This window comes from Cryptomeria japonica, chromosome 7, assembly GCF_030272615.1.
Source record: "Cryptomeria japonica chromosome 7, Sugi_1.0, whole genome shotgun sequence".
Taxonomy (NCBI): Eukaryota; Viridiplantae; Streptophyta; class Pinopsida; order Cupressales; family Cupressaceae; genus Cryptomeria; species Cryptomeria japonica.
Window position 1 is genome coordinate 827,532,674 of NC_081411.1, and position 144,179 is coordinate 827,676,852.

Here is a 144,179-nt window from a genome sequence, read left to right on the forward strand (position 1 = left end):
TTTTTAAACTCTATCCTAGAGTTAAAAGAAATTGTTTGCTTAAACCTGGACAAAACTTAAATGACCAAGAGCCACGGATAGAATGACAACTCATTCATAAACCGATCAAGACTCCAATGTGGCAGAGGAAATGACTGATTTATCCTGTTTCACCACAGTACCACGTACATTCCGCCACTCCAACTGTGTCATTGAGAAATTAAGGATGACCTGATAGTACGGGAGCCCAATATGCAGAATGCATTGCTTCCAGCCTTCTTTATCCATGTTTACCCGCATGACCTTAATTTTATGCGCTTCCAGGTGATCAAAGCAAACCGCTAACATTGATTCTATCCTAGCCACCTTGGAGAAGTCATCTGTAGTTAGAGATTTTGATTCTTTAACGAGTTGCACTCACTCCCTAAAGTTTTGACCATATCTGCTGCTAGCTCAATCGTCTGTCTATCATCCTTCAGGAGTTGTATATCGATGCATTTCAAATCTTTTTGCATCGTATCAATGAGCTCTTTTAATCCTTTTAATAATTTGATGGATTCTTCATGACCTTGTTTAATGATTGAGTTTCTCCATTCAACGTTTTTCCTTGATACATACAGTACATTGTCCTCCAGGTTATCCACAGGATTCTCAGAAAGAAATTTCATTCATTTGTGCTAAAACTACTACCCATTTATTTCTTTCTTTGTCCCCTGATGTAGCTCCCAACTCCATCTCTTTACTCATGATTATAGCAGTAGCATACACCTTGATTAGGCTAGCAATGTAATCTATACCTTGTTGCACTATGGAGTCAAGCCATTCATCAAAATTCTCGGCTAGCATACGGCTTATTTGAACCTGATCCAATAACTTCTGGTTTACTGGTGATTTAGGGTCAATAGACAATGACATCTGTGTCAGAGGCTGAGGACTCAGGTGATGTATGTTATTGATATATTCTGCCATCTATGTAACAACTTGTTTCAATTCCCGTTTGTCCTTCTCATCTTTCCAAGTTCTAGATATCATTCTTTTGGTGGAGGATTCTAAATGTTTGGCATCCACAGCTCTCGAAGCAACTCCTAGGTCAATTTTCTCAATATTAAAATCCTTTTCAGTGGCATTTTTTGGGTCTTTATTTGAGATAGGCTTTGCTACTTCCACTACCCAATGCCCTGTTTCATCATCGACCTCCATCATAGCCTTTGTTTTAAGCTTGTTGGGTTTGGACATTTTTCCAAGGTACTTACTAACCATATCCTCCATGGGAATGGTAATAGGAACCATACTGTGTTTTTTACCAATTGAAGCTCCAATCCATTGAGAAATGCTTGAAGTTTCTTTAGGTAGAGGTGTCTGATAATCAGGTGAATTGACAACAGTGATGGTACTCATCAGATTTGGATTTTCTTTAGGTTCTTTCTCTACATCTGCATCCATACTGAAGGATTATTTGACACTTGTTCATCCATGGCCACCTGGCTTTCTTCACTTGAATCTAAATCCACAACAATCCGGTTCGCCACTAGTTCCCTATTTTTCTTTCTACTCCTAGAACAGGTGACTCGAACCACTGAGGAACTCAATGGGGATTCCTTTGACCTCTTAGTTTGAACCTCTCCAATTTTTAGCTTTGTGGCACCTGCAATATCAATAATTACATTAGAGGAGGAAGTAGGAATCTGTGTTGTAGCATGAAGTGGACAAACTGTTAACTCTTTAGGAGTAATAATTAGCTCCTTTTTAAATTTGTGGTCCCTTAACCATTTCTCCATTCTCCATATAACATTGAAGGACTTGTCTTGGATACTTTCTTCTTCTCTCCTCTCCTAGTCAATTTTAGGGATGGGTTGCCTTTGAACCCTTACATTGAATTCAGGATCTAACACATCTTCCCCATCCTCTTCTTATATTCCTGCCACATTTATAGACAACCTCATTGTAACAATCTGCTACACAATGAACCTTGACCACAATCTCCTTCTTACTTCAAATTCATCACAACAATTTTCCCAATAATCTTCTAATTGGGGTTCATGAAAGAAATTGACATCAACATTTAGATGTTCTAGAGCATAGCCTCTGCTATCCAACTTACGTCGTGCAATGTAGGGCTATAAATTCAGTTTCTTGAACTCTAATTCTAAGTTCAAAGCATCAGGATCAGATTTGCAACTATAATATCCAAGATCAATTGGGAAGGCAACTCCAGATTTACTCTTCGCCCCCAACTTTTTATCAACGTGGGCAAGTTGTCTGCAAACTTCAATAAGTATATAACTATCAAAAGCATACTTGGGCAATTTGAATGGTTCACCTTCAAAGCCCCCCATCATAATATAAGTAAATCTGGGAAATTGGATAAAATAGCTTCCATATATACTGACTAGATCCATGGCTTCGGCTGACATTCTTTTATTTGTGTCTCCCTGTAGTTCAAAGACAAGTCTGCCCATGAAAGCATCATTCCATCTTGTAACATTTTCAACATATCTTTTTTGTTACAAATGTGGATAATAATCATAAACTTTCATGACATCCAAGGCTCATGATGTAACCGTTGCCACTCTCTGGTACAAGCCAACATATAAAATAAATATGAGGACATATAAAAACTGGACATTCCAAAAAAATTACTCAAACCCTCATGAAGCCTTTCAGCGATAACTTGTGCCTAGTCAAGATATTTATCACCAGCTAACAATACTTGAATGTAAAAATACATCTAGTCTTCCCAGTAGAAAGTGTGTGAATTCCCTTTGAGTTTCTTTAACAAAATCACAATATCCCGCACCTTCGTTATGAAATGCTCTCTTGTAAGAGGTTTGGGTAATTGGGAACCCCCTTTCTGAACTTTGAGGAGCCAATTCCTTGCAATGGCGCTTTTATAAGTTCTTTTCTTCTCAGAGAAAAATGCATATGAAGTACTAATGGACCAATCTTCATATGGTTCCTTATGAGGAATTCCAATTGTAGCCATCATTGTTTCCCTGTTAATTTTTACTAACAATTCACCACTATTGGTCCTAATGCACCTATTACTGGCATCATACCTATTCATACATGCTATCACCAATTATGGGCAAGGGGTGGCAGTTGGGAATGCAACAACTTCAAGCAAGCCACTTTTAACTATTCTTTCCATCATTGAGTTGGCCTCAGATTTTCTAGCTCTTTCTAAAAAATCTCCTAAGTCAACTTGGGCTAAAGAAGTGTCACTCAGTTCTGTAAGTGTACTAACTAAGCATGATGTGCAGCCAAGCTTTGGAAGAGGGCCTCATAATGACCGCTTTTGCATTCATCAAAAAATTTCTAGAAAGAACATAATTTTATTCCAAAACAAAGAATTTTTCTATACTGACTTTGTGAGCTAGTAACACAGCGGAGAAGAAATTATCAAAACTCACCTGTTACCACCATCAAATCTATGAAGCCCTCGGAAGTATGGAGTTGAAATTACCTTCGGCATCCTTCACTTCTCCATCAACAATAGGTACCAATTTTACAATTTAAGAATTTGCATATTAAGAGGCGGAAGAAACTGAGTGATACTTACACACACCTCATGATAATTCATTCAAATGTGTGGGATAACCCATGATTTGATGAGATCCGGACAACTTTCTTTATTACATATCAACTCCGCATAAACGGCTTGAGTTTTCATGATTTCTTTCCATAATTAGAATTTTGAAATATGATATGCTCAGAATATTCCTTTTGTCACGCCACCTTTGCTTTATTAATATCCTTGGGGCCAACTTGTAATGAACTTTTAAACTTTGAACCATTTAACAAGAAGTTCAATCCTGAGAAAACAAAAGGACTTCCACCTTACGACTCAACACAACACTGGGAACGAGCGAAGACTTTAACAAACATAAAGGAGTACCTCAAACGTTTAACCTTGAACCACTTTAAGAATGGTTCAAAAGTTCAAGTTTAAAACCGACTTAACACATTAATGCTCGCCCGCTTAACAAAAAAACAAATCTGTGACACACACGAAGGCACCGGTTGAACCTTGAACCTTGAACCAAAACACAGGTTCAACCTACGGGTTCATTGGGATAGAAAAAGTGGATTATAAAGAAAAGGTACATAGCCAAGGACCGATCAAACCAAATGGGGAAAGCAACATTAATAATACTTTATTTTTCTGAAGACAAAGACTTAAACTATTGACAAAATAATGGGGTAAGATGAGTCAAATGTTTTGGGTCTATTTTCACACCAAAGGTTGTTTATGTTGTCCCTGTGATTTCTAGTATTGCATACTATTCAAATTTGGTTGATGATTATGTCTTATGGCTCCAGCAAGTTTATGTGCCTTGTTGTTGAGGAAAGTAATGTGTTATGGCTCCAGCAAGTTGATATGCCTTCCTGTGGAGGATTCATTTCTATGTAGAAATTATGCTTTCTCTTGATATCAATTGTTTTATGAGGCTCTTGGTTACTTCAAGTAATTAGCGTTATGTCTTATGTCTATTTGGATTGCATATGTATGTGAAAACTTCTTATATAATGCATTTCTATGAGCCTCTATGTGTTGTGGATACCCTAAGGTGCTGAAAAATAGTTAGGGGGAGTGGGCTTTCATGTGATGGTTGGGGTCAAGAGAGATAGGCTGCTAAGAGGTTCCTTGTAAGGATGCTTAAAGTCTAGACCACCTAGGCACATTGAAAGTTTTCCTTGTTTAAAATAAGTGATAACCTTAACAATTAATTAGATGGGTTGGATAATTAGGATTCGTATAAACAAGATAATAACTTGGTTGACCCCCAACGCTTAGTCCTAGGGAGGATGTTTTAGGATACGCTTCAGAAGGTCATAGTGACGGCACACCAAACTCCCTTGAATCTCTCATAGGTTGAGATGGTTTCACATTTCTATCAAGGTATGGTATTATCCCTTCTTTGTGAGGATAGCATGCAATGACACATCTATCAGGGTGTGGCATTATCCCTTCTTAGTGAGGATAGCATGTGGTGACACTCTTACCCTACATATTTCATTTTTCCTTATGCCTTGTTTGTTGATATGCCTCTAGGAGTTTCTATGTTTTATGATTAGCCTTGTGATGTGATTTGGCTTACTGATTATGTGTTATAAATCTTTGTTGAGGTTCTTAATTTGTTGCAGTCTCTTTGTTTGTTAAGTGTTAGCCTAGGTCTAGAGTGTGTGTGGGACCTAGTGTCATCTCCTAGCACAGGGAGTGGTTCGTTGTGGTTCCACATGCTCATGTGGTTTGATGCCTTCTTCCATTGGGATTTTCTTCATTAGATACTATTGTGCGTGGATGTGAATTCTCATCTATTCAGTTTATGGATGAAATCTTGTAGCAGATTGATGTATCATGATTCATATGGCATTTGTAATAGAAGGTTGAGAGAGAATTTATGTAATTGTGGATTTAGAGCTATGTATCTTGATGTGTTAATAAGATCTTGTATCTATAAGCTTGAAAGTGATGTAATAGGAATGTGAACATAATTATAGTAAAAGGATATGCAATTTTGATCCTTGTTGGCTCTATGATGTATCTTAGATGTTTATTATAGGAATGTGGATCTACACATGCCATGGTGAGACCCAAAACACTAACCAAACTCATCCTCCAAATCAAACCTAGACCAAAAGAATATGATGCAAGTAGGATGCAACACCACAGTCAATTGGAAACTAAACCAATTGACAACACAAAACTTAGAGCATCATAATTTCATTTTCCAATCAAATTATCACCTAAAAACTAAACTAGAACACTACACAAACCACATGAACATGTCCTCCTTATTACAAATATTGAATCCACATATTCGAAAACCATCAGGGATTATCCAGAATTGTTCTAACAAACAGCCTTATTGCTAGAAACGACAACAACCAACTCTGCCAACAAAGCAATAGAGGACCTATAAATCTGATAGTGCAATATACACAAAACATGGACATTATATTCAAAACCATAACACATATTCTTCACATGCCGAAGGCATGCAAGGAATTCTCCCACTGAAACATTAAAAACTCTTTACTACATAAATATTGTTTCTTGCATATTGAAACTTCTACTATACCATCCTTCCAAAAATAGTTCAACATCTCCACAAGACATCTCAACAATACTTAAACACATAAATACTCTTTCCTGCATATTGATACTTCCACTACACCATTCTTTCAACATCTTTACGAGACAACTCATCAATACCAAACACTCGCATAGTGATATGAATTATAGCACATTTCGGGTTGACATCAATGACAACACAAGATAGGTTGACATCAAGGACAACAAAGCACAACTACTCAAGTTTCCAACAATATCATACTAGGTCCATTGCATGCTTGGATGTCTTTAAATATTTTATTTAATGCAATAGATTTAGTCTGAGGGGTATGCGTGAGGAGAATGTTGCGCTCAAAATTTAGTAAATTCTTGAAGGTGTTTGTAAACAACATTATTCTTTTATAGCAGATTATATATAATAGACCAAAGTGAGTGATTTTCAGTACAGTCCATAGACCTTGCTATTTTAGATGATTTTCAAGATATATTTTAGGTTCATGTAGTAGTTTAGATCCTCACATGAAGAATGGGTCCATGCTTGTATAGATGAACCTAAGCTAAAAATAGTCAATTCGTAGAATCCGATATCTTCATCTAAACAAGCTCTGAATTAATTTCTAACTTATATCACAACATGTTCTTATCATATATTTTTGAGCTAAATATCATATTTAACTTATTTTATTTTTCATATTTAATTTTTCAACATTTATTTTAGTTCTCAATCTCAATTCATTATTATATATCAAATTTATTTATCATTATAAAAAATTTAAATTTTCTTTACATTATTTATAAAAAATGTATATTTCTTTACAACTAAATATCTATTATTAAATTAAAAATTTGAAAGTAAAACTTTACTTTAAGAAATTTTGTGTGAAATAATAAAACTCTTTATCAAATTCAAATTGTAGTACATCTAGAATATAGAGTGATAAATATAAATATAAAAAAACATATTGTTTTAAATCTATAAGAATAATCTTCAATAAATTTAATAATATAAACAAATTAAAAAAATAAAAGACATAATATTTGTGAGTAGTTTTATAATGGACTTTATTTTAGAGAAAAAATGAGTGGGAACGTTTTTTAGATTATTTTTTCGAAAGATAATGTGAAAGAAAATAAAAATGATGAGGAAGATGGAATATGGAAATATTTCATAATAACAAAAAAAAAAAGAAGAATAGAGAGCATGTTTGATACTAATTAGAAACTTAGAGGAATCAATTAATATATGAGCATAAGATATAAGAGGAAGAATGAACTGGAAAGAAATCCATTTCAAGGAGACTTTGAATGTTTTTGTTGTTGAAAATTATTGTTATTTGAAGCTTTATGGTTTCAAGTTCCCTATCTAGTTTCATATTTGAAAGTTTCTTATGAAATTCTAAGTGAGTTGTATGCTTCTTAAATACATAAATCAATCTTAGCAATGTAATTTATTGATACCTTTTTGCTATCATTTATTGTTAGTTTGAATATATTGCAAAAGTTTTTAAACATATTAATAGCGGACGACTTTGTTATTCATTTTTTAAAGTTCTCTTGTTGACTAGTGAACTTCAATTCTAAATATATGCTATCATTGTACAAGGGTTTGCACCTTTTCAAAAACCCTTCTTTACAGTCTAACAAAAAAGTCTAGTATTCAAATAGTCTAAAAAATTAAACTATAAAATTCATAAATAAAAATGATCAAAATGATAAATATTTCCTATTTTTTTATTTTGTTCCATTTATACTTGATCAAACTTTTTATCAAAACAAATAATCAACCAAATCATTAGTTTCGGTAGTCTCCTTCAATTAATATTGGTGTACCTTTTGTGAAAATTTCTTTTACGTATTAATGTTTTTGTCTATTGATTAAAGCTGATTACAAAAAAATGATGGCGGTTCAAAGGGAACTGCATAAAAAGAAGAGAAATAATAAAGAGTTATAGTAGCTGAACATAATAGAAACTTGATACTTAAATAGCTTTTGAAGCCCTCTTGAGCATCCAACCTCACCTTCATTCAATTGCAAAAACTGATATTTGATTTATTCCAACGGCTTACTATAGTGAGCCTCCTTTTTCAACAAAGAACATAAAGAAGCAAGCGTTTCTACTTCTAGATGACTAATATGATTAGAAAATACAACTAAACATCTACTTTTCTCCATGTTCACCAAATTTATCTATTAATATTAGAAAAACTTTTTTAAATATTACAGATAAAAATATATATATATTTATTTATTTTTATTGATTAAAAGTTCAACTTCAGACCATAACAAAAACTGAAGACAATGACAATTGAAACCAAAAATAAGAACAAATAATAAGCCAAAAGAAGCTACCAAAAAATTTACACATTGATGGAGCCAAACTCCTCATTCAACTTTAATTTTACACAATAAAACAATCTCCAGTTGGCATTGATGTAAAAGAACATCTAAATTTTAGTCATGTATAAAGACATGGTACTTTATCAAAAAAATTAAAATATGTAGGAGTGTGGCATCGACAAGCTGCTGAAAGTAGCGGTTTGGAATGCCACTGTCAGCAAATTTTCTGTCCAGCCTTCCCCACAAATAGTCCCCACTTGCATTTCACAATATGAAGACAAAATGGCATAACTGTAGCAATGGTGGTATCAAGATAATGGATTTTAAACTGAATCCAATGTAAATTTGGCAAGGAAAAGCAATACAAAATCTAGAGTGTAGAATGTCTGCTTTCTGAGCAACAATGAATGAATCCATAAGAACATATTCAATACCTTCATTATCATTTGATGGGTGCAATTAGAAATTGTAATAATGTATGTGAATTGTAATCCTTTTCTCCCTTTGTATAAGAAGACAGCTGAATCCATGAGGGAATCTGCAACTCCTGACAGAGCTGCAAAGCTTGACTATATGTGTTTAAACAAGAGGCATCTGTAAAGTCATGGTCCCTCTCTCTCTGTATTCAGAATGAATGATGTATAATTGCATCAGCATTTCATTTATGCATTACAGTCAGACTGTCTCTTTCTCTTCAGATACCATTCCATTAACACTGTTTCTCCACCGCAAAAATCGGGAAACAGGTGTTGCTCCAATAATTTGAAGAAAGAAATTGCAATAGCTTTTTGTGTTTGGATTTATTACTGTGTTCAGAAGCCAAGAGTGGCCATTACTAGGCTTTTCAAGCCATGGAGTTTTAATTTTCTCTGATATGGTAAATTGCAATTGAATTCACTGTAATTTTCACAATTGTTTAATATTGAAAGAATTTTTTTTTGCAGACATAATTACAAGTAATGATCACTGTCTGATTCAGCTCTGCCATGTAGCCAGGTTTACAGTCTGATTCAGAAAGAAATGTTTGGCTATGCAGTTATCATTCGTTATCTTATATTGTTAACCCAATTAGCCTGTCTCAGATTTTGTATGTATAAATTATTGATTTAATATGTGATTGAATGGTGATCAAAGTTGATTTAATTTGCTGAGATGGCTGATGGTGTCATGTCTAACCAAAATCTGAAAACATTTAACCTTGTTCAAGCATGCAGATTTTGTTGAATTCCCAGGGTTTAACATTTCATACCAAAACCTTTTAAGTCCCGTCCATTTATAATCAGTGCAACCTGTAAAGTGGGCAGTAGTAGAGCTTCCTTTCATTTCAAGTCCCAATTCCTGCAATATTGATGTCTTTCCCCATCTGGGGAGGCCTTTAGTGGAGAGTGATAGTGAACTGATCGATTTGAGATTAAATGCCATCAGACTTTTTCATCCATTGATTTTGGGCCAAAACATATACCTCAATCCCACTGAATCATACAATCTTGGTATTCAGAAATCCCAATAAAAAAGTTGGTATTCCCAGGCCTGCTGCAGATTGTACTATTCCATAGAAATATGGGCAGTCAGACAACAAAGAACATGGCCAAACAAGGTGCACTTGGCAGCAAAGGTGGACTACATCGTGGCCTCAATGAGCCAAATATTTCTGGAGCTTACATCAGGAGCCTTGTGAAGCAGCTCACATCTTGTAGAAGCCATGCAAGCCCAAGGGGCTTGAAAACAGAAGTGCCCAAATCAAGTAGTTGCAGAACTCTCAAAGAAAGTAGTGGCAATGAAGAGCACATGATCATTACAGCTCAGGACAGCAATGACACCCACAAACCTGATGATGGCAGTTGCATGAATCCAGTTTGTTTGCCTCAGCAGCAGAAGAAACAAGTAAGGAGGAGGCCTCATACCAGAAAGACAGCACAGGATTACCCCCTGGACATTGCAGAGGCAAGAAGACAAATAGTCACTGCATTGCATCTTCACAGAGCTGCTGCTTCAAAGCTACATGCAGCAAGGAACCAGACACCATCTCAAAAGCCAAACAATTACAGTAGCATCTCAAGCAATCAGAATTCAAGCTCATACAATCAATCAGCAGGCATGAGAATCCCTGCTACAGGGTGCAATTCCTGCATGGCAAAAGGTACTACAACATTACAAAAAGAGGCCCAGGCCATAACAATATGTGGCCATCTACTGTGCTGGATGTGCCTTAGTGAGCACTTATTGTATTTATCTTCTTCAGTTTACAAAGGTTGCCCAGTTTGTGCCAAGCCCCTGACTGCAAACCATATTTTCCCCATAGCCCTTGGAGTACCAATCCCAACTGAGCAGAGTGCTAATTATGCTACTCCAGTACTGCTTCAGTCTGCCCCACTGTTAACAAATCCTCTGCCTCTACCCCAGCCATCATGGTCCACAACAGGACCCTCTTTGGGTATAACCAAGGATGGGATATCCTCAGCTATAGATATATCCCAAGGTAGGAATGTGGGTTATGTTTCTGAGAGCCCAACTGTCCTAGAACAGTCTTTTACAGCATTTGATGATGCCACTACAGCAAAATTTACCATGGCTCCTGAGAATCCCAAAAGTGATATTGCTTCAGTCAAGCCAGAACATGAAAGCTCCATGAAAAGCAACTGGCATGTGGAAATGGATGAAGAGGAGCTGGCAGAGATTAGATCATTAGGTGAACAGCATGAGATGGAATGGAGTGATAGTGTTAATTTAGCTACATCCACATGGTGGTTCAAGTTTCTCAAAACATCAGAATGTAATCAAGACTTGAGTATTTTGTATCAGACAGAGATTGACCAAAGTGATAATTGCAGCCTAGAGAATGCATTGATTCAGGATGAAATGGAATTTTATCCAGAGCTGTTATTACAGGGCCCATTAAACAACATGAATGAAAGTTTGTATTTCTCTTCTGATCTTCCTGTTGAAAGCCTCTGGGCAGATGAGCGGTTTGACTGTTATGATTGGATTCAAGGCCTTAAGAATCCAGACGATTATAATGAAATTGAAGTGTATGACAATCACTCGGTGCCCAGTTCAGAAGTCCTCAAGATTAACAAGTCTCCCTTTGATGAAGCGTTGCCTGATGATACATCTGATCTGCACAGGTTTGAATTATCATACTTTTTATGTGTTTGCTTTCCTATTAATATGCACTGCAATATTACAGTCTCTCCATGGCATGACATATAATTTATTGTCTTGTTTTCTACGTTGAAGCAGTGATTCGAGCTCAAACAATCCAGTAAACAAGGCAGGAGTTTGAGTTGGAGATGGAGGAAAAGAGATTGCAGCTATAATTATCTGGAGTTTTGAAATTGTATTCCAAGGAAGCTTATAGTGAATTGCTTATTTGGTTAAATTAACAGGTAGAGTCTGAATAATTATGAGGATATTCCTATGCAGAGAAGGCAATCTTTTGAGATTTTTGGTCATTCTTGAGGCTAATTCTCTCTGTATCAATGTTGTATGCTGTTGATTACATTCCTTTGTTCCATTGTATTAGATAAAACATTTGGTTACATTTGAATGATGACCAAGAGGCTTGTCTTAACTGTTTATCACAGCCAATTCAACTATGTCAAGGCCTGGTTTCAAAATGTGATGTATATCAAGCTTTGAACTTCATCTGCTTTCTCTTCTCTAAATTTTAAAATTGCACCTATTTGCTTGCAACTCAAGTACATATAAATTGAACGCTAGTTATGTTCAATTATCATCCATTTTGTTATAATTTACAGAGATCTCTAAATTTAGCCTAAATTATTTTTTGTCTTTCGATTGTATCTTAACAAAAAAAATTGTCAAAAACTCTTATTTATACGGACGTTTTTGACCTACTACCCCACCGAATGCATGGCCACCATTCCATCTTCAAAATTCTATATCATTTTACAGGCCACAATATGTTTGAATTGAATAATATATTTGTAATGGTGAAATTTATACATTTATATGGCTTTTATGGTGATTATGTTGTCGTGTACATGTATTGATTAGGGTACAAATAGTAATTTTTTATATGTAAGATGATAAGTAATCTTATCCTACCTCGTCCCATCATCATTCATCCCTTCGATTCAAATCTAGGTTTGCATCTTGTCATTTGTCACCCTAATTCAAATTTATGAGTGTAGAATTAGCCTAGATCACTTTTATGCATGAGGATCCAAACTCATATTTCTTAAATTAGTATGAGCCAACTACAACGTGAATTATTTTGAATTGCATGCTAGGGTAGTGGTTTTAAGGACAAGCCCTAATTTATTTGAATTTCCTAGGTCTAACACATACATTGCATCAACATTCTAAGGGCATATTGCATTGCTCCCTAAAACCTTCAATCTTTGTTCATCATTGTTGAAATAAACCTCCAAGGGGTTGACCAAAGGAGATAAATTCTTGTCTAATAAGTTCCTGAGTGATGTCTATTGAGACCATTCTCTTTGAGACATACGTATCAAATTGAAGCAAATATTTTACAACCAGCAAAATTATGTTAAATCATTTGTTCATGTGAAATTGAGACCGATCCGTTAGGTTCATCTCCACATGTGCAAAGATTAGATATGCAACCGTGACCTTGAACTTGATAGTTAACAAAGAATTTTACTATACAGAGATCTTCATCTAATAGATCTAGATTTTTTGGTACAATGAAAAATTAGTTTGTAACATATATGTTAGTATTTTCTTCATTAGATTGAGAACTAAGAGCTAAGTATCTTATTTATTTATTTATTCCTTACATTAATTATAGTATTCTTTCATTATCAATTATTAATCTCGTTTGTAAACCATGGGGTTTTATTATCATTTAATTATTTGCTCCAAGTAAATTATAGTGAAAGTATTTGCTTGTATCACATATGTAGCATCATAAATTGTACACCTTTGATTAGGGTGTCCAATTCCACACTTTGTTAGCACTCATTTTAGTATGTCTCATTATACTATGTATTATAGGACTATCATATGCACTTATTTAATAATTAATTAAAAAATGAGTCCTTTCTTGATTCTCACATCATCACACTCTCATTTGGGCCCTTAATTTTAGGTGTGCCCTTTATATTTCAATTATCTCGATTTATCATAGGTTCTACACTACTTTAAATCTCAAGACATATTTACCTTATCTAAACATCATATATTGTGACACAAACTTAATTCCAGCTTTAGAACCCTATTCTCACATTCCTAAAAGGTCGTGTTGAAAGTGTTGGGACCAAGACAAAAATTGGCATGGTCCTACACTTTCTGCATTGAATTTTGGGAGGATAATAATACGGTCCTATCATATACAAATCTAGCTTCATGCAAAAAAAAATTTAAAAAAAACTAGGTCAGCCATTTGTCAAATAAAACTTAGAATCTCGTATATATGCAATTCTTTCCCTCATGTGTGATATCTAGCAAGTATTACAAGATTGATATGAAATTGGAGATATCCTTATGAAGGTGTTGCTTTTAAGAGAATTCAAGATCTACATCCTATTAATCATCAAATCTTCATCTCTATTCATCAACCATGGAAGCTTCAAGAGATATTGGAGATTAATAGGGAATTATCAACTGACGATTGCCTTGTACCTATTCCTAAGAATTATGTATGATTTCATGTTGTTCTCATATTGTTGTAACACACTCGAGTAGACTCTAGTTTGCATTTACAAACCTTAGCCCATAACAATCTTAGACACACTTGAGGTTCAATGTTCCAATTTCAATATCAGCTGTTTGTGGAGGTGGAAATCACCAAAAAAGGGGGTTTAATAAGGTAAACCCCTATATAGCCACCATCCTACCCAATTTCTATCTTGTAGGTGCAACTATAGGTTTATAGTGGAGACATAGAGACAAAAGAGTAATTTAGCAAACAATCACAAATCAACACCCAGAAGTAGAACCTAAAAAACCTATACCAAGTGGTGTGTTGGCCGACCTGGTCCAAGACTAAGGCATTTTGGGCACCTTAGTCCTTAGAGATAGGTGTTAGATTTGAAGGGTGCAGAGAGTAGGGTCTCAGAAGGTTCCAATTAACTTTATGTGAAAAAGTGGGAAGACTAGAACGCTTTAATCGCACCGGTCCTGTGAATTCAGCCCCAGATTGTAGTCATCAATGCACCTTTGTATCTTCTATTCATTTTTATACTTGTTGTTGAGCTTCTATATGCATATCAATCTATTACATCATTCTTAGTTTACATTTACATTGTACCTAGACATTACATCATAAATTAATACATTTCCCATAGCAACAGAGGAATAGAATCCCTAAGCCATAATTTGACTCTCTTTGACAAGATTTAGTCAAGTTTAATCACATCCTTGGTGGCTTCATATTCCAATGTTTATGTGAAAGTGGACCTTGGCCTTAATCATACAATGTTCATTTTTTATCATAAGCATTTTGGTGAACCTGACTCTTCTTACACTTGCATATTTATGATTTTAGACCTAATTTTTGTATAAGATTTAGATGCATTTATTCATGGTTCATGTACTTGCATCAATAAAATAATAATAAAAACAATTTCAATTTGTTCTCTCTTTTTAATCATTTTTCATATGTTTTCATTTGAAAATTGCATTCATGTTGTTTCCATTTAGTTACTTTCATGATGCCTCTAGATACAATAGTTTCTTAGAACTTCTTATGACCCTTCCCCATCTCCTAAAGATCCTCCTAGGGACTTTTTAAGGAAAGAGGATTATTTCAATAACACCTTCATTAATGCTCTCCCTTTTAAGCATGAAATATTAATAAATAATGCTTGTTCCTCTCCCAAAATCTTCCCCACCCATGAGGACATCCTAGTTCAAGAAGAGATTATTAAAACTTCTTTCAAAGACCTCCCTCTCAAGGATGAAGCTTTGAAGAGTGATGTTGATCCTTCTCTTAGAATGTACCTCTCCCATGAGGATCATTTGGTGCTAGAGGAGGATATTGTGGATATCCTTCCTAGTAAAAATATACCTTCCTTCCATTTCAATTATTGTCCCTCTAGAGATGAAACATTAATGGGTTATGATTGTCCTTCTTACAAGAATACCTTAGAACAAAAAGATGACACCATTAAGATGCCTCTCCATGACAATGGTATCTCTCCTAAAGATGATCTTTGATGAAAAAATAATTTAATCAAGATCAAGTCAATAATGCCAATGTCCACCTTCATCAAGATGACCTTCAACCTCCTAACAAACCTGTGATTATTGTTAAGGGTGGTAGTAATTCTCAGACTCTTTAAACTCCTAATAAACGAATGATTACAGTTAAAGGGGGTTATAGTCCTTAAAGTCCTTATGATTATGCTAACCAAATCACTCCATAAACTTACAATATGGTTACTCACACATACAATACAAGAAATAATAAGAAACTTGATCCTCCCTCAGTTATTCCTTCTTCTCTTCCTATTTCTCAACCAATACTTCCTCCAACTCCTTGTCTTTCTCAATATCTTGGAAAGGACTATGATCTTATTGAACAACTTTGAGCTACTCCTGCCAAGATATCTATTTGGGAGTTGATTCAAACTTCACCTACATATCATGGATTGTTGCAAGATTCCTTAAAGAAAATAGATGTTCCACCTACTAATAATATGACTTCTTGAATAAATTGTATGAATGCAACTAAGGTTGATATTATGTTTTCTCAAGATGAGTTACCTTCTAAATATGTATTCAAAATCAATATAATCCTCTTATGATTGTTGTCCTCATCAATGGCAATGCTATAAGAAGAAATTTGGTGGATCATGGATCTGGTCTTAATGTTTGTGATGTTTAATAAGCACAAGACAAAAGTGGATACTTCTCTTATTCAGCCTAATTTTCTTTTGTTTCGTGGCTTTGATAATGTTGCTAGAGTTTCATTAGGTACTATAACCTTGCCCATTACTTGGCAGGTCCTGTTATTTTACCTACGCATATTCATGTCATGCTCGATATACTTACTTATAACCTTCTTTTAGGAAGACCTTGAATTCATTCTATGCAAGTTGTCCTTCAACTCTTCATTGTAAAATCAAATTCATTTATGAAAATGAGATGTATTCATTGGAAGCTGACACAAATTTACAATCTTGCTTACAAACTTCATCTGAATCTCAAAGTCCTTTAAATTCTTCAATTCCTTCTCCAATAAAAGGCGAAACACCATCTCTTCCTAAAGGTACATTTTCACTTGAAGAGGTACTCTTAGAAGATGATTGGGGCTCATTAGATTTGACACCTTCCTTTGTGGGAGAATATAAAGTCCCTCCAAGAGAATCTAAGACCGAGAAATATGATATGGTCGAGCCCAAAAAAGATTCAACTTTGTGTAAAGAACTTAGAAACAATTTTGTGGCTTCTTCTAACAAATATTCAACACCTTCTTCTAGTTCATCTACTTATTACATTGAGATGTATGAGGCCCCACCATCTCTTTCCAATATGGCATCTCTTTATCATCTGGGTTTTCACATTCTAGCTAAGAATGGATTTAATGGCAATAGTTGTGGCACAAATGATCAAGGGGTTAGAGTTCCTTTAGAAAATAGTGTATGTTAAACTTAATTTCGACTCGGTTATAATCCTTTACAGCCCACCAAAGAATCCTGAAGACCATATCTCAATGTGAATGTTATTTTTTCTTCTAAATCTCTTCCTCTAGTTAATCCTCATCCCATTGATTCTAATTCTAGCTCATCTTCACTTGACATATTTTCAATAGATCATTACCTAGCTAATTTCTTAGGAGTTTATGATAACCTTCCTCAATATCATCATAATCGTGGATTTAACTATTGTTTAAATGTTGATGCATACTTTGGGAAAGACATTGAATTGCGAGGCAATATTGAAGAGATCACTTAAGAACTCCCTCAACCAATGGATATTCCTCAATAAAGAAATATCCTTATAAGTGATACTGTTGATGTCAAAATGGACCCTTACAATGACAAGAAAATCATTAAAGATTGGGAAGTGCTTAGAAGTTGAGCAACAACAAGATTATTTTGGTCTTTTACATGAGTTCCTTGAAATATTTGTTTGGACTTATTCAATATGCCTAGCATTGACCCTAAGATTGTGACCCATAACATTGTGTTAATCCCTGATGCTAAGCCCGTCAAGAAAAAGATAAGGAAGATGAATCCTAAGATAGCATTACTCAATAAGACGAAGATTGAAAAACTCTTGGAAGTTGTCTTTACTCATCCTATCGATCATTCTCCTTGGATTTCAAACATTGTGGAAATCGATTAACCTAATAATAAGATTAGAATGCAACTAAATTTTGGATCTCAATAAAGCTTCCTTGAAAGATGAATTTCCCCTTCGAACATTGATATGATAATTGATTCCACTATTGGTCATGCATTATTATCCTTTATGGATGGGTTTTTCAAATATAACCAAGTATTCATTAATCCTCAAGATCAATTTAAAGCATCTTTCACAACACCTTGTGGTACATTTAGTTGGGTTGTCATGTCATTTGGATGAAAGAATGTTGGTGCGACCTATCAATGTGCTATGACTCTTATCTTTCATGATTACATGCATAAAATCTTAGAGGAATACATTGATGATATCTTAGCTAACTTTTTTTTTGAGCCAAGATCATGCTAAGATTCTTCATCAAATCTTTGAACAATTCATGAATACAACATGCACTTGAATCCTTGAAAAAAATGTGGTTTTGGTGTAGATAGTGGAAACCTATTAGGATTCATTGTTTTTCATCATGGTATTGAGGTAGATAATAAGAAAATAAACACCATTGTTAACATGCCAACTCCTAAAAACATTTTTCAACTTTACAGTTTACAAGGAAAAGTTCAGGCTATTCGTAGGTTTGATTCCCAACTCATGGATTGTACTTTCCCTTTTACCCAGTTACTCAAGAAGGATACCACTTTTAAATGGGACGAAGATTGTCAAAATAATTTTTAGGATTTAAAAGATTACTTAGCTAATCCTCCAAATTTACAACCTATTATCCCTAATCGACCCTTCCTTCTTTACACTACTGCTTCTTCTAATGCTCTCACAACCTTATTAGCACAACATGATAGTGATGGTAAAGAACATCATGTGTACTACATAAGTCGTACTTTTCTCGATTATGAAGTTTGATAGACTATGATATAAAAGCAATGTCTTGCTCTCTTTTTGCAACTCAAACATTAAGAGACTATCTCCTTAATGTTGAAGCTCATGTTATCATCAAATTTGATATGTTAAAACGTCTCTTTTTTAAAACTGATATTTCAAGATGCTGAGAAAAATGGGTTATGTTGTTAATTGAATTTGACCTTAAATTTGTCTCTCAAAAAGTGATTAAATGCAAATCCTTAACCAACCATTTGGTTGATGCTTCTTCTCCTTTTAATCTACCTTACCAAGTGCTTCCCTTAGAGGTAGATAAATCTTGGAAGTTATATTTTGATGGATCTAGGTGTCAGACTAGTTCAGGCGTAGGTGTTATATTAATACCTCCTTTAGAAAAACCAATTCCCCTATCTTATCATCTTAATTTCCTATGTACTAATTTAACATTTTTTAATATGAAGCCCCTATCACTAGACTGAAAGCAACTTTATCCTTTAAAGTTCAACTCTTGAGCATCTTTGGTGATTCACAATTGATTATAAGACAATTTATGGGAACTTATCAAGTTAAAGAAACTAAAATCTTTCAACATCATGACATCCTTATCATTGTTAAAGAAATATGATTCTTACACCATAGTTCCTCTCTCATGGAAAGACAATCAACATGTAGATGCAATGGAAAGTGAAACTTCACTTATATCCCTCAATGACCCTTCTATGTAATACCAATTCATCATTCATAACCTCTCTTTGCCCATCATTTGTGATAGCCCTAGCGAGATTGCTTGTTGTTATACCTTAGATCCAAATGAATGGTAATCTCATATTTTTTTATATTTGCATGATGGTACTTTTCAAGATTCCACAAGTAAAAACACTAGAGCTCAGATTCAAAAACGTGCTAGTAGATACATCATTCTCTCCAATGTCCTTTATAGAAGGGGTTATAATGGTCTTCGCATGTGTTGTCTCAACAAAACAAAAATTCTCATTTCCCTTGAGGAATCTCATTGAGGAGCTTGTGGGGGCATTTTGGTGGAAAATCTTTGGTTCAAAGGTTGCTCTAAATGGAATATTATTGTAAAACCATAGAAAAATATTCCTTTGCCTTTTTTAAAAAGTGTCATCAGTTTTAGCAACATAATAATTTGATCCATGCTCCTACTCATGAAATTAGAGCCCAGGTTGCTTCTTGGCCATTTTCTATGTGGGGTTTGGATCTTATAGGTAAAATCTCCCCTCCTTCTTCCCAAGGACATACTTTTATCATCACAACTACGTATTAATTTAAAAAGTGGGTAGAAGCCATCCCTCTTCGATCCACTACTAATGATGTAATTTGTCAATTCATTCTAGATAATAATATTTTTGCATTTGGTATACCTTCCATATTGGTTTCTGGCAATGGTACTTCATTTAAGAACAAAGATGTGAAGGAGTTTCTTGAGAGATAACACATACAACATCAATTTTCAACTCCGTATTATCCCCAACCAAATGGTCAGGCCAAATATTCTAACCAAATAATTGAGAAAATCCTTCTCAAGACTATTAATAAGCATAGTAAGGATTGACATACTTAGTTATCTTATGATTTATAGGCCTTATCGAACTAGTGTTCGCATAGCTATGGGTACCACTCCTTATAATCTTGTTTACGACGTTGATGCAAATATGCCACTAGAGTTGGAGATTCCTTCAATGATAATTTCTCTCGAGGGTATTATTGATGATGATGTTAATCAAGAACAAAGTCTTCAGCAACTTGAAATACTTGATGAACAATGTATAAATGCTCTTGAGCATATTCAAGCTTACCAAAAGACTATGCAACGAAGTGATAATGAAAAAGTCATTCAACACTCTTTCTCAATTGGTGACTTGGTAATCTATGAGAATCAACACAATGTAAATTCTCTACCAGGACAAAAAAGAAAGTTTAGTCCAAATTGTCTTGGACCATACATCATCATTGAAGTTTATGGATCAGGTGCTTACAAGATAGCGGATGTGGAAGGTATGCCTCTTAAGAAAACTATTAATGTTATGTAACTCCGTAGATATTATGCTTAATTTTATCTCTTTCTTCTTTCCTACTAAATAGTATGCTAGCATTTGCATCATTCAAGCATGTTATATTAGATAGTTTGGTTGTCTTACTATTTGGTGTATAATGCTTCATTCTTGATAAGTTTATTCCTAGTTTTGTCTTGAAATCATTTTTTTAGTTTCTTATGTGTAAAGAATACATTTCTTTATGTTAGCATATTGCTTGGTATTCTTTGTGCTTATGTTAGTTAGATCATGGTATGTTTAACTAGATCACATAGACATTTTATTTAATATTTAAGTACATCACATCATAATTTATAGTATTTAGTTAAACACTTATTAAGTTGTTTAATTAAATCACACGTGTATCCATTTAATCATTGTAGAATTAATTGAAACAATCTCCATTGGTTGATTCAAATTAATCGTATGTGCATTAAATGAGAACATACATGTGCATCACCATATTTGTTACTTTTGATCAAAGCAAATAGAAAACACATTGTTTTGCATTAAAATAACATGTGATGCATCATCATAGGTTTTGATACAAGACATACATCATATCACCTCTTATACAAAATGAGGTGACACATCATACATTCTATGGATGATGGTTACCTATGCCCTTAGGCTCTATCCATGGTGGTCCTATAGAGGTCCACATATGAGATACATTCATGGAGTGCAAGTGACTATTGGATGAGCTCCTCGTCTCTCTGTCTTGGGAAATACATCTATACAATGCAAGCTTTGTCCTGGCCTCTACACGATCATGTTGTAGCTGCTTCATCTCCTCTTGTGCAATCTCTAGATTTACCTTCACTGTGTCAAAGATATCCTTGTCTCCTTTCATTGCGTTGTGCTCTAGGAGTAATCTGTGAGGACCATAGGACATGCACTGATGTGATGATCTCTTTGAGCACGTGTCCTACAAAGTCATGTCATCCCTATGTGATAACTACAAGATATAGATATATTAGTAACATCATCACTTGTATTAAAATCAAATCAATCAAAATCAAATTAAATTTCTTACCTAGGTCTCCTAATTGTCAAGTAGGATTAACTATGGCTAGGTGTTGAGTTATGTTGATCAAGAGCATGGTGTTACTCTCTCTATGCTAATATCGATGGGTTATCTCTATGCTCATATCGATGGGTTATCTCTATGGGATATGATGTTGGAGACGATATTTGTGCTTTGAAAGTAGCCTCCGAGGGGGTGCATCATTATCATCACTTGCACTCTATCCTCTATCCTTTGCATGAGGTGGATCCAATATCTCCTCCTTAACATGGACAAGAATCTCATCATAATTTTGTTCCTATTGCTCATCATGGCTCTGCTCTTGTCGCTCACTATCACCTATTGGTTTCTCATGTGGCCCATGTTCTATCGTGGGTTCTAGTGGTCTAACCTATGTTTGTGGATCTCCTATAGGATAATCTATCAGAAACACAGTACTAGGATAGGTCACCTATATGGACATTGAGCACTCACATTGTCCTCAAGTGGGGGAGCATATGTGTCACACCTATCATCATCATTGTTTTCAATAAGCTCCACATCCACTGTTGTCAGTCTAGGCCAAGCTTCAGGTCTCAACACTCTAGGAATGTAGGACATATTTTGAAATTGTAGTAGGATAATCTTGTACTTGACTGATTTGATGCATGACTCTATCATTATAGAATGAAATGATGATGTAGCAATGGTGACTCTCTATCAAATGGTCCCACTACATCCTATTTAATTGTCTCCTTTGCTCATCCCATACATACATGCATCCATATGGCCTCCAAATGATATCGGCAAGTTGTAGACAATCCAATGCAACACTCTAGTAGAGTTGATCTCCCTTTGCTAGTCGTTCCCACAAGAATATGCATGTGCTTGAGGTTGGTCAAAGGTAATACCTATAAGATATCTTGCATGCCTTGTACATGCTATATTCTCAAACAAACAGACCTAAAGGAGAGTGCAAGTCATCAAACTCTTACCCTCATATGGTGTAAACTTCTCTAAATCACAATAAAGATGGGAAAGCATGCTACATCCCCATGATAATATTATTTGAAGCTCCTCCATCTCTTGAATGGTATGAGTAAGGCCTCTATGCATGTGAGTGCATCATCCATCACGCGCAATTGAGATTGCTATGGTGTAGATCAATATCTTCTAAACCAATGGAATATCTTTGGTGGTGTGCAATAGCCATTGTATAAAGATATGTCCTTGGGAATCTCTAGGTGTCAACTCCATATTGAGTGTGAGAACCTCAAGCCATCTCTTCCCTTGGATCTCTACTTTTTATCCTAACCCTTCATTCCAAAACTCTACCTAACCAAAACAATTCTCCATTCTCACGAACATGCAACAATTGAATCTACTATCTTTGAGCACTCATACTACCTTTAAGAAATCTTGAACAAAATTTTGAGATACCATATTGTTATGCTGCCAAATTTTTTTAGCCCACATCCAATCAAGAATCAAAGGACATGTCATTGCATCAAAAGGAAGGTTTAATGAAACTTGGATTCTTGTTTGTTTCTTTGTTCTGTGTTGTTTTGCTTCCTTTTTGTCTTATTTTTGATGTTTTGTCAAATTGGATAGATTTTGGGTATTTTCCTTGTTGTTTATGCTCTTTGAAACTCACATTTTGGCATACATAGTTTGTCACTAGGAGCTAGGGTTAACGCTTTTGAAAAATGTGAAGATAAATTATGATTAACATCAATAAGCTCATACATATCATTTGAATCACTAGAATAAACATTTTTAGCATGAAAAACATCATCATCCATATCATCATCTAGATTAATAAAAATAGGGTCTCTAGTACAAAAAGAGCATAAACCATCATTTTTCTTAAGCATCTTTAATCTTGGTGATTTAGGTTGAAATTCCTCCCTAGGGTTCGGTGAAGGCTGGTAAAATGGGATCAAGTCAACATTTGTTGTCTTCAAAGAGGAAATGTTCTGGTAATCAAGCTGGTGAGCCTTATCATGACATCATTGTTGACATTCTCTTTCACAACAATTCCTTTTAGTTTTAGTCAAAACTTGTGAAGGTTGAAGATTAATGGTCATAGGTTTATTTTCTTCTCTTAAAGGAGGAGGAACACGAGAAACCCCACTAGGTTGAGACATATAAGATGCCAAGTGATTTCCTTTGTAAGATGTAGGAGGCGGGATTGAGGCATATATTGGAGGAATAGGAGTAGGAAGAATACCATGTCCATTATGAGGAGGAGGAATATCCATGGGTATAGGATCTCTGGGTTTACTCAAGGACATGATCATCTTATTTTTCCACTTTTGATAAGATAAGAACAGGATGTCACTTTGAGGTTTAAGAGCTTTAGGTTGTTTGGGCCAAAAGTAATCAAGGGTAAAATTACCATACTTTGTTGTGGGTTGGTAAATGATATGATCAATTGCTATGATAGTGCCATTGTGAGGGAATTTCAAATATTTATGGATTATAGAAGGAATAGCTTTCATGGAAGAGAGCCAAGGATGTCCCAACTTCACACAAAATTGATCCGATGTAAGAATGATAGCAAAATTCACATCAAAGCAGTTAGTACCAACCTCAATAGGGATTAATAAAACCAATAGTAGGGCAATAGAAACCATCATACACCTTGACCACAACATCAAATTTTTCATATATAACTTGATACAATTGTAAGATATACAAATATTGTTCAGTAATCACATTCACCATACATAGTGGATCAATGAGCACTCCGCATGAGAGTTTGTCTTTGATCTTCATAGTAATCTACAATGAGTTATCATGTGTAACAATAGTCTCACTAAGATCAAAATTAATGCATAGGTCTTTAGGAGGTATAGGTTTATCCACAAGATTCACAACATTGCTAGATTCCATACCAAGGTCATCAGGAGAAAAGGCAAGAGACTCAAACTCAACAACATTAGTAGAGTGAGAAGGTAAATAATTGGTGAAGATTTGAAGGTTTTGATTAGGAGGAGCTATGGAATTATTTGAACCTTTGTCATTCATGCCAACTACGAATTTAGTATTATTATCAATGAAACTTTGAATTTTACTCCTCAATGCATATCATTTCTTGGTATCATGGCTAGGTTGATGATGATATAGACAAATGACTTTGGGATCATGGTAGGGTGGCAATGGTTTAAAAGTGTCAATTTTCTTGATGGGAGGAAGTTTCAACACATTAGTATTTATCAATCTCAGCATTATACTATGTAAAGACTCAGAAAGAGGAGTTAATTCTTTTCTAAAGTATTTGGATAAAGGGACCACACTTGACGTCGTGGCTGCCACTTGAGTGTTGATGTTTCCATTTAGCTTGATGTAACCTCTTTTTTAATTTAAACCTCACAAATGATTGTTGATAACTCTCATTCTTATCATCCATAGCCATTGAAGGAGATGATTAAAATTAACTCACTTGAAGTTGATAATTATGAAGCACTGCACACAATTGTGTAAAGTAAAATCAACAAATAAAAGCTTATCTCTAATGTATTTTTGTAAATTAGCAATAAAAATTCTCTGCACATCATGATCAGGCAATTTATAGGCAATTTGAGAATGCAAATGTTTATATCTACCAATAAAATCAGTCACTTTTTCTTTACCTCCTTGCTTATAATAAATCAAAGCAATCAAAGTAATTTTAGGACCAATATTAATTTGAAATTGTTGAATGAAAGTATTAGCCTATTGTTGAAATGAAGTAAAGGAATATGGAGATAAAGAGAAATAGCATTGCAAAGCTTTATCCCTATAGGTTCTAGTAAACAACTTAGTCATATGTCTTTGGTTATGAGCAAAATCACTACACAAAGTTTGAAATGTCTTCACATGAGTCAAGGGGTCACCTTTTTCACTATACAACTCCAATTGAGGGACTTCCATATGTTTAGGGGGAACCACATGGACAATGTCATCAAATAATGGGCTCTTTACATCAAATGTGGGAACATTAAACTTAGATCGAGTAATGGAAGCCAATTGTTGTTGTAGGGATGCAACAATTTGGGCTAGATTATTGATGATTGCTTCGGTGGATGGATTTAAATTGGACATGTTGGATTGTGGAGGAGTAACATTGTTATATGTAGGTGGAGGTTGAGAAAAATGAGGGGGGCCATTATGGTATGTTGGTATGGGAGATGATTGAGATACAAATGGAAGAATCACAGAAGGAGGTATGCAAGAATATTGATTAATGGGATTGCTCCCATGACTAACATGTGTAGGATTAACATTTTGTGTGGAAGCAATCATGATAGAAGATGTAAATGTAGGCACACTAAGCAAGGATGTAGGCATATGAATGGAATGATTGACTTGACTAGTACGGGTTGACAGTAACCAAGGACTTTAACACAAATTTTGATTGGCATGATATTAGTATCGACAATATGAGGAATACCACACAATAAATCAACACCAATTTTATGACTTTGCACCATTCTTTTCAATCCTTTAAGAAAAGGGATTGGCTCACTTTTCGGGTATTGTTGACTCATCCATTATTGAAGATTTTCAAATTCATTGTCAATCTTCTCCAATTGGTCAATATTAACCCTAGTTAGTGATTCATCCACATCATGAGAATTATGAAGAGAATGGGGATAAATGATGTCATTTATTGGATTAGAGGAAGCACCAAAATTCTCATGAAACAAGTGATTTGATTGAGGCTCCATACCCTTAGTGGTTAAACCTTGAGAAGTTTTAATGATATAACTTATTCTCATAGGAATATTGTATGTAGGTAATGGTAGCAAAACTCATGCACAAAGGAGGGAAATTTGAATGCAAAAATTTAAAACTACAATTAAACAATGTAATTTGTTGTGAATGATTGATTAACCAATTAGTTAAGAACTTTGATTTGTGATTTTGAACAATAAATGCCTTTAAATCATAACATGTCATAACAATCAAATCTAAAAACATACTTGAAAAATTATGCAACCCACAAGTTAATTTCAGAATAATAAACTAGGTTTTTTGTGAATTATACCTCTACATTTATGAAATTCAATTGAAAATAACAATAAAGAGAACAAATTTGAATTTTAAAATGCATACAAAATCATATATGAGGAAATAAATCATAATTAGGCATGCAAGATGTTAGGTTAACCAAAATGTAATGGTTAGAAAATTATGAATTAAAGTAAATAGCCCAATTAACCAAATTACATTGAAAGAGGGTTGAACCCAATAGACCTAGGCTCAATCCCAATGTGGAAGATTCCAATTGGATTCAACTCGTTTGTATTGTTTATCCTCTTTCTTAATTGAATCTGTAATGTAATTGTGAAATTAGGGCAAAACAATGAATTATTGAAGTAAACTGATAGAAACCAGTAAGCTACAAATATCCCATTGAGCCACAAAGTTGGATCAAGGCAAAATGAGATGTCTACAACCTGTTCTCAAAAGTTTGGCTTGATTTTTTAGGGCTAGGGGGTATAGATTCATCCTAGTACTCCAAATTTTCACCATCAAAAGCTAAACCTATTCATCACTATCGACTCCGCCATAATTCTCGAGTACAATTCCACACCCATTTCTTGCACACAAAAAGAAAGGGAAATATGTTGAAAATAGGGGTTTGCCTTAGGTCAAACCTCGATTTTGCAATTAACCATGAACTTGAATTGACAAATGCAATGAAAGACTATAACAAAGTACTTTCCTTTGGAGGGAAAGACTGAATTTGAAATGGAATGCTTGAAACCACAATGTTTACCTTGATGAAGTTTTTTTTGTCTTCACACAAATATTTTAGGGTTTCATGTAGGACGTCTTCATAAAATATTGATCATGAATTCCATCTTCAATGCTTGAACTTGACTTCACTTCTATTCCAATGCTTGATGAATGACTAATTGCTTGCTCACTTGAATTTGATAGAGTGTAATTAAGAGCTTGATTTCAATTAGATTCAAATGAGAGGGTAAACCTCCTTTTATACTTGTCTGCTTGAAAATTCAATTAAATTTTTGAAGTAGGCTGACACAAGATCCAAATTCTTGCTCATTTGTGATGATCATTATGAGGCTCCAATTTGGGGCCTGATTAAGAGGCCCAGGGTGTGGTATGCCCTGGTCTTGGAAATCAAGACTCCAGAATGTGGGGGAAGACATGGAAGATAGTGAGGATGTAGGGTAGATAGGTGGTGTGAGTAGAATCAACATTGCAATCAAGCATCGAAAGACAAGACGCCAAAGTGAGGCCTAGGCAAGGTCAAAATTGTAAGTGAGTACAATTTAATACACTATAATTAGTATTAAATTTAAACTACACTAGTAAAACCCAGTAAATAATAATAAATGAGAAGTAGTTGTAATGAATATTAATGACCATTTTTTATCACGATCAAAAGGTTCTTATAAGGAATTACTCAAATATAGTATTATAGAGAAGTAAAATAGTACTATATAAATATTTCGGTGCTAAAACTAAATATATAATTGATTTAGTACTTAGCCTAGATATATGAGTTTAGTCTAGAAACATGCATCTAATCGGATTTGAAATAATAATGAAATACCATAAGTAAATTCATATATTGATGTTGATGAAGAGGAGACAAATTTAAGTCAACAACACATAATTGTTCCTTATTCCAATACTAGATTTGAGATGAGTAGACTTTGAAGACTAAAATCTGTGAAACTATGCATGTAATTGGGTAAACCATGCATGCATTTGCATTTCTAACTTAGTATATCTGGGTTTGAACTTTTTATGTGTATTCAGACCTTGTGATTTTAGAACTTTAGTACCCATAATTATTATTTTTCTTAATTTTGTATTTGCAATTAAAAATTTGTTGGTGTTGAAGTATATAATTGTAACTTGTTGTGGTAATGGGGAATTCTTGATACTTTCTTAATTGTATTCAATCTTTATTGATTGATTCAATGATTTCAATAAAAAATGGAAGACAACAAGGAGCAAATGCTACTAATAATGATGACATGTGATGATACTAAATGCTTAAGACTTGAGAATTGATCTAATAGATGCCACATTGACCTAGTGCAAGAACTAAGATTTTAACATTTGTTGATGCAAGTGTTAATGCAACTAATATAAAAGATTGATTTTGGAGTAGTAAGTGAAACTTATGTCAAATTAGTGTGGAGGGGTTGATCTAATGATGAATCTAGATGATGGGTTCATGTTTGATGATTAATGACGTAGGGGTGATGTCCTTTTATGCATGTCTTATCTATATAATCTAAACCTTTTGATGTCAAGATCAAAACATAACAACCAATATGATTTGAGTTGTCTTGAACACATGGTTAAATTCAAATCTTAGAAAAATACATCAAAACACATCTACAACCCCTAACCCAAATCAAAACCATGCCTATTGCCTTAAACCTAGTAGAATTTTTAATATTGTAAATTATAAGAATATTTTAATTAAGATATAATACTACTTCTTAAAGTTTATATATGAATTTTAAGTTAATAAAGTTACCACATTAATCAAAATAATATATTAGAATAACATACTTTAAACATTCATAATAGATAATATAATACAAATATAAATTAAAGAAAATAAATTCAAAATAGAATTGTTAAAAAATATCAAATTCAAGATAAGTTTTGTTGAGTCCAAGACCCCAACATCAAAAAAGATGAAGTTGAGATCACGTCTTAAAGGACTTTTGTAAAATAGATACCCTTCAATCCATAACTCTTAATTGAAAAAGTATCAAATTAATTATCATCCAATAAATCAAATCAATTTTTTTTATAAACTAATAATCAAACCAAGCAATCTAAACAAGAAAAAAAAAAAAACATTCTAAATTTACAGTCTAATATATCTTTACCATATTTATTAAATAATTAAAAATTCAAATGCAACATATTTTAAATTAATAAAGAAACATAATCAGATGTACATCCCAATATCTGAGTAGTGGAAATTTAAAACTACATGAAGTTTCTGCCAAATCACTCTCGTCGAGAACGTGTCTTTTCACGCCATAAAATATGTGGAGCGTGAGCTGCCCACGAAAGATGCAGAAGACTCTTATATTATCATTACACACGATTTGTAGTTTGAGGCGGCAATGGCAATGCCAATGGCAATGACATTATACACAGCAAAACCATTCTTCCTTGTTCACAACTCCAACAACCCCGCCCTATTCTCCCTGCCAAAAACCGTACCAACCTACTCATTTCATTGCCATGCAATCTCAAATACTCTGACCGCTTTTTCCACCTCAAACCACCTCTTCCGAAGCCCAGTTATCAGTATTTCTAAGAGGACTTCCTTGCCCTTGACAAAACCCTTTGCCCTGACCGATGGTGATGAGAGCATACCACCAATCAATCAAACAGGTGATATCACTCCTCCCACTCTGAGTGAGGATGAGTGGGGGAATGAACTCGAAACAAACACAACCACCCCACAAAATGGTAGTGTAGAACAAAAGGATACTGCTTCTGGGGCACTATATGTTGATGAATGGGGGGACAAAGCAGACCCAGATGAGCTCGCTGCACAAACAAAGCTGCCTGATGCAGACCCATCTACAATGTCTGATGATGATGAATGGGGCGGTTCAGGAACTGACCAGATCCCAGGCACTGTACCTTCAATTTCTACAGATACTAAGCTAACAGAGCTTAAACAATGCTTGGTGGACTCTTTCTATGGGACGGAGTATGGCCTGACAGTTAGCAGTCAGACTAGGGCAGAAATTGGGGAGTTGATTTCCGAGCTTGAAGCCCTGAACCCGACTCCTGCTCCAACTGAAGCACCCTCACTGCTGCAGGGAAATTGGGTTTTAGTGTAAGTTCCTTTCCCCTGTATTCTCTTCACTTTTTAAATTAATGCCGAACATATGCATAATTATATTCATGTATTTGTTTCACAACAAGGACATACAGGAACATGTATACATATGTACATGCCTACGTGTACAAGATGAATGTTCTAAAAATTACAATCTTCCTTAAAATTACTGTTGCGTATCCCTTGTTAAAGTATTTGTTCCACATTAATATTCATCTATATGTTTCCCACGAGTCTTAATTACTTATTGAGAAAAACACTGAAAATGAGGAATTTTAACAAATCTCACTATACTTCTTCAAACCCTGTTGTTCTTGTTTCTTTTGGTGAATTTGAATTGCTCAATCCCAAGTCGTTTTAGCAGGAGGAAATGCTATATCAATCTTTCGTCAACTTTGGTTGGGAAGCCACTGCTCATTGTGGGTTGTATTAATGAAACCGTTTTAGTTATTGGAGAGCATGTCCAGCAGGGCTTGAATCCACATCATCATCATGACACTTCCTTTGCATTGCTACTAGGCAATAGCCCACTTGAGGTCCTCAATTTTTCTGTCAATGAACATAATAATTTTAATTCTCAAGTAGGATGGTTTATCTGTCTTCAAACTTGTTTCAAATTATTTAGCCTGTCTAAGTTGATAGTCCAATCAATGCCACAAGATTGCATACCATTAAACTATCAAATGGCACATGTGCAACAATCATGTGGAGCGTAGTAATCATTCTTGTTGTAATCTGCCTGGTTAATTCAATTGAACACAAAAATACATTGGTGCATTGCAACATAGCAATAAAAGTAACCAACACACCTTTCCGTAAAATGCATGAACATGCAATCAAGAGACAATATTAGAAGAGCAGAATAATTATGTCAACAAATTTCTCCAACGCTCCCATTAAGATTGCAGCAGATCACTTATGCAGTAACCCATGAGGTTGCCTAAAGCATCTTTGACCTAAGTGCAAATCATAAATATACAAACGTCAGGAAAAAAAGGATACAAAGATATAGTGGTGCACAAATGCCATGATAAGGATCTGATGTTATGACATCTAATGATATTCTGCTTTGTGAGAATTTGCCAAGATCTAGAGGCAATGGAAAGCACAAATAAGAGAGAACAAAATGTGACAAGAATAAACTGTATTCCTATCAATGATGCAAAATGGAAAACACAAATAAGAGAGAACAAAATGTGACAAGAATAAACTGTATTCCTATCAATGATGCAAAATGTGATCAATTGGATCATCAAGATTGTTGTTGTTTACAATGTAGATGAGCCTGCTTATAAAGGCAAGGCTAAGAGACAAAAGAGCACACAATAATGACGTGTGGCTCAATGAGATGCAAGGGTAGGTAGGGGTAGGTTGGAGAAATAGTAAAATATTCCACATGAGGTGGATCACCCACTGAAGGTGGAATTATCACTCCACAATAAGTGGAAATGATAAAGTAACAACAAGATCACACCATAAAAGGTGGACATTCTCCTACATACACACTCCCAATGTAGCACATCTCCCTAAGTGTCTCATATGTACCTAAGTAAACTTAAGTAAAGTGTATATCCATCATGAATAAATAATTACACCAACATGCTTAGTATTGTAATTCGTTCCTTGTCTGTCCCTTAAGATTTTTATAGGTATATTAAGACTTTTATTGTCATTTATATGTTCTGTTATTGCTGGTTACCTATACTTTTGTTAGATGCCTGGGTTTTTGCATGATTTTCTTTATGCCACATACAAAATGAAAGAACTAAAGTGGGACATTAGCTATAAGGAAGATCATAGGTATTAGAATAGAGTATGTTTGTAAGAGAAATTTGAGACCATGTCATGGCCAAGTGTAGCTACCTTGCAATGCCTGGAAACTTTCTTAGTCGGAGTGTTGTGACCATTTCACACATCGCCCCATTGCAAATGGGGACCCTTGCTTTTTGCTTTCTAGGGTTTGTTTTCTAGGTCTTTTAGGGTTTTGTCTGTTAGCCTTTATCTTTCGAGTATCGCCAGGGGATCACCTGGATAGCAGTTTCTGCTTGAGTTAGGTCAAGTTGGTGAGTGATGAAGTCTAGAATGTCCTAATCCTGAAATGAAGTCTGGAATGTCCTGATCTTGAAATTTGGCTAAGTCTGGAATGTCCTGATCCTGAAATTTGACTAAGTCTGGAAGACTGAAGAATCCTCCAAAAACTAGATTTTGCAATATAGCTCCTGGAGGTCTGAAACCACTCTCAAACATCCTGAAAGTATATATGGAATATAACTTAAAGTATAAGTATTAAATGTTATATTCCATAAAATGATCCTGACGGAGAGTTCAAAAAAGTCAAATTTCGCTCCTGAACCTTCCAGAGGATCCAAAGCGAATTTCGCTCCTGACCCTTCCAAAGGGTCCAAGGCGAAAATCTCCATAGGGCATTCTAGTTTGACCCAAACTTAGAACCAACTCATTCCTAGGCATCTTTGAGGGCAAAACACTTGTTTGGATGGAAAAATGTGATAATGAAGTCAAGATTTTGGCCAAGATTAGGAATTTCACTCCTGACCCTTCTAGAGGGTCCAGAGCGAAATTCATCATAAACTTCATTTGCCACCTTGTTTGAGCTTGAAACCTTGTTCCTAACTTGGAGAATGATCTAACCTTGTCTTGTGAAATGATTTAAAACTTGAAAATTGAGCAGTTTAGCCTGGGATGAAGATTTCGCTCCTGACCCTTCCAGAGGGTCCAGAGCGAAAATCTTATTTGTGCTTATTTGTCACTAATTTTGGGTAACCTTTTATGTGTAGGGTCTCTTGGAATGAAGGTTGAACATCATTCAAAGGTTTGGAAGCATGAAAAATGGTGAATTTTGGGCAACAAAGGTAAATTCGCTCCTGACCCTTGCTGAAGGCCCAGGGTGAAATTTTGAATTTCCCTTATTTTGTAGTGAAAAAGAACAAGTCTTAAAACATGAGTGAAATAAAGACATCTCCCTTTACCCACCTGAGAAAGTGTCAATTTGAAAAAATGAAGGATTTTGTTGAAAACGTAAAATTCGCTCTTGACCCTTGTTGAGGGTCCAGGGCAAAAATCTTGTGGGAGATGTTTTTTCCTCAGTTTTGGTTGAATTGAAATGCCAAAGGTATGATGAATAGTGAGATGAACTTAATAGAGCCCCTAATTCGCTTGAAGATGAAGGAATTTTGCCCAGAAGAGGAAATTTGCTCCTGACCCTTACTGAGGGTCCAGGGCGAAATTCTTTATAAGCACATTATTTTACCTCTCTTGGACATGAAATCATATTCATAGCATATCACAAGGTGAGATCTTACTTGACAAAGAGGTTTCAAAGTGAAAAATGAAACATTATGGTTAAAATTGCAAAATTCGCTCCTGACCCTCTCAGGAGGCCCAGAGCGAAATTCTCAAAAACACCTCTTTCTTGCAAAGACAAAATGATTTTTATGGTTGGAGTGAAGGTGAAAAGGTATGTTTTATCCTGTGGAGACAATTTGGATGGCCAACAAAGGAGCAATCAAGCTAAATAAGGAAAATCGTCCCTGACCCTTGCTGAGGGCCCAGGGCGAAAAACCTAAAATTGGACTTTTCCTCCAGAATTGAGCGAAGTTAGGCCTAGTGATAAGCTTGAAATGATGTTTGAATTGATTTAAAGTAAAAAGGGATTGTTAAGAATGAAAGTTTTAAGGATAAGGGGGAAATTGCTCCTGACCCTTCCTGAGGGTCCAGGGCGAAATTTCCAAGTTCTCCCCTTTTTTTTTGCAAAATTAAGACAAGATCTTGCTATTCATGATTTGGATGGGAGGGAGGCATGATGTTCTTTGCCTTAGAAGTGATGTCAAGTTAAAAGCATGAAGAAATATGCCTAAAACTCAAAATTCGCTCCTGACCCTTGTTGAGGGTCCAGGGCGAAAATATCAAATAATCTATTTTTCAACCTTATTTGATTGAATCTAAGGCAAATTACAAGATTGAGAATACAAAGGCATGGAAATTTGCAAATATTGGTTGAGAAAATTTCAATTTTATCTAGTGAGCAAGTCTAGACAAGGGGTTCAAACCATCACAGTGGATATCTTGATGTTTAAGGAGTCTTGATCAAGCTTTAACATTCCTAAGCTAGCCTATAGCCTTTCATTAAATTTGCTTATTTCAAGACATTTGGAAAACTAAAGCAAGTTCGCATAAATTAAGGCATTCATAATTTGATTAATTAAATTCTAAGCCTTAAAACAAATGAAAAAACCCACCTTTGAAGCCTTGAAATTAATTTTCAAATTTTAAATGAAGGTGAGCGCTCAAATACATTTATTTGCTTTTACAAGCAAGTCGGCCTCCTTTTAAGTGGGATTTTATCTTATTTTAAAGCTAATTTGCTAAGTTGGCCATCCTTCAAAAAGGGGGGTTTATTTCATTTTTATTTCCTTTTTGTCAAGTCGGCCTCAACAAGAATCAAGGTGAGCGCTCTATATAATGGGAGAGGTTCTTTAACAAATTCAAATCATTCTTGCATTATCTCTCATGCGAATTCAAAGAGCATATTTGGAGGTGCAAAATTGGGCAAGCTGGAGGATAATTTCCAGATTTTGGAAGGTGTTTGAAGGCGATTTTTTGCTAAGTGTGGAGACTAAAGAAGGTGAAATTCATGTTGAAGGCTAATGGAGGCGTAATTCATCCAAGGGAGGACTATAATCTAAGCCTTGTCCATCAAAATCCGGTCTTCTTTCATCATTTTTCAAGGTTTTGTAGTTAAGCATTCAAGGAGGAGGTATGAAGAATCATTTTTTTGAAGTTCTTATTCAAGACTTATTGTGATTTCGTAGCAATTTTGTAAAGTCTAAGTCTCGAAAATCCAATTTCCATTCATAATTAATTTGAAAATGTGTAATTCTTGATTTATCATGTCTTTTTCAAATTAATATCTTAAACTATTCCTTTGAAAGGTCTGGAATTCTATGCTTTAAGGTTTGATGCTCAAAGACTAACTTTAATCTTTTTGTGTAGGCATAGAATGGCGACCCCGGAGTTGGAAGATCAATTACTTGGCGGACCCTCATCAAAGAAGATCAAGCCAGGACAAGGGCGACCTCCTCCCGTCTGGGATCGACAAGGACGGCCTTCTTCGGTCAAGCATCATCAGGAATAACCTCTTCCAGTCCAGCATCATTAAGGGCGACCTTCTTCATCTATCTTCCAGTCCAGCATTTGAAGGAAAGCATCACCAAATTGAGCATCAACCAAGTGTTAGACAAGGTGGCATCCTAGTCATCACTCCTCCAGGCGGGTTGGTCCACCTCAGCATGTCCAGATTCAATGTACCTGGCTCATTAAAGGTGGCACAAACTTCGATGTACCTACCCCATCTATCCATTGGTTGAATATTCCAGAGAAGACATGTGTCCAATTAATACAATTATTTCATTGGTCAGAAGTGAGTTTGTTGTAACAAACCCTAATTAGGGTTTTCATTGTAGAATCTTGGCCATTGATCTCAAATTGATCTTAGCCATTGAATTGTATTAAGGGCACTATATAAGCCCCGGCTCTTCATTTGGTAAAGGTGAATTGAAGGTAGTTAAGGAATAGTTAGTCATTAATAGTTAGAAGGTGAATAGTCAGTTGATAGTATAGCAATTAGAGTAGAATAGGAGGACAAGGCAAGAAATTGTTGCCATTGATTGTAAATAAACTCCATTTTCATTGAAGTAATGGTGAAGTGTGTCGTTTCTTGCAATATGCATGGTTTCTTGTTGAATCTTCAATTCTAGATGGTAGATGATTAGATTGAATGAAGAAAATTGTTGAATGCACCTGTGTGGAATCCGTCTAATCCAAACCACTAGCCTCTTGCTGATGGTAAGTGCGCCTTGGGTGGTGTTGTGACCATTTCACACATCGCCCCATTTAAAATGGGGACCCCCTCTTTTTGCTCGTTTTTCGCTCGCCTTTCGCTTCGTTTTTTTAGGGTTTTGTTAGTTTGTCAGTTGTCTGGATTAGGGTCAAGCCTTAGGGTTCCTTTTTCGATCTTTTCAGGCCAGAATCCAGTCGGTTTTGAGAGCTTTTTGAGCTTCCTTTTGTAAGATGCAATTTTGAATGAAATGAATTCGCCAGAATGGTCTATTTTCAATTGGAATTTTTGAATGCAGAGTCTTAATTTGTCTAAGTGTTGAGGATGAAGTTGTGAATTTTGTCCAGTTGAGTAATTTTGACCAAATTTTGAGTTTTTTGATTTTTGATCCTGGGCATGGGGAATGATTTGTTTTTGCCTTGTGAAGTGATTAAACTTGTGAAATCATGATATTTTGGCTTGTAGGAGCAAAATCGCTCCTGTCCCTCAGTGAAGGACCGGAGCTCGTTTTCAAAGATCTTACTGTCTCTACAGGATCAAGACAAATTTTGAAATGGAAGTGATAAAGAAAGGCGTGATCTTTCCGTTGGATATAAATTGAAGAATTTCACGAACACAGAAATGCCTCAGGAGTCAAAATCGCTCTTGTCCCTCAGTGAAGGATCGGAGCTCAAAATCAAATATTGCTTTGTTCTTGCAGGAGTTTAACAACTTGACGATTTGAAGAGGTCCAAAGAAGTGCATTTTATCAGTTGAATATAATTTGAAGGCACAAACATGAAGAAAAGAGAACCAAAATGCCAAAATCGCTCCTGTCCCTCAGTCAGGGACCAGGGCGAAGTCTATTGTAGCTCCTGTCCCTCTCCTAGGGACCAGAGCGAAATTCTTCATTAGGCATGTTTTGGGCAAAGATCAAGCAAGTTTTAAGTTCGAAGGCAAGAAAGGAGGTGAATTGAACCTGTTGAAGACGAATTGAAGATTATAAAACATCAACAAGGGACCCAAATGCCCAAGTTCGCTCCTGTCCCTCAGTCAGGGACCAAAGCGATTTTTACCTTAGACAAATTTCTTGCCAAGTTACAATGAATCCCAAGGCATGGATGAGTGAAACGGAGTACTACAAGACCATTGAAGATAATTTTTGAAGTTAGCAAAGTGAGATGAAGCCTACAAGAGCTATATCGCTCCTGTCCCTCAGTCAGGGACCAGGGCGATATGATGGTTATATTGCCTTTCCTCCAAGTTTAAAACTCTCCAGGTCAAGATAAAAGGTGGCGAGGGCGTTTCGAAGCGTCTCAATGAAGAACAAAGTTACAAGGATCGCCAAAATGAAGGATTTGCACTTAAATACCTAGGTTCGCTCCTGTCCCTCAGGCAGGGACCAGAGCGAAATCTTCATGAGGACCTAGATTTCGAAAGTTGATCACGTTTCAAGTGTCCAAGGGGATCAAAAGGACTACATTTTACCCAATGAAGGCAATGGCGAGTTGAAGAAAGCAAGCAAGAGCTCAAAACCTTGAAGTTCGCTCCTGTCCCTCAGTCAGGGACCAGGGCGATATTTACTATATTTGCCAATTCATTCAAAATTCACGCCAAGTCAAGGTTGTACAAGGTTGCACAAGGTCTAAGGCGTCTTAAGAAGATGATATGCAAGGGTTTCGAACGTCAAAGGGTCATCAATTTGAACAAGGAAGCTATATCGCTCTTGTCCCTCAGTCAGGGACCAAGGCGATTTACACAAGATCCTTCATTTTCCTTCAAATGCATGTCAAAGCAAGGTCGCACAAGATCAAGATCGTCGTTTGGAAGGCAATGAACGAGGAGTTAAAATCAAGAACGAAGAATTTCAAGCTAGAGCACTAAGATCGCTCCTGTCCCTCACCAAGGGACCAGGGCGATAATCCTCCAAACATCTTAATGCCTTGTATAAAACAAGTGATACAAGCATGGAGTAAAGAAACAACGTTATTACTCGCCTTATGATGGAGATTGGAGATCAAAGATACAAGATCGAGGAGAAAACATCTAGTTCGCTCCTGTCCCTCTCCAAGGGACCAGGGCGATATCACCACAAAAGGATATTCATTTTCAAGGTCAAGTCACCCAAGTTTGAAATTCCTAGCAAAAATGCCAACTTCAACGTAAGGATGAAGATTTTGAACGTCAAAAGTGCAAGAATCAAGACCAAGTTGATGGATCGCTCCTATCCCTCAGTCAGGGACCAGGGCGATGAGGTTTGTACTTTTCCACTCTCCAATTTTGGCGCTCAAACACTTTTTTTGAATTTATTTAAATGCTAGAAAATTCGATAAGTTGGAAAATTCAATTAAATGGCATTTAAAATTTGCGCAAAATATTAATTAATTATTTTTGCCTTGTAAAAAAATCGAATTTATTAATTAATAAACGATGGCATTTAATAATTAATTATTAATCAAATGGAGCGCTTGGTTTATGAAAGTCGGCCTTTGTTATTTATTTAAAAAATCGTTTTAATTGCTATATTTTGCAAAAAGTCGGCCTAAAGGGATGGGTGGTATGAGCGCTTATAAAGGGAGGTGAAGATTTTCATTTTCACATTATCCTTTTATCATTTCATATGCGATTTGGAATTTAGCAAAGGTGGTGCGAAATTATCATTCAAAAGGTGGTGCGAAGTATCATCAAAGGAGGTGCGAACTTGAAGTTTGGATTTAGGCGAACTTGCCAAAGACCACATCAAAGACATCTCCAAGGGTGGCGAAGTTGTTTAATTGAAGATCACGTCAAGGCCATCTAGCATTAATTTTTTCCTGGGCGAATTCCTCTATTTTGCATTCTAGTGTTAGCTCTTTAGTGAGGTATGGCGATATGATTTTATCATTTTAGTTTTGAATTGTTGATCGTCATAGCCTAAGTTTTGAATTTTGAATTTTGAATTCCACTAGCTCAATCATTTTTAGGAAATGATAACTCAAAGACTTATCATGATGTTTCCTAAAATTTACTCTCTAATCTATGTTATTTATTGCAAAATTTAGTTTCTCATTATGAAATGTTGTGTAGTTATGGCGACCCCGAAGGCGGGAGCATCCACCAGTCGTCCAGCTCTCATGAAGGAAGATCAAAGGACCGAAGAAGTGGAGACCAAGATCGTGTCGAAGTGGAGCAACATTGGAGATACCAACTTGGGTAACTTCAGCACGAAGAAGTTTCGAGAGGTCCCTTACATTGGCAAGCCATCACCTGTCGCCCGGAGAATAATCGAGTGGCATCATTAAGGCGGCCGGCTTTCCTCCAGCAGTTCAGTGCCATGAGTTGATGATCGAGTGTGCTCGTCATTATGATCCTCAGTCCAGAACGATCGTGTCCAATGAAGGAAACACTTTGGCGTACCTTTCAGAGGAAGCTATAAGTGAAGCTTTCCATCTTCCAGAGCACAGAGACATGATATACAAGAGCATTGAAGGAGCCAGGTCAATGTACGAAGATGATCCAGATGCTTGTCTAAGCATTATCAACAAGAACTGGTTACTCAAGAGTCGTCCTCGCCTGAGCAAGATCCCGAACACTCCGCACAGGATTGATTTCCAGGAGGAGTACAGAGATTTGATCACAATGCTCAACTGAGTTACAGGAGCCCCTCACGCCTTCTATTTTGAGAAGTGGATGTTCTACTTCATCCAGGTGATTGTTCAAGGGAAAGGAACCATACATTGGGCTAGAATGATTAGCCATTGCTTGGACGTACAATTAAGGAGACTCAAGGCTACCAAGTCCTTCCACATGAGTTCATACGTCATCTATGCCTTGATCAGGAGCTTTGAGTACGCAGGACTACCTCATAGAGGAGTGATTGGAAGAGGACCCGACGAGGTCAGAGTTTGTGATTCCTATGTCCACTTACATCATCCGCCAGGAAGCAACTACAAGCTAGTTAATGATAACTTCACGATGAATATCACAAGGACGTTGCAAGGCGGGATTCACAACAGATTATCTCAGGATGCACAGGAATTAATAAAGAGGTATGGTGCTTGGTTTATTCAGTTTCCGAAGTTCACTTATATTAGAGTGCATGGATGTCCTTCACCTCCATACATGTTGCCGAGATATCCGACAGATAGAATTGTGTTACTTGAAGTAACAAGACAGTTGGCGGCATATGCAAAGGCATTCAGACACAGACATGGGAATGGAGTTCCGGTACCTATCATTTTGGGCAATTCAGTTGAGGTATGTCCTAATGCTTTAGCCATGGATGACGCAGAGAAGGAGTTAGCCTTGTATTCTTTTTCATCTTTTGCTTTGAGAGAAAGCTTTGATCCACATGGATATTTAGAGGAGACAGTCGGCAGGAAGTTTAAGCATGAGTATCAAATAGAAGATTTTATGATGAATCTCTTAGATGATCTTGAAGTGAAACGAAAATTGCATTCTAGATTGCCTTTGGATTTCATCAGGAAATGCAGGATTTACAGAGTGGCTGACCAAGCTCAGGACAGTGGCAGACATATCCAGTCGTCCTATGATCGAGAAAGCAAATCAATAAGGTTAGATTGGAATGAGCCCGAGGTCGTGGATTTAGATGCTTTGATGGCTCCAGTCTTGTCTTGTACTCGCAGATGGGTTGACGTACAACATCAAAAGTTGAGAGAGCAAGGCATAGCTATGACTTTCACTTTGGAAGAGAAACCAGCCGAAGGTGGAGCTAGTGTGAGCGAAGGAAATCCTAATCCTAGAAATTCAGGTGAAGGTAACCTTCGATGTGCAAGTGAAGGCAATCTCCATCCAAGAGGTTCGAAGAGGAAAGAAAGACCAGAAAAGAGAGAATCTTCAAAGAAGAAGCAAGGGGCCAACCGGGATCGTTCATCCGGTACATCTTCTAGACCAGAGAAGAGTACACTTCAAGTGGAAGAATCCATGGAGTCGATGGTACAAAACGATAGGCAGGAAGAAGGACAGGGACCGCAAGGATCACCAGATGGATCTCTCCAAGATTATGAACTAGATGAAGATAAAGAAGACAACGAAATAACATCTCCTCCTAGAAAAGAAGAAGTAGTACATAAGGAAATTCAAGTCAAAGAGACAAGATCAGCTATCCCAGATTGGTTGAAGGAAAGATTAACCAAGGTGATCGTGATAGAGGACGAAGATAATATAATTGATTTAGAGAGCCTTGTTGGACGTTCTCACGAAGTAACAGAGAAGAGAAAGGCTACCAAGATGTCCAAGATGATTCGAGATGAGACTGGATCCAGAAAACTGCAGATAGCTACACCGGCAGTAGACAAATATGAAGGTGAGATCCTAGCAGAGGAATATGATATACAGACTTTTGAGCTAGGACCATCCACAGCAGAGCAGACACTAGATGATGCCACCGATTCGTTTGAGGCATTAAAAGACAAGCTTAGAGAAGAAATGGAAAAGAATAGAAAGCTTGAGAGAGAGGTCAGTGCATGGAGGACATATTTCAGTCATCTCAATGAACCTTTGGGACGTCAGGATCCAGCTAGATCACCAGTGCAGGCACTTCCCCTTCAACCAATTAATGAGGCAGAAAGATTTAGGAATATGGTCCAGCGTATGAGTACTTGGATGGATAAATCTCATACAGTTGCCGTAGAATTTGTAACAAGGATGATGAAGATTATTCATCAAGCTATCCAGGTTCTTGAGATAATCCACAATTTGATGATAACAGTAGCCGCATTTGCTCATACCAAAGATGTTATCATTCCTGTCTTGAAAGTAATTAGACACACATCAAGGAAGGTATTAGCGCAAGAAAAGATCATGGATGGAGGACCTCACAGTTTGCTTCAGTGGTCAACCTTACTCCATATGAAGAGTGTTTTCTTTGAGGACATCAGTACTAGATGTAGCCAAGTTGAGGAGGTGATCAATCCGATCCAGGACAGAGTATTTGAGGTACTACGTACCATTCTTGGCAGGAGGATCGAGGTCGAGACAGATGTGGATATGCAGGGATTAGAGGATAGAATCAAGGTCATCTTTTGTAAGGACGCTAATGTCACAGACGAGCAATATGATCAGATGTTTGCCACCATGCTCTTGATTGAAAGAACAAAGGAACTTGAATTTTCATGGGACGCAGCTCTTCTAGATGCATTCGATCAGGTCATCCACTTGGAAGAAAGTATGAAGAATCTTCCCGAGATTCCAATTGCTGAGATCGAAGGAATTGTATCAAGATTCATTGCATATGCTAAAAAGGAACATTGGAAAGGGAATAAGATTCTAGATGAGAGGTTGTTATAGATGACATGGCACCTTAATTGTCATTGGTTTATGTCTCCTAGGTTTTTGTGCCAAATTTAATATTTGGCTATGCATTTAATATTGTTCAGTAAAAAGGAGGCCATTTGTAACAAACCCTAATTAGGGTTTAGGTGTCATGATCTTGACCGTTGATCTACTTTCAATCTGGACCATTCATTGTAATTGAGGATGCTATTTATACCCTCATTTTCATTTCATTTATAATAGATAATAGTTAAGAGATTAGAGAGAGAGTTTGATGTATTAGAGAGATTAGAGTTAGAAGTAATTTGCTTTTGTAGCAAGATTGAGTTTGAGGAAAGGAATTCAAGCAATTGTTGTACATGATGACTTTGAAATCAATGAAATATTGAAGTTATGGTGTTTTGTTGCAACTTTCTTGGTTATCTTCATGGTTGTTTAATTCATTTGAATCATGCTCAATCAAAGTAGTGTATTAAATTGAAGGATAAAGTGTGAGACTTGATCTTTGGTAGGATTCGTAATCCAAACCACTAGCTTCTTGCTGATTGTAGGAACGCCTTGCATGGTCGACTGGAGATATTTGAATCACTTAACCTTCAATCATTATTGTATCTTGGATATGTACCTTCGTGGTAGTGTCTTTGATCTTTGATGCGTTGAAAATCATTTTGTTACCTTAGAAGATCGCATCAATTTCAATTGAGTTGTTATTTTATGGCGAAATTGAAGTTGGTAGAATCTTGCCAAGTCTTGTCCACATGAAGTCATTCTTAGGGTTAGATTAGATTAGATCTCTTGCAAACCCTATCCTTTTGTTATTTTTTGAAAGCTTCTTTAGTTTAGTAAAATTTTGGAATTTCGGAGTGTAAGGCCCCTTGAGGACACAGCAAATCACATCATACCGCTGGAAGCTTATCCACACGTAGAGACCCTACTAACCAGAACATTGGAGTCATCCTAACTGATCCTTCATGCGAATCTTTAGCAGTTAGAGACTTTATTCAAGAGAGGATAAGATGCCTTTAGGTATTTTATTCTGTGTATGATGGTGTACAAAATACATGTCAACAGGTGGTCAACTGGAATAAAATGAGCTTAATCTTAAGTCGTTACCCGTCTATTGTTTCATGCATTATCATGAATGGTGATCAGTGATTGATGGTGTACGATTTGAGCATATTGGAAGCACCCCTTAGAAGATTTCATTGAGCTGGTGTCGAATTGTTCAAGCCTGATGGTGAGACCCAGCCCAGTAGGACTCCACCTAGTCATTCATTCATCTTCTCGCATTCTAGGTAGTAGAGTAGACTTCTTGAACCTTGCATCTTTTGCCATTTGTTTGTCTTCCAGTTAGTTGGTAGGACTTGTGATTCCACCAAATCAGACGTTCTGGTCATTGAGTGTAAGTCCCCTTGTGATTCCAGCAAATCATATCATACCACAGAGAGCTTATCCACACGTAGAGATCCTACAATAAAGAACCTTGGAGTTACTCTGACTGATCCTTCAGCGAGATCTTCAGCAGTCGGGAACTTTGTTCAAGAGAGGATAAGATACTTAGGTATTTTATTCTGTGTTCGCATGTGCATAAAAAACACATCAACACGGAGTTGGTTCCTATCACCTAAAGAAATTTAGTCTTTCACATGCATTATTTGGAGTGCTACAGTTTCATTTTGTTTCCATTTTCAAACAAATAGATTGTTTGTAGAATATTTTTTCCATCTTTACAGAAAATAGAAAATCTATTTTTCACGAACTTTCAGAAATTTAGATTTTTTGTCTGTAAGTGTTCATATTTTTCCTTTTCTCAGACCCAAGGCTTTTGCTCTGGATTTGTAATAGTTATAGTAATTGAACGGTACCAAACCTACTTTATCAGCCTCTGAGGCAGACATTGACAATGCCTTCGCACTAGAATATTCATAGAGTAGATAACTGGAAATCAGAAATGCTTAATCAGTGGAAGAAGTTGTAAATGCTCCCTTGATTGCATTAAGAGACTTTATAGAACAATTTAATTCTTTATCATTGCATACTTTGATTGTGACAATGGACAGAAGACAAGTGGGAGGCAGCACTAGGGAAGAGGATTGTTGACAAGAACTTGGGAGTGGAGAAGGAAGGTTGGAACCCCTTGATCATGTGTAAAAACTAAAAATCCTTGTGTTGACTTTAATAGGAGTGATGAAAATTTATTTAATTATGGCAGTCACAGACATAGGATGAGGACAACATAATTTAGAGGGTGATGGAAAAGATTTCTCATCCATAGGTTTGATTGCTGTAGCACAGTTATTAGGCTGAAAGTTTGGATGGACAAGTTGTCCTATGCTCTAATGAAATCCTATGAGGGATTCTCAAAAAGGAGCTTGCTGATTGATGATGAGCCGAGGCTGCTAAGGAAGAGGGAAGTCAGTCAGAATAATCATTTGGGACCAATTTTTGACTGTATTTCATCATAACTTAGAGAATTATATCCTGAAGAATTACTTCTTGGCCCTCAAGAACATGCAACAAGTGATCATGGCATATTAGTCCAGGGAATTCTGAATTCTCCAAAGCCATCTTGTTTGTAGAACATATTTCCTCCTATGGCGTGGTTAATATGTACATTGATGAATTAAATGAGTTTATGAGAGGGCATGTTAAGGCTTTGAGGCTGGCTTTTCTTGAGACTGCGATTCAACATGCTAAGTATGCTCAAATGTTGCTAGCAATTACCTTAGAATAGGGCCACCTTTTAAAATTAATTCAATGCCGAAGAAAGAGCTAAGAAGTGAAGAAAAATCAAATTGTTCTTACTTTACTACTGGGCAGTCAAAAATAAGGATAGTAAGCCCTGCTACCTTTCCCAATTTACTATCAAAAAGGGAACTTTTTAGCTGCAAAAATGTTCTGAGGAAAATAAGTGCAAGGCCCTTGGCAGAGTTCACATGATTGAGCTAGCAAATGAAGGTCATGAAGGAATAGCCGAGAATGAAGATGAAGAAGCATAAAAAGAAGAGGAAAATACCCATGTCTAGGACCAAGAATAACAAGATATCCCAACTGCCATCCTTGTTTCTATGTTGGGAATCACCCAATATTGCTATGTTAGGAATCATATGAAGGGAATAATGATGGAGGCCTCCACTGGTTCCAACAACATTCATAACTTCATAGACTAAAAATTTTAATGAGATCCATGGGCTTAAGAGTTGGGCTTAAGAGTTGTACTGCTATAAACTTCTCGATTATCAATGGCCAATGACACTATGATGGATTGTAAGAGCTGGTTGAAGGAGTCAAATTGTAGTTGGACAAATCTTGCTATTTTTGTTTTGTGGCCATTGTAAAGACGTAAAACGTTTTAAATTTAGTAATAAAACGAAATACTCTTTATTCTTAAATAAACTCATAATTCTTTTAATAAGTCTATTTTCTTCCATTATTCCATTCTTAGCTCTAAATGATCCTTCCATTGAAATCATAATAAACACGAGATTTCTATAAAGAGATAAAGATTCTTTATTCAATAGGAATTTGTAAGTAGTATCTCACTCATAACTACATACAATACTTAGGACTTTCAAATGCCTTAAGTTCATATAACAAGAAAAACATAAAGTAAAGGATGAGATGCGTCCATTGATTTGCAATCCAAAGCCATCTTCAATGCAATCTTTAGAATAAAGACGAGAACAAGATTCAGGTGCTTTTTCCACCCAACCTTGAAGCTTACACTTCCTCAGAATTCTTGGTCAATCAAGAATACCCGACCTTGCACGAATTGCTTAGCAAAAAGAATTCGATGGACTAGATGGAATCTAGTGCGTGTCTAGAATGATACATGCATTTTGAATTTTCTAATTCCATAAAGACACAAGCAAGGTCAATCAAGGATATGGTAGAGAGTGTATAAAATATATCCATCTATTTCAATGGTCAATAAGTTACTCGACTGAGTATAATGCCATGCATAGCAATAAAATATAGTTTGGAAAAGCAAACTATTTTCTCTATGATTCCACATTTGGAACCCGTCCCGGAAGGTAACTTTCCCCAAACACAAACATATCTAGCTTTTCTAATATTCATATGAAATCAGGAGAATTATATAGAAGACAATCTTTCTTTTCTCATGTCTAGCTTCCCATTTCTCGCATGATAAAATTACAATCTTCAAGGAAAACAATCTTTCGTTTAAGAGATATAGAAGAAACAATCTTTCGTTTACAACCAAATTGCATCTAATAAGAAAACAATCTTTCGCTTCTATCTTTACAAGTAAAATTCAGAAATAGAAATTATAAGTACACATTCTTTCATCTTTTCTCATAAAATCCAATAGCGTAATCATGCATCTTATGGTTTCAAATTCTAAGTATAGAGTGCATAAGTTCTCTATTGTATTTTGCACCTTCACACCGATCCTCCATAGAGTTACATTGAAAAGTATAGCAAGTGTATCTTTTTGCAAGTTGTTTCCTATTCTGTGAGAAAAGATATAAAATCAATTTATATGCACCTTGTTGGTGTAAATAAATATTCATCATGGATATTATTACACCTTACTTAAGTTTACTTAGGAAATGCATTTCATAGTAGTTTGGGTATGAGACACTTGGGTGTTTGTGTCACATTGAGATAGTGTGTGTAGGAGAATTTCCACCTTTTATGGTGTGATCTTGTTGTTACACTCCACATTCAGTGGGCGATCCACCTCATGTGGAATATTATATTGTTTCTCCTACCTACCCACACCTATTTCCTACCTACTCTTGTTTCTTATTGAGCCACATGTCATGTTTGTGTGCTCACATATCCATATAGCCTTGCCTATATAAGCAGGCTCATATTCATTGTATAAACAACGATCGATTGATGATCCAGTTGATCAGTATTTTCATCTTGATAGAATACAGTTTATTTCTATCATCTATTTTGTTCTCTCTTATTTGTGATTTCCATTGCCTCTTGATCTTGGCAAAATCTTACATGGTATCAGAGCCATTAGAGTGTCATTGGTTTGCTAATTGAGAGAAATTTGAAGCTATTTGGTATTGTGTATTTTGGAACTTTCTATTGCAGGTTATTATTGAAAGCTTGATGGGTCAAATCTGAGGTCACCATTGCATTTAGGAGGTCCAAGAAAGTCAGTTTTGCCTTTTGTTTCATCAAAATCAGACTTCGGAGGCCAAATCTAGAGTCATTTGAAGTTTGACGCTGCGGCAGAAATTTTCCAGAAATTATAATTTTGCAGGCATTTTTCAAATAGCGATATCTCACTCATCCGGACTCGGTTTTTCGAGCAATTTTTTTTGTTTTGGGGTAGAATTTCGTGATCTGTATAGTGGTGCAGGAGTTTTCTGATTTTCGGATACAAATTTTACGGAAATCGTGAAATCCAGATTTTTACAACTTTGGAGGCTTCGTTTGGACTCATATGGACTCCTTTTCAGGTGCCATTTTTTTTGAAAGTGCATATTTTTTCATCTACTTTCATAATCTGCCATCTGTTTGCAGTGATTTTAAGTAGAAATTGTACTTTCAGTATTTGGCCATTTTTGGCATATTTGGTACTTGCATTTTGCTTGGATCTTTTAGATCACTAGCAGTATTTGTTGAAGTCTCTTAGATCTCATTTTGAGAAGTTGTAAATTGAAATTAGAAGTCCACTTTGCCTTGTTTTGCAAGTGGCCCATTGTATACGCACTAAATATAAAGTGCCAAAATCACCATTTTGGGGGGATTTCTTGATTGAGTATTTTGGGGGGGTGTCTTGTGTGATTGTGCCTCTCTCTATCTTGTGTTTTTTCATTTTGGTGCTATGGGTTCTCCTAAATTTCCACTTTTAACTCCTCATAATTATGCATCATGGAAAATTAAAGCATGAAGTAAACTAATGGAAAAAGGACTCATTCATTATGTAAATGAAACTATTACAGCACCACCTGATCCTAAGGCTGATCCTAATGCTCAAATTGAATGGCTTACTAAAAATGCTATGGCACTTGGAACTCTTAGAAAGTATGTATTAGATGACCTCATTTTTCACATTGATAAGTGTACAACAATTAAAGAGGCTTGGGATATTTTTAAGAAATTGTATGGTCAAGTTGATAAGATTAACGGCTACAAGCTTGATAGTGAACTCACAACTTTGGATCCCAAGGATTTTGATACAATCCAAGATTATGTCACAAAAGCAACTGAATTAAGAGCAAAGCTAAAGGATTGTGGAATTGACAAAAAGGATGCTCAATTGGTTTATAACTTGTTGGGCAAGCTTCCTTCAAAGTATGCAGCGTTTGTATCTAGTTTTCACACCCATAGGTTAGCTCAAGGTTCCTCGTATACTTCTCCCTCATTTGATTCATTCACGGAGATGTTGATACTTGAGCAATCTAAGTTGACCACAATGGGGATTCTCAAATCTTCAAAGTCACAAGCTTTTGGTGGCTAACAAAGGGAATCGAAGTAATCAAGGAAAAGGCAAGAATCAAAAGCAACCTAAGTCTAAACCACAACAAGATGGAGCACAATCTTCCTCTCCACAACAAGGTGATTCACCATTCTCACCTAAGAGGAAATCAAATAAGGACAATCTTTTTTGTGGATATTGCAAGAAGTTGGGACATGATGAACATCATTGTTATAAGAAGGATATTGATGAGTTGAAGAATCTTCTTGAGAAGAATAGAATCAACCTACCTTATAGAATGTCTACATCGGCTTCTTCTTCCAAGGATAAAGGAAAGGATCACTCTTTTGGGACAGATAAAGGAAAGGGACAAGCTCTTTGTGCTACTACAAGTAATGATTCAGGGAGATGGCTTCTAGATTCAGGGGCTTCTCATCATATGGCATCTTCGCAATCTATGTTTTCTACATTTGAGCCTTGCCACATGCCGCAGATTTTGATGGGCAATCATACATACATGGATGTGATTGGGAAAGGATCTATTGCCATTGGGGATAACTCCTTCAATGATGTGTTGTGTGTACCCCACTTGACAAATAATCTTCTTTCCATCTATCAAATCACAAATGGGACAACTAGGAAAAATGTGGAGTTCACACCTGATTCAGTTATCATTAGAGACTTGGAGAGTGGAGCTATCATTGCGACTGGGTTGGTTGATCATGCATCTCGGTTGTACTCTTTTTCAGATTTTGGTCCTATTGATGAGGTTGATTCTTCCTATGTTGATGATTTAAATTTTGAGGAGAACTTTGGGCATTTGAACTTGGGGATTCTCACATGTGACCCCGTTCTTGAGCCTTGCATTTCATCTCCTTCTATTGATATCACACCACCTATTGCACCTGATGATACAGCTAGTGCGACAGTTTTGCCTTCTTATGATTCAGTGCAGCAGGATATTTCATGTCTTCCGACTTCAATTGATTGGGATGCCTACTTGACAGACATTGCAGGTTTGTTTGTGGAGTCCTACATTGCAGATTTGGGAGACATCATTGATAACATTCATCTTCTCTTTGATGAAGATGATCCTTCTTCGATTATTGTGAGGGATCACTCTGACCCTCTTATGCATTCTCTACATGATCAATCTTTAGAGGTTGACATAATTGTGGATACTTTTGTACAACACTTGGAGGAGGTCTCTTTATCTTTTGAGGAGACATATGAGTCTTTGGATATTGTTCTACATTCATCTCCACTAGATCTTGAAGTGCCTTTTTCAGCAGTGTGGCACAGTTAACCACCTTTGGAGGGGTTACCTTTCAACATCGACATGGGGACATGTAATGTCCCCAACTCCGAAGTCTAAAGAAACATATAAAAAGTGGATTTCAATAATTTATTTTGAGTATGAATAATTTATTTATAGTGTAATTAACCAACTTCGTTTAAAGTCATTTATTATCAATAAGCCAATTCCCATATTTAGTTTAAATACAATCCATAGAGAAAACAAAGTGTGGTGGCTAATTGGTGAGTCTGCAGGTGTTTTCAAGGCCTACCATACATGCTACCACTAGATGGGGGGAAGGTTATATTGATTTGGAACAAGGGTTCAAACTAATGATTGTTCTTGGTTATAGGTATCCAATGTTGTTTGTAACTAGGTAAGATGGGTTCAGATTGCCTTAAGGCAACATCCGAACCCATATAGGACTGGGTCCTATCCTAAAGGGGTAACGTGCCCCCAAGTTTAGCTCAGCCCCATACCTTCATGCCACCCTAAAATACACCACGCCTCAATAAATAAATTGGAGCCAAAAGGAGGAAGGCTGACTTGGAATTAATAAAGGTTAAAGACTCATATAAATAAAGTCAACTTGCAAATACGATCATTCACTTCACATCATATGCAATCAGTGAACTATCTCTGCGATTAAAGGTGCGAAACTTGAAGAGGATTGTGCAAACTTGGTCAAAAGGATATAAGGCATTTTGATAGAGACTTGGTGTATTTAGAAGTGAGGATCAGATTTGGAGAATCAAGCTAAGTATTGTATTTGTACAATTAAGAGTGAATACATAATCTGACCTGTGGGTCTTTAGTGCTGGATTTTTCCTCCTTGGAGGTTTTCCCAGGGTATTTTGTGTTTGTCTTCTGCTCTATTGTTTCATTTTTGGATTTACTTAATTATGATTTACTAAATGCTAACTAATAGTTAAATGTTACAAATCTGATTACTAAACTAGGGCACAAATTTAACATGGTATCAGAGCTAAGGTGTCACTAATTTCAGATTTTAGTAAATCATTTACTGCATATAGTTGCTGTTTGTTTTCAGATTAAAATGTCAAGTTTGAGGGCTGAAGATAGACTTGATGGAGCCCTTGATTTTGCTGCTTGGAAAGTTCGTATTCTTTTGATCCTTGAAGAGAATGATCTGCTGAAATTCGTAGAAGAAGAAAGGTTGTCCCCTCTAGAAGATGCTGAAGAGTTGAAGCAGTTCAAGAAAGAGTCCCTCAAGGCTAGGAAGATCATAATTGAATCCATCAAGAATCATCTTGTCATTGTCATATCAAAATTTGCGTTTGCCAGGGAAATGATCAAACACTTGGAAGGGATGTATGAAGTCAACAACCTCAACAGGGCTCTTGCTCTAAGGTAGCAACTTCTTCACATGAAAATGAAAGAAGAAGAATCAATCATAGCCTACTTCATGAAGATCAATGAACTAAAGGACAAGCTAAGTACTCTTGATTGCCAAATTTCAGATAAAGATCTTGTTATGATTGCATTAAATGGTCTACCTGATGAATGAGAACCATTCATTCGTAGCATTGGTGGAAGAGTTGATCGTCCCAACTTTGAGCGTCTTCAATCTGATTGCATTGAAGAGGAATCTCGAATTGAGGTAAGAGGAAAACTCAAGAACTCTCACAAAAATGATAATCATGTTCTCTTAGCTAAATCTAGGAAAGGTGGACATTGGAAGAAAGAAAAGAGAAGCAAAGATTTTAGATCCTCCTCCTATGATCCAAGGAAGAAGTCAAGAGATTCCTCTCACATTCGTTGCTTCAGATGTGATAAGTATGGTCACTATGCCCAAGATTGTCAGAATGATCCCAAGGAAAAGGAAGCAAATTTAAATGAAGTTGTTGAACAAAGTGAGGATTATCTTCTTATCTCAGCTCTATCAAGCAATGTCCCTACGAACAGTAATACTTGGATAATTGACAGTGGTGCCTCCAGACACATCTCAGGTTTTCGTGAGCATCTTTTAGATCTGATTGAAAAAGATACCAACCTTCATGTGGTAATTGGTGATGACGCTAGATACTCGGTAAAAGGCTCTAGTACTACCTCTTTAAAACTAGATTCTGGTATTTCCTTACAACTCTGTGATATCCTTTTTGTACCTGGTAGTAAAAGAAATCTTATTTCCATTTCTGCCTTAGAAGATAATGGTTTGCAAATAGCATTTTCTGAAGGGAAGGTACGTGCTTGGTCTAAGAAATCTAATTTCAAAATTGCTCATGTTATTGGAAATAGATGTGATAGTTTATATAAGCTTGCAGCTAATCCAATTCAAGCTCTCGTCCATGAGGCCCCTGAATCATGCGAGCTATGGCATAGAAGACTTGGACATCTACACTTTCAAGCTCTTCCCACTCTCGGTAAAATGGTTAAAGGTATGCCTAAACTCAGTTTATCTCATGATGATGCTTGTAAAGGTTGTGCAATGGGTAAGAATGTAAAAAACCCTTTTCTTAAAAGTGACAATAGGGCTAAAGAAAAGTTAGAACTTATTCACTCAGATTTATGTGGCCCTATGTCTGTAGCATCTCCTAGTGGCTTCCTCTATTATGTTATCTTCATAGATGATTTCTCTAGGAAAACATGGATTTATTTTCTTAAATCTAAAGAATCTGAAGAAATCCTAAACAGATTTAAAGAATTCAAAGCCTTAGTTGAAAACACTACAGGGAATCGAATTAAATGTTTAAGATCTGACAATGGAGGTGAGTACACCTCAGGTAGTTTCTATGATTTTTGTGTTAAGGCAGGAGTTAAGAGGGAGTTTTGTGTTCCCTACAATCCTCAGCAAAATGGAGTTGCTGAAAGAAAGAACAGGACCATTGTTGAAGCTGCAAGAGCCATGATTCATGATCAAGACCCGCAACCTTTTCTATGGGCGGAACCATCCAAAACAACAGTTTACATTTAGAATAGATGTCCTCATTGTGCTCTAAGGGATGTAACTCCTGAAGAAGCCTTTACAGGCATCAAACTTGACATCAGCCACCTAAGGATATTCGGGATCCCGATGTATGTTCATGTGCCTAAAGAAAAACGAACCAAGTTGGATCCCTCTGGAAAGAAAGGCATCTTAGTGGGATATAGTGAATCTTCCAAAGCCTTCAGGATCTACATTTTAGGTCAAAGGTATGTTGAGGTAAGTAGAGATGTAACTTTTGAAGAAGATATTGCTTTCAAAAGATCTAAAGGTTCATTATCTGATAATAATGATATGGTGATTGAAAATCAAGATTCAAAAGTTGATGCTAACCCTGAGATACAGAAGGAATCCACTAATCTTCCAGATTAGGAAGTTCAGGATGACCCAGCGGAACCCATGGACTCTACATACATACCTCAAGATATTGTGGTCTGCAAGAAGAGACCACTTTGGGTGAGAAACACGATTCAAGATGTTGAAGGATTTGCTGCTCCCAGAGGAACCTTTAGAGATAGCAGGAGACTCCAAAATCACGCCAACTACATTTCCATGATGTGTAATATCATTGAGTTTGAACCTCACAATGTCGAAGAAGCCATATCCCATCATGCTTGGAAATTAGCCATGGATGAAGAGTATGGGTCTATCATCAAGAATGATGTCTGGGACATTGTACCCAGACCCAAAGCCAAAGGTTGGGAGCTGCATCAAATTGACGTTAAGACAACCTTCCTCAATGGTGTCATTGAGGAGGAAGTCTATATTGAGCAACCGGAAGGTTATGTAATCCATAAAAGAGATTCTCATGTTTGCAGGTTGAAGAAAGCCTTATATGGGCTCAAACAAGCTCCTCGTGCTTGGTATGAAAGAATTGATAAGTACTTACTAAGCTTAGGATTTTGCAAGAACGATGCTGATGCTAACATTTACTTGAAAATTTATAATGATGAGATGTTTATTTTGGTTTTGTATGTGGATGATTTATTTCTCACTGGTGAAAATAAATTAATCATAAGATGTAAGAAGGAATTAGCCTCAGAATTTGAAATGAAGGATTTAGGTCTAATGCATTACTTCCTAGGGTTAGAAGTATGGCAAAAATCCAATGAAATTTTTCTAAGTCAAGGAAAATATACTATTGATATTTAGAAAAGATTTAGAATGATGGATTGTAAACCCATGTATACTCCTATGGAATCTAACTTAAAGAAGTTAAGTGTTTCTGCAGCTAACTCTGATTTTGTAGATCCATCTAAGTACAGGCAGTTGATTGGATCCTTGATGTACCTAGTCAATACTAGACCAGATATTTGTTATGCTGTGAATGCCCTCAGTCAGTTAATATGCTTACCCAAACTTGTTCACTTGGTTGCTGCCAAGCACATTCTAAGATACCTGTGTGACACTATTGGTTATGGGTTGAAGTATTCACTTAATACCTCAATCTTCTTGGAAGGCTACTTAGATTTAGATTGGGCAGGAAATGTCAAGGACAGGAAAAGTACTTCAGGTATCTGCTTCAACTTGTGCTCTGCAGTGATCTCTTGGGCATGTAGAAAGCAATCTTCGGTAGCATTAAGCACTGCAGAAGCTGAGTACATTGCAGCATCTGTTGCATCCAAAGAAGCAGTGTGGCTTCGCAAGCTCCTTGTTGGATTATTTGGTCAAGCTAGTGGTCCTACCACCATTCGTTGTGATAATCAAAGCTGTATAAAGATGTCAGTAAATCTTGTGTTTCACGACTGGTCCAAACATGTGGAAACACACTATCACTTCATTCGGGATATGGTGCAAAGAGGCACTATTCAACTAAAGTACATTAGCACAGATGAACAGGTTGCAGATATCCCTACCAAACTCTTATCCAGAGTGAAGTTTGAATACTTCAGAGACAGACTTGGTATTGTGGAAAACGGAACCCTGATTGAGAGGGAGCTCCAATCTCAGTGACTCCATCTGCAACACTTTGATCATTCTTTGCTTGTGTGCAAGAATGAATTGTGTCCAATCTATGCTTGTGTGCTAGATGGAAAATTGTAATTATGTAAAGACCCACTTGTGTATTACACTTTCTATGCTTGTGTGCTAGATCCATCCTATGCTTGTGTGCTAGGTGGAAGATGTAATTCTATGCTTGTGTGCTAGATGGAACTCTAAAGGTTCAGATTATGTATTCCCTTCTTCCCTAGTTAAGAGGGAGTGTTGTTTGTAACTAGGTAAGATGGGTTCGGATTGCCTTAAGGCAACATCCGAACCCATATAGGACTGGGTCCTATCCTAAAGGGGTAACGTGCCCCCAAGTTTAGCTCAGCCCCATACCTTCACGCCACCCTAAAATACACCACGCCTCAATAAATAAATTGGCGCCAAAAGGAGGAAGGCCGACTTGGAATTAATAAAGGTTAAAGACTCTTATAAATAAAGTCAACTTGCAAATATAATCATTCACTTCACATCATATGCAATCAACACTATCTCTGCAATTAAAGGTGCGAAACTTGAAGAGGATTGTGCGAACTTGGTCAAAAGGATGTAAGGCATTTTGATAGAGACTTGATGTATTTAGAAGGGCAGATCTGATATACAAAAGAGGATCAGATCTGGAGAATCAAGCTAAGTATTGTATTTGTACAATTAAGAGTGAATACATAATCTAACCTGTGGGTCTTTAGTGCTGGGTTTTTCCTCCTTGGAGGTTTTCCCAGGGTATTTTGTGTTTGTCTTCTGCTCTATTGTTTCATTTTTGGATTTACTTAATTATGATTTACTAAATGCTAACAAATAGTTAAATGTTACAAATCTGATTACTGAACTAGGGCACAAATTTAACATCCAAGCTATTAAAGGATGATACGAAAAAAGTAATCCAAAAGCTATGAATATGGGACATGTTGTATCTTGTAAGAGTCATTTTGCATCTTAATTTAAGTTGTACTGGTAAGGATGAAGGATGGTTCATGCCACATGTGCATTGACTACTGAAAATTTAATAAGAGGACCATGTTAAGAATTAGATATCTTTGAACAAATAAATTACTTGTTAAGTTGTGTGGTGCCAGGTTTATATGTGCACCATTTTAACTACAAAATGAAAACAAAGAGATTGCTGCAACTGTACATGTTGTACACTTATTTGTAGCATTGTACTTTGCATATCTAAATATTACAAAGGATAGAGGAGGAAGTTTTTAAGAGAGGAAAGATGTATATAGAGATGTGAACAATATTTAAGGATTCCAATAACCTATGTGATTGTACCTTGTCATTTGCTCCTTGTCTAAAGACAATCTTTAATTTGGGTCACAGGTGTGGGAAGAACTACTCAAATGTGGGCAGAACATGTATGTAGCTTAAGTTGGCAATTATCTGTTGGAACCATGTAGTAGTGGAGTGGCACTTGGTAGTGAGTTTCTGGACATTCAGGATGAGAGATAATAAGCTCTTCCTAAACTTGTAGTGGCTCAAAAAGCTTGACTTAAATTAACATCATCGTCATATGCCAAGCTGAGAAGGAAGATACAATCTAAAATTGTTTCATCAACTCAACTGACTTTAAAGATCTATGTCTATCTTTATTCTAGCAGTACCAATTTTATTTACCCATTTGAAGCTGTGAAAGGATTTGAAATGGAGCCTTTTTTGTGGTTTTAGATGAGGTCCTAAAGAGTATGAGAAATAATATGCATGATAAGTCTCATGCTATTTCTATCCATATTGGTCATATTCACATAATGCTTGATACTTCTACTATTGAGGCTGTTTGAAAGAAAATGTAATGATTCTAATTAGGTCTCTAACATTGCCTTGTGGAGAGAAAGAGTTGGGCATTTTGATAAAAATATTAGAGGAAATTAGACAGGTTTCTCCAATATTTTTGGGTAGACAATATTATCTTACTCTGATCTCACAGTAGACTAAACATCTAAACATGTAGTACTCTTTGATTCCTTCCTCTTGATGACTACAAAGGCTATGGTTACTCTCCTTGGGAGGATATAATAGTTTGTCTCAAGATAATGTTGATTTGATTGCACTCCCATTTATCCATGGGGTAAAATCAATAATTATAGCTTTGATGTTGCTTTGTATTGTTTGGACATGCAATCATGCCTCCAAAAAATTGTTTTAAAGCAAACCAAGAGTTGAGAGTCCAGAGGAGAAATGATTGTCAGTTAAGTGTACGATCTAGTCACTTTGTGCTCTTTTTTCAAACGGAAAAAGTGTAGGAGGGACATCAGACGAGTATTTGTAAGGGAGAACATCAAAGACGTAATCATTTCTGAAAATAGGAGTTTTAAGATCTTATCATAGCAACATCAACTCCTGTTTGTTTAAGAGGTATGTGTTAATGCCTGCATGAAAACCCTTATGCTGTGGACGTTGAGTAGTGCACTTGGAAAAAGGGATGAAATAAAGAAAAGTTCAATTATGCTATTTTGATCATATTTGGAGGGGTTTTACCATCAGTTACAGAAAAGCAGATGAATTGTAGTTTTGCCATACTTAGCTAAAATGGAGAAGAAAATGTATTAAACGAGGCAATTATTTAAAAGAAGACACAGGGAAAATCTATTCAATTCACTTCAAATAGTGAAAGAGAGGATATGTGGTTATTATTTCACTTTCCAAGTGAAAAACATTTGGAAGGTATTTTTGCAACTTGAACATGTGCAAGGAGATAAGTGTGTATTTTTGTCATGCTCTCGCCATGAAGGACAGTTGGAGATGCCATTGATCAGAAAATACAAAATAGTCTTATTTACGATTTTCTGAGTTTATTAATCCAATAAACTAATAAAATAAGATGGTAATTCTGCAGCAATAAGATATAGGAGAACGTTTTATTAAGATATGCATCATCAAGAAGGTGTGATTACATCCCAGCAGCTGCAAGTCTTCATTAAAAAGGCACAGGTTTAGGAAGGGTTTTAATTAAGATTAATAATAATTAACAGTTTAGTCAAAGGCAGTGGTCACCAAGAGAGAGATGCCACCTTAGGAGGAGGAGACATGACTATGGTAGAACATGACTCTTCCATTCCAAGGAAGAGGATATATATTGGAGATTGGCATTCAAGAAGGATCATCAAGCAATAAATCCAAGCAACATTGGTACTCATAAGAGAGCAGATCAGTTTATAAGACAACAACAATCAAGCATATAAATCAATCAGATCAGAGGATTACTATATGTTGCAGACAATTAGCTATCTTATTCATCTTTGTGGTATGCAACATGATAATGTTTCTACGCATAATTCCTCATATATTGATATAGGCAGTAATATGTATGCAACATAATAATATATTTGCTACATAACCTCTCATATATATTGGATATAGGCAATAATGTGAAACATCTAGATTCCCAGTCCATCAAATTGCTGCAATCAATCATGACAAGGTTAGTAAGGGAATACAAGGAGGGAGAGCTGATGTGAGATCCTCTTCTAAGTATGCCACCTAAAGGTGGATGGCTGGCGGCCTACCATATGAGGCCAAGGTGGGCAAGGTATATCCCACCCTTGGGTCTAGATGGGAAGGATACTCCAGGCACCCTATTGTGGTTTTCCTCAAACCTCTACCATGGTTGATTGTTGGAATGTATTTAAAGAAGTCTCAATCATAGGAGGGTGAATAGGGAGGGCAGAGATGAGCTTCCCCGCTAAATACACTGCCTCATGATAGATGGATGGCATGGGGCCAAGAGGGATGGTATATCCTCTCTTGGGTTTAGTGTGAGGATTGCTTTGGGCACCCTATCATTTCTCCTCATCCAAGCTCTGTTCTGGTTGAACCCCAAAAATGAATTATAGATATTGTATGATTTATTTAAATTAAGATGGTTATGAATGTATGTTTTTTAACCCTAGCAGAAATGATTGATTTTATTAATTATATTTTTGATAATTGTCTAACATAATTGCAGGATCTCAACCAGGATCTATGAGCTTCCCCGCTAAATACACCACCTCATGATAGATGGATGGCATGGGGTCAAGAGGGATGGTATATCCTCTCTTGGGTTTAGTGTGAGGATTGCTTCGGGCACCCTATCATGTCTCCTCATCCAAGCCCTGTTCTGGTTGAACCCCAAAAATGAATTATAGATATTGTATGATTTATTTAAATTAAGATGGTTATGAATGTATGTTTTTTAACCCTAGCAGAAATGATTGATTTTATTAATTATAATTTTGATAAGTGTCTAACATAATTGCAGGATCTATCTCGCTTAAACTTTTTTTTGGGTAAACTTATATCTCTAACTATATTACATATCTTGTTTCTATTGAACTTGTGATTCTAGGGCAAAATTTAGGGTAATCCCAAAAGGGGACATTACAATTTTACATTGGCAATTGATATCACTAGATTCACTACAAAAAGAGATGACAAAGTAGATCATTCCAAAAGCGTTTAGCTCTTCAAGAAATGCCAAACCAAGCATATAGGATGGGAATTATGTTATTTTACCTATCATAATGCCCAGCTTTGAAGATGATGTCCAATGAAGTGATAGTTCATTTCTCTGCAGGCCAAATTCCAGTGCTAGATTTTTTGGATAATCAGATTCTTGGAAATCTCTTGCCATAATGACATGTATGGTATCCAAGTAATAGTTATTTTGAGAAAGAGGATGAAGCCTAAGTTACCGGTTTGGGTTCGATGGCTTGGTTCACAGGTTTGGGCAAAAAAAGTTTGGGGTTGGGTTTGTTGATACAAAAACGCATAAAAATCAGAAATAAATGCATATTTGCAGCAGTAATTAAGTCCAAAAAACACCACCATGCTAATAGTCAAATAACAAAATACACTACCATATCAATAGTCAAATATTATTTAAACTCAACTGTCATGATATATATTAAAGTTCGAAAATAATAATGTCAAGTGCCAACAATCAGCAATCATTGATCAAATATCATATGGATCAATATTATCCTCCTCCATATTAAATGATTTATATAGTGGTAAATTAGAACAACTACAAATTCAAAAAAGTCAAAAAAGAATTGAAAATGCACCAAATTGGGTGGATGTGTGAGTTTGGGGATGAAATTTGTCCTAGATTTGCTTGGATTTGACAGTGTTGGACCCATAGGCTGGGGCCAGAACCCTGTGTGTCCCCACAGTGAACCAGTCCAGGACCTGGCTTCATTTCTTGGCGAACCGGTAACACAGGATGAAGCAATTGCTTATAAATAATGACAATCTAATTTCCATTTAATCCTTGTGGTTGCTAATCATTGTGGATTTGTTTATTGTCTGTTAGCTTTGTTATTTCTCTTTGTCCATACCCATATTCTTGTTAGTCTCTCTCTCTCTCTCTCTCTCTCCTGTTTTATTTCCATAGAATTGCAATAAAGTAACAGTGTTTCATGGAGTCCTGGGATGTGGGGACAGTTCCAAGGATGGTAAGTCTTTTCCAAAATTAGGGACGGTGGCTAAAATAATATATAATATTTGAAAAATTAATAATATATCAGCTTTGAGTCAGTATTCTTCAATGTTGCAAAGTTATTGAAATTGTTTAAAGCGTAAAAAAGTTGAGATTTTCATGCCTTAAACTTGCCAACATGGTTGGTTGCTGCACCTCTGAAGCGGCAGAGTTGTTTGAATTTGAACTAATGTTAGGCAGAATGCTAATCTGTATAGCAGGACATTACAGTTACAGTGCTTTTAGGTGGAACAGGGGGACACCATTTGTGCAGAGAATGGATCTAGTAATGACGTCTTTACTAGGTTCACATAACCAAACCAGAAACTTCCAATTTTCTTTCTACTTCATTTGTCATATCCATTTTTTTTCCTATACCTGGCTACATTGCTAAATGTCTCATCAATTATCCTGGAAAGAAGTCACTTTTTTCCTTGTTACTGAAGTCAGTTGAGATAACCAGCAGTACAGAAATTAAGTATCTGTAGAATCACTAAATCAGTTTAGTTTCATTACTGACCTATGAAATCCTGTTTTGCTAATTGGAGTCCAGGATTAGCAATTCTTGTTTTCACCATAATATGGTTGGTGTCTGTTTATGCATAATCAGGTTTAACAAATGTGATATAGAGATCCAAATTTCAACAGTGCATATAGCATGTACAGTAGCCTGATTTGATCGGGTCTGCTCATTTTCAGCTTGCGATTTCCAACAAACTGTCATTTGAAAATTATTCACGCTTACCTAAAATTTAAAAATACAACAAATATAGGATGAATTTTAAGTCTGTTCATCGGAATAAGATGGACACTTACTTATTTGGATTGAATCATTTTTTTTATTGAAAATAGTAGACAGCTGCCTTTGTAAAGAGCCATAAGTTACCTCACATTCTCGTATGTTTGTTAACCCTGTTTAATTTGGGCTTGTTGATCAATAGTTTGCAATTTCCAACAAACAGACTTAAATTATTATTGTTGATCTATTCCTTACATTTTCAATAAACATAAGATAGCGCTTTAATCAGTTAATTTATACAGCTATTTTTATCAAAATAAGAATGGTAACTGCTCATTTGGAGTGAAGCAATTGATTTATTTAAGTAGAAGATAGACAAATGCATTTTAAAAATCTACATGAACAACCTTCTCATTTTCTTTTCAATCAAAAAAACTAATATTTTATGTCTCTAACATGAGATTTGCACTTCACCCACTTCCTCTTTGGATAGAATCCTAAATTATTACAATTATCTTTATTATAATCTTTTAACATAATCTTTTTGGTGTGGATTTGTGGATTTCCAGTTATACATCATTTTCAGAGCTTTTGCCTTTAATAGCAGCAGGCAGGCTGCCTTTCGTGAAGATAGGGAAAATATGCCAATCAATTAATACAGACAAATTCACCATAGAGAATTCTGTTTCTTATATTGGGCCATTTGCCACTTCCTCAGTACGTGCTTTGGCATCCTTTGAAGTCCGTAGTTCCAAGCGAATACAGGTAGGTGCCTTTTATCTAACAATCCAATGTACAAGTCATGTGATGGCATTATATTTTGAGTAAATGATTACATGCTTTTCTCACAGGTGAAGTTTGAGGAAGGAATAATCCCTCCACCTAAAATTACAAGCAAACTGGATATTCCTGAGAACATCGAGTTCTTTGGACAGAAGATAAATTTGAGTTCTCTTCAAGGATCTCTTTATCCTTTTCAAGAAGCTGTAACAAGGATATCCCAGGTGATATCAGGACAGTCCCCACTGAAAATTCCTATCAGGAGAGATGGAGCTCAATCTTGGTTACTGACTACATATCTAGATGAGGATTTGCGGATATCAAGAGGAGATGGTGGTGGACTTTTTGTTCTTGTCAAGGAAGGGAGTTCTCTTCTGAACCTATAAATTCTTAACTATTACAATATGAATACATTGTATGTGCTCTTGTTCATTCTTTCATATTTACTTTTAATTTGAGAGGTCAGGGTGACCGTGGAGCTTTAGGGCACCTTGGCCGATGAGAGCATATGAATTGGAGGCTAGTCTTTGCAGATTCTTCAGCCAATGTACCAGTGGACATTTTCTAATTTGTAGCTGCAAGTTTTAGAGGTAATGTGAGGTATGGTATGCTTAATTTTTTGTTGTTTGCATGTTTTGTTTTCCATAGTAGTAGATATAAATGCTTCCATTTTTATGACGTAGGCTTTGATGACTTGTGTGCAAGTTTGTGTAGTTATCATTCATTTTCCTAACTAAACATTTTAATAAAGGCAGAAGGTTAAGGTAATTTTTTAGGTCATTACCAAAAGAGACCAATTTGGTGTATGAGTTCGGAATTATGGGAGCATTTTGCAAGGGTTTTCCTTTTTTCTTTTTCCATTTAGCTTATATTGTTTAATCAGCCTTACAACTCTACCACACTTTCAATTCAGACTTGTGACCTCTATAATTCACTACATGTGCCTTCCCATCAAGTTAACTCGATGTACTTTATGAGATGATTTAGTTTTCTCCCAATTCATTTCTATTATGCACTTGCCATATGAAGGTCACAAAATCCTGCTTTCTTAGTAGCAAGCCCAATCATGCAAAGGAATATGTAATACTAGGAATTGTGTAGAGAAATTAGAACATAGGCACCCTTAGACCAAAGAGACCAAGGTTTAACAAGACAATAACAATGTGAAAAAGGATGAAAACATATGATGGTGCCCATAAGCAATAGCACTTTGTAAAACTAGATACTTGATAACAAAATAATAGGTTTATATGTGTATATGTACATATCCAAACGAGGCCAAACTAAAGAAGGCACTTAACCTGAAACACATTAGAATATCCTTAGACTAGATTACAAACTCCAACATGTTTCCTTATACTTGACTAGTGAGTGTGATGAACCCCTTGTTGGTTCAATTCTTCAACCTGCTCTAATTTATTATTCTTTTTGTGTTTTTGATTATTAGAGATGGTCTTTCAGAAATAGACAGAAGTTGCAGAAAGGGTTTCTTTAATTTTCAACACATATTGACAGAATACATGAAATTAATCAGCTGAAACAATAAATTGGAGAATTTAGAAGCATACCCGTAGGTCCTTAGCCAATTTATTGAATTAAAAGATTCAATTAGCAACTTACAAAGTTATGATTTTTTTTCATTCAGGAAACAATTCAAAATTGCTCTTATTAAGAAACTAGACGCCCAAACAGCATGAAAGATGGCGCCAAGATGAGCAAATTGTGAGTCTTGAGAAAGAGACACCCAACTCACAAAGAAACAACAACAAAGAAGAATTAAATCCTATCACCGATCTGCCTGAAGAAGTCAGATCTGCTTGCAATAATCACCAATTTGACTTCTAAATGAAGCCAACCACAACTACAACAATTCAACTGATCTTTCATAGTCTCACCATTACCATGCACTGAAGAATAGGCGTTCTCCAATGAAGAATCTGGTTTGAAACCCTCAAGCTCCAAAACCCAGAGAGGAATGAGATATCAAGTATTCAACAATAATGAAATTGAATTCTCAAAGGGGCGACTTTATGCAAAAACCCACGATTTGCAATTAGGGTTTCTTTTAGGATTATAAAAATCTAATAAGTGTTAAAACATTTTTCAATAGGGCGCCCAACTATAGAGAAAATAAATAAGCCACTTAAATAATTTAAGTGAAGTATTTTATTAAAAAGTCAATGTGACTTTATAATAAAGATCATTAATTAAATATGACCTGTAATTCACTGAAAAATTAATATCTATCTCAATATGACTCCAAAAGGTGAACCGTAAGAAGCTGGAGATAAAGCTCACAAAACCCATGTGACCAGGGGCCTGTCTAAAAGTAGCCAACTTCCCATCTATAAATAGCAAATCCCCCAAATGGAGTTAGAAATTGCTCAAACGAAGCCTGAACTAAACCCAACACTAAATTGAAGAACATCATCCTCCTTCCACTGTCTCCATGACCGTTTGTCCATACCTTGTTAGCCTACGAGGGTCCAGGAAATAAGCTGACTCATCAACTCTAAAGCCCTGACTAGGATGGGGACATCATAGTCCGCCCTTCCTGAATTTGCTTGTCCTTGAGCAAACTCAATGTTGGATGCTGTAAAATGCTATCGCTCTCCCAAGTAGCATCCTCTATTGGTAGATCCTTCCATTTAATAAAAAATTCTTTGATGACACTTCTCTGCAAATGATGCTCCCTGAACTCCAGAATGGCCTCAGGTATTAGCACTAACTTCCCCTCATCATCCAGGGGTGGTAAAACTGTAGAAGGAACTATATGTTGTCTCAATGCCTTCTTAAGGCGTGACACATGGAACACATTATGAACCTTACTATATGCCAGTAAATCTAACTCATAAGCCACCTCACCAACACGCCTGACAATCACGAATGGTCCATAGTAGCGTGGCTTGAGTTTCTTTGCACCCTTCTTCCTCAAAGTGGACCGCCTGTAGGGCTGAAGCATCAGCTATACCATATCTCCAATGTCAAATGCTTGGTCAACCCTCTTTTGATCAACATACTGCTTCTGCTGATTCCAAGCTTTTTGGATGTTCTCACAAAGAGCTCTCATAATTTCCCGGTTCTCTTGTAACAAATCCCCAGCACTAGGCATTCTGCAATCGCTCAACAATAAATCCAGGAAACTCGGTGCATCATAACCATACAAGGCTCTAAAAGGTGTCATCTTAATAGTCATGTGGTGAATGAAATTATAACAATACTCGCACAAGTGTAACCACTTCACCCAAGCCTTCTACTGCCCTGAAATGTAGTTCCGCAGGTATCCTTCCACCCATTTGTTGATAATATTTGTTTGTCCATCAATCTGGGGGTGGTAACTGGCTCGGAGTGAGCTTTGTCCCGCAAAGTCTGAATAACTCCTGCCAGAAGTGACCCATGAATCTACTGTACCCATCACTTACAATACTTCGAGGTAAACCATGCAATCTGAATACCTCACGAAAGAAAAGATCGACCACCTGTGCAGATGAATAAGTAGTCATGATCGGGAAGAAATGTGCATACTTAGTCAATCGATGAACTACCACATAAATGATGTCACTACCTAAGCTTTAGGCAAGTCCGTGATGAAGTCCATAGACAAGCATTCCGGCTTCCTGTTATGAATAGGAAGCAGCTGAAGTAACCCTGGAGGAAAGCTGTGCTCTTGCTTGTTCCGCTGGCAAATAGAACACTCTCTAACATACTGAAGAACATTAAACTTGAGACCCTTCCAAGAGAATCTATCTCGTACTTGCCTATAGGTCTTAAAGTAACTAGGATGTCCAGCCATAGGTGAATCATGGAAAGTCCTCAATACTATGCACTTCACCTCAGAACTTGGGACTAGAAATATCCTCTTTTTGTAAATGATGAGGTCATTCACAAGAGAGTACTTGCTGTCCTGTACTGTCCCATCAATAATACTAGAGGCCCATGGATTCTTGGCATACTCTACTATAATCAAGTGTTTCCAATCCTCAAAAACAGTTGCCATGGAGCTCAAATGGGGACGGCGAGATAAGGCATCGACAATAATGTTCTGAGTCCCTTTGACATATGAGATGTAAAAATCATAAGATTGTAACTTGCTGACCCATTTCTGTTGACGCTCATTTAGATCCCGTTGTCTAAGGAAATGCTTCAAACTATTATGATTGGTTTTGACACAACTTGCTGCCAACTAAATATTGCCTGAAGTTAGCCATTGCATGCATGATGGCCAACATTTCCTTATCATAAATACTATAGCTCCTCTCTGTACCCCTAAGCTTCCTGCTCTCAAGGTTTGGTGAAATCGGGTAAAGGAAGAATTGGACATGTAGTCATTAATTGCTTGAATTTCTCAAAACACTCCTATGCTAGAGGTGTTCAAACAAATGCACCCTTCTTTGTCAAATCAGTAAGTGGTGCGGCATGCCGTGAAAAACCACTAACAAATCGACTGTAGAAGGCACATAAACCAACAAATCCCTTGAGCTGAGTCAAGGTCTCAGGCGTAGGCCAATTAACAATGGCACGAACCTTATCATGATCCATGCGAACTCCCTCTCTGCTGATTATGTGACCCAAATACAAAAGTTTTGCCATTCCCAATGCACACTTGGACTCCTTGGCGTAAAAGGACTCCCTGTCAAGTATGCCTAAAACAGTATCCAAGTGAACTAGGTGCTCCTCCCAAGTTCTACTATAAACCAAAATGTCATCAAAGAAAACCAGAACAAATCTCCTCAACTGAGACTGGAAGACCTTGTTCATAGTGGACTGAAAGGTGGTTGGTGCATTGGTCAACCCAAAAGGCATAACCAAAAACTCATAGTGTCCACAATGACATTTGAATGCAGCCTTCTCAATACCCTGCTCCTTGACACTGATCTGATGGTAACCTGTCCTCAAGTCAATCTTAGAGAAATAACAAGCTCCGTGAAGCTCATCTAACAACTCATCGATTCGAGGAATGGGATACCTGTTCTTGATAGTCCTTCTATTCAACATACGGTAATCAATGCACATTCTAAGTGTGCCATCTTTCTTCTTCACCAAAACAACTGATGAAGTGAAAGGAGATTTACTCAGCCTTATGTGTCCCATTGCTAGAAGTTCTTTGATGGTTTTCTCAATTTCATCTTTAACCGCTTGGGGTGTCGGTAAGGTGTAATCATGATGGGCTTGGTGCGCTCTTCAAGCTCAATAATGTGCTCTATGCCTCTATCAGGAGGCCTACCAAGAGGTATGTCACTAAACACCTTTGTGTGCTTAACTCTAAGCTCTTGAATATCTGAATGGTAAGGTGTTTTATGCTGCTCTTCATAAGTAGGCATTAGTTTACACTCCGTTGCCCAATCCACCATGTTATGTCTGATAAGTCTCCACATTCTTTTAAGAGTGATTAATTTTAAGTTGCTGGCCTTGATAGCTTTAAGAACATGATTAGTCACATCAACTTTGAATTTCATCTCCATATCTCTAAGGTTGAGCGTAAATTCACCTATTGCATGAAGCCACGTCATGCCAAGGACCATATCCATGTTTCCCATGTTAACCACATAAAAGTCAGCTTTGAATTTATAATTATTGAGTTTCATGGGCAAGTCTGAAATCATTCTATCACAAGTTAGCACATTACCATCAGCAACTTTCACTCTTATGCCTTCAAACTCTTGAGTTTGAATCCCACGCTTCTCCACCAACCATGCATCTATGAAGTTATGAGTTGCACCTATATCAAGTAGAGAGATGACTCTTTGACCAGCCAAGAGTCCACGCAACCTAAAAGAACCTTCTCCTTGCATGCTAGACATATGAACTTCTCGTAGATCAAATTCTCCTTCATTTTCAATTCTCTTCTCTGAATTTTTAGTTTCTGAATCATCTTGATCAGCTTGGTGGCCTATGTTATCAGTCATGTTTTCTCCCTCATGAAACCACTCCATATTCCTATTTTGACCCTTAGGCTTGAGGGGACAATCATGGTTTTGATCAGAAGGGCCCTTACAATGAAAACACAACTTCCTTTTACGCAAATCATTAAGTGTTTCCCCGTCCAAAGGTGCTGCAAACTTCTTCCCTTAATCCACATTTTTTTATTTCTTTGGATCAGACTTGTTGTCATTAAATGATGAGGACGGTTTGGAGTTGTTTGGAGTGAACTTACTACGAGGAGCGGTAAGTTCCATGCTACCTGCCTTCCTCATGGCTTCTTGCAAGGTAGGGGGATCAAAAGCCTTAATCCAACCCTTCATAGGCTCATAAAGACCTTAAACAAAAAGAATGACCAACCTTCTCTCTGAGATGTTAGTTACTATAACTGAAAGCTTTTGAAATTCACTACCGTAAGATTTTAAGCTTCCCATTTGTTTCAGTTGGGCTAGATCCCTAATATACAACTCTGGATTTTTTTTATCAAAACGCTCAACCAATCTGTCAGTGAATTCTTGGTATGTAGTAATAACGTCATGATGCAAAGTTACCATCCCATGGTGCCACCAATTATGTTCTACCCCATCCAAATGCAAAGCTGCAAACTTAATAACATCTTCTTCTGACATAGGACGTAGGGTTAGGAAGGTATCCAAGTTGCTAATCCAAGCTCTGGCTGTAATTCTACCGCTGCCATCAAAAGTAGAAAGTGTGAGCTTGTTGATTGCATATTTGAGATCATTAGTTTTATTCCAAGGTTTTTGATTATTCCAATTCCTGTTATGATCTCTCTTTTGACTTATATACCTATCAAAGTTAAGGTTATCCTTAAACTTTCTATGGTAATCTATCCCACTCATCATGCATTGCCATGATATTGTCACCAAAAACCATGTCATCTCCAGCTTCTGAATCAACCTCATCTTCAAGTTCAGCTCTGACAAAAGTGGGGCGTGTGGGTCTATCATATGTGTGTGTGTTAGTCACATGAGCTCTAGAATGACCAACAATACTGCCATTCTCTTCTTGATTCTGATCATTACCTTTAGGTATTGAAAGTTGTTGTATGGCGGTAGTCAGTTGTTGCAACATTATTGCTATCTGTTGTTGTCCATATGCTATACCTCTCATGACCTCCCTTGCCTTGTTGTCATCATTCTGTGTAGTGTTTTATGTGGCTTCTTCATTCTTGTCACCCATATTTTCAATTCGGTTCTGACCAAATTGAATTTGGTTTCCCTGTGAACCGAATCTCTTGCAGGTATAAAACCTGTGATGCCCAAATTGTTGTTGATGCATATAAAATCCCCTAACCCTCCAGGATGGCAAGATCAGATCTCTGATACCACTGTGATGAACCCCTTGTTGGTTCAATTCTTCAACCTGCTGTAATTTATTATTCTTTTTGTGTTTTTGATTATTAGAGATGGTCTTTCAGAAATAGACAAAAGTTGCAGAAAGGGTTTCTTAATTTCCAACACATATTGACATAATAGATTAAATTAATCAGCTGAAACAATAAAATGGAGAATTTAGAAGCATGCCTGTAGGTCCTTAGCCAATTTATTGAACTAAAAGATTCAATCAGCAACTTACAAAGTTTTGATTTTTTTCATTCAGGAAACAATTCAGAATTGCTCTTATTAAGAAACTAGACGCCCAAACAGCATGAATGATGGCGCCAAGATGAGCAAATTGCGAGTCCTGGGAAAGAGACCCCCAACTCACAAAGAAACAACAACAAACAAGAATTAAATCCTATCACCGATCTGCTTGAAGAAGTCAAATCTGCCTGCAGTAATCACCAATTTGACTTCTGAATAAAGCCAACCACAACTGCAACAATTCAATTGTTCTTTCACGGTCTCACCATTACCATGCACTGAAGAATAGACGTTCTCCAATGAAGAATCCAGTTTGAAACCCTCAAGCTCCAAAACCCAGAGAGGAATGAGATATCAATTATTCAACAATAATGAAATTGATTTCTCAAAGGGGCGGCTTTATGCAAAAACCCATGATTTACAATTAGGGTTGCTTTTAGTGTTATAAAAATCTAATAAGTGTTAAAACACTTTTCAATATGGGCACCCAACTATAGAGAAAATAAATAAGCCACTTAAATAAAATTAAGTGAAATATTTTATTAAAAAGTCAATGTGACTTTATAATAAACGTCATTAATTAAATATAACCTGTAATTCACTGAAAAATTAATATCTCTCTCAATATGACTCCAAAAGATGAACTGTTAGAAGCCGAAGATAAAGCTCACAAAACCCATGTGACCAGGGGCCTGTCTAAAAATAGCCAAAATGCTATAAATAGCAAATCCCCCAAATGGAGTTAGAAACTGCTCAAACGAAACCTGAACTGAACCCAACACTGAATTGAAGAACATCATCCTCCTTCCACTGTCTCCATGACCCTCTATCCATACCCTGATAGCCTACGATGTCCAGGAAATAAGCTAACTCATCAACTCTAAAGCCCTGACTAGGATGGGGACATCACAGTGAGTTAGATCATTGAGATTGTTTTGGAAGATCCCCCTTTAAAGGAAACTCCTAAGTGTTGATTAAAGATCAAATATCAAGAGATCCTTTGACTTATTGAACTATATACATGGCTCCCTAAAGATGAAATGGTCTATAGATATCTTTGAAAATATTTACTAATGTACTTACCTTCTCAATCCAAAAGAAGTCACTTGATCTATCATTTATATCACTATCAATGTGTCCTTTGAGTTCCTTAAATTGGAGGAAGGATTCATCCTTACACTTGATGCAAATGACCCATATAATTTTGGAAAAGTCATCAATTAAAGTGGCATAGTGTATGGACCCATATAAAGATGGATTCTTCATAGGTCCACAAATGTCTATATGAATGATCGTTGAAGGCCATAATATACATTAAGTAGATTCTTTCATAAACACCTCTTAATGATGTCCCCTAAGCATGAAACTTTCAAACACACTACTAGAAGGGCACATAGGGGGAATCTCTAGAGCATTCTTTTAGTACCATGTGGCACATTTTCCCATAGTTGATGTGACCTAATTGGTGATGCTAAAGAGTGTTGTTTTCAATTGCCTATTAACCAAAGCAATAGACTGAGAAGGATAAGCATGAATGCCAAGATGGAAAGGAACATAACCTATGTGGGAAGAGAGGAACTTAGTCCCTTTACTTTCTCAACATATTTTTGAGATTCCAAATATGAGAACAATCCGTGTTTGTGGAAAAATCTTCCACAATAAGCACATTTTTAAAGAAATGAGACATACCTCGTTATTTCATCTCTTGTTTGCAAAGTTGGGCATAAAGCATTTGGGAGTATACAATAAGTCATATGTCAATATTAGAATGGGACGAACTTTAAACCAAAACTCAAACAACACCAATTTAATTTTCTCGAGAATTTAAAAAATGTAAAGAAATGAAGCAAATTAAAAAATTTAAACTTGTAGAGTGCTTTGATAAAAAATGTAAAAGTACAATAACTTGATAAAAACAACAACTTCATAAACTTAAAATTTGGATAGTGTTAATGGGCCCTTGGTCTACTGATGAAGTTGAGTGGTTCTTAATGAGCCCATTAGTGATCAAGTCTTGTTGGGTGCAAGGCTTTAACATTATAAGGGACGAGGTCAGGATCATGCTTTGCGCTAATTTTGTAGAATGGATATCCCTCACTCATTGGCTCTTAGTCGAAGAGGTTTTAGCCTAAGGCTCATGCTCTCGTGTCGAGGAGCTAAAACGACTTTGTGGATGAAAAATCCTCCATCTAAAAAAAATAAAAAATAAAAGATTTGGATGTTAGCTCCCTTATATGGATCCCCAAGTGCTCTAACAAAATAAAAATCACAATGAATGCAAGATGGGCACAATTATTGAAAATTGGGGTTGTCGTCGAAAACACTCTTTAGATTGTGATTTCTTGAAAGAAAATCTTGTTCTATTACCACATAGAAATTAGCAAGTATGCAAGCTTGGGAAAAGATTAAGGTCTAACTTGACAAAACAATGTGAAGGAGGAGACATAAACAAATTATGTTGGTCATAGGCTATAACACCTCATAAAACTAGATACTTGATGAAACAATGGATTTGAATGGGCATATATACACAACTAATACACACATCTAATGGGTGTAGACTTAAATAAGGCACTTAGCCTAAAATACATTAGAAGCTCCATATACAAGATTAAAATTTTGAACAAGTTGCTAGAAATAAAAAAATATAAGACTTATTATAATGAGCGTCAAAGTATGTAGTGTAATGACAAATTGCCAAAGTTTGGTGACTTGGTATGTTGTGATCAATTATCTTCAAGGATGAGGATGATGTTCCCTAGTTGTGGCTTCTCCAACTTTTATCAATACAAAAGGTATGCAAGGTTGTTTTAGAAGAATCTATCAATGCTGAATTAGTCTTGAGTAAGATTTGATTGAAAGATTATTCCCTGTAGATGTGGAATATGATGACAAATATAAAAGTACCTAGGTAAATTATGAACTCATAAACTCTTTCTTTGTAGATGAGAGAAACCTTTTAAAAATGGTTTTTACTAGCCCATAGGATTGAAGTCTAGTTGGTGAGATAGTTGGGTTCATAAATAGGCCATTGTGATTTGATTTTTGGTTGATGTGGTTAGTGTGAACTTAATCTCCAAATAAACTTGACAAAAAGAGTTACTCCTATTGCAACCTTGAAGCTAAGGGAGAAAATGTCTCTCTCATATTAAAATGTTTCTTGTAGTTTTAGAAATGTGGTGAATGGCTTAACATTAATAATTAATGGGTAGACCTTTGTAGGATAATTGTGGGTTTTCAACTAGTTTAGCATTCATTTCTAATATTAGTTGAGCATATATTTGCTTAAAATTGTTATCTCAAGTGTTTATCTTATATAAGATTATTTATTTTCTTCTTCTTCGTAAAATTCCTTGTCTAAATCTGAATCATAGTCATCTTCCACCTTTCTATTACACATTGCTTGTAGAACTAGTCAAATGCATTTGAACAATACTCTCCACCATTAACACTTTAAAAACATTTATCTTCTTTTCTATTTGATGTTATACTATAGCTTAAATTCTTTAAATGTAATGAAGATGTTTGATTTATTTTGAATAAAGTAACCTAGATTTTTTCCATGAGAAATCATGTATAAAAGCTATTGAAAAATTTAATAAACTATAAGGATATGATTCCCAAGATTACAAACTCCCAAGCTAACTAGGCAACCGTCCATTTTGAATGATATATATATTGGATTCCTTCTTGTCCTCAAAGTATGGGCTTCATAAAATACATGTAATTCATTTGTCATAGTAATATTTCCACGTTCTCTTGGAAATGTATCTAGAGGATCTTCAACATGGCAACAAAGTATGTTGGCATTAGCTTCAAGAAGTACCTCATTACATTTTACTTTAAGATATCCATAGACAAAGTGCATGGCTATCCATTCTTTTGAGTTTGCTCCATCTTCATTGTCAGGTCATTTAGAGAAACTAAATTTTTATTTTCAAAAAATATAATAAAATTGAATATTTTCAAAACCTTAATACTTTCTTGCCCAAATTTTGACTAACTTTTAGGACATTGATCCGCATAAAATCATTAGATATAAAATTCATTGCAATTGATATAAGCCTTAAACAACATGCAATTCCTTCTAATAGATTCCCACAAGGCTAAAAAAGTATGATAGAAGAAATACTCAACTTTTAATATCAGGAATCTTTGACATGTAAGCGTGCACAAGCAATATGCAAGTTCATGCAAGTTATTTTGCATAAAGATTCCTACACAATTGTTTTGAAAAAAAATCCCCCCACACAAAAAAGCCAACCCATGATTTGACCTTTAAACCTTCACAAATTTTTCCAAAAAATAGGCCACGAATTATACTTGGAACAACTCATCTTTTCACCTATTGCTACAATTGGCAAATTCATGTGCCCCCATCCTTTAATACCATATTGTAAAAATTAGTAGAACACAATATTTTAATATTCTATTGAATAAAAGGATGATTATTACAAAGAGTTTCATATCCTAATATAGAGATGTGAGAATAAAACTACCCAAACAAATAAACATTACATGACTCACGAAAAAGTGAACTAAAAAATAGAAAGAAATTACTTGCCTCTATGGTGGCTTTATTACAACTATAAGCCTTTTCTATAATGTAAATTTATTCTAATAAAAGCAACATAGTACCTAGATTAGTACCTAGATTTGTTTTAGGGATGGAACATTTGTAACTCAAATACATCACTATGAACTAAATGCAAAATCTCTTTTGATTTTATAACACCATTGGGAAACTTCACGAGTTTGCTTATCGGATATGCATTGCTCACAAAAACAAGATCTAAAGGGCAATCAAGATTCCTTTAGCAATACCTTTGATTTTTAGTGCTTGAAGACCTTTCTTTCCAACATGCCTCAATTTTTAATGCCCCAACATTGTCTTCTATGTAGGAGGTGTAGAATATTGATCTAGCTATTGTAATCACCACTTATAATGTTTGCTTGAACAATATTCGTAAACAAACTCTTCTCCCAAACACCACAACACCATGGATCATCTTGTAGCAATGCTTATTAAATGTAGGAAAAAGAAGCTTGATAAACTTATGCAATAGAAGCAGTCCATACAAAATTTGAACCAGTAACATGACAAAAGACAAATCAAACACATGGTACACAATATTTTCACTTAGGAAGATTCTTGTAGACCAAAAACCCAATACAGTAACCACCTTCACTATTGCAAAAAAAACAAAACACAAATGTTCACAATACAAGAATAAAACACTTAATACCTATACATGTGGATATTAATGTGCACATCAAAAGTAAGTTTATAATTTGCATTATTGTTTAACTTCTTTTTTATGTGCTTATTAGTATCCACAGATGCATAAGAATTGATGAAGAGCTTTATTCTTATGTTATGAACATTTGTGTTTTTTGTGCGATAGTGAAGGTGTTTTATTGGTGGGTGGTTTACCTAAAAGAATCTTCCTAAGTGAAAATAATGTGTATAGTTTGTTTTCTATCTTTCATTTTGTTAATTGTTTCAGATTTTGTATGCACTAATATTATACAAGTTTATTAGACTTCCTTATCCTAAATTTCTCTTTTCTTCTTTGAGTAGTTTATTTCTCTCAAATTCGTGTGAGGTTATAGTTAATAAAATAAATAGGCTGTCATAATTATCCTTTCTATTTTATTAAAAGCTCTACCTTTTAAGGAGATTGGATCTTTGCCAGATTTTTTCTTTTACTTCAAAAAAACAAAAGGTTTCATGTTATTTATATTTTAGCTATGAGAATTTTTTTCTCTGTCCTTTGTAGAAATCAGTTAGTTATGCATTACAAGACAATCTACCAATAATATTTAATATTCAACATAAAAAAGTATTTAATGAACAAATGATTGGAATCCAATCCTATGACCTCACTATTATAGGGTTATAATTTGAAGATTTTATCCGACTTTCATATTTAGAAATTGTTGGACATTATTTTCAAGGTGGCCAATTGTTGCAATAATTTTAAATTAAATATGTAGTATTTAAGAGAAAATTTTATTTAATGACCCTGCTAATGGGTAGCATAGGGTTGATCCTAGGTCGCATAGAGAGGGAGTGTAGTGGATTAAACCAAATCCAGGATGGGTGAAGGTAAATTTTGATGGAGCCTCAAAAAGGGAATTTGGGACCCTTGGGAGTTGGATGTGTAGCTCGGGATTTAGAAGGTAATATCCTTGCAATTGATTCAAAAAAATTGGAGATAGGAACCAACAATGAAGTAGAAATTTAGGCAGCAATGTCGGTGGTGGATTTGGCGAAAAGATTGAAGATCAATCAATTGCATCTTGAAGGTGATTCTCGAATTGTTATAAATGCAATTGCCAATGGGGGTGCTCACGCATGGAAAATTGATAAATTGGTCCAAAGCATTAGGATGAAATTAGCAGGCTTCAAAACTTTCAAAATTTTCACGTGTATCGAGAGGGAAATGCGTTGGCAAACTCTTTGTCCAAATTAGCGGTTGAGGAGGGAGGATGAAAGTGGTGGAATAGTGAGTTGGAGATGTACGACCACCACATTCATTTATGTTTGGTTTGGCGGCTTCCGTGTAGTGAGGGAGGACAATTTTACCATAAGTTGGTGGATTTTGGTGATCCATATTTATTTCCCACAAGGTTTGCGTACACAAGCCTTTATTATCAACTTTGGTGTCATGGGAGGTGTGCAAGTTTGGGTATTTGTTTTTCTTGTTGGAGTGTTTTCACATATTTGTTTTTGGTGGATGGTGAAGTTGAATCTTAGGTGTGGAGGCTAATTTCAGCTTGAAGGCCTCCAAACAACATATGGCTTTTTGGGGGAAAATTACCCTTTAGCGATTGAAGATTGTCTTCACCACGGACGATCCTTTCTTTTTGTTGTAGGTGTGTTAGGTGCTAGGATATGACTTCATTCTTGCGAACTAGAGATGCCGCACGAACATGAACATTTCATCCATGTTTTGTGCTTGGGGTTTGGAAAGCAAGAGTATTCAAGAGGTGAAAAGGATAGTGGTTGGATGCTCTTCTTGCTTTTGCAGAGCCGGGAAGCGGGTTTGTTATGACTTTGGGTGATTGGGTGGCTGTATCAGGTTACCCTCCACATGTTCACCCCTTCATCCTTTGGGGAGCCATGGAGGATAGGAATGCACAATGACATCAAGCTATGGAAGGGTGGCGTGCGGTGCGGGATTTTGTTACAGACTAGGAGCTGGTCTTGGCTTTGAGTGGCTCGCAGAAGGTGATGGACTTGACAAAACTCAAATTCAAATTGGCGGATTATTGGAGAGATGGGCAGTAGCATAGAAGACGTAGACGTCGAGCTACACGGAATTGAGGCGTAGTGAGTGAACGAAGCTCCAGGAGGAATCGAAGGCAAGGCGAGGTGGCGCGGGCAAGTGATGGCATGGGTGGGGATGGGCAGGAGTAGTGAAATGGGTGAATTTTGTTTTTGACTGATTTTTGTACTGTAATTCAATATTGGATTTTTGTAGCGATAATGATTTTGTAATGGGGATATAGTTTGTGATAGCATTCTTGGGTGAAATTTTTGTATGCCCAGATAGAGGATTGTAAGAGTAGGGGGTAGGGTTTGGTCTTTTCTTTTTGATGAGACACCTATTTTGTATTCGAATGTATGTTGTGCAGGCTTTATGTTTTAATAATAATAAAACTAAATATTTACCAACCCAAAAAAAATTATTTAATGAAGGAATGGTTAGAATTTAATCCTAAGACTTCACCATTACAAGATACAATGTGAAGTTTTTGTCAAACTTTCATATATAGAAATTGTGGGACATTATTATCAAAGAGTTCACCCATTCCAACAACTTTGAAATAAATACTTAATATTTAGCATAAAGTTGTATTTAATGAGCAAAAATGATTGGAATTCAACTGTAATACCTCACCATTATAGGAATATAATTTAAAAGTTTTATCAAGTTTTGTATATAGAATATGTTAGACAATATTATTGAGGACACTTGTGAAAACTCTAAATTACATTTTGATTCATAATATTATATTTTTTCGTTAAAATGTTTAAATCCAAAATATTAAAATTTAATTATTAAAAAATTAAATATTGTTTGTAATTTGGCATTCCTTGCTGAATTAGTTACACAAAATATCTATTTCCATATCTTCACAAACTTTGTGTCAAGACTATTTTTTTTATTATAAAATATATGTACTATAGAGTTTGACAAAAACATTAATTTTACTTTGAGTTTGCATTTATTCCCTTTTTTTGGTGTAAGCATTATGGCCTTTATAATAGCCAAACAATCCATTCTTCCATGTGTTGATGTAGTTGAAATTGTTTGGAGTAGCCATGTCTCCCAACAAGCTTGAAAATTTCTCCCACGGTGATACATGAGGCATATCTTTTAGCTCCAATAATGCTTTTGATTTTTACTTTCAATAGCTAAAAAATGATGACTTGCTTAGAGCTTAAACAATTTACTTTGGTTGGTTATCTTGTAGGGCATATACCCTCTAAATAAAATTTGAAATATTTTCTTTTCTATAATTAGGAATCTTTATGGTATTAATTTTGTTGGTGTACAAAACCTTATTATAGGTTTTTTGTTTTGTTTTCAGGACTTTAGCTTCTACAAGGCTATTATGAATCAAGGTGTCTGATGTCTCAAGTACTCTTTTCTTATTTTACAAAATAAATTAGATATTTTGTTGTTTATAATAGTCCTTATGTAGATTGAACTTCATGGCTTGCCCCTACCCTTATAGATGTTGGGCCAACTTATCAAGTGTAACATGCATTTTATCTACTTCAAGAAAGACTAGTTTTACTTTGCTTTATCCAGACAAGGTTTGAACTGCAATGGATCCTAGTTAGAGATATGATTAAGAATAGTTTATCTAGCAAAATCAGTTTTGTATTACATTTTAATTGCTAACAAATCAAAGAATCTTAAGTATACTCAAAATATAACAAAATAAAGTATTTAAATGGTCTACACATTTTTCACCTTGTCTATGATACTAACTAAAAATTGTTTTAATACCATTTAGAAAGGAAAAATTCTCTTCTACTGGGTAGTGTCATCATGAAGGGTTTTTTCCACTATTAATAGTAGAGAATCAAATTGGTTATTTAAAATAGAGTAATGCAAAACATTTATCAACGTGCATATATTGGTATTTGTTTTTTTAGCGCAAGATTTAAAATCCCTTAATATTTACAAGTTTGAGGTGCATTATGTGACTCGTTACAAAGTTATTATGGATTACAAAAGAGCAAAATAACATAACCTTTATACAAATTTGTTGGTTAATCATGGATATTTAAAGCTATTAACTAGTAGTTATTATTTTAGATTTTGGAATCAATAGTATTCTACATTGCTCTCTAATTGGAAATCCAATCTAGTTTAATTTCTCTGTTAATTTTTTAAAAAATTAAATTATTTAATATTATATATATTATGTATATATTATAAGAACTATTATATATACAATAGTATACTTTATATATATGAATACATGTATGTGTATGTTTATGTGTATATGCATGTGCGTATGTATATGCATGTGTTTGTGTGTATTTATATATACGTTGAATGGATAATGCTCTTCAATTTTAAAACATTTTCTTTTTAGGTTTTTAGGGGCTAGATCTTTTGATGGTGGCTCTTGTTTTGGAGATTTCCAACGTTCTTAACAACAATGATGACAAAATGTTCTAAGACTTCCTTATTGAAACTATGTTGCCCATGATGCCCTTAATAGGGGCTCTACCTAGGATTTGCATCGTAGAAAGACAATGGAGCCTTTGGATGCTAGGGAAAATTTTTGTGGTCTACATGAACAAGACTATCTACCTCAAATTGGCCAATTCATCATCAATTTGGAGTTCTATGTGGAGGTTAAGAAAAAGATAAAAGTGAGATGTTTTCCTCCAATGGTTTGATTTGACAATTCAATCACTTTTGGCTTGGTCTTATCGAAATACACAAGTGGGTAATTGATGCATGTTAGCCTCTGATGAAAGGTAATATGGAAGCTTATCCTTGTGCTTGTTCTTTTTCATTGTGGTTTTTGAGTGTGTGAAGGATAGAGATGGTATCCTTTGTGAGCATTGGATTTAGGGGCAACACATTTATTGCTCAAACCTTGGTGCCTTGAGTTTAATCCTTTCATTGATCAATTTATGGTGAAGCTTACTTAGGTTTGTTTACCAAACCTATCATTCCAATTTCAGTTTGACTCTTGCTTCAAAGCCAATAAAAATTCCTCGAGCTTCTTTGTTTTCTTTTTCTCTTTTTATTTATTTTTGTTTTTGTTTCCCCTAGTAGTAGATTTAGACACCATGGATTTCACTCACACTACCTTTGCTCACATCCTTGTTGGTATGGATATTTTCAGAGTTTTCCCTACTAACATCACCTTCAAAGTGGTTGGTCATCATTGGTCACAATATCTAGATGATGAAGGCTTGCCCTTTTGCTATCATAGATGTTTTGAAACAAGACACTCTACCAAGGATTGTTCTAGGTCCAAGATTAGAGCTAGTTACCAAGGGTCTTTGTGGATCGGTGTTCTTCCTCATCATTATGTTGTGGATGCTTCCCCTGTGTACTCTATGAAGGTGCCAAAATCGATATTGAAATCTCCTTTAGTTAAGTAGATGACTTACTCACGGTCAATGTACATGGGTGCTATTAATCTAATGCTTGGTGATGAACTACAAACATACAACATCATGGGAGATAGCAAAGCAATGGTTGGTATAAAATGAGAATCAAGTTTCTTTAGAAAATGTTGAAGCTTCAAAGCATACACTTGCTTTCACTTCACATAATTTTGAAGAGTGGATATTAGTGATAAAGAAAAGCAAGAATATGAAAAACAATGTCTCTGTGTGTGGAACTACAAACACCCATTGTAAGAGATGACAAAGCAATGGTTGGTGTAAAATGAGAATCATTCCTCTTAAAAATGTTAAAGTGTCAAAATATAAGCTTTCTCTCACTTCATGTAATTCTGAAGAGTGGATAATAGTGACAAAGAAAAGCAAGAATGTGAAAAACATTATTAGTTGAGTGTGTGTTGATCTCAATCTATGAAACAACTACATTTTCCATTGTTTTTGTTATTCCATAACAGTGGACTTTGGTTGTTCTATTGTCATACTCTTGCATTTGGAAAAAAATAATTGGAAATAGAAAAGTTTTGTAGCTTTAATTTTAATAACTAGAAATTGTTAAAATATAATAATACACAAATGTATTATGTGAAACTCTAATTCCTAAAATCAAATTTTGAATGATGTATTATGTGAAACTCTAATTCCTAAAATCAAATTTTGAATGATGTATTCAAATTATTTGGTCTTTCATCTTCTCAAAAAATAAATCAAAATTTAAAAACAACTTCTAAATACAACTGGAATGTGGGGAAACGGAGTCTAGCCTAAGAATCAAAACAAGAAACATTTCCAAACTCTTTCATTGGAGAACAATCAATTAGGTTGAACTTTAGCTCTTTAGGAGAGTTGGACACTGTGGTTAATTGTTCCCTTTTTTAAAGTTGATTGGACTGGATATGATAAATATAAGAAATGATGTAAGAACTAGATAGAATGCAAGGAAATTGACCAAAATCATTATAAATCATAAGCTACAAAACAAAAATGCAAATTATGAAGATAGGTTTGAAAACATGATACACAAAGGTCGGACTATGTCAATAGACACCATTGTCCAAAGGTGTCAAAGTGAAATTTGAAGTGTGGATTTTGGATTAGGATGCTTTGTAGATCGTACTCTTGAAATTTCAGCAGAAAATATTGGACATTGGAGTGGACAATGTCCAAAGTTTTTTGTCTGTTCTAAATTTGGAACTGTGTATTTCTATGTACACTTTTTGAATCTATCATTCCTTTACATCAAATCTGTCACCTACACTCAAAAAAGAGAGGGAAGTGTTGGGCTACATAGGGATTTGTCTAAGTCAAACCCCCAAGTAGGAATTAACCTCCACTATAACAATGATGATTAGAAATGAGAGCTTACCCTTGGTAGGGTAGAGGCTAAAATTTGAAGGAAATGTTGAATTGAAGTGCTAAAATGAAATGATTATACCTTTGATTGGTGATGCAATGCTCTTTACAAGTCCTCCAAGTGTTGATGCAATAGCATGATAAATCATAACAAAATTCATCATGAAAACATACTTGAAGATAACTTCTTGTAGCTTGATGCTCCTTGTACTCGATTTTTTTCAAACAATTTTTTATTTTTTTTAATAATTAAATTTTAATATTTTGGATTTAAACATTTTAACGAAAAAATATAATATTACGAATCAAAATATAATTTAGAGTTTTCACAAGTGTCCTCAATAATATTGTCTAACATATTCTATATACAAAACTTGATAAAACTTTTAAATTATATTCCTATAATGGTGAGGTATTATAGTTGAATTCCAATCATTTTTGCTCATTAAATACAACTTTATGCTAAATATTAAGTATTTATTTCAAAGTTGTTGGAATGGGTGAACTCTTTGATAATAATGTCCCACAATTTATATATATGAAAGTTTGACAAAAACTTCACATTGTATCTTGTAATGGTGAAGTCTTAGGATTAAATTCTAACAATTCCTTCATTAAATAATTTTTTTTTGGTTGGTAAATATTTAGTTTTATTATTATTAAAACATAAAGCCTGCACAACATACATTTGAATACAAAATAGGTGTCTCATAAAAAAGAAAAGACCAAACCCTACCTCCCACTCTTACAATCCTCTATCTAGGCATACAAAAATTTCACCCAAGAACGCTATCTCAAACTATATCCCCATTACAAAATTTCATTATCGCTACGAAAATCCAGTATTGAATTACAATACAAAATTCAATCGTTTTGATTGGTGATGCAATGCTCTTTATAAGTCCTCCAAGTGTTGATGCAATAGCATGATAAATCATAACAAAATTCATCATGAAAACATACTTGAAGATAACTTCTTGTAGCTTGATGCTCCTTGTACTCGATTATTTTTCTTGAGAATGGATATTTGCTCTTGAATTGGAATGATAGCTTATGTAAGGATTATTTAAATGAGAAATCGTGCATTTATATATGATTCTCAAGGTATTTTCACATCTAGGCTAACTTCCAATGGTAACACCAAAATATAAGGACCAAGTCACGAATGGCAAGAACCGACACACCAACATGTTCAAGTTTGTGCTTGTTTTGGGTGACTATGGTGGTAGGTGCCCTAGTGTGGACAATGACATAACCCAAAAAAAATGACACACTATATAAAATAACTTAAATTCTAATTAATAATCTATGCACACGTTGTGTCATTATCAACACGTCGCCTAAAAGGCAAGGAGAGACAAGAATGCAATTTGGGTATAAGAATTCTTTTCTAGACAACCTAACAACGAGGACAACCTATGAGGGTTAGGTGTGCATCAAGCCACCTAAATGGGATAACTACTGTAGACAATTATCCCAATGGTTTAACTACATGGTAAGTGTAAGTCCTCGAGATGAGACTATATTGAATAATAAATAATTGATTAAATTAATTACTATATTATTTTAAAGGAGTATCATCATTCATACCACTACCATAAGTGAATAATTTAAATTAAACAAGAATAATTCAATGAGAAATTTGTCTCGTTAACATAGCTTAAGAAAATCATTTTTTTGTTATAACATATAACAACAACGACAACAACAACAACAACAACAACAATAATAATAATAATAATAACAACAACATCAACAATAATAACAATAATAATAATAACAACAATAATAATAATAATAATAATAATAACAAGATTAAGAACAACAACAATAATAATGGCCATAAGAATTATGTTTTTGCTTGAAAAACCCTAGTTTAATCTATTTTGTTGTCTCCTTGTTTTGTGTTGCAGGTTATAGGAGTTTTTGTGAAGTGCTATTTTGTAAGTTAAGGAGGCAAAACTCGAAACAATTTACCATTATAATGGCCATAAAAAGAGCTTAAATCTTTCAAAATATGTTATTTCCTCTTGCTTTTATATTCTCAAATTTTGTACTAAAATTTGGTAGGCCTAAAAGTCATTAAAAACAATTTGTAATTGTCCTAAAATTTTATTTATATTTTGTTGTTTTTTATTAGAAAAGCAACAAAACAAGGGTATTGTTCCTTTTTATAAACTGCCCAAGGCAAAAAAGAAAAAACAAAATAGGTTAAACAAGCCTTAAGTAGCAGGACAAAACCATAGTTAAGGGCAAGCTAAATCTGTAACAACCCAAAAGGACTCAAGAGTGAGGAGGAACATCAAAAAATCGGAACAAAGGAGTTTGGGTGGGGAGGCGAGGGGGGGGGGGGGGGCGCACGCGACTTTCCTTTCCGTCCGCGACAAACAACAATCCAAACAATACTTTCATTGGGATCAAGTTGGGAGATCCCCTCAATAAAATTGTCCGCAGTAGGAGCAGATTGTTGTTGCGGAACAACGTTTGGAGTAGACTCAACAGGAGCAGACCTTTGCTGCAAAATGGGAGCAACGAGAGATGAAGCATCAAGGGCACAAGAGGCCACAACAAAAGCGACCAGAGGGCACATTAGCTGACAGAGGCACCACCTCATCCTGGGAGGGGTCCTTATCCACATGTAAGGAGACAACATCATCATAATCAAAAGTCATAACAGTTAAATGGTCAGTAGTAGTGTCTTTCCACCAAGTAGCATCACCTTTATGGCAAGAGAGAATAATCTGAAACTAAACGACCCGTTGAGAAGCATCTTGGACAGCAAAAGGGGAGACACTCATAATCCAACGATTAAGTCCAAGGCCTATGCCCAACCATGAGGACCACATCCTCCGTGAGTGACAAAGAGATGTCAACGTCGATTAAAATGCAAGCGAAGATAGAATGGCCCATGGTGGACATGGCATCATCAACCTTCAAGAATTGACCAATAGTGCTGCCAATGGCCTTGTAACAAGAATGCTCCCAGAAATGAAGGGGTTGGTTGGGAAGATGCACCCAAACTGGATGCACATTAAGTGGTTTGGTAAGAGGGTCAAAAGGAGGAGTCCAAGGCTTGACCAAGAGATACTTGACTCCCCAAGCCCACAACTTACCCAACACGAAGTCACAATCATCAAGAGAAGCAAATGAAGCAATGAAGAAACCCCCAGCACAAGGGAAACATTCAATGCAACCAGCAACCAAAGGATTTCAAGAATTACTCACCCAACGATGGAGGTCAAGGTGAGAAGGTCGTAACCCAATAAATCTGCACACCAAACCACAACATTGGTAGTAGCCAACGTTATCTATCACATCTTGGCCACAAACCACCACAGGGGAAGTCTTGGCACAAGAGAGTCCCCTTGGGAGGAGGAACAACAATAGCCACATGAGCAAAGCTATGTCCTCTAGAAGAAGGTCCAAGAACCCCAGCACCAGAGGTCCTTGACAACATCTGACCCACCTGCCAAAGAAGCCGATGAGGGAGCCCCTTTTGAACAAGGGTCAATAGAAAAGGGGAAAGTGGCCGTTGCAGAGCGTGAAGGAAGAAGAGGGACCAAGAGGCTCTCAAGAGCTGCAACAACACCTGCACCCACAACAACACTACTAGCATCGACACTTGGAAGGGCAACAACAACAACATCAGGAGGGGCATCACGACACCCAACCCACCTACACTAGGAAGAACAACAACAACATCAGGAGGGGCATCCACGACACCCAACCCACATGCTACCAGCACAACAAGAGATGAGGGCACAGGGGCAACGAACACAACGACAGAGGAGTTTGAAAAGGGCATAGCGAGAAGACCGTTAGAAGCCATTGCACATACCATTACTTATATTCCATTGTTTTTTATATTAATAGTAGCATAAAAAAGGTGATACCCCCAAATACAACAACCCAGGGGACGTAAAACCAACCAGAAAATCAATAGCAACATATTAACAACACATTAATCACAGACTATGAAGATAAAAAAATACTAGCCATAACGACACTTCCACAACAAAACAGGCAAAAAGAAAAACCTGTCAAGCCAACAACTCAAAACCCATCTCAAGGAGGGGGAGAAGCACCCAAGCCTTGACAAAGAGGGGTTTGGAGGAGGGGGGAAGACTTCCCCTTCCGCTTGCGACAAACGACAATCCAAGCAATATTGTCACAATGACCCTGAAAGGAAGGATTGAGCGAGGAGGTCCCCACAATGAATCTATCCACCATGGAAGCAGGTTATTGTAGTAAATCAGTAGAAGGTTTTAACGACAAACAACATTAGAAACAGGTTCAACAGGAGTAGAACGAGGTTGCAGAACATGAGAACTAGGGGTGGGGGCCTCAGTAGAGAAGGCCAAAATAGTAGAAGCGAGAGGATCAATAGGAGCTTCAACAACAGTGAGGGCATAACCTCCTCCTGGAAGGAGACAGCATCCTCATGAGAGGAGCCAACGGTGATCGTCAAATGATCAGTAGTAGCATTTTTCCACCAAGTAGCAGCACCCCTATGACAAGGAATAGAACAATTTGAAGTAAGATGAACTGTTGAGAAGCATTCCTGACAGCAAAAGGGGAGGTCCTCATAATCCAACAATTGTGTCCATGGCATATCCCCAACCATAAGAACTACATCTCTCGAGAGAGGCGAAGAGATGATGTCGATTAAAATGTGAGCAAAGTTAGAGTGCTCCATAGAAGACGTGGCCTCATCCACCTTCAAGAAACATCCAATGGAGTTGCCAATAGCCTCGTAGCAAGAAAGATCTTAGAAATGGAGAAGAAGATTAGGAAGGCGAACCCAAACTGGACGCACATTAAGTGGTTCACTAAGGGGGTTAATAGAAGTTGTCTACAACTTCACAAAAAGAGAGTGATCAACCCAAGCCCACAACTTTCCCAATACCAAATCTCTTTCCGAAGAAGAAATAAAGTTAGCAATGAAAAACCCCTTAGCATAGGGACAAAGTTCAATGATATGAGCAACCAGAGGCTTCCAAGAAACACTCACCCAACCATGGAGGTCTGGGAGAGAAGGCTAGAGTCCAGTAAATCTGCACACCAAAGCACGACATTTATAGAAATCAATATTATCCACAACATCCTATCCACAAACCACCATAGGGGAGGACTTGGCACATGGAAGAGGGAAAATCCCCTTAGGAGGATGAGTAGCAGCTTTGGCAACAAGAGCGAAACTTCGTCCACTAGTGAAAGGAGGTCTGGGAGGGACCAAGGCATCAACAGTATTAGGAGCATTCACAATCACAACATCAACACCGGTTGTAGAAAAATGATCTCCTAGACCTGCAACACCCATGGGAGGGGGTGGGCGAGGGCCCAAACTAGCCACAACAACATAACCCGCAAAGGGGGTGGGGGGGGGGGGTGACCCGACCAGAGCATCAACGGAAAATATACCACCCACACCCAACACTATCACGTCTGCAAGATAGGCATCCCTTTGTACAAAAAGAGACACGATTAGCGGACACAGGCAAGCAGTTGGAATTCAAAAAGATCGCAAAGGCAGGAGAGCCGTTTGAGTCCATCGATAAACACTGTTTATATTCTCTTGTTGTATGAGAATTGTTCTTCATATTTAGAACATTCAACATATATAAAAATAATAATATATGAAATTATATATTATAAATTTTACCATTTAAAATATAGTTTTAAAGAATAATAATAATTTCATTGTTTTATTTTGGTTCCTCCTAATGGAGGTGTAGCGTCTTCCATGGAGGTCATGAGCCCCATGGTAGTTGCAACCTTTGTGGAGGATGTTGTGTCCCCATAAAGGGACACAACCCCCTTTTTTAAAACAAAAAAATTTATTAGATTTTTATTTATTCTAAAATAATTTTTGTTTATTAAATTTTTTAAAATAAAACAAAAATAAAAAACTTCTTTTTTACATAAAAAAAAATACAATGTATGTATTAAAAAAAAACAATTTAACTAAAAATAATAATTTTTAATTTCAATTTCATAAAAGATGTATATAGATATGTATATTAATGAAATATATGCATAGATTTATATATTTAAAAGAAAATAAAGAAAAGATACTTGTGCATATATATCCTTACAGTGTAAACACACACACGTGTACACATGTCAAAGTTTGCATATTTAACTAAATTTTCAACTTGTATGAAGAAGCCTAATATAAAACAAAAAGAAAAGAGATGTTTGAAATCAAATAAGAAAAAATAGACATTACAACAATCGCAAAGGGACAAAGGAAATTAAAATCCGTGAAGGAGGTTATCCTTATTGAGGAACAATGAGGGCTATTACACAGAATGTTAGGGCCATCAATGTCATGCCCCTAATAAACGAAATATGGTCAAACACCAAATTGACCAAAGCTTTAGTTGACATCATGTTATTGCAAGAAACAAAATGGAGTTGGTAGGAGAGTGAGGATAGAATGAAGAATTGGAGACAGTGGAGAGGAGTCTTTGTGGGTGCAAATGGAGCATTGGGAGGATTGGGAGTCTTATGGAATCTTGTTATTTTGACAGGGGATTTAGTGGATAACAATCAAAACTGGTAGTGAATAAAATTCAAAATGTTGCAAGGGAATGGGTGTTTCTTCATCTTTAATATTTATGAACCTATACCCACAACTAGTAAAAGAATGATCTAAACTAAAATCTCGGATCCTAAATACAAAATCTGAAAGGAGAAAGGGTGATTTTGGCAAGATATTTCAATGTTACTGTTAACAATTCATAAAAGTGGGGTGGATTAGCACAGTTATCACAAGTACAATTGGATTTCCAAAACTTTATAGATCATAATCATTTGAGAGACATTCAACCTCATAACAATATCTTCACCTAGATTAATAGGAGAAAGGCTTCACAAGTATAACTGGGAGATTAGACCACTTCCTTATTGCTATTGATTGGGAGAATTTGTCAGTGGCCCACAAAGCATATATTCTTCCCCTTATTGGTTCATATCACTATTCGGTGTAGCTATAGATTATCCTAGAGAAACCTCCAGAAAGGTGCCCCTTCAAATTTGAAAATATGTGGTTAAGAGATGAACGTCTAGAGGACCTACTAAAGGAGTGGTGAAATGAGGTTGATGTGGGGAATCATTCATGACCATTTCAATTGAGAAAAAAATTGAGCTATGTAAAAGGAAAACTGAAGGAGAGGAACAAATCTCATTTGAAAAATATATATTAGAAGAAAAGGACAAAATTGAGGAGTTAGTTAAGTTAAATGAATCAGTCATTGAGAAAGGGATGATTGGAGATGATTTCGATTGGTTTATTGGATAGGGATTGATCTTCACAATCTTTGGTATTGAACCTATTTCTTTCTCAATAGAAAGTGCTTGAAGAGGTAGAGGATACACACAATAGTAAGATAAGTATAATGCAAGAAGAATTAAATAATGTTTAACAAATATCTAATACATTAACATACTAGTTAGCATAGAAATATAAGTTACATATTGTAGCACAAAAATCAATGACTAAAGTAAATTACTAATAAATTTGTTCAATGTATATCTAGTGAAAAAAATGGTTGCAATGAATGTAGGAACATATCATATTGCCTAAGACTGGTTTTTAACAAGAATGTGCTAAATTTTAGAATCACGCATAGATCTAAAGTGTCAACTCAATAATTTGAAGCATTTATTAAACCCCTTCCGCTCTTGTTTGAACATATGAATAGAGGAATATAGAAAAAGAGGGGCTATAAAATAAACACTCAAAGTGAGGAGGAAAAGTTAAAGTTGGGGAAGAAGAGTGCAAGAGAAGTCATAAAGAGACTTAAAAGTAGTTGACTTAGGAAAAGAGAGCGGTGATCAAGTCAAGGTTGAGATTAAAGTAGTTGAACATTTAGCAAGGAAATATGCATAAATGTTATAATTGCACGTGAGTTGTTTGTTTTTTATTAAGGAAAACAAGTTTTTAAGGGACCAAAAACCCTATACAAGACAGGTTTTAGAAGGACCTGCAACCCGAACTGAAAGATAAACTTGAAAGTCCACTCAAAGAAACAGAACACAAAAGAGACATGGCACAACCAAACACAAAAGGGGGAACAACACAAAGGGACCCCCAACAAAACCCAGTAGGCTACAAAAGACAGTAGCCCCAACCCAATAAGGACAGATCAAGAATTTGATCTGCCCTTGTGGGATCGAAGAGTCACATCAAAAGAGGATTGGGACAATTTAGATTTTTTTCTTTTAACAGTAATCCATCCCTCCTCAACCCTAGCATCAACCTTTTGCCAAGAGGATGGGTCTAGAATAGAGGACCTCCCATCACCAGGAGGAACACAACCAACATCCAGAGAGGCAGGGACAATAGAAGTCGGAGAATTAGACAAAGGTCCAACAGCAGTCTGGGAAGCAGGAAGTCCATCCACCGAAGAAGAAGATCCAACATTTTTCAAATGATCGGTCAGGATGCCACCGCAAGCATCCACACACTCCTGAGGCAAAGCTGCACTAGAAACAGAGGCACAATACCATCGGCCTGAGGAACCTGCACAACCACCTGGGAAAAGCTTTTCTTTTTAACACAATAGTGTTCAGAGGAGGCACCCTTCCACCAAGAAGCAGATTTTTTTTTTCTTTTTATCAGTTTCACACCGTGTAACATGTCCAGTCTGGAAGCACTTTCGACATCTAAAGGGGATACCCTCAAAGTCGAGCGGTTGGACCTAAGATCCCAAGGAAGATTCAATCTCTATCTCAGCTGGAAGCCCTTTAGAAACATCCATGTTAACCAATATCCGAGCATAAGTAGAATGATAAATTTGGAAAGAATCCATATCAATCATTAGGAATTCGCCTAAAGCCTCCCCCACTTCCTCTAGTAGAGAGTCCGTCCATAGATGAAGGGGAAGGTTAGGGAGCCTAACCCAAATAGGAATCTCATTAAATGAATCAGTAGATGGGTTAAAACCTGAGAACCAGGGTTTAACCATCAAAACAAATTTGTCCTCCCAGCTGAAAGGATTAGTACTTAAATTTTTCGATCTATCCTCAACATATTCAAATTTAGCAATGAAAAAACCCTTGGCTAAAGGAAAAATGTTAACTGAACCTTTTAAGAGCGGTTCCCAGTTTTGGGAAATCCAAGTGTGCAGCTGAGGGAGGCTAGGCCAAAAGCCCCAAAACCTACAAATTAGACCATGAGATTCAAACGCAGAGGAGTTGTGGATAACCTCCTTTTCAATATCAGCAGACATCCTGAAAACCAAGGGTTTGCACACAGTAACAGCCACAGGCCCCAAGCCACAGGAAACCCGATTAGTATTTGAGGGCGTCAGATGCACTAGATCGCCATCCACCATATTACTAGCAGCAAGTGAGGCAAGAGGCATAAAAGCTCCCGGACCCCCCGCCAAGGCATAAACAGAAACCTCCGTCGATGCCCCAATCGTAGCAGCCACACCAGGGGGTGCAGCATTCGGGAGAGGAGGTGGGACGACATCCGCAGCCGGTCAAAGCTAGGCGGCTGCAACAGAAGGTCCTAGGGTGGCAGGCTTCGCAACGGCTGCAGCAGACGGCCTTAGGGCAGCAGAAGGCTTCACAGTGGCAGGCATCGCGATTTTTGGAATGTGCTTCCACGTGAGTTGTTTATTTCTTCTATTGGATTGTTGGATTTGTTAAGACCTTGAATTACTCTAATACACATGTAGAGTTAGACACTCTTAACAAGGAACTCTACTAGAAGATATAGTGTGATGCTCTAAGAAGCATCAATGATAAAATAGTAGAGATTGTTAGGAAATTCTCACAAAAGAAAGATGATGAGACTGTTGTGTTAAAATATTAAATACAATATTGCATGCACAAGTCTTGATATTGTCATTAAATAATTTGGAGATGCATTTAAAGGTAGTGGATCTTCATAATGCATAATTATAATAGTTGACAGGTCTCATAAGAAAGATTTAAAGAGATAGCTACTAAGACAATTTAACTCATTATGTGCTTGGCATCTAGCCTTGCACAATGCAATGAATTTGTGATAAATATAGTTTTGGTGCACATGCTTGAGTTTGCATAAATGGAAGGAATTTTCAGTTCATGATAGAAGCGTGTAGTTTTTGTTCCCTTTGTTATAAATCATTTTCCCTTTAATATGTTATACTTTTGGTGTTCTAAGGATAGAAAACATAATTATGTTGTTGTCTAATTATAATGTATTCACAGTGCAAAAAATACTTATTTGTAGATAGAAAATGCATGGATAAGTATCATTGTGCATGCACATAGCTAGGGGTAATCATGTCTAGATTGTATTTAGGGACATGATGTTACACTTGACTTGTAGTTCATGATAAGTAATTTTGTACTATAATTGGATTTAAACACAAGATTCTATGAATAGGTTAGGAAACACTAGGGATGTCCCTAGCACTATAACAAGTAAACAGTTGAATAATTGATTGAATAATTGATTCTTTATGAGACAATAATATATTACAAGTTATTTTCTATATGAGTACTCTTGTAATTAGACTACAGTGTTTTCTTAATTCAAACATGAATAGTTAGGATCTTATTGAACACACCTCAAGACTGAGATGGGGGGTGAATTAGTCTTGAACAAATTTTAAAACTTATTAGCACAATTCAGTTCTCACTTAAAACATTAATTTGATCAATAATAATGGAAATAAAGAAATAAACATAGATGCAAAAGAGAGCCAAATTTGCATGGAAAACACAAGAGGGCAAAAACCATGATGAGAGTCAACTCACACTATATGAACATTTACTGCAATATTTGTTTTAGGGCTCATTGCCCAAGGAATCTCACTGCTCTTGGAAGGACTTGCAAGCTGAGGTTCACTACCTTAGGGCAAGATACAAAGGACTTCACTACCTTAGGGCAAGTTACAAAGGACTCGAAGGTTGAAAATCACTGCCTCAAAGAAAGATACAAAGATGAATTGGATTACAAAGTATATGCCTTCAACATCACAGCATCGGGTAGTCTCCCTTAAATGTAGACGCTCTTGACTCATTGCCTCAAGGAATGTTTTGACAATTTAGCTCCAAAACACTCACCACACACATTTGCTACCTCAATTTTGCATCTTCCACAATCCACCCTTAATGCACACAACTTGAAAATGAAATGATCTTCACTATATACCATCTGCATGATCACAAAACATCAATTGGGTTGTCTAGAATAGGGGACAATGAGTGATCCCAACAAATTGGCCACCAAAATATAGTTGTGATGAAAGAGGTCATATACAAGAGATAGAGAGGACCTAAAACATCATAGCACATCATCCAATGTAGTCCCAAACATCACACGTACTGGCACACATCCTCCAAAGTTAGCAACAAGGTAACGTGTAGGCAAAACATGTAGCACATAACCAATTGACCCAAAATACATCTTCCAAATGAATTCTCTCAATGTGGATCCTAAAAAGGCATAGTATGACCCAAATACAACCCAACACACTCATCAATGCTAGCGCAAACCCCTAGGAGAAAAGTGCAAGCAAGAGAACAAGCCTTATTGGTTAGATAATTGCAAATTGCCCTAAAAATCAACCCCAGACGTAACGCGACACCAAAGAGATAAACCAACATCATCCAGACCACATGGTTACAGCCCTTATCCTTCCAACAAAACTTCCAAACACTCCTATTTTGAAAAACCAAAACAAGCGGGCACAACCAAAATAGATATATAATTGTTCATGCCTAAAAGGCCAGGAAACAAAAACACAAAAAAAAACATCACAAAAAAACTTGAAATGCATTTCATCACTTGAAAATTGAACTATAACACTACACAAACATTATAAGCATGTCCTCCAAGCCATAGCAACATAAAAATTCATGTAGAGAAATGCAAAGCATTCTCCATATCAGACTTGTCAACCAACCAAACTACCAACAAACTGCCTTAACTAGAAGAATCGACTGCAACAATAGGGACTTGAAAAGATACGAGTGCAACATCCACATAGTATAAACATTATATCCAAAACAAGAAATCCACTTTTGCAAATGCAGAGAAATGCAAAGCATTCTTCCAACCAATCTTCAACACATTTTTCTACATTCATACTCTTTTGGAGACCAAAACACTTTGATACACCATTTTCTCACTCAAGAGAAACTAAGGAGATAGTGCAACAACTTGTAGTATGGATAAGATCATTTGAAAAAAACATCACTTCAACATCATGCTTCTAATCCTCATCTCAATGCTATTAATTCGCATCTTGATACTAATAATCCTCAACTCAGTGCTTCTAATCCTCATCTAAATATTATATCATCATGATACCATCTTTGTTATCAATCACGAGCATCAACAACATACTGAATGTAGGCATCACCACCATCACAATCATAAGGATACAAGAGCAAGCCCCATATGAACATCTTTATTATCATTGTTCTCCATATTCAACACCACATTGATGGTGGATATCCAATCAAGGATGTTCATCAACAACATTTCTATTCAATTTCATATCATCAATTATCAACATCAACTATGAACCACCCATCCAACATATATTTGCACTTCAAATCAACACTTGGCACCAAAACAACATAACATTTGAGTGAAACAAATATTTGATAGAACAACCATCAACCATGCTATCAAATTTCCACAATCCATATCATAATTCTTTTTGAGCTTCTGGATTAGATTGTGTGCCAATTTTTTTTATCATCAACCATTTTTGGCACACAATCTAATCCAAAAGCTCAAAAAGAATCATCAACCATCTGAGATATCAATCTCGTCATCTCCATCATGATAGTCTCCATCATAGCTTTGCACATAATTGCATCATGTAAAAACAATAAGCACATTATCAATGGCATCACACACGCTGAGGGTTGACACCAATGGACAACACCATAACTGCACTAACAACATCTCCAATATCCTCCACAATATTGAGGGTTAATAACAATGGACAACACCATAACTACACTAACAACAATCTCTAATATCCTCCAAAATATTGAGGTTTGACATCAATGACAACACTTACTCATTAATGACAATAACTGCCAACATATTTGTCAAGGGTGGAAGCACATGGAGAAAATTAGAGGTTGAGGAACTTAGCATACTTCAAGTGAAATATGAAATATCTCAATACACATGATATATTAAGTGTTTAGCCATCAGTTATTACATGTAGGTAGAGAGTGAATAACATAAGATTGCATAGTCATTCCTACTAAATGCATCTATTAGTGGGTTTTTTAACAATGTGTGTATTAGAAATAACATGGACCAAATCATCATAAGAAATGAATCATTAACATCATCATATGAGGGAGAGGATAAAGGATGTTCATCAATTAAGCAAGCACTAGTAAGCTCCTCACCAGACATGCCATCAATGGACCATGAATCCGTGGATATTGAGGAAGGATTGGTATGAGTTATAAGACATATGCCATTAGATTATTAGGTCTATCAACATCATGGATAGACAAAAAGGCTAGAGTAGTACCATCATCCCTAGATTTATCGATAATATAAAGGGGTATATGTGGATCCAAATCGCTATCATATTCCATGTAAAAAGTATTGAACATCATCATGAACCATGGTGGCAAAGCTAGTGAATCTGTTAAGGATGAAGGATAAGGTGTCCATAATTATTATCTAGAAATATAAAGCATACAAGAAGATTGAAAATATGAAAACTAATAAAGGGCCAAACCCTTTATAAGATAAATAAATGCACAAGAGATATTTGTGTCTCAAAATAACAGTAAAATTACATGTATTAGATCTCAAATTTAAAATTAAAAGAAAAGAATCTAACTCTAAATTGTAGACATGGGGTTAAACCCCCAAAAATTGATGGTACTTTAATTAACGAAATTATATGAAATTTTCAAGTAGTGTGGTAAAATGAATTGTGTGGTTTGTTAATTCCTACTGTAAAATAGAGAAATTGAAATCATAAATCAAAGCTAAAAACATTGCATTTTTATGCATGAAAAATATCATCATAATCATTTTACATTTTGCTAAGCATGATATCAGCAATGTGTAATAAGGAGTATTGAAGGTAGAACCAAATTAAAAAATAAAAATGGAATTTAAAGTAGTGTCATCCCCATGAAGTATCATACACCCATGAACGATATAGAACCAAGGTAGGAATTGGAAGCATGATGGAAGTGAAAATCATTAGGATGTAATCATGTGGCCCTCAATGAAGGATACAAGTATGAACCATTTAAAACTAAGACACAAAAGGTGGATAATATAGCTCCCCCAAAATTCAGTGCATGCATAGTTATGGATTCGATTTGAGGAGAAGAAATGGTGTAGTGACCACATATGACCATTTGTTGGCTCTAGCATGTGAATTGAAAAATATGATCATGAAACACCATGTGATAAGGAAATAAAGAATAGCCTCAAATTTACCCCAAATATGAGGATAAGTAAATGAAAGAAATGTAAAGTAGCCATGTGTCAATAAGACCAATATGATAATTGTTATGTGTGATGTGTGCATTTAAGAAACAAAACGATAAGTATGAGCTCAAAAATAACCATGCGATAGCCATATAATGCATCATATAAGTTATGCATGCCCATTTAAAATGTCATAACAATTGGGTGGAAGTGATACCATTGTGCGTGAAAAGCTATTTGTGAAGGATGTGCCTCCAATATTTCTCCACTATGTGAGGGCAATCATAGGTGGGAGTGTGATGAGTTCATAACCTTTAATGTGTTTGTGTACATGCAAAAGCTAAGTAGTGGTGTAAATATGTCACCATATAAGTGTAATTGTATAATCATGTCATGTATAATGTCTTCATGTTAATGTGATATAAAAAAAGGTATAAGGCATAAGCGTTGAAGACAATAAGATAAATACCACCAAAATGTAAGAAACAATGATGAGGCATATCGTGTTAGATTCTATTATGTAAAAGAATGGTATAAACATAATATCTAGGATAAGGGCACTAGTTACCATCCACGTTCCAATAATTGTTCACTCCTTGCACACCCAACCCTCAAATTACTAACTTTAAAGAAACCAAAAACAAAACTAAATTTCCATTAATGAATTTCAATCATACCAATAGCCACCCATTTATTAGCATTTTTGGATCATAATTGGCCCATCTGTGCACCTTTATTGGTACCCATAGTGCATGACTACCTAGGCATTTGTGCATAAGTATTGTCAATTTTAAGTGCACGATTATTGGGGCATCTTTAAGTAGGTACTGGGCAACACTTTGAAATGTGTACTTTTTAATCCTTGCACGCATAATGGATCCCACAACATGCATTGTTACTACCCAGAAGCCAAAACAATAACTATAAGCAATTAAGTCGCATGTACCCATAGCACATGAACACCATTCTAAGTAGATTGATTCATTTGAGGATTAAAAAGAGACTTCTTCTCAAAGGAATGTGAAGATGTGGATGATACATTGGCATACAAAAAGTCACAAAACCCTAAATGCTAAATGATATTAAAATGATGTAAGATCTACTATATAATTAGAGTAAATTAGTAAAAGACTATATTTTAAATGAAAATCCTATAGGAAATAAAGAAGTGTAGAGGATTTAAGAAAAAAAGGTCACACAATGAAGAACAAAACCCCAAATGAATGTATAGCTATGGAGGACAATAAAATAGGTCCTCTAAACCGTAAAAAGATGTTAGAATATGAAAAGATGAATAGCTCACAATACCCGATGAAAATGAAAATAAATAAAACTATAAATGCAAATGATACAATATCAAAATAAAAACACAGAGTTAGTCTCCAAAAGAGATGCAAATGATACAATTATCAAAATAGAATTAGGAGAATGCAAGAGCAAATAGCTATAGAATGCAATTATAATGCAATAGAATATAATTCCAAGACTAGCTAGGAGTGAGTATATATAAAAAATGAGGGAGGGGAGATGTCGCAAATATGACCAATGGGAAGAGTTCACCATAATAGCCTAAAATAGGCAAGTGCAACTCCCATCGAAGATGTCAACACCTTACACCCACTCACACTAATGCTTACTTTATTAATCCTAAGCAAACTTAATTGTAATTGTAGGAAAAACGAGGAACAAGAAAATAAATAGCCAACTAGGAAACAAAATCTTGCACAACAATAGATTTGTATATGCAATAAAGAAAATATTTAAAATAATAATGAAAGAACAAAAAACCCTAGGTCATGTAATTACCAAATTCATAAAAATGTAAGAGAAAACACACACCTTTGCATTCAAATGTCTAAGATAATTAAATAATATAATCAATTGTAACTCAATTGACCTATGTAAATTTGAGTTACCTGGGGTTTCAAATTGAATGGGCAACCCTTTGGTGGAATGGTGGGGCTTCTTATCTGTAGTGCCAACAACCAACATCCAAACCTACCGGGGATACTCTCTATCATGTCACTAATTAATGACCCCCCAAGATCTTGTATCTTGACTTATCCATGGGATGTGAAGTGGGGAATGTATTCCACCTAGGGATATATCTTTGTCCTAAAGTTTTTTTTAAATTCAACTAAATATTAAAAATGGATCATGCCCAAAACTAGGAAGATAGGATAAAAAAGGAGATCTAGGGAGAACCTTTGCCAAGGGCATCAAAGTGGGCCAAAAAGTATGGTGGATCAAAAATCCCTTCATTTCCCACTAGATCCAATGTGATCCCTTTTGGCAAGAGACATAACAACCATCAACCAAAGAAAAATCGTTATCCATCATCGCAACAAAGATCACCTAGGGCTTTTGGAAAGATGGGGCATGGGAGGAAAAGGTACCAAAAGAATGACAATACTAGATCAGGAAGGAAATAGCATAATTTTAGGAGACATCTAAGGAGCTCAAAGAAATCATTATCCTAGTGAAGGCCTTAGATACTATCATCACTCGCTTGAATATTGGGTTTTCTTCGTCAAGTGCTTCGATCAAGGTCTTCAGAGAAATTGGATTTTTGAATGGTGGATAGATTGGTTAGGGACAAAGGTAAGAAGTAAATCCCTCCCAAATGAATTTCTTCTAAGTGAATGTAAAACCTTGGATTTTAAAAAATAAATCATGCATTAAGACCCATTATTGCTAGGGGGTTTTGGGTTCTCCTTGAAAAATTCAGAACCTTATTTTGATCTACTCACTCATCAAAATAAACTCCCAATGTGAATTAAAATATTTAATCATCCCTTATATTAGTTGAATAAAGAGTTTTTAAGCTATTAGGTGATGAATTGGAATCTTTCATCAGAATAGATGATAATTTTCACAAAGGGGAGTTTGGATCCTATGTTAGAATTTGTGTTGATATCGATTAGGTGAATATTTATTGGGAGGAATTGGAGGTATTAACAAAGAATGGCAACTACAAATAAAAGATTATGGTGCAATCCAATTCGGTTGGGGAGAAGGGAAATGAGAATATTAGTCGCTCCCTTTTGGACTACATCAAGGCATCCTCTTCAGATTTGGAGAAAGAGATGGATTTAGGGAGAAGCTCTCTAGTTAAAATTTACACTTGCCCTACTCATGATCCAAGATTGAGTAACAACTATAATATGGACAAAATGGAGATCGTAAAGCTACCTTCCCCCTAAACTCCAATAGAGGGTGAGAAGATTGCAACATGACAAAAAGATGATCTCCCAATTTTGACAATAGAGGGAGGGTTGAAAAGGAGGTCCCTTTAGAATCTATAATATCCTCCACATATAATCATGGCCAGCAATGTGGAAGATTCCATGAGCAAGAAGGACAAAATCCTAATCAATGTAATAGTGGAAAATATTTATGACTAACCTAGAGATAATGAGGCTTCAGTCTTTGAAATGATCTATAATTTTTTTGGAATCACGAGTATTCACCAAGGCTCCTTTAAGAAGAAGGCCTCTTATAAAGGATTGGTCACCCCACATGCTTAAATTCCTCCAAAGGAGCTTCTGGAAGATGGAGAGCTACAAGAGAAGGCAAAGAATCTCTTGTTTGGTAGTATGGAAGGGTTGGGAGATGTGGAGGAGCCCTTGAAGAATATGGAAAAGTTGATAATCAATAAGAAATATTCTAAGAAAACCTCACCTAGTTGTGTTGAAGGAAAAAGGAAGGGCATGAAAACAAATCAATAAAAAGAAGTATGGATGGAGATGCAGAGGGTCAAGTTAAAATAATGAGGATGTTAAGATCAGGGAAAGGAGTTCCCTTCCTACGGAACCATGAGGACCATTTCATGGAATTTTAGGGACCTAAATGTCCCTAACAAACAATGCTTGGTCAGGTTGTAGATGGAATTTTTGAAAGATAACATATTCATGATTCAAGAATCCAAGACAACTAATGCTAAATTATAAATTTTCAAGAGAAATATTAAAAAAGGACAAGTAGAATCGGTGTAATCAGTTGAGGCTTCAAGTGGTCTTGCCACTTTTTGGAGGTTGTAATCCATCTTTGTAGAAAAATTAGTTGAGTACGACCATTGGGTGGGCTGCATTTGAAATTCATTGTAGTGAATGTATTGTTGGAAATCATTGTACATTATTGCTGCTAGGATATGTTGTTGTCATTGATGTCAACATATTCCTATGCATTATTTCAATGACTGCAGATTGAGAAGATCTTATGATCTGGTTTGCAGTTTTGTTTTGTTGTATTGGTGCTTTGTAGAGTTCGGCATGTCCTCTGGTATATTATGGTGTGATTAGATTTTGAGATAATATTTTGGGATATTGTTTGGGATGATGTTGTGTATTTTAATTTTAGATGGATCATGATTTGGTGCTCAACATGTTATCTTTCTTCGTAACAGTCGTTGATTGGTTGTGTTCTTGAGTTCCAGACGTTGACAGATGAAGATTTGATAAGTGGTGTTGGTGTAGCGATTACTAATAATTCTAATGTGCTTCCTGGTGTTTACTAATCATGTCCTATTTGTTTTGATGATCCACATTGATCAGTGTGCTAGTTATTGGTGGTTTTCATGAACCGATGATGATCTTCATGTTATGCAGTATTTATGGTGGTGTAGCGTGTTGCGGTTGATCTTGGCATGATTACCGGTGGTGATGAGCGTTTGGGAATTTGAATTAGGTCTATGTTATGTTATCTAAATCATTATATTGGTTTGGTGGTTGATCTTTGTATCGTGTGATGTAATTTTGTAATTATGAATTGAGGGTTTAGCTGGCCTTGTTGTCAAAGTTGATGATTTGTATATATAGGTGATATTGTCATGTAATTTGGAGATAGAGGTTGTATCTGCATTATCAGAGAGTGGTGTATGTGTGAACAATGATTCATCCTTCAAAATTATGATTGAGTAGAGTTTGGTGTTGCAGAGAAGACATCTGAGCTTAACCAGAACTATAATCAAGCATTTGGAGATGTTATTCTTTTAGTTCATTCCTTCCAGATTATAGTCCAAATCTTGTTAAGTCAGTGAGACTCCCTGAGGGTTGTAGTCTTTCAGGTCATTATCTTTTGAGCAATGAGCTCTAGGCAGTGTACCTGAATGCATGTGCATTCCCCATTGTAATATTTTCACATACTACTGCAGAGTATCATCTTACTGTGTGTAGGTTCCCACCGGGGTTTTACCGTTAACTGAGTTTTCCACGTCAAAAATATTGATGTTGTGTGTTGTGCTTTCAATTTTCTCATCTTTGTTATTGCAACAGTTTATCAGATCTATATTTGTAGTTAAGCTCGTAGATTCGGTGAAGAATGATTCACCCCCCCCCCCTCTCTCAGTATTCATTGATTGTTGTTGCCAACAATTTGAATCAGAGCTTGGTCATAGTTTCAAACCCCTCGCTTGCAAGGTGTGTGCCCTTGGTCTCCTCGTGTTGTGTAGTGCAGTGCTCGAGTTTGTGACATGGCTTAACCACCTCATGTAGATTCTATAAGTCTAGTGGTTGTATCAAGCATTAACAGGTCGATCTTTTGGTGAAATAACAATTGTTGTCAAAGGGAGACAAAGATCACATAAAAAAACTACTTTATTTGTCTTGATCTTAGGGGGAGTTTGCTGGAGATATCTTCTTTCTTTGCATTGACTATTTTTCACCGTCATATGTTGCCATCAATGCCAAAGGGGGAGATTGTTGGAAATAATTGTACATTGTTGTTGCTAGGATATATTGTTGTCATTAATGTCAACATATTCCTGTGTATTGCTCTAGTGATTGTAGATTGAGAAGATCTTATGATCCAGTTTGCAGTTTTGTTTTGTTGTATTGGTGCTTTGCAGAGTTCGGTATGTCCTCTGGTATATACCGGTGTGATCAGCTATTGAGCTAATATTTTTGGATATTGTTTGGGACGATCTTGTCTATATTCATTTCAGATGGATCATGATTTGGTGCTCTGCAAGTTATCTTTCTTCGTAACAGTCATTGATTGGTTGTGTTCTTGAGTTTCAGACGTTAACAAATGAAGATTTGATAGGTGGTGTTGGTGTAGCTGTAACTGATGATTCTAATGTGCTTGTTGGTTTTTCCTAATTGTGTCATATTTTTTTTGATGATTTCCATTGATTGTTGTGCGAGTTATTGGTGGTTTTCATGAATCGATGATGATCTTCGTGTTATGTGGTATTTCTGGTGGTGTAGCAACAAAAAAATTCATGCAGAGCAATGCAAAGCATTCTCCATATCAGACTTGTCAACCAACCAAACTACCAACAAATTGTCTTAACTAGAAGAATCGACTGCAACAATAGGGACTTGAAAAGATACGAGTGCAACATCCACATAGTATAAAAATTATATCCAAAACAAGAAATCCACTTTTGCAAATGCAGAGAAATGCAAAGCATTCTTCCAACCAATCTTCAACACATTTTTCTACATTCATACTCTTTTGGATACCAAGACACTTTGATACACCATTTTATCACTCAAGAGAAACTAAGGAGATACTGCAACAACTTGTAGTATGGATAGGACCATCTGAAAAACATCACTTCAACATCATGCTTCTAATCCTCATCTCAATGCTATTAATTCGCATCTTCATACTAATAATCCTCAACTTAGTGCTTCTAATCCTCATCTAAATATTATATCATCATGATAACATCTTTGTTATCAATCACAAGCATCAACAACATACTGAATGTAGGCATGACCACCATCACCATCATAAGGATACAAGAGCAAGCCTCATATGAACATCTTTATTATCATTGTTCTCCATATTCAACACCACACTGATGGTGGATATCCAACCAAGGACGTTCATCAACAACATTTCTATTCAATTTCATATCATCAATTATCAACATCAACTATGAACCACCCACCCAACAAATATTTCCACTTCAAATCAACACTTGGCACCAAAATAACATAACATTTGAGTGAAACAAATATTTGATAGAACAACCATCAACCATGCTATTAGATTTCCACAATCCATATCATAATTCTTTTTGAGCTTCTGGATTAGATTGTGTGCCAAAAAATTTTTATTATCAACCATTTTTGGCACACAATCTAATCCAAAAGCTCAAAAAGAATCATCAACCATCTGAGATATCAATCTAGTCATCTCCATCATAGCTTTGCACATAATTGCATCATGTAACAACAATCACCACATTATCAATGACATCACACAAGTTGAGGGTTGACACCAATGAACAACACCATAACTGCACTAACAACATCTCCAATATCCTCCACAATATTGAGGGTTAACAACAATGGACAACACCATAACTACACTAACAAAAATCTCCAATATCCTCCAAAATATTGAGGTTTGACATCAATGACAACACTTACTCATTAATGACAATAACTGCCAACATATTTGTCAAGGGTGGAAGCACATGGAGAAAATTAGAGGTTGAGGAACTTAGCATACTTCAAGTGAAATATGAAAATATGTCAATACACATGATATATTAAGTGTTTAGCCATCAGTTATTACATGTAGGTAGAGAGTGAATAACATAAGATTGCATAGTCATTCCTACTAAATGCATCTATTAGTGGGTTTTTTAACAATGTGTGTATTAGAAATAACATGGACCAAATCATCATAAGAAATGAATCATTAACATCATCATATGAGGGAGAGGATAAAGGATGTTCATCAATTAAGCAAGCACTAGTAAGCTCCTCACCAGACATGCCATCAATGGACCATGAATCCGTGGATATTGAGGAAGGATTGGTTTGAGTTATAAGACATATGCCATTAGATTATTAGGTCTATCAACATCATGGATAGACAAAAAGGCTAGAGTAGTACCATCATCCCTAGATGTATCAATAATATAAAGGGGTATATGTGGATCCAAATCGCTATCATATTCCATGTAAAAAGTATTGAACATCATCATGAACCATGGTGGCAAAGCTAGTGAATCTATTAAGGATGAAGGATAAGGTGTCCATAATTATTATCTAGAAATATAAAGCATACAAGAAGATTGAAAATATGAAAACTAATAAAGAGCCAAACCCTTTATAAGATAAATACATGCACAAGAGATATTTGTGTCTCAAAATAACAGTAAAATTACATGTATTAGATCTCAAATTTAAAATTAAAAGAAAAGAATCTAACTCTAAATTGTAGACATGGGATTAAACCCAAAAAAATTGATGGTACTTTAATTAACGAAATTATATGAGATTTTCAAGTAGTGTGGTAAAATGAATTGTGTGGTTTGTTAATTCCTATTGTAAAATAGAGAAATTGAAATCACTAATCGAACCTAAAAAATTGCATTTTTTTGCATGAAAAATATCATCATAATCATTTTACATTTTGCTAAGCATGATATCAACAATGTGTAATAAGGCAAGATTATTAAAGGTAGAACCAAATTAAAAAAAAAACAAAAAATGGAATTTAAACTAGTGTCATCCCCATGAAGTATCATACACCCATGAACGATATAGAACCAAGGTAGGAATTAATAGCATGATGGAAGTGAAAATCATTGGGATGTAATCATGTGGCCCTCAATGAAGGATACAAGTACGAACCATTTAAAACTAAGACACAAAAGGTGTATAATATAGCTCCCCCAAAATTCAGTGCATGCATAGTTATGGATTCGATTTGAGGAGAAGAAATGGTGTAGTGACCACATATGACCATGTGTTGGCTCTAGCATGTGAATTGAAAAATATGATCATGAAACACCATGTGATAAGGAATAAAGAATAGCCTCAAATTTGCCCCAAATATGAGGATAAGTAAATGAAAGAAATGTAAAGTAGCCATGTGTCAATAAGACCAATATGATAATTGTTATGTGTGATGTGTGCATTTAAGAAACAAAACGATAAGTATGAGCTCAAAAATAATCATGAGATAGCCATATAATGCATCATAAAAGTTATGCATGCCCATTTGAAATGGCATAACAAGTGGGTGGAAGTGATACCATTGTGCGTGAAAAGTTATCTGTGAAGGATGTGCCCCCAATGTTTCTCCACTATGTGAGGGCAATCATAGGTGGGAGTGTGATGAGTTCATAACCTTTAATGTGTTTGTGTACATGCAAAAGCTAAGTAGTGGTGTAAATATGTCACCATATAAGTGTAATTGTATAATCATATCATATATAATGTCTTCATGTTAATGTGATATAAAAAAAGTATAAGGCATAAGCGTTGAAGACAATAAGATAAATACCATCAAAATGTAAGAAACGATGATGAGGCATATCGTGTTAGATTCTATTATGTAAGAGAATGGTATAAACATAATATATAGGATAAGAGCGCTAGTTACCATCCATGTTCCAATAATTATTCACTCCTTGCACACCCAACCCTCCAATTACTAACTTTAAAGAAACCAAAAACAAAACTAAAAGTCCATTAATGAATTTCACACGTACCAATAGCCACCAATTTTTTAGCATTTTTGGACCATAATTGGCCCATTTGTGCACCTTTATTGGTATCCATAGCGCATGACTACTGAGGCATTTGTGCATAAGTATTGTCAATTTTAAGTGCACGGTTATTGGGGCATCTTTAAGTAGGTATTGGGCAACACTTTGAAATGTGTACTTTTTGGCCCTTGCACACATAATGGATCCCACAACATGCATTGTTACTACCCATAAGCCAAAACAATAACTATAAGCAATTAAGTTGCATGTAAAGACAACCGAAAAAATTTGTCAAATTCGATGTATCATTTAAAATATGTGGGTGTGCAAAGTCAGCTATAATAACTACTAATACACTTCCCCTAATATATTCTTGAAGAGAAAAATAAGAATTACTTAAATTGTAAAATAATATTGATAAATATTCTCCATAAAAAAATCAAATAAAATAATATTTAAATAACAAATATTATAAATATATAAAAAAAAAATATTAAAATTAGAAAAAAATAATAATAACGAACAAACAATCTAAATATAAAAATAATAAACAATTCAAAGAATGAAAACGTCAAATAAGCAAGCTCGTGACCCATGTTCTTTTTTCGGTGGGTTTATCATTATGATCTTAAAAGAATATAACAATTCCAATATATCTCTTCTTTCCTTCTCATTATTCCTGCAATAGAATAATGTAATGCTTGTCAGCCAAACCAAAGTAGTAAACAGATTTTTTAAACCGTCCTTCAAAGTGGGATTAGACTAATTTTTTTAATTAATATGGTGATTTATTAAAAATCAATTTTTAAAGTAGATTAGAATTATTATATCTATTTTTAGAGGAATATAAATAAAGTAGGCGGAAAGATATCATATTTGTTCATTATTCTAATTTAAATATTAAATTATTATTGGTGTGGGATGGTTAAGTGTTGCATTGTTAATGTGCAACCAAGTTTCAAATCTCTTGGTTCACATGGCTTTCATGCCATTTAAAAAATATTATGGATTCTTCTTATAGTGTGTTGGTTAAGTGGTGGTGTTGTTGTTTTGGACACTAGAGTTCATCGAACTTCCAAATTGATGGTGACTGCAAATTTGTGTCTTTACTGATCCAAAATCAAAACCAAACTTGAAAGTGAGATTAGAATAAAGATCCTAACTAATCTACGATTTATTAATTATTTTGTAACTGCTGCTCTGATGATGCTGAGCATTTCATGGGGCCCTTTTCTGAGCAGTTTTAACAGCTACAGAATTTCTGTCCATGCCCAACACCATTGACTTTCATTTTTTAAGCTGTGGTTGATGGCTACTGTAATTGCACAGTTATTGTCTGATAAATGTCACTGTCATTAATGAATAGAACATGCAAAACTTCCATGCAAATATCTGTACGTGTCTCTATTTGGATGAATTGGATCATCTTGTACTGTCATTTTCAATGAGTACCCACCTAAGAAACTCTCGAGTATTTTTTGATTTATTCTGCAGAGATTTACTTTAACTGTTGTTTTCAGTGTCATGACAGAGCTTTTCCATCCTGTACTCTCACTTTCAGTGAACAAGGTAGTGGACCAAATCTTATATGTATTTTTATTAATTTTGTTGGTTTCATTAGTCTCATTTAGAGTTCTAGTAAGGTTGCCATTTCAGTCAAGTTTGATGAGGATAAATGATTTATCTGAAAACACTATTATTAATTAAACAAATAAATAGACTGACAAAAGTGAAGAATATGTGACATTATAAAATTGTAATATGTTTCCAAAAGTTTAATTGTAACAAGTTTTGTTTAAGAGTTAGCTAATGTCATTGTAATATGTTTGAAAGTGAAATAATTTTAATGAGTGTTGCTAATTGTTAGTTGATGTTATTTTAATATGTTTGAAAATTATTAATTAGATGTAAATGTAAAATATTAAAAAAAATTGATTAGTTTGAATTAGTATAGTTGTAATTGTAAAAACCCAAATCATATTATTCAAAATTATTACGAATTTTTTTCTTTTGTTATTAATCTATTAAGTTATTAAGTGTTCATTCGTTGTGTACTAAGGTACTTTTATTCATACAAGATAGGCATCCTTCCACTTTGGATAGCATCTAACCAAATGAGTTAGGCATCTATCAAAAAGATAGGTACATGCTCAGTAAATTTTGTAGTGAATGCACTCGTGTTTTTGTTTACTAATAACATTAAAAAATGTGAATATTATTTATATTTTAACATCAGTAATCATCAATGTGGGCAAAGAAGAATTTATCCCATTGTGATTGATCATGTGTTGTGGACACTGAGGCTTTTGAGTTTATTCAATTATCAATTGTCAAGCTATGAAGAAATTGGAGGGAGTGCATTTTACACAACAATGATCTCAAGGTCTACAAAGGTGCTAAAACAAATGTAATGTTTCACTCTAAGGATTTGAGAACATTACACATAGGTTATAAAGATTTTTTCTCAATCTTAATTACTAGTTCTAACATAGTTCGTCAAGCTCATATAGAATTCCTATAGAATAATAGTTTATATTAATTTTCAATACTAATGAGCCCTTATTTCAATCCACATACCTAATAACACTATCCTTGGATGAGTTTTGGAAGAGAATAGAAGCAAAAACTACCCATATCCCCATGCTAAACATACACCAACAAGCTGCTACTCCTAGTCGTAATGAACAAAAAACTTGGATCATAAAAATCTCAATGCCCCTACGATGGATGAATATGACTTATTTATTGAAAACCTCCCTTATGTTACTCTTTTTTTTTGCCACATTAAGGGAAATTTCTTCAGCTACATCCCTTCATTCATAAGAGTTGCATTTAAAATTGTAAGTAATGTGTAGATAATTTGGTCCTCAACAAGGCAACATGGAAGTAGATTACTCCTAATTCCTTTTGACATATGGTTACATGTCTCACGTCCTAAATCCTTACCAAAACTAGAGGATGGTAAGTAAGATTATTAAAATTGTTTAACATGTACCATTATTATCAATTAATTTTCTACTTATTTAATATGATTTAACTAATTTAATTAGTTCTTAATAAATAAATAGCTATAAAATTAAAATAGTAAGATAACAAAAAATGGCATCAAGGAGGAGGTTGTGACAATAATAACAAACATAATAAACCACCAAGAGTAAAATAGAATATAAGGTACAAGACTTATAAGGTGAATCTTGATAAACAAAATCTTGCATAGATGGATTATGTATTCTCACTTTATTAGTCTCATAATTGAAGTTAGTTTCAATATTGCAATCAAAGCCTACAATATTGTAGTGAAAGCTTCATTAGTGGATCTCGAATCTATGTAGAAAGACCTACCTCTAGCACTAGTTGTGTTTTCAATGAAGCTAGTAGTCTCAATGTTATGTGTTGGTCACCCTTTTTAAGGGAACAAAAAACACTCTAATAAAACATAATACAATAAAGATCAAAAGATATAACATTTTGTAAAAGAAACGTTTCAAATGTTCTATAACCAATATAAATTTGATACTGAGATGTAAAAAAATGGTCTTCTATTATTGCAAAGAAAAAAAGTGCATACCTAGTACTTTTATCTCTAGATGTTATGTCATCTTTTTCTTCTTTTCATTAATGCATGGTTCTAGCACTCATTTTTCTCTTTGTTATGCACGTGTTGACCCTAATCCTAGATCCAATACTATGTTACACAAATTCTATCAATTCATATCAACAGTAGCCTAAATTTCAAGACTCTTGTCTTGCTAGAGTATATTCTCTTAAACAAAACCATGGGCATGATCCAATCCTCTTTTTTAAAATTTTGAATTTCTTTCTTTGAAGGCTAATAATCCCAAGTTCTTATTTATTATCTAGCAGCATGCTTCCCAAAATTTTAGAATTATATGTCTAGGGTTTTGTATTTAAAGACACCATTTTAGAATTTGCATATTCAATCGCATATATCAAAAAGATATGCTTAACATCTATGTCTTAGTTCTGCATTAGACGTGATGATTAACAATCAACATCCATCATTATTAATTTTTTATATTCCGCTTTCGTCAAAACAATCAAAGGTTTTATTACCATCAAAGAAATTAAAATACCTCCTTATATACATCATAAGTTCCTAACCATGCTATTTGGCATCCCATTTTCTCATATATAGATACCCAATGGTTAAAAAAATATGCAAGCACCGAAACCAAAATTTCGTCAAAAACTAAACCCCATCAAAGAGAGTGCTAAAAGGTCAAATGATGTGCATGGTCTCATCCCAACATTTAAAAATCTCATAATTTATTCATCACATATCTCTAATCACTAATCTAACACCAATTTCTAATTTTTAACACTCTTTTAAAATATTTTAACCAACCCAAATCCTCAAAGTCAATATCACACTAATTTCCAAATAAACCTTAATAGCTCTATAATTTCAACATTTTTTTTTAATCTTAAATTACTTGATTACTTTATTTATGTCAATCAATTTCAACTCATTTAATAGCCATGAAAAGTGGATAATTTATTACTTAATAAAAAGTATTCCTCAAAATATGTGTGTTTTACACACAAAGCAATACCAATGAATACCTAGTCGGTGAAAGGACTTGAGGCACCAAATCGCACTAACAACCACCAAATCGTATTTTTCAACCTTCCAAAACAAAATTATAACTTAAGAAAAATGACAATAACACGGGGTAGCACAAAATTCAATGATGTGTAATGACGACCAAATAATTTTTAAAAAAGTTGAAGGAGTTCACGTGAAGGGAAAATGGTCGGTTGGCAGGTCATAACATAGTTCGCTTAAGTCACACAATAATCCCTCAAAGCAGGTACATGGTATAATTAAAAAATTATTGTACAAGGTTAAGTGAAAGTACATATTTTTATATAAAAATGTTTTTAGCAAGTTAAAAAAGTAATTAATTACACACTCAATTGATTTAGGTGAATAAGTTAAGATCGGATACACTAAGTGAAATATAGAAATTGAATAAATTTAAATTAAATTTAGTTGTTGTTTCTAGATTAGATTGCGTGTTTTTTACATTAACGTTTTGGGTCACACTCCGCGATTAGTTATGCTCTCTATCACCCTGATGATGAATCGTGGAGTGTGATCTAAAATGTTGATGTAAAAAAAAATGCACACAATTTAATCCAGAACCAACAACAAATTTAATTTCATAGCTTATGGAAATCTACTAAATTTAAAAGTTAAATTTGGTGTTTATTTATATGTTGAAGGTGAAAAAATCATTCAAAAGATGTCGGAAATTGATTTTCTTCAATGTTGAAATTTGTAATCTAATTATGTTTTACTTTGGTTTAGATGTGTGCTTTGAAAATTGATATGTGAGAGTGTAAAAAGATCTGGTATGTAGACCTAAACTTGCCCAACAAGAATAAATTGGTAGAGAATATTGCTCGATTCTATATGCTTTGATATTCTAATACCTAAATCTTGGTAAGGATTGGTAATGTTCACAAAAACATTTGGGAAATCTACTGAATTGTGAGGATTGTGTTTTATTAAGTCAAAAACATGGTTAGATTGATTCAACAACTTTGGAATAAAGATTGAGAATGACAAGAAATTATACAATGACCTAGGATGATATATGTTGATATAATGTTTTGATAATGTTATCGTAATGAATGCTTTGCAATGATTTATAGATTGTCCTTCCATAAGCATCATATGATCTAAAATAAATGAATTTCATAGGGTACAACATTACACAAGTTTGTCGTGGGTTGGCTCACAATGGCTAATTAAGTGGTTAGCAAAGTATAAACTTGAATTTTGAATTGTTAAAAGTTCGAGAATTAGATATGCAACTATGACAATGGCCCAAGTGATATAGGGATTAAGATCCATCTCTAGTGATCTTGATTAAGGTGATGTCAAGATCTAAATAGGGCGATGTTTTGAGCTAAATTAATGCAACATATACCAATTGTAGACTTGTTATTGTATTGGGGACACTCTAATCAAATTGATCCTAAAACATAAGGGAAAAGGCCATGGATTTAAAATTTTCACCATTATATTTTACCCTAGTTTAATGCAAAGTACCATGTAGATGCATGTAAAAGTAAAATAAATAGCCAACATGAAAATTGAAATTTTTTCTTGAAAACACTCAAAAGAATACAAATTGACACAAAGCATTCAGATCATTCTTGAACTCTTTTTACAATGAGTAGCATTTGTCATGTATATAATAACAACTTGTTTTGAAAAATAATTATCCTAAAAAAACCATAAGACTAAAGAGGATAAAGTAAGAGATTTTATCTAAGAAGAAAGTGGCCAATATTTGACTAAGAAGAAGATTATGACAATACATATGGATTGGGATAGAAGCATAAATATGTGTCCTATTTTTTTTTGGCCTATATGGGATTCTTAAAGCAATATTTTTAGCCAAATTTTCACTTACTATCATTTATAGCAAGCAAGTTGTTAAGAAGTTGAAGATGATGTCAAATAATGACATCTGAGATTTATAAGTAGATTCTAAATATATATCAAATTATTTTTAAAAAAACAAAATGATTTGTCTCATTTTTAAATATGTACAAACAAATTATTTCTTATACTTTATAGTAGTTTTACTAAGTAATTTATTTTTCCATATTGCACAACTTGACCTAGAAACAAGATCAATAAATAATTTTTTAATCATAAATAATCAAATTGACATCTAAGACATAACTTTTTTGTTACACGTTTTATATATTATTAATTATATATTTAAATTAATTATAATTTAAATACATGTTTCCCCATATTGCATAACATAATTTTTAAAATTATTTTCTATTTTTTTTCTTTCTACTTTTCCATGTGTGTCAAACAAAGACCTATATATTTAGTTTAAACCTATGTTCACTATAAAATAGAAAAATAAATATAAAAATTAAATAAAATATTATAAATTACAACTTTTACAAATCTTACTCTAATGGCAATCATCATCCAAACTCATATGTCATGATGACTTCATTTTATTGTCAAAAACTTGTGAAATCTTTTATATAAAAAATAGGGTGACCTAAACTTCAAGGGCCATATAGAAGGATCTAAATGAAGGACCTTCAATCAAAGGTCCTTTCCCATGTATTTGTTTATCATGAAACATGAAAAAAATTAATAAGAAACACCTTCATTTAAACCCCATTTATATGTGGTGAGACATGATTTAAAAAAATAAAACTTCATTTGAAGATGGTCAATTATTTCTTTCACTTAGGATTTATTTTTGTGAATTGTCCTAAAACTGAGATAATTATTTTGGGTTCCACCCACTGATTAAAGTTGCCTTCAAGCTAGGAATAACTATGTCTCTACAAAATACAACTCACAAATGAATGCTAGTGAAATATACGCCATCTTCATTGATTGCATACAAAGGTTACAAGGAATCAAAGAAGAGTGGAAAATATATCATCATTGCAAAAGATATATTTATAGTAAAAGATATCACCAAATGATAAAAATGTAAGGTCATAAGTTTTAAATACAAAAAAAGTATCATGACAAACATTTATTAGCAAAGATAAACATGATAATCATGGTAAGGGATGACATAAGAGGTCAATATCATAATCATGAAACATAAGGAATCATGGAAGCATCATACAACATATGAAAATAACAAAGAATAAATGAAACGTAAGTGGTAAGCATGGAACATAAGTGGATATAAGAATCAATTCACATATAAAGAGCATCTAGAAGGTAGGCAAGGAACATAAGAGTTAAACAAAGAAGATATGAAAGCATGGGATCTAAACATCATAAATATTCAACATGTATAATATAGGAACTAGATGGAGACTCAAAAAATGGAGATTTCGAAAACGCAACTCCTGCCTATTTCTCTCGCCTTCTCCCCTGCAACTGCTCTCCCTGTCAGTACGGATCAGGTTGCTACCAATGATCCTGGGCATGCTGGTTGCTCTTGGGCGTTGATGGATGTTGGGGGCCCTCGCCTCAACTCTGCTCGGGTTTCGAGGGTTCCCTCTTCAAATTTTCGCAAAGGGGAAGGAAGAGGGTTTATCCCTATCTCCTTCGCCGCCTCTGTCAATGTGAATAAGGATTATGAATGGGAAATAGAGAACAATGTGAAGGTTTTTACGAAGCATAGTGCTATCTGTAGATTCAAGGGTATTTGGCCTAGCCTTCCGGAGCTCATAAATGGATCTCCCAACACCAGGATCCTCTCATTTCTGGTACAGTTCACATATACCCTATGGCTAAAGGTTTCTTTGTTGCTAAATTTGAGAATTCTAAGGATCGAAGAAAAAATTTGTGTGAAAGATTTTTCTATGAGAAAGATAATATGTCGCTTTTGGCCAAACCTTGGCACTCTAATTTTAACCCCCTTTTTGAGAAGTTCAAAAAAATTCTGGTTTGGGTTAGGCTTCCTTACCTTCCTCTCCATTTGTGGGTTGATTCTCTCTTTGAGGAAATTGGTGATGCTATTGGGAGCTTCATTATGGTGGATAATTAATCCTTTGGGATTTATCACACTTCTTTTGCTCGCATTCTAGTAGAGCTAGATGTATCTAAGGGACTGCCAGTTGAGATTGCCATTAATTCCTCTTTTGGCAGCTGGGTCCAAACTTTGGATTACGAAGGTATTCCTTTCAGGTGTCGTAGATGCTTTAAAACCGGCCATGTGGCTGGGAATTGTGGGCTTGACAAGAAAAATCTTGTGGCCTTATGGTGGTCAGGGGCCTCATACTGGCATTACACAGTAAATAAATCTTTGGACACTTCTAAAGAGTCATTGGGTGTTGGGGTTTCTACTTTGGCTGGTTCGGATTCTTTAATGGTGACGAAAGATTCTTCGGATGCCACTAAGGATGTTTCTGTGATTAAAGATGTTGCGATACAAGATGTTGTTGTCTCTTCTGCTGAAAATGGTTTGTTGTCTCTTACCCTGCCGACTGTTTCACCGTGTGCTAACACAACTTTTTCCCCATCTGCTGGATGCGGTCCTGTGTCCGCAACAGTTGTTGCTCCCTCTACTGACGCTCTATCTTCCAATATGGAAAGATCGATATTAGGCCCTTCGGATTGGTCTGATGCGGCAACTAAAGTTGAAGAAGGATGGATTATTGTAAAGGGGAAGCATTCAAAGACGTACAAGACTTCTTTTGATATGATTCTTCGATCCCACGAGGCTAGTTGTAAATCTTGAGGGCCCTTGTAGCTGGTTGTTTAGGCTAGTTTTTCTGGCCCTGTCTTTGGTTGGGTTGCCTATTGTCTTTCGGGGCAGACTCCATTTTTTTTGTTGTGGCTCTCTCCTCTTTGTTGAGCGGTCAAGTTCTATCCCTTGATTGATTTGAAAAGTTTCAGGTCCCTTCAAAACCTATTTTTCACGTAATAAAAAAAAAAAAAAAAGGAACTAGATGGAATTTAAGCATATGAAATAGGATCTAAATAAAAAGCATAAACACCATAAGGACTTGATTACCTCAAGTGGGAAAAACAACTCATAAAACATAATGGACAAGGTTAAATAAGAACGGGATAAGCAAAATAAACATGATATACACAAAGGGTTGAAGTCTAAGAGCACATAAGAAAAGACAAATCAATTGCTAATATAAGTATGTAAATAAGTAAACTGTGTGAATGTTAGAAGGTATCAAATAATAACATTGTTGAGATCCTCATGCAATATTTCATCCTCATCCCAACAAGTAGCATCAAACTCCTCATCCTTGATTATATGATTTCATCTTGATAAGTATCGGTGTTCTTAGTGTGGGTGAAATTATAGAAACATTCTTCTTGACCTATTTTTCTTATTTCTTTGGACTTTGCTTCATAGAAAGATTTTACACTTGTTGAACCATACAAAATTTCTTTGGTATCCATGAAGAAATGGTGTTTTAGCATGAAATGTGGGCTTTAAAAATATACTAACTTTATTATTTTATTTCTTTCTTAGTAGGTGAGTAATTTGTTCTTTTGAGGATTAGTGGAAGGAGTGCATATCTCAATGCCTCAATGTTTAGATGTTGTAAGATATGTTTTTTGAGGCTCTTTAGGTTTTTAATCTTAATAAGTTGTAGCATGAATAGATACAAAAGTATTTTCTTAGTTATTACATACATTTTCTCTTCCTTTCTCTTACAAGGGAAAGTTTTACAAATTATGATAATCTAAGTTGCGCTCATATAGCAACTTCTCATGTTTCTTCATAAATATCTACAGTATAAAACTAATAAAATCTAATGCTATTTAAGTATAATCTTCATCAATTTCAAATAGTTTTCCTTCTGCTATAAATCTAACACATCAATGTAAAATTGAAGGAAACAATTTACATCACTTTATGCATAATCTACAAAGTAGCACATCAAATCTATCTAAAGATGGAATCACATGACATAACATTGATATTTATTTTTAACTAACTTTCAAGTATGAAATGATGTGCACAATCTAAAGATTCCATCAAAATTCCATCTACTGTCTTTAATGCTACTCTATAATATGCATAATCATTATGCTTAATATGACTATCAAATACAAGCTCTCAAGTACATATGTTACACTACCATGTAGGATTAATAAAAAAATGAAAAGTATAGTAAATTTAATATTACTAGTGAAATATAATAAGAGCGTAATAATTATTTGTGGAATCTCCTCATAAAAAATTAATTAATGGGGTGGTATGAGAAGAAGAAGGAGATATATCTCCATATTAGATTATATCACCTAAAGCAATTGTATGTGACTTTGCATGAGAATAAATGTAACAATCATCTATGATATATCCATGAGATGTGTATGTGATTAAAGTATCACATTCATGAGATGTTTTGATGGTATTAGTATGAATACGAAATGAAATATTGTATTCTTCAAATTTTGATTAGGGGGAGCAACTGAATGGTTGTCCCCTTTATTTAAACTCTATATTTGAATCATATCATTATCAATAAAATATTATGTACCTTGTGTTTTAAACCCATCCAACATTGAGTATGATGACCATTTACCTATGAAGCTCAAAAAATATAATCTTGTTACAATTCTTAGGTATCCTTTTAGTTAGATCTAGTAGATGTATAGGTGAAAGATTAATCAAATTAAATCTCAAACAACTTTGGAACACAACGTATAAGGGATCTTGTAAATTAGTTAACTTTCTAAAAGTATAAGGTTTAAAAGAAGGCACCCTAAAAGTATTTACAACATGATGTGCATTGTCATTTTTCTCCTCGGAATTATTACTCTTTGAAATTTTTTTAGAATTTTGGAACATGGAAGGGTAAGAAGATGTAGAAGAACCGTGAAAAGATAGTCAATAATTAATCATGTCATATGAAATAAATTTTAATTCAATATCCATGACATGAGATCACATACTTATAAAACAAAATATATATTCAAGTGCACACTATCTTTGACAAGAAGAAGGAATACCTCAAGGAACATCAATTGTAAGTTGTCACCATCCAATTGATGCTTCATTTTACCACTCAAGTATTAGAAATGAGTGATGTGGTCATCAATATGATCATTATGTCCTTGCACATATTTAATTTATTTGGTCGCATTCATGCCCACACTGACATCAAAATATTGTAATAAAATTGTATCTAGCTCATCAAAGGAATGGATGGAAGTAAGATTTGAAGAGTAGAATTATTCTGCTAGAGTCCTTTAAGGTTAAAGGGAAATTTTAGCTAAGACTTTAACTTCATATTAGAAATATAGGCACATAACATTAATATCACATAAATAACATTATGATCTTATTTTTCTTGATATAATTTGAATCTAAGTATTATAAATTTAGTGGCAAATTGATTTGTAACAACTTCAAGCATAAGAGGTGTGAGATTTGGAGGTTTGCATGGGATAGAGTCATGATTAGTAGGGATGTCATTTTTTTTTTCTTAAGTTGATCAAATTCCTTCAATAATGTTTCCAAGGTAGAGGTGGAATATTAGTGATATGAGGATCATGCGAAATAAGGAATAAAGTATAAAGAGGATGAGTAATAAGAGTTAAATACATAGTGATAAAAGGAGAAGCCACATTATAAGTTAAAGTTTCCAAAGGAAGAGAAGTAGGATCATGTTACGAGAAACATAAGTATAGGGGTGGAACTATTAGATACATTGTTATAAGAAGATGTGGAAGGAAGAAAGCTAAGTGGAACACTAGTAGAGGGAACAAAGATAGTGATATTAAATAGATTAATGGAAGAGAAAGTGATCATATTAGAAGGGATAATCCATGGAAGTGCTAATTATAGGATAGGAGGGAGACTAATTTGAAGAGGGTGAAATGTGGTTAGGTAGGTGAGAGGATGCACCAATAGTCGAACCCATGGGAGTTTCAACATTATGAAAAATATTTGTACCATAGTGAGTACACACTAATGCACTATGTAAATTATTAGTTAATTGTTGAGAAAACTCAAGATGAGCAAGTGCCTCTATAATTAATGGTTGATTGTAAAGGAAAGATATTGCTTGGTAAAATATACCTCATTATTAAAGTCTTCTCGTTCTTTTTTCTCAACAATAGAAGTAGCAAGAATATTTTATGGTACATCCTCATGAACACCATTCTAAGTAGATTGGTTCATTTGAGGATTAAAAAGGGACTTCTTCTCAAAGGAATGTGAAGATACGTTGGCATACAAAAAGTCACAAAACCCTAAATGCTAAATGATATTAAAATGATGTAAGATCTACTATATAATTAGATTAAATTAGTAAAAGACTATATTTAAATCAAAATCGTATAGGAAATAAAGAAGTATAGAGGATTTAAGAAAAAAAGGTCACACAATGAAGAACACAACCCCAAATGAATGTATAGCTATGGAGGACAATAAAATAGGTCCTCTAAATCGTAAATAGATGTAAGAATATGAAAAGATGAATAACTCCCAATACCTAATGAAAATGAAAATAAATAAAACTATGAATGCAAATGATACAATATCAAAATAAAAACATAGAGTTAGTCTCCAAAAGAGATGCAAATGATACAATTATCCAAATAGAATTAGGAGAATGCAGAGCAAATAGCTATAGAATGCAATTATAATGCAATAGAATATAATTCCAAGACTAGCTAGGAGTGAGTAAATATAAAAAATGAGGGAGGGGAGACGTCGCAAATATGACCAATGGGAAGAGTTCACCATAATAGCCTAAAATAGGCAAGTGCAACTCCCATCGAAGATGTCGACACCTTACACCCACTCACACTAATGCTTACTTTATTAATCCTAAGCAAGCTTAATTGTAATTGTAGAGAAAACCATGGAACAGGAAAATAAATAGCCAACTAGGAAACAAAAACTTACACAACAATAGATTTGTATATGCAATAAAGAAAATATTTAAAATAATAATGAAAGAACAAAAAATCCTAGATCATGTAACTACCAAATTCATAAAAATGTAAGAGAAAACACACACCTTTGCATTCAAATGTCTAAGATAATTAAATAATATAATCAATTGTAACTCAATTGACCTATATAAATTTGAGCTACCTGGGGTTTTAAATTGAATGGGCAACCCTTTGGTGGAATGGTGGGGCTTCTTATCTGTAGTGCCAACAACCAAGGTCCAAACCTAGCGGGGATACTCTCTATCATGTCAATAATTAATGACCCCAAAAGATCTTGTAGCTTGACTTATCCATGGGATGTGAAGTGGGGAATGTATTCCACCTAGGGATATATCTTTGGCCTAAAGTTTTTTTAAAATTCAACTAAATATTAAAAATGGATCATGCCCAAAACATTAAAGATAGGAGCAAAAAGGAGATCTAGGGAGAACCTTTGCCAAGGGCATCAAAGTGGGCCAAAAAGTATGGTGGATCAAAAATCCCTTCATTTCCTACTAGATCCAATGTGATCTCTTTTGGAAAGAGACATAACAACCATCAACCAAAGAAAAATCGTTATCCATCATCGCAACAGAGATCACCTACGGCTTTTGGAAAGATAGGGCATGGGAGGAAAAGGTACCAAAAGAATGACAACACTAGATCAATAAGGAAATAGCATAAATTTAGGAGACACCTAAGGAGATAAAAGAAATCATTATCCCAGTGAAGGCCTTAGATACTATCATCACTCGCTTGAATATTGGGTTTTCTTCGTCAAGTGCTTCGATCAAGATCTTCAGAGAAATTGGATTTTTGAATGGTGGATAGATTGGTTAGGGACAAAGGTAAGAAGTAAATCCCTCCCAAATGAATTTCTTCTAAGTGAATGTAAAACCTTGGATTTAAAAAAATAAATCATGCATTGAGACCCATTATTGCTAGGGGGTTTTGGGTTCTCCTTGAAAAATTCAGAACCTTATTTTGATCTACTCACTTATCAAAATAGAACTCCCAATATGAATAAAAATATTTAATAATCCATTATATTAGTTGAATAGAGAGTTTGTAAAGCTATTGGGTGATGAATGGGAATCTTTCATCATAATAGATGATAATTTTCACAAAGGGGAGTTTGGATCCTATGTTAGAATTTGTGTTGATATCGATTAGGTGAATAGTTATTGGGAGGAATTGGAGGTATTAACAAAGAATGGCAACTACAAATAAAAGATAATGGTGCAATCCAATTTGATTGGGGAGAAGGGAAATGAGAATATTAGTCGCTCCCTTTTGGACTACATCAAGGCATCCTCTTCAGATTTGGAGAAAGAGATGGATTTAGGGAGAAGCTCTCTAGTTAAAATTTACACTCGCCTTACTCATGATCTAGGATTGAGTAACAACTATAATATGGACAAAATGGAGATCATAAAGCTACCTTCCCCCTGAACTCCAATAGAGGGTGAGAAGATTGCAACATGACAAAAAGATGATCTCACAATTTTGGTAATAGAGGGAGGGTTGAAAAGGAGGTTCCTTTAGAAGCTACAATATCCTCCACATATAATCATGGCCAGTAGTGTGGAAGATTCCGTGAGCAAGAAGGACAAAATCCTAATCAATGCAATAGTGGAAAATATTTATGACCAACCTAGAGATAATGAGGCTTCAGTCTTTGAAATGATCTATAATTATTTTGGAATCACGAGTATTCACCAAGGCTCCTTTAAGAAGAAGGCCTCTTATAAAGGATTGGTCACCCCATATGCTTAAATTCCTCCAAAGGAGCTTCTAGAAGATGGAGAGTTACAAGAGAATGCAGAGAGTCTCTTGTTTGGTAGTATGGAAGGGTTGGGAGATGTGGAGGAGCCCTTGAAGAATATGGAAAAGTTAATAATCAATAAGAAATATTCTAAGAAAACCTCATCTAGTTGTGTTGAAGGAAAAAGGAAGGGCATGAAAACAAATCAATAAAAATAAGTATGGATGGAGATGCAGAGGGTCAAGTTAAAATAACGAGGATGTTGAGATAAGGGAAGGGAGTTCCCTTCCTACAGAACCATGAGGATCCTTTCATGGAATTTTAGGGACCTAAATGTCCCTAACAAACAATGCTTGGTCAAGTTGTAGATGGAACTTTTGAAAGATAACATATTCATGATTCATGAATCCAAGACAACTAATGCTAAATTAAAAATTTTCAAGAGAAATATTAAAAAAGGACAAGTAGAATCGATGTAATCAGTTGAGGCTTCAAGTGGTCTTGCCACTTTTTGGAGGTTGTAATCCATCTTTGTACAAAAATTAGTTGAGTGTGACCATTGGGTGGGCTGCATTTACAATTCATTGTAGTGAATGTATTGTTGGAAATCATTGTACATTATTGCTGCTAGGATATGTTGTTGTCATTGACGTCAACATATTCCTGTGCATTGCTTCAGTGATTGCAAATTGAGAAGATCATATGATCCGGTTTGCAATTTTGTTTTGTTGTATTGGTGCTTTGTAGAGTTTGGCATGTCCTCCAGTATATTTTGATGTGATTAGATTTTGAGCTAAGATTTTGGGATATTGTTTGGGACGATGTTGTGTATTTTAATTTCAGATGGATCATGATTTGGTGCTCCACATGTTATCTTTCTTTGTAACAATCGTCGATTGGTTGTGTTCTTGAGTTCTAGACGTTGACAGATGAAATTTGATAAGTGGCATTGGTGTAGCTATTACTGATGATTTTAATCTGCTTCCTGGTATTTACTAATCATGTCCTATTTATTTTGATGATCCACATTGATCAGTGTGCTAGTTATTGGTTGTTTTCATGAACTGATGATTATCTTCATGTTATGCAGTATTTCTGGTGGTGTAGCGTGTTGCGGTTGATCTTGGCATGATTACTGGTGGTGATGAGCATTTGGGAATTTGAATTAGGTCCATGTTATGTTATCTAAATCATTATATTGGTCTGGTGGTTGATCTTTGTATCGTGTGATGTAATTTTGTAATTATGAGTTGAGGGTTTAGCTGGCCTTGTTGTCAAGGTTGATGATTTGTATATATAGGTGATATTGTCATGTAATTTGGAGATAGAGGTTGTATCTGCATTATTAGGGAGTGGTGTATGTGTGAACAATGATTCATCCTTCGAAATTATGATTGAGTAGAGATTGTTGTTGCAGAGAAGACATTTGAGCTTAACCAGAACTATAATCAGGCATTTGGAGATGTTATGCTTTTAGTTCATTCCTTCCAGATTGTAGTCCAAATCTTGTTAAGTCATTGAGACTCCTGAGGGTTGTAGCCTTTCAGGTCATTATCTTTTGAGCAGTGAGCTCTAGGAAGTGTGCCTGAATGCATGTGCATTCCCCATTGTAATATTTTCACATACTACTACAGAGTATCATCTTACTGTGTGTAGGTTCCCACCGTAGTTTTACCCTTAACTGGGTTTTCCACTTCAAAAATCTTGGTGTTGTGTGTTGTGCTTTCAATTTTCTCATCTTTGTTATTGTAACAGTTTATCATATCTATATTTGTAGTTAAACTTGTAGATTCGGTGAAGACTGATTCACCCCCCCTCTTAGTCTTCCTTTATTGTTGTTGCCAACAATTCAAATCAGAGCTTGGTCACAGTTTCAAACCCCTCACTTACGTTGGGGGGTGGATTGTTGCAAGGTGTGTGCCCTTGGTCTCCTCGTGTTGTGTAGTGTAGTGCTCGGGTTTGTGACATGGCTTAACCGCCTCATGTAGATTATATAAGTCTAGTGGTTGTATCAAGCATTAATAGGTCGATATTTTGGTGCAATGACAATTGTTGTCAAAGGGAGAGAAAGATCATGTAAAAAAATTGCTTTATTTGTCTTGATCTTAGGGGGAGTTTGTTGGAGATATCTTCTTTCTTTGCATTGACTATTTTTCACAGTCATATGTGTTGGCATTATGTGAACCGGTATGAGGACATAATGACATTATATGTTATCATTGATGTCAAGATGCTGAAGAGGTGAGAACTGGCATAACACTGTGAACCGACATTCGTGCCAAAGTGAAGCGGTGTGCTTGTTCAAGGTGAACCGGCATATGGTTATGGGAACCGGCACATGGAAGCATTGTATGACTACCGGTTGGTAGTCTCAACTTCAAGATTTCCAGTTGAAGTGCTTCAAGCCTGTGTGGCTCAACCAGTGACATTGTGTGATGAGTTAGCATTGTAATGAAGAACAGATCATGTTGCCACATTAGCCTTGTGCGCGTGAACCGGTTTAGGACTGTATTTTTGTCTGTACTGATTCACCCCCCCTCTCTCAGTACCAGGTGTGTACTATCTGTTCATCATTGAGTTATCAATATGTTGCCATCAATGCCAAAGGAGGAGATTGTTGAAAATCATTGTACATTGTTGTTGCTAGGATATGTTGTTGTCATTTATGTCAACATATTCCTGTGTATTGCTCTGGTGATTGCAGATTGAGAAGATCTTATGATCCAGTTTGCAGTTTTGTTTTGTTGTATTGGTGCTTTGCAAAGTTCGGTATGTCCTTGGGTATATACTAATGTGATCAGATATTGAGCTGATATTTTGGGATATTGTTTGGGACGATCTTGTGTATCTTAATTTTAGATGGATCATGATTTGGTTATGCTACAAGTTATATTTCTTCATAACAGTCGTTGATTGGTTGTGTTCTTGAGTTTCAGATGTTAACAAATGAAGAATTGATAGGTGGTGTTGGTGTAGCTGTAATTGATGATTCTAATGTGCTTGTTGGTTTTTCCTAATCGTGTCCTATTTGTTTTGATGATCTACATTGATTGTTGTCCGAGTTATTGGTGGTTTTCATGAACCGATGATGATCTTCGTGTTATGTGGTATTTCTGGTGGTGTAGCGTGTTGTGGTTGATCTTAGCGTGATTATTGGTGGTGATGAGAATTTGGGAATTTGAATTAGGTCCATGTTATGTTATATAAATCATTATATTGGTCTGGTGGTCAATCTTTGTATCGTGTGATGTAATTTTATAATTATGAGTTGAGGGTTTAGCCGACCTTGTTGTCAAGGTTGATGATTTGTATATATAGGTGATATTGTCATGTAATTTGGAGATAGAGGTTGTTTATGCATTATCAGAGAGTGGTGTATGTGTGAACAATGATTCATCTTTCAGCATTATGATTGAGCAGAGATTGGTGTTGCAGAGCAGACATCTGAGCTTAATCGAAACTGTAATGAGGCATTTGGAGATGTTATTCTTTCAGTTCATTCCTTCCAGATTGTAGTCCAAATGTTGTTGTAAGTCAGTGAGACTTCCTTGAGGGTTGTAGCCTTTTGGGTCATTATCTTTTGAGAAGTGAGATCTAGGCAGTGTGTCTGAATGTATGTGCATTCCCCATTGTAATATTTTCACATACTATTGCAGAGTATCATCTTACTATGTGTATGTTCCCACCATAGTTTTTCCCTTAACTAGGTTTTGCACGTAAAAAATCTTTGTGTTGTGTGTTGTGCTTTAAATTTACTTATCTTTATTATTGCAATAGTTTATTAGATCTATATTTAAAAAGGAGAACTCTGGGCAAAACTTGATTTGTTCATTGTTTCACATTCTAACAACTGTCATATCCTTAGTGGGGATTTTGATGCAAACCTCCATAACTCTAATTAGAGGGATGGGGTTCAAAAAAGTAATTAATCCCAAAGAGATTTTAGTGAATGGGTGGAGAGTAACAATCTTTTAATAATTAATATGGAAAATGGTTCCCACACTTGGACAAATAAAAGACTCGGCTTTAGCAGCATCGCTAAGAAATTGGATAGGTTCCTCTTTTTTAAGACTTGTGTTCCTTCCTTTTCAAGATTGAAGGATTCATTCTTCTATTCTCTGGTTCGGATCACTACCTGATTCGATTGGATATTGTAGGGGACAAAATTTCAATTACATACCTTTTCATGTTTGAGAACATGTGGATGAAGGATCCAAACTTCTTCACTTTGTTAAATAGTTGGTGAGGGAAGGAACACCCTGTTGGTTCCAAAATATTTTTTTTGTAACCAAAATGAAGTTGTTAAAGTAGAAACTCAAATATTGAAATAATTAGAACTTAAAAAATATCTTTGAGTCTAAGAAAACAGTTGAAGGATACTTGCAGTGGCTCAATGAAGAGGTGATCCACAATGGAATGGATTAGGAAATGTTTTTGAAGGAAACATGGATTAACAAATGTGACAAGAACTCCAAATACTTTCACAAATGTGACAAAAAAGTGTAGGGATGTGAACAAAATTTCAAAAATCAAATTGGAAAATGGTTTCATTCTAGAGGAGCCCAAAGAATCATCAAAGAAATATTGTATTCTTTGTTGATTTACTCAATAATCGGGAAGGTTTAGATTTCTTGGCCAATCAAATAATTCTGCAAAATATTCCAAAGTTGATAAAGGATGAGAAAAACAAGATGCTTAACACCAAATTCACATTATAAGAGATTGAATTGGTCCTTAACTTCATCCAAATAAATTTTGGCAGTTGGATGGGTTCCCATCAAGTTTCTTTCAAATGTATTGGGGAATGGTGGGATAAGAGTTAGTTGAGGCAATGGAAGCATCTAGGAATTCAAGGAGATTTCTCTAATAAATTATTAACATTCATAACCTTGATTCCTAAGAAAGACAAAACCACTACCTTGGAAGACTTACAACCAATTTCCTTATGTAACACCATTTATAAAATAATGGCTAAGGCAATGAAAAATAGATTGAAGAGAATTTTATTAGATATCATCTTAGATGAGCAACTAGGTTTTTTTTGGCAAATCCATCTTGGATGGGGTTGTCATTACCCTAGAAGTAATTCAATTCTATTTAGGAAATCAAGAAATAGAGTATTATGATCAAACTATACATTAAAAAGTCTTATGGTCGAGTGGACTAGAGATTTATTTTGAAGGTGATGGAAGCCTTTGGTTTTAATATGAGGTGGTTAGATTGGATCTTCAATTATATTGCAAGCCCATGTTATTCAATCCTTAGATTGGTTTTTTAAGTGTTAAGGGGGGCCACTATCCCCTTTCATTTTTATCATAATGTAAAAAGTGTTGGGTAGATCCATTGGGAGAGATTATTCTATGGGTCATCTTGAGAGTATTAAAATCATCAACAAGGTCCCTATTGTTTCCCACCAACAATTTGTAGATGGCATAGTTCTCTTTGGTGCAACTAAGAGGAGGGAAGATTTGCATTTGAAAAATATCTTGAATCTATACTCCAGAGCCCTTGGGTAGGAGGTCAGCAAGGAAAAATATGAGATTTTCTTTTTCATCACCCCCATTAGGAAGGAACAAGAAATCACTAGAATCTTGAATTCAAAATTGGCCAGTAGCCCTACTCCTATGTTAGGCTCCCCCTTGTGAAGGGTCTTATATCAAGTAAGTTGGATTCTTGGAAGGGTAGATGGTTGTCCTGGGTTGAAAAAATAACAATGTTGAAAGTAGACATTTCAGCTGCTCCCATTTAATTAATGTCATGTATTTTCCTCTCAACTAGATCCAATAAAAAAATGAGCCAAAAAATGAGGATTTTTTTCTAGAAAGGGTTGTCAGATAAAGATAAAATAACATTGATATCCTAGGATAAAGTTTTTAGGGCTAAAGAAGATGGGGGAATTAGAATTAGGAGTATTCGGTAGATTCTATGATTGAGTACTTCCTTAGAATCAATTTCCTTTTCTCATATTCCTTAGGAGTGGTCAAATTTCCCAAAACAAAGTGCTTGGAGTGAAACTTGCATGGAGAATGTATAGAGAACCCCATTCGAAACAGACAAGAACTCTATAAGGAAATTATTTAGAAGGAGAAGATCCCTCCAACATCCTTGCCACTAACAACCTCTCACCCCACACTCAAAAGTTTGAAACTTTATGAAAAGTTGTAGATCAATAGTTATGATTATCTCAAATGGAATATCCTTAATGGTAACTTGGATATATTTTGACAAGACTCCTGGGTGGGCTATCTCTACCTAGATAGAGTTACTGAGGTAGAGAAAACCAAAAGAACTCTTAAACTCCTTTGTGGTGGTCATGTTAAGGAATATGTGAAATTATCCTCAATAGGTATACCTAATATTGAAGTGGAACAAATTAAGGATTCCCTCTCTAATAGGGTCTTCATCTTTTGAAGGTGTAAGGATGAGCTAATATGGAATGGCTCTAAAAATGGACAATATAATGCTAGGGATGGGTACAAACAAATAGAGAAAGATTTGGATCAGGAATGCACCTTAATTTTTATAGATCTCATTTTCTTTCCTCCCTCCTAGACCCATGGGAGCCAAAGTGTCTCACCCCGCTATGAGGCCAAGAGGACTTTAAGAAAAAAATAATGAAAATGTGAATAATTTTTTTTTAAAAAGATAACATTACACATGCAAGAGAGATATATTCATCAGGATAAATAATGATACACAATTAACAACTAGCAATGTCCTCAAGGCCCCATAACAATGTAACTCAAGGTTGATCACCATCCAAATACCCCATCAAAGAACTGCTATACATATTACAATATTGATCGATAAAATAAGTACATGATACGTATTACATTGCTTGAGAATTTACATATGAACATAAAATATATTACAATGGATCCACAAGATATAATTTCTAAGAGTCCCACAATGGGATGAATGCATGAATCTAGAGAAATAATATCAGTCTTCAATCTTCTCATGAGCCTCCTCGAACATGAAGTAAGACGAGCCAAAACCCAATGGGTGTGAATAGCACTCTGTATACACCTAAAAATGGTCTGAAGATAATTAATTAAATAAGCAATTATTTAATTAAACCCCTTTCCCAATTTAATTGAATTCACTAAGTAATTTGATTAAATTCCCCGTTTCATCTACTTATTAATAAATCTAAGGATTTATTTAATAGGTTCATTTTCATAATCGCCTTTGATTAATTAATTCAAATTAATTAATTCCCCCCATCTTCAATTAATTCTTCTAATCTTCTAATTAATTAAAAAAAAATCAATTTATGAGTTGTTGAGAATTAATTAGTCTTATTTGAATTTTAAATTCAAAATACCCAAATGCCTCCTTACTTTTAACCACATAACCTAACCCCTTCCATCTAACCCTGGGTTTAATTAAACCTACTCTCCTCTTGAGACACATGGCATTCTTGGGCCACATGGCCCCTTTCCTTAGACACTTGCTCTCTCATGAGAAAAGCTTCTTGACACTTGTCACCATAGAGATGACAAATGTTCCCTTTCATCCAACCTCTTCTAGAAGCTTCTTGACACTTGTCACCATAGAGATGACAAATGTTCCCTTTCATCCAACCTCCTCCAATTTCACCATTGATATCTTCAGACTTAATCTTGACCGTTGATTCCTGCCACCTCACCCCTGGACTTGGAAATCCTATAAATTGACCCCATTTTGGAGCAATAATCATCCCATCTCATTTGTATCTTGAGAATTGTTACTATAGGCATATTGATCTTAGCATATCATTTGAGCATTATTATTATAGGCAATTGCATCTTAGATCTAGCTTATTTTCTAGCATAATTGTTGAATCATGTAGCTTAATCATGCTCTTTTATATCTCAAATGTATCATTATCATCTTAAATCCTCCATCTAGATGTAGTCAATTCACTGGAATTTGCTTATCCAGATCTAAGAGCAAATCTACACTCGCATTTATTAGGAGGCGATAGATCGATTAGCCATGGTTTTATCTTTCTTTGTTTTAAATTTGCTAACCATGCTTGTAATGATCTATTGAGTGTTTTGTGTTGCAACTGTAGGTATACACTTCATAGGCACGACACATTCCACCCAACCATGTGGTACCATAAGTTCCACCCCCTGTGCTAGGAGGTATCATCCAGACCCACAAGGCGGAAGCAAAACATACAAGGGTACCATCATGACTCGCAAAAGAATCAACAAAGCTATACTTATAAGAGACTCACAATAGAATCCTTAATACATAATACATGAGGCTCACAAAAGAATCAACAAGATAGATTACACATGAGGCTCACAATAGTAACATCATAGGAGATTGCATTGCTCTCAGCTCTTAGCTCTGCAACTTTCCCGCTCACCACATTTTTGAAGTTCTGCAATGGTTGTCATTTCCGCAAGGTAGGGCCCATCCTCCCCGGAACCTGACCCCCCCTGCTAACCCACAACTGTGTCTAGATCTGGCACTCGTGCTGCGCTCTTGGAGTGCTAGGTGGGCTCCCTTGGTTGTTGATTCTGTCTTGGAGGCTTGTAATGCGGCTTTGCACAAGGTTCCCTCCCATGTGAAGATTCCACATGAGACTTCTAACTTGGATTCTCTTAGCAAGGATCCCAAGACTGATAGTGTGGGACCTTTTCCTGGGGAGGCTCAAGCGAGCACATGGAAAGGTGCTCTTGTTGGAAATACTAATTCTGGGTCGTCGAATCAGCTGCCATAGGTCACCACTGGTGAGGATGGTCTTGAGATTTGTCTCCCCGACAATATTATGGATAATATCGCCTCCTCCCTACACCTCTACTTAGTGGGGAGATTCTTGGCCTTCAAACCCATGATAGACATTGTCAAAAGATGGGTTGGTTCGAGATGGAAACTAAAAAATAGTGTATGTCTCTGCTATGTCGAGTGGGCTCTTTTTATTCAGATTCACTGTTGAAGAAGACTTTATTTACATTATGTCCGGTTCATGGTCTTACGACAAAAACTACTTAGCCCTCTCTAAGTGGAAGTCGGGGTTTGACCCTAGTGCAAATCTCCTCAGACTGGTGTCGGATTGGATCAGACTCTCTGGACTCCCTTTGGAATTCTGGGATGACGCCATTTTTAGATAGATTGGCAACTCTTTTGGTCAGTTCATTGTTGATGACAATGTGACGATGCAGAAGTCCAGACTCATTTATGCTCGCCTATGTGTGAATGTGGCTATTAACAACCTCCTCCCTAACTTCATAGCTCTCAAATCTAAATGGGGTAAATGGACACAAGCTATTATCTACAAGAATGCCTCCCTTTATTGTCAAAGGTGTGGAAAACATGGTCATGTGATAGCTAATTGTCTGACACCTTCACCCCTAGAGGAAAAATAGAAGGAGAAGCTATCCTCCCCTGGAATTGTCAATGAGGAGTTGACTCAAAATGTTCCCCCCCAGTCCCCCAGTTACTGACAAAATTGAGGACTAGGTCAAGGACTCGAAGGAAAGGGAGGATTTTCAAGTTCCTATTGAGGAGGGCTACCCCTTCTTGGGGGGTATTCTTAATATGATGAAGACCCCTGACCCCAAGGTGACACCTCCCTCCTCGAGGAGTTGCTTGGACCCAGACTTAGAAGAGGGTGAGATCTCCCAGAGGAAGGTAGAACAAGAAGAACATAAGCTAATGAGTTCTTTAGAGAGAAGAAAGGGTACAACGAGACTACTCCAACTTTGCTCAAATAGCTGAATCCCAATACTATGGGGGAAAATGGGAGGAGTATATGGTTTGTAGAGGCTGGCCCCACGCCTCCCAAAGTGAACGTCCTAGATTCGACCTCCTCTTCTACAACTACTAGATCTACTGGGAAGATCACTGTCATCTTTTTCTCTCAAGGTAGTCAATCTGCCTCGTCTTCACCTATGGATAAAGCAAAAGAGGAATGACAAGAACCAAAAAGAAAAACTAGAGGAAATAAGAAGGTAGACGTTGGAAATAACTCTAAACTAGGTAGACCCTCTAAGAGGACCCTTAGAACTAAGGTAATGGCCAGATAAATTTCCATTGGACAACAATTAACTCTGGAGACATCTCAAAAGGGTAAGAAATGAAGTTCCTTTCATGGAACTTAAGGGGCTTAAATAGCCCTCAGAAGCAGCATGCTCTTAAGCAATCATAGTAACCAATAAGGTTGATATTATTCTAATCCAGGAGGTGAAAATGACCTATCAAAACTTTGCTTCTCTTGTGGACAGTATATGGCCTGGTGCTGCCTTCTATTATAGTGAGGTGGAAGGACCTTCAGGTGGAGTTTGATGAATACTAAGAGGGGGGGGTGGGGGAGGGGTGAATTAGTATGCCAAAAATTATTGTACTTAAACACTTTACTAGACTACCAGTAAACCGGTAAAATAGTTTAGCAGACAAACCGGTTAGCACACATGCAAGCCAAATAGAAAATAATGCATTCACCCATAGAAGCACAAACACCATAACATGAGAGATTTTGACATGGAAACCAAAATGGGAAAAACCACGGTGAGTTGAAACTCACAAGTAACTATCTATAGATTAGGAACCAGACCGGTTAAGGTCATACAATGTTCTTTACCAGAACAGATCCTGTTAGGAATCTCAATCTCTGTTAGGAGATAAGTCCGATTAAAGACTACCTTGCTAGAGGATTTTAGATCCATAGATGTGAACCACCTTGTTAGAGGATTTACAAAAGGCTTTTGGGCCTACTCAGTTAAGGGCTTCAAACTTGTCGAAGATGTGAGCAATCAACAAGTGAGTGATCTAGTAAATAGCACAGATTGCTTGGTTAGATCCTTGATAGCTCATTCCTAATGCATTCCAGCATTACTTCAGTCTTCAACACATTCACTCTCTACCTCTTCTTGTAGACCTGAACTTTTATTCTATCTTCACATTCACAAAAACTCTTCAACCACCTTAAACCCTAGCAACAACATAAAACCCTAGACATGATGTCCTTATAAAGGAATCTGATTTCATGTCGGTCCAATAGGATTACATTACAATTTCCTAGGTTCAATGCATCTAGACATATTCTGTAACACAACACAAAAAGCATCGTTAAAGTGTCAGCACTGCCAAACAATCGATGGAAGGTAAATCATCACAAAATGTCAGTTGGTAACTCATCACAGAGTATTACCAGTTCATACAAAATACCGGTTGCCAGTTTGACAATAATGAAGACTGGGAAATATGAGTTGTGTACCTTCGTTCCTTCATACCACTTGAGATCCTCGAACTACTTGGGGTCTTCATTCCGCTTCAAATCGGTAAACACTTTCTGCAAAACACCGATAGTCTAAAGATTATAATACATCATACCAGTTGGAACAAATACCGGTTGAGATTTAACTCATACATACAAAGACTGATCTCAAATCAAGTGTGTGTCCATCAATGACAATCACAACATTAATCATCAGAAATGCCAACAATCTGTTAGGGTTTCAAGTAGATCCGAAGCAAATATGAACTAACAATTATATGCAGATTTAAATACAAAAGATAAAGAAATAAAATAGGACACAGATAACATAGAGATTTAACGTGGTTCACCCATAATGGGTTATGTCCACCATACACAGCCATCCAATCTTTCTTATTATCTAGCAAAAATAGTACATCAACCTCCCAATGCCTTAAGCATCCCAGTTGCTTATAACAAAGTCGGCCTTAAGCATCCCAGCCGCTTATAACAAAGTCAGCCTTAAGCATCCCAGTCGCCCCTGAACCCCTCAGTCACCACATTTCAACACAATCTCCCCCTTTGGCATTGATGGCAACACTTAGGCAAAATTTTGACATCTAAGTGTTTTACAACAAAAATATGCCATAATCAAAATTACTCCCCCTATCTATCCCTTTTGCAGAAAATACAATGTATACTACTCCTTAATAGAAATAACATGAAAGTATACATCAAAACATTCAAAATTTATACTTCTCCCCCTTTGCCAACAATGACAAAAGAAATATTATAGACCAACCCCTGTTTCATTAGTATTAAAAGAATAAGTGTTTATGACAGTAAAGAGTAAAACTTGTCAAAAACTGATTTGAAATCCTGCAAATATTGCTTCATGGATAAGGACCATGAGTCAAGTAGGGATGTAGCCACCTCTTTCTCTGTCTGCATCCGGGAGACCTATTCTTCCATGGCATCTATCGTGCTCATATCTTGAGTGACTGTTAGGGCATCAAGATTTAGGTAGCACTTCTGGAGAATTTACAGTCTTGGCAGTAGGACCAGTTGAAGTTCCTGCAAATTTTGTGTCCGGTTGCTTATCTCTGCCTCTAGTCTTGTAGACTGTAGTTGAAGTCGATGAACAACTTGACCATATGTGGAAAAGCAATCATATGGCATCTTGAAGGTGCTAATAAATGACTGCATATCAGATTGCAATTTGTTCTTCTGAATGAGCACATCGTCACAAAATAAATGAGGTTGGCAAATCTTGCTGAGTAGAAGATTGCCCTCATTCATTGCATCTCTAATGGCCTTTTGTGCCTTCTGGAGATTAGACCAGAGCTCTGTTATCTTTTTCACCAAGGTAGTGTCCAGAGCCTTTTAATGTGCCTTCTTGGTATTTGCTTCTGTGACCACTTCCAGGATTTGTACCTGGTCTTCTACAACTGAGCATAGGAGCTTCAATTGAGCAAGTGAGGAATCGGTACTGGGAAGGTTCGTACCGGGTATCAAACTGGTAAGTGTTTCCATCGCAGTTTGGATAGCATCTTCCTCCTTTTTCCTCCTTAGAGCATCCAATTTCTCTTGAGCGAGCTTAATGCTCTGCAACAGCTCTGATTCATTTGCAGACTGGAGATCAATAGGACTGGTAATTTGTATCCGGTTTGGCTTGACTACCGGTTGCCATTGGAGTCTCCACCTGTGTGCTCTTTTTCGCTGCTTCCTTGTCCTTGGCTTTTTGCTGGTCTTCTTGAGCCTTCCTCTGCTCCTCTTCTTCTTTCTTTCTTTTCTCTTCTTCTTGTTTCTTCTCTTCATCTTTTCTCTTCTTCTCTTCTTCATCCTTCTTCTTCTCCTCTTCCTTCTTCCTATTTTTTCTCTTCCTCTTTCCTCTTTTTCTCCTCTTTTCTCTTATCATCTTCCTCTTTCCTCTTTTCCTCTTCTTTTCTCTTATCCTCTTCATCTGCCTATTTCTTCTTTTCAGCTTCATGTTGCTTCTTTTCATCTTCTGCCTTCTTTTCCTGTCATGTTCCTTCTGATGGTGCATCCTGAGTAACATTTTTACCATCTAAGGCATCTACATCAATGGGGTCCATTTGTTCTATGACCGGTTCTTCTTCATTGTCATACACTACATCTGGTTTGCCAATTTCCGGTTCTTACTCAGCTTTTATGTTGGTTTCAGCCACTTGATGCATCTTAAGAGCTTCTTGAGCATGAGTATGTGTATCCTTGATCACTTCTTGACCCTTTCCTTCCAATAACAGGAGTCTTCTTCTTCTCATGAAGAAGAGGCCTTTGTATTTATCCATAACTTCGAAAAGTTCTGAATTAGATACATCAGGAAAATGTTGAGCAAATATTTTCTCCCTCATTTCCTGTTCCTTTCTATGGCAATGTGCCATTTATTGTCTAAAGAATTATACAAAGTGTATACGGTGAAAATGGATGACAACAATGTTGAAAGGCTAAATGAATTCAACCACAAAACCCTAGCCTAACAACAACAAAGTTCCACCATAACATATGAAGATTACCTAAGACAATGCAAATCAAATGAAATCACAAAGATTATACCATCACATATCCAGTAGGGTTTGAATCTCCATTCTTCCTATCTCTTTGATATATTTGCTCTCAGATTTTATGTGTGCACAAGAGCTCAACAAATAACAAAAATGTCGATGTGGGCTGGGGGAGCACCTTGGAGACACTAGTGACACAGCATACCAGATATACCCAGGGACCGTGTGTGCTGACACATTTATATTATGAGCTTCATCAGTTCATCTACCATGGATCCGTAGGATTGGGCTACGGAGTTACATTGCTATAGGTGTGGGCATATGAGCATCTGCTAGTGACATGACTGATACATTTTAGAGGCAAGGGTCACAGACACAACTTTGTGCACTTGTATGATATGATTACATCTCAACCATGGAGTGGTAGGTTGGAGCACTGGTGTCGAGTCCTTGATGAGGTTGACACTGTGATATGGAGGTTGTACCAAGAGTGCGAGCAGTGGGAGGATGATGCAGTGGATCTACCCTATACCTTCATGAGCAGATATCTGATTGGGCGGACGCCCTATGTACTGGAGAGGCAATTGGTAGACAGGGTATGCAGGCAGTTTGGCAAGATCCAGTGGATGCCATGGGGTTCTGGTATGTATGCGCGGACAATGCGAGACCAGGCACACTTTAGACCACTATTATCATATGATCAGGTCGTGATGCAGCTGGTAGAGATGGTGCCCATGCCATGGGATATGTGACCTGAGATTGAGGATGCAGGGATGGATGCAGAGTATGCTACATATTGGGCAGAGCATCTGTTTCCATGCCTGACAAATCCAGGAGAGCTGATAGATGGAGATGGCAAAAGGGATGAGGATGATGATGATGATGGAGATGGTGGGGGTAGAGGCCGATGGAGGAGGCAGGGTGCAATAGGAGAGAGGAGGGTGGCTCCACGGAGAGAGGGTGGAGAGGAGAGGTGGGCTCGGGTGGTGAAGGGTCGCGGTGAGTTGCCATTACAGGTGCCAGCAGCACGGGGTCCCAGACAAGTGCAGGGACAAGGACAGGGGCAGGGGAAACCACATGAGTAGCCACAGGTACAGCCACCAGTACAGGGGCAACCACAGGTACAGGGGGCTGAGAAGGAGGAGGATGAGCTATTTGAGCTGAGGGAGATCTGCCAGGCACAGGCAGATGAGATCCAGGATCTGGAGAGGGAGACAGCTAGGCTCAGGAGACAGCTAAGGGACACTAAGCGGGAGCGGGATCAGGCCATTCAGCACTATACAGAGGCTGAGATGACACTGAGGGATGGGAGGTAGGCGGCAAAGGACATAGGGGTTGGATACGCCTATGTTCTGTGGATAGGGGAGGAGATAGGTTATTGGTGAGACCTATACTATGGGGCAGTGCCACTAGAGCAGCGGGCAAGGAGCTTCCGCAGACCATCACAGACTACAACGGCCACTAGAGGGAGTCACAGGAGACAGGCGTCTAGTGGTGGGGCCATGGGTCCTCCACCACCACCAGATAGAGGGGACATAAGAGATGATCCTGGGGTGGGTCCTTCCAGGGCTCAGACTCTGTTGAGGCCAGGCGGCTTCGAGGGAGGGAGTTCATCATAGCCTTAAAGGGCTCCTTATGTATCAGTTTTGTACCATTTTTGTATGATGATGTAGACACCTTCGGGTGATTTGTAGCCATATGATTTTGACATCATTGTATTATGACACTTATGATTATATATATATGAGATGATTCATCTTTATGGCAGCTATATGCATGTGTACCTATGTGATGAGATGTTTCATGATGTATGTTTCTATGTGATGGTTATGATATGGATGCAAATATGTACATGATGAAATGCAATATTTTTTTATCTTTTATGTTTTATACGTTATGCAAATGCAAATGTGAATGTATGAAATGCAAATAAATATGATAATGCAAAGAACTATTTACATGATAAAAATGTAAGATTTCTAACATGTGTTGTGTGCAGGATGTGATGCAATTGTGATATCTATATGTATGTATGAAATGCTTAATATGTGGTAATGCAGGTGCAAACTACATGAAATGCAAATGTTTTTGGTGTGTCATTATACTCAGTCATGTGATAGCGGGCTACACGGACTCAGGAAGGACAATGGAAGTCAATCAAGAAAGGGGGATGGAAGATAGAAGATATGAAAGTGAAAATAGCTTCTTGTGTGTTATCATCATTGAGCTTTATTATGGCAAGTAGGTTATGACAATCGAGGCATATGTTCGACCTAGAAAATCATTGTACCTATTTGCATGGAGATAAGACAGTCACAAACAAGGAATGCCCCGATTCACACTAGACTCACAGTGTCCTCATATCCTTGGACAAGTCAAAGCATTGCTAAGAGACAATCCACAGATAGCAAATAAAAATAGGTGACGATACCCCATCCTCGCCTTTCTAGTCAAAGACATCCTAGAGATAGAATCTCTAGTCAGAGACATCCTGGAAAAGCTAAAAGAAATGTCACCAAAAAAGATAAAAATCAAAAGAAAACCAAGACTTGACACCAGCATCCACTGTAGTCCTCAAGTTTAGTGTCTCTTGTCACTTGTATAAGTCTTATTTGATTGTGGTCACAATGTTTACTTTCACAAAAGGATAGATAGCACTGAACCATAAAGTTGTCTGAGTCTGTTGAAAGATTTGATTTGTTGAAGCCCATGTTGCTGTTGTGTCTCATCTGAAACTGACTGAATCCATGCAACTGATACTTTATTGTGGATTGGTGATGCAAATTTTTCTTTATTGCGGATTGTGCGCGGATAGACTGAAGAAAAGTAGAAGAAACTATACCCCTCAAAATGTGTGATGCTCTCAGTTCCACACCCATCACTAGACGTAGGATTTTCCTTAGCCATAGGTAGGAGCTGATTTATTATGGATGGAAAGGGTGAAAAGGAATGTTATTATGAATGGCGAACCAATCTTGGGTAGATCAATAACAAGCCATGATGGGAATGGGTAAGTTTATTATGAATGAATAGGTTGTGAGTGTGTGCAAAGTGAAAGGATGAAATGGAATCCTGAAGGAGGGAGGAGCAATGTCTCTACGCATGGCACTGGTGACCTAGTTTTCACCATGATACTTGCCCAAGGCGCCACCGAAGTGGTTTTCACCATTGGACGAAATGTGTTTTTTTTTTCAATTTTTTTTTTGTGTCACAAGGCGCCTGTTTGCCAGGTTTTCACCAAGTAACGATTTTTTTATTTTTATGATTTTTTTTTGTCTTTTTGAATTTTGAATTCTTTTTTGTATTTTGAATTAGGATACTCTGAAGAGCTATGTGTAAAACCTGTGAAGGTGCATGTTGTTGATAGGATCCTCCAAAGGTTCACCCTCTGTGGTTGAGAGCTGATATGCACCATATCCATATGATGTTGTGATGATATAAGGACCAAGCCAGTTTGGTTCGAACTTGCCCTTCTTCTCTTTTTCTTGCTGATTTTTAGGATTTTCTCTAAAAACTAGATCACCCACCTCAAATGTGCAAGGCTTCACCTTATGATTGTAACTGCATTGTTTCTTGACAGAATGATGTGTAGCTCAAGTGACTGTCTTCCTTGATGAAGGAACTGAGATAGAATTACTAATGTATGAACTACGTAGGCCCGTATGTGTGTCACCTAAAGAAGTTTGGGAATCCCTAATAACAAAGTCCCTCAAAGAAGCTCCATTAAAGGTCCATGATGTATCGCTAGAAGGGAAAGGATGTGTGGAACAAGTAGATGAGTGATGAAGGCTTATGATTGTGAAAAGAAGTGAAAGTAGGATAGCATGATGGAGACTTAGGATCAACAAGTATGTTTTTTAACTTAAAATTGTAGAACTTTTGCCCCCAGTTATTTTGATATTAGGGGAGATCATCTCTTTCTCTTTTTCTTTCATAGGATTTTTATCTTTGACCTTGATTTTTTCAGAGTCCAATAGCTTTTGATTTTGATTTGTACTAAAAGACTTTTCTTTATTTTTGACTTTTAGATTTTTCTTTCCAAGGCTTGATTTTTTATCCCCAATGAGTAAGGGTTTTTGTAATTCTTGTTGATCCAAGTCTAGAAGTGGAGTGGAATGGAATGAGTGGATGAAATGGTAAAGCTATGTGATTTCTCAAGAGGGCTAGCGATACGCTCAATAGATTCTTCACTAAAACCACTCCTAGGACTATTGATATCAAGAGATGCTTGCACCACTAGAGGAGATTTGCATTCGGACTTAGTAGCTAGAACACTAGGTGGTTCATACCCAATTCCTTGCAAATTATTTATAGATTGTTTATGTCAAGTGAAAACCTTAGGAGATAGTGGGAGTTGATCAACATGAAAGATATACTCACCACATCCCATGTCTTTAAACTTGAACTTTTTTTTTATCTCTGCTTGTTTTGATGTAGAAGCTTTCAAGGATTCTGGATCAACATATGTTGATGAAGGAATAGCTTGTCGATTGACTGGGATTGTTATTTCTGATCAAGGTTGCAGATTGTTGCAATATATGAATGGATTTGGATCCGCTTTGATGGTCACTTCAACTCCATTGTGTGGAAACTTGATACATCGATGATATGTAGATGGTATTGTGCTCATCTCATGAATCCAAGGACGTCCCAAGAGTATGTTGTATGTGAGATCTAGATCAAGGACCTGAAAAACCACATCCTTTGTAACTGGCCCAACTTTGAGGGACAAGGTGACTGTGCCTTTGGATGATCGCTCTTCATCATCATATACTTTGATGGTAATTTTGTTTGTAGAATTCACAACTTTATCAAAATACCCCAATTGTTTAATTGTGCTCAATGTATAAATGTTTAGACCAGCTCCTCCATCTATCAAGACTTGTTTTATTCGATGTTTGTGTAGGAAGGCTTCGATGTGTAAAGGTGCATTATGTGGCTGACTTACGGAGGCGTCATCGGCTTTTGTGAATGTAAGTGAGTGTGGAATGGAAAGGTATCCCACCATGGCTTGAAACTGGTCCACGTTCAGATCAATAGGGACAGAAGTGTCTCTCAAGATTTTGTCAAGAATAGCTTTATGTGCGGGGGATATGCGTAAAAGCTCAAGGATGGAAATAAGTGTGGGTTTCTTCCCCAACTGTTCTGCAAGGTCATACTCAGGTTTGGTTGATGAGGAAGCTATGTTTTTGGCTGGAGCACCTTGAAAAGTGAATTTACCTCGACGAGTTGTAACATTACATTCAGAGGTAGGTTCGGAAGAAGATCCAATGCCTTTTAGGACAATCTTGGGTCTTTGGGTAGAAGTCTCAGGCATTTTCTCCTTGATGATAATGGTAGAGACATAATTTTCCATCAAAATGTGATTGATAGTTGAATCATAGTTATAAGATCCTCTGGTATAGTTGGTCTGGTCATCTATGGCTTTAGATTTTCCCTTGTCATGCTTTGGGAATGGTTCCTTAAACATCTCATGTTCTTGATTCAATGAGTGTCCTTCAATCTCAATGTCACCTCTATCAATGAGATCTTGTATGATGTTCTTCAGTCGATGATAATTTCCTATTTTATGTCCTTTTCTCTTATGAAATTCACAATATTCATCATCATTCCACCAATTTGGTTTGACCTTTGGCTCATATGGAGGAAAATCTAGAATTGTGATTATCTTGTTTGCCACTAGCTTTTTGAAAACGGACTCAAGTGGTTCTCCCAATGGAGTGTACTTCCTTCGTGATTTGGAAGTTGTTTGAGTATTCACTTGATTGTTTGTAGAACTTGATCCAGAAAAAATGATTTTGGGTCACACTGTATTGGCATCAACAACACCATCATTGACTGTGTTCTTGTTTTTATTCCAAAATCTTGGCTTGTCTTTTCCTTTATAGTCCTCTTTGTTTTCTTTGAATATTTTGACGATGCCTTGCTCAATTAGGACCTTCTCTGTTGCTAAGCCTTTTTCAATGACATCCTTGAAGGTGGAGAAACAAGCTTTTCTCAGGTCATAACCAATGTCCTTGTTAACATTCTAGGTGAACATCTCTACCAATTGTTTTTGTGAAATTTCACAAGAGCATCTGCTGGCTGGATTTATCCATCTTTGTAAAAATGATGAAAAAGATTCTCCATCCTTTTGCTTGGTGTTGCACAAGGTAGTGACTGATATGTCTGTCTCTATGTTGTATGAGAAATGTTCAATAAATGCCTTTTCTAGATCACCCCATGACTTAATTCCAGGTGGAAGTTGGGAGAACCATTCCATAGCTTGATCTCCTAAGCTTTGTGGGAATAATCTCATCAAATATGTCTCTTCTACTGCTACCTCAATGCAAGCTATGAAAAAATGTCTTATGTGTGCCTTAGGATCCCCTTTTCCTCTATACTTATTAAACTTAGGTGTCACAAAGTGTGTAGGAAATGGAGGCATTGGAATGCTTTTGTCAAATGGATAGGGACATATGTCTCTCATTGTGTAAGTTGGCTTTGGTGTATTTATGTCCTCCATTTTCTTTTGTAAGTCCTTGATTTGTTGTTCCAAATTATTCATAGGTGGAGACCGACTTCTTGGACCATACCCCATGTTTGAACCACCAGGTGGAGGAGGAGCATGTTGCATATATGGATGATATTGATCATACACATCTTCATATGGAGGAGGTCTATAGTGATACTGTGTATAAGGACCACTTGGTATAGAGTCATGATGAGGAATGGAATATCTGTTTTGTCCATATATACCATACTCTATAGGAATTTCATGAGTTTGTTCTAGTGTGTTGCCCCCAAATTTAACACGAGGTTTCCTTGTGTCCAAATTTTGAACATGCCTTTGAATATCCAATTGCTTTAGTGGTTGGTCCTTAGCATTGGTATGTGATTGAGTATATTTTTCTACATAAGACTTCCATAATGGTCTGTGAAGGTGAGTATCATATGCTTGACCATGTGTGTATGTGACCTCTGGTTTTTGAAACAAAGATGATGGTGATTTAGGCACAAGATGTGGTCCTCTATTGCCTCCACTATTAGGCCTCCTTTGATCCATATTGAGGTGAGGTTGTTGCAAAGGTTGATTTTCCATTATTTGAGACATGTCAAAATCATGAGGAATCTTGGCTCCACTTTGTGCCATCACTTGTAAGAAGTATTGTCTATCTCTCTTGAAACGGGGATCCATAATGGAGTCTTCCACTTCTGCTGAATGTACTGAAATGTTGTCCATATTGTCATTATGTGTATCATTGTTGTTTATAGTGTCCATGTTCTCAACATTTGGAATGTTTCTATAGGCATCCATGTTAGGTAATGTAGTATGATCAGAATTGAAAAAGACATCATTGTCATACTCATAGGCACTCATGTTTGCAGACTCTTGTGCCTCTTTAGCTTCTCTCCTAGATTTTTGGGAACGAGTTTCAACCATGAACTAGGTCTTGACCAAGATGTGTGAGACTAGATGAAAATGGAAAGATATGAAAGACCAAGAGTTGGATGGAATGTAAATGAATCTGAAGTGTACTTGCAATGTCCAAAGTGTAAGATCAAGTATGTATATAGTAGAGTAGGTGTGACTTCCAAAGAGATGATAGTTTCTCTTAATGAGGTAAGTTGACCTTGACTCTAAGTAAGACCAAATGAGACCCAAAGGTGATAGACCTTGATGAGGGACCACTTAGAAAAATGTTGTTGTATGTAGTGTGTTGACAAAGTAAGATGAGGACAAGCAAGTGACCTTTTGACTCAAGTTTAGACAAATGTGAATGTAATGTAAGGTGTAAAGCAATGATGGACTTTGCGAGACCCAAAGACAGGTTGAATTCTAGATGAAAAATTGAAGAGATAGCTTAGGAAGCTCAAGAATTCTAAAACTGACTGCTCTTGTTTGTTGGACTGTAAATTTTTCCAATTTGTGAAGTTGTTTTGTGACCAAATCTGAATGTTTGACTATTTTTCATGACAAGAGGACACAATGTTGATGAGGACTCAATGTTTGCAAGTGCTTAGACTCAAAATGACTCAAATAAAAGTGTGTTGTTTGATGTAAAATTGTTTTGCATACACTTGAAGACACAAAAGACACAATGTTTTGATGTTTGGTCTTGAATGTTTGAATGTTTAAAATAAGTCAAGCACAATTCTTATGGTTGGCCAGGACAATAGTTGTTGACTCCACATCGGGTTTCCCCCGAGGCTACGCTATTCAAAGCAGAGACTTAGATGCTTGACCCCACTGGCTCCACCCTCGGCACTCACTTCTCGGGGTAGCCAAGCATCAATCCCCACGAAAATTCTTCGTGGTGAACTTTGTATGTCTACTAAGAATCGTATGTGTGTGGGCCGCTACTAGAGGTCCGACCTCCTGCCCCAACAACTAGAAGGATTTTGGCTTCTAAAACAAAAAGGTGCTAGTAAGGGCATCCGCTCATGTGGCCATACATGCAACACTTTCAGCTCTGTAAATACAGAAGGCTCCCAACCAGTAGGGGTTACGCCCTACAAATGATCAAATAAATTTGATCAAATGGGTTTATGGGGAGACATGGTGTCAGTATGAACTAATCAGCACACGTTATCCATAGTTTTCACCATGAATACAGTTGTTTATAGTGGTTCGAAAGAGGTGGGTTTTCCTCGCTACCACTTGGGTCATTCTCTCCTCACTAGTAGTCCTAATGACCACACGGGGAGACAGGCCCACTAAAGATTAAACAAAAAGAGCCTATTGCTCAAGACACAAAAGACACTAGTTCAATTTTAGTGCACCAATTGAAGTGTTTGATAATCTATGAAAATAAGGCACACAATAAAAATAAAAAACCCTTGCCAAGGTCCTGCAATAAAGATCTATTAGTAGTTTGGATTGTTTCAAATGATCACCCCTTCCTCCAAGCACACAAGTTAGGTAAATTTTAGATCCAAAAGACTTTGTGAAATAGGAGCCTTCAACAAAATGATTTTGCTTTCAAGACAAGTTGCACCACTTTTGTTAGCTAGATCTAAAAATGTTAGTTCAATATAAACCAAATCGAAAAACCCAAATGACGAAAAACCAAATCAAAGAAACCCAAAATGTAACAATTTCACACAAACGCGGTTATCAGAGACACAAATGCTTTATAACTTCATAGACGCTCTTAGATCTGACATAGACGTGATTCCAGAACACAGACGCTACTTCTAGACACAGACGTGCCTGAAGACTTCACAGACGCTACTAGGGAACATAGACGCGTTTCCTAGAATTTGCAAAAAAAAAATACTATCGAGGGTGCAGATGCAATTCTAGATGTCATAGACGCGGCAGAAAACCAAAAGCGCGATCTGAAAGTACGTAGATGCGAACATATCAAAAGTTTGTCGAAAATGTCAGATCTGCAACTTCAAAATACAAAATTTGCAACAAAAGATGTTAAATGCAAAAGGGACAAGAGTCCCACCGGGTGTGCCAAAATGTATATGATGAAAATGAATAACAACAATGTTGAAAGAATAAATAGATTCAACCACAAAAACCCTAGCCTAACAACAACAAAGATCCACCATAACATATGAAGATTACCTAAGACAATGCAAATCAAATGAAATCACAAAGATTATACCATCACATGTCCAGTAGGGTTTGAATCTCCATTCTTCCTATCTCCATTGATCTTGCTTGATATATTTTCTCTCATATTTTATGTGTACACAAGAGCTCAACAAAGAATGGAAATGTGGTTGC

The 144,179-nt window shown here is 35.9% G+C and overlaps 2 protein-coding genes across 3 annotated transcripts; both read left to right on the forward strand.

Moving 5' to 3' along the window:
- Window positions 1–8,679: 8,679 nt before the first annotated feature.
- LOC131038964 (uncharacterized) lies at window positions 8,680–12,038 on the forward strand. Its single transcript, XM_057971590.2, has 2 exons — window positions 8,680–11,518; window positions 11,634–12,038. The coding sequence occupies exons 1-2, from the start codon at window positions 9,954–9,956 to the stop codon at window positions 11,674–11,676; spliced, it is 1,608 nt and encodes a 535-aa protein (XP_057827573.2). The 5' UTR covers window positions 8,680–9,953; the 3' UTR covers window positions 11,677–12,038.
- Window positions 12,039–29,592: 17,554 nt separating this feature from the next.
- Window positions 29,593–78,491, forward strand: LOC131038965 (plastid lipid-associated protein 2, chloroplastic). 2 transcript variants are annotated; one of them, XM_057971592.2, is made up of 4 exons: window positions 29,593–30,429; window positions 61,938–62,133; window positions 62,220–62,748; window positions 78,273–78,491. In XM_057971592.2, exons 1-3 carry the CDS (start codon window positions 29,702–29,704, stop codon window positions 62,532–62,534), a joined length of 1,239 nt encoding a protein of 412 aa, XP_057827575.2. In that variant the 5' UTR covers window positions 29,593–29,701; the 3' UTR covers window positions 62,535–62,748; window positions 78,273–78,491. The 2 variants fall into 2 exon arrangements, with proteins under 2 accessions (XP_057827575.2, XP_057827574.2); XM_057971591.2 differs by having other exon boundaries at window positions 62,220–62,738.
- The last annotated feature ends 65,688 nt before the right edge of the window (window positions 78,492–144,179 follow it).

Bases quoted from the DNA above. Each gene is read 5' to 3' on its own strand.
- LOC131038964 (XM_057971590.2), top strand. From the start codon at position 9,954: ATGGGCAGTCAGACAACAAAGAACATGGCCAAACAAGGTGCACTTGGC. The intron at 11,519-11,633 runs GTTTGAATTATC...ACGTTGAAGCAG, and splicing joins GATACATCTGATCTGCACAG to TGATTCGAGCTCAAACAATC.
- LOC131038965 (XM_057971592.2), top strand. From the start codon at position 29,702: ATGGCAATGCCAATGGCAATGACATTATACACAGCAAAACCATTCTTC. The intron at 30,430-61,937 runs GTAAGTTCCTTT...GTGGATTTCCAG, and splicing joins CAGGGAAATTGGGTTTTAGT to TTATACATCATTTTCAGAGC. The intron at 62,134-62,219 runs GTAGGTGCCTTT...CTTTTCTCACAG, and splicing joins GTAGTTCCAAGCGAATACAG to GTGAAGTTTGAGGAAGGAAT.